We start from the raw sequence: 118,754 nt of genomic DNA, 5'->3' as shown, positions 1-118,754 counted from the left end.
TAAATTGAACTCCTTACCCTGTCCTAATGTAATGTTCATCTGGAGTTATGTTTCACATATTCTGTGAGACTCACAGCTGGTATCTCCATGTTTTATTATTTTTACTAATACTAACATAATAAATGTTTACACAACTGGTTTTGGTAAACCATTCCCAGAGGTAGTTCCTTATAACTTATTAAGAAATGCTCACATGGCGTTTGTTTTACATAAGTCTTTGTGTGGATTATGCAACTCTGTTGTAGAGTCAGGTTTCTTGTTCCTACTTATTTCTGCTTCCCATTTTGCAGCAAATGCAAAACAGCTTTCACAGTGGAGACAACAGTTTGAGATGAAAATACTGTACTGTATATTTTTCTTCAAAGAAATGAAGCTTGTACTTTAAAAATGTCAGTGATAAGAAGTTATAATTCCTTATCTAGCAGCACCCATACAGAAAGCTGATTTCCTTTTTCCCTACATCATGATAGCGCAATGATGTGGAAGAGGGTGGGAGAGAAGGGTCAGGATTTAGTCCCTTCTCACATATGTTATTAGGCGTTGTTAAAATTTGCCGCCAACACTCAGTCTAAGGATTCCTTTGGGTAAAATTTCGGTCTAATAAGAGAATACAGTGGATAAGGAGAATTCTGAGCATACAGAAATTATATAAACTGTGTGTGAGATATTGCATATTAAGGGGGTTAAATTTGAAGCAGCAATCTACTTTTGATCACATTTCTTGCCTCTCCCAAGGCTGTCACATTTAAACATAAACAGCTGTATTCTATGCTCTTCCTCAAACCCAGTTTTTTTAAAACAAACAATGGAAGTTTGACATGGTTCTTTCTCACCCTTCAAAACTATTCTTTGAAGAAGAAAGGGTTTAGTTCAATCCATCTAGTACCTTGAGAATAAAGGGCAGGGATTTAAGAAGGTGACTTATTTGAACAATAGCTTTCACAATTGCTAGCCAGTGTGGTCTTTTGGGGGACTTTTAGGATGTCATTCAAAAATAGCAGTATTCTCAAGCTCTGGTTAAAGGTTTTACAAAGAAATGGACAAATAGATTCTGTTCTGTTGTCAAAATGCAGAGCACATGCTATGACAGACCCTGCAGGGGAAATTTAACCATGACCTGGCACATTCTTTTCAAGAATTTGTCATTCAAGGAATAAACATGGCTTGCATCAATACTTGCATATGCTTCCCTGATGCATACCTACAGCTGTTCTTACTCTTAACGCCATCCAGAGAGAGGCTCTCAGTGACACCCAGGTGTAATGAGAAGATTTAGCGTGTTATACGATGGCAAAGTCATCACAAACTTTAGAACAGAAAACTTTGCATTTATACTAAAGTGTTGTGAGAAGACAACAGGATGGCACAGAAAAATGTTCTCTGCTGCTGGCTTTCATTTGTTTCTTTATTTATTTTATTTATTTATTTATTTATTTTATTTCTATCCCGCCTATCTGATCATATTAGACCACTCTAGGCGGCTTACAGTAAAAACAACAATGTAATTTTAAAACTTTACAGCAGAAACTTAAATAAAAAAATAATAATAATAAAGAACAGAATAAGAAAAAAGATCGTCAAGGGTTTTCTGTTGGGAAGGCCCGCCTATACATCAATGTTTTTAGTTGTTTCTTAAAAATGCCCAGCGAGGGAGCCGCGCGAATCTCAGGGGGCAAGTTGTTCCAAAGGCGAGGAGCCACCGCCGAGAATGCCCGGATTCTGGTCTTTTCCTTTCGGGCCTCTCTCGGCGTTAGGCTCCTCAGCCTTATCTCCTGGCTCGCGCGAGTGACACGGGTAGATCTAGATGGGAGAAGGCGTTCCGCCAAGTATCGAGGTCCTAAACCGTTTAGGGCTTTGTAAGTAAGCGTTAACACTTTGAAATCAATGCGGAATCGGATTGGCAGCCAATGCAATGCGGCCAGAGTGGGGGAGATATGTTGGTATCTTCTCAGCCCACTGAGTAGTCTGGCCGCCGCATTCTGCACCACCTGTAGTTTCCGCAGCAATCTCAAAGGTAGCCCCACGTAGAGCGCATTACAGTGGTCTAATCTCGAGACTACAAGCGCATGCACCAGAGTGGTGAGAGACCCCACATCAAGGTAGGGCCGCAGCTGGGCTATCCGCCTGAGATGGAAAAAAGCGGAACGGACCACGGACGCCACCTGGGTCTCCATGGTGAGCACCGGGTCAAGATGGACACCCAAGCTACGGACCCCATCCCTGGCGGGCAGGGTCACCCCCCCAAAAATGAGGGAGTTTCCCATGTCCCCAGGTGTGGGGGCGCCCACCCTCAGTACCTCTGTCTTGTCCGGGTTCAGCCTCAGCCCGTTCTCCTGCATCCATTCCTGTACAGCCTCCAGGCAACGCTGAAGGGACAGAACGGCATCTCCTGCAGTTGGAAAAAAGGAGATGTAGAGCTGTGTGTCATCCGCATATTGATGGCACTGCGCTCCACACCTCCTGATGACCCCTCCCAGCGGCCTCATGTAGATATTAAACAGCATTGGGGAGATGATCGACCCCTGTGGGACCCCACAATTAAGGCACCACGGGGCCGAAACATTCTCCCCAAGCTGTACTCTCTGGGGACGGTCCTCCTGGTTTTTGTATAGAGTTTGTTTTTCACTTTCATTAAGGATAAATAATGCTTGTGTCTGGTATATATTTTGCCTGATGAACATTTTGTATAACTACTCTCCTTCTGCCCTTTCTTTGAACGGTGGTTGGTCAAGCAGTTCCTGACTTCTCAAAGATTGGCCTTGGAGTGAAGCAGTAGAGGGTAAGTTAAAAATTGACCATAAGCATGCTTACTAAGAAGTAGGTTCCACTGCACCCCAGTAGGAATTGAGTACTTACATGTTTGCTTAGGCTGCAGGGTCTGCCTGGTAACTGATTGGCAAACAATTTTTTTAAAGAAAGAGTTGCCACAAATTGCACACATTGACACAATGGTGTCAAATTGATGCAAATAGGAATGGCTAGAGAAGGAGGATTGGTCTGTTACTTTCAAGGGAGAGAAGGGTAGGTTATTTCTTTATTAGAACGCTAAAATATTGCAAGACTCCCAGGGTGGCACAGCGGACAGAATGATGGACTCAGGAGGCCTGGGTTCGATTCCCTGCTCAATCATAGAAACAGACTGGAGGAGTGAAACTGGCAAAACCACTCTTCAAATATCTTGTTTATCTTGAAAGCCCTATTAAGGTTGGTATGAGTCAGTTCCAACTTGATGGCACAAAACACACGCACACACATAAAATATTACAAGCAGAAGCTAGCTTTTTATTTGTACAGAAGGCTTCCTTGGCCTAAGCATTACAGGAAAAATATAAACGTTCCAAACATCATGGTTAAAGAAAGGTATAGGGCAGTTTCTTCTGTTTAAAGCAAGCTCCAAAATGGGGGGCTGCAGGATGAGTTCAGAGGTAGCAGGTTTCAGATTTCATCTCTGAGGATGGAGAGTAGTGGATGCACTAATGGGGCAGCATATAAACCAAATAAATACATTAAAGAAAGAAATAACATGTGTCTTCCAAACTTGCCAGTAACTCAGGACACACTCATTGCCTTATATCAAACTATGTGGTACCTTTTTGACTGCAAACAAAGGAACATAGCAATGTGACAAAGCATGATTGACAGTTATGGCTGAGGCTGATACACAAGTTAAGAGGGCAACACATTTCTTGGGCACACATGTCTTTGCTGATTTTTACTAAATGATTCATTTGTCGACATTAATATATTCATTTAAATCAATTTTATTTGTATCCTGCCGCCCTCCCAAGTCAGGAACCCAGAGCACCTCTCATATCCTCTGTACTGTCCACCTGTCCTCCCGTGAACTCAAGGTGTCATCCAAATTTTTCTCTTCCCCACTTTATCCTCACAATAACTCTGTGAGGTAGGCCAGGCTAAGAGACTACAACTGCCCCACAATTACCTAGTGAATTTCATTCCCAAGGGGGAACTTGAACAAAGGCTTCTAAAATTCTAGTCCAATGCTGTAACCACTAGACTACATTTGTAGTGTTTTTTACTGCACTGTACTATTCTGCTGCCACTGGCTGGTGATTTAGGTACAGTATCTGGCTGCATAACGAGAGGTTGGGAATTTGATTCCCCACTGTCCCTCCTGTGAGTAGAGCCAGCCTGTGTAGCCTTGGGCAAGCTGCACATCCCCAGGGCATCGCCAGAAAAAAAGAATGGTAAACCAATTCTAAGTAGTTTCTACCTGGAACATCTTGAAAAGGGTTACTGTAAGTCAGAATTTATTTGATGGCATATGATGATGGTGGTGGCCATGATACTCTGCTAAATCACACTGTTGTCTCTGCTAATATTGCAAAGATACTAAAGATGATGAAGATTGTGTAATAACTTTGCAGTGAGTCCCTAACCAGTCCATTATCTCCTAAGCAAGGAAACGTATGGTTACGTTTTTCCCCTATGAAAGCTATGTTGGAGAAATCATCTTACTCGGTTTTCCATTTCCTGTTGTTACATACCTGCCCAGGTCAGCAGCACATTCCAAAGAGCATAACATTACTGTATTCTAATGCTCAAATAAAGTATTAAGCCTATTGAGCCCTTACAGTTATCAACATACAGTATGTGTAACTCTTTAGTAGTTGAAGTTTCATCTTCATTGTATGTTTTGAATTTTTTAATTAAGGGAATTATGTCTTTGAGCTTTTTCTAGGTCAAAAAGCCAACAAGAAAAGCACTGCATCTACAACATACCCCTCCCCAACCCTCTTTTACCAGTGAGATTGCTGTTGACCATCCCATATTGTTCTATACAGTGTAAAAGCACCAAGTGATCAAGTTGGCAGTTCTTCAGTGGACTGGGTCTACCATGAGATCTGTGCCATCCCAAAAAATGAGCTGGCCCGTAGAGTTTGTTCAGCTGACACCTCTACAAAATCCCAGCCCCATTCAGTCGGAGTTCCAGGCGGGGGCAGTATAAGGAAAGCTGCATGCTACTACTGGCTGCTGCCTGGGCGATGATACACACCTGAATTGAGGTTACAACTGGGTAAACCCAACTCCTTTAAAGGGCCTGCACATCGAAGTTAATGACAGTAGAGCTATATATAGATGGGTCTGCAGCACCATTATTACTGAGTGTGATTAGGCCATTCTTATTTTCCGGTACTAAAATATTTCTTGTTTTGAAATACATTAAGTTTCTGTTCATTCAGAAGGAAGAAGTAACTTCTTTTTAAAAAAAATCAGGGGAAATTACTATTCAACACCAGCAATTAAAAAGAAGAGGGACTGCAACTTTGCATTACTGAAACGGGCAGTAGTTCCAGCTTCTCAGAAATGATCCAATGGGGGGGGGGAACCTACTGCAATTGGTACTGTGTACTGAAACACATGCAGCATTATGGCAACTCCTTCACATTTCTGGTTTTTCCGTCTGAACAAACAGCTGTGAATGCCTACCCTTTAAAAAAAAATCAGTCCTACTGGGAAACTCACTCATGCATGGCAACGTGTGTGGGTTTTTAGCAGTCACTTAAGGACACTGTTGCCGTCATGACTGGATTCAGATTTTCTCTCCAGCAGTCCATGATACAGCAGTTTTTCATTTCTTTGAAAAGTATTGAGCAATTGTGCTAATACCTCCTACAGTTTGTATTTCACTGACACAAAAGCCATTTGAAAGGCAATATTGCAAATGTGGTACATATCAATTAGCCTCGTTCGAAATAAGGGATTTCATGCGTGTACACATGCATATGTACCTCTTATAGCCCTGCTTGAATCCCAAGAATCATTGCACGGTGCTGAAGGAAGGGTCTTGCATCTGTTTTGTGTTAAACTGAATATAACTTTTACTTTAGTTTACTTTATCCCACAATAGACCTGCCTATTTGCTAAAACAGCTGCACTTTGGAGCCAACAACATTCATTTTCTGCACGTTTGGGGGCAGGGCAGGAGGGAGAGGCCTCAGTACGCTGGCATTTTTGTGTTTATAGCTATGCAATATATATGTATGCACTAATGTCAGGTTGCCTGTCACGAGATAGTCTCCAGAACACCTGGAGAGTAGAAAACAAAAACCTGACAAAGTTAAAGACACGTGTACATGTTAAGAACATATTCTTAAAGCCAACCTTAATATTTTAAATGGCCTAGTTGAGACCAGAACGTAGGGACTCTTTAAGAGTGTCATCAGGGTGGGACTTCGGTGCCCCTCCCCTCAAAAAGTAGAGTCAAACCTTGCCATCTAAGAAGAGAATGGTGCAAAAAAAAAAATCAAGTGTTTTTTTTTTGGGGGGGGGTTCAGTCAATCAGTCAGAACCTTTATTGGCATACACACAGACACAAATGTATACTGTATGAGAACAAACTATTAATTAACCGAATCTACAAATTCTACAAATCCTGTTGAATCTGCCAAACAACACCGTCGAATGGTGTTGCATATAGCAAGAGTGTTCCTCGAGGCATTTTAGCCAGTAAAAATACCATGCTGGTTGACCAACTTTGATGGAAATCTGCAGGCTCATCAGCAAACAAGTCTTATTCGTAGCACTCTGCAGTTCCTATGCTTTTATGTCCAATAGCCTATGTTTTATCATTTGATATGCTTCCAGTTGGGACATTGAACCCAAAGAGTCTATCACAATGCCCATCAATCTAATTTTCTTAACCAAACTGGATGATCCTATGGGGGCAGTCACATCCTCTAGAAGTCGAATAAAGCATACTGTTCTGGTCCAAACTGCAAGACAATCTTGCCAAAATTTTACTGATCTCATCCATGCCCTCATCATTGTCAAGGGTTGACCTGCTTCTAGACACAGAATGGCATAAGAGGCACATCTTGGCATCCCTAAGATTTTCTGTTGCAATAAGGCTTTGATCCGTTCCACTGAGCAGTCCATAGCACTCATTCAAATGGGGATGTCATATAGCGCTTGCAGTATAATTTTGGCACTGGACACTTCAAGAGCCACTGGCACATAAGAAGTGCTTCTGTTAAAATGGAAATGGGCAACGGCCTGAGCTGTCACCTTAGCAGAATTCAGTACTGCTTTGCAATGCTGAAGCCAGGTGTGTATGTTCTGAAACTATAAACATGTGAAAACCACGATTTTAGAATTGCTATAATTCAATTGGAGTTTAATATTTAATAGGTACTCTGTGCAGCTGTTGATTAATCATTTAAGTCCTTGGCACATCTGAGATAAGATTACATCATCGTTTGGGTAAAACAATATCAGTACATGGTGAGGTCTGAGTATAGGAGGGTGGTGACACTCTACGATATCTAAATGGGGGGCTAGATTGTTTTTTTTAAAGGTTGGATAATGTGGAGGCTAGCACACAGCCCTGCTTTACTCCCTTGTTTGTTAAAATTTGCTGGGATAAGTGTCTGTCCTAAGAAAGCCTAATCTGACAAGGAGTATTGGAGTATAAATTTCTAATGAGATAAAGCAATCTTTTATCTATGCCTAAATTGTACGATTTGTCCCATAACATTGCTTTGTCTGCTGAATCAAATGCACCCTTTGGATTCAGAAAGACCACATAAAGCTTAGAGTGGGCCACCTTTATCTGTTTAATAATAAAATGTGACAAAATAAGGCCATGATCTAGCATCGAGTTGCCCGGTCTGAAACATATTTGTTCTACACCCAGTAATGCCTGATTTTTAATCCAGTGGTTGAGTTTGTTTGATAACTGTTTTGAATACAATGTGCCAGTGATAAATTATAGGCTGATAGGTCTGTAGCTGTCTGGTGATCTGTAGTCTCTGTTTTTGTAAATAGGGGCAACAATTCCCTTCGTCCAACTTTTGGATATGGTGCCTGTTTTGTTTATAGTGGTAAAAAGGGGCCAGACACGATGCCCACCAATACGGATCAGATTTTAGTAAGTCTGGTGGAATAGTGTCAGTTCTGGGGACTTTTCCAGATTTAAAGTTAATAATTAGTTCCCTTGTCTCCTCAGTTGATCCCTGGGGCCATTCCAGTAGGACAAGGATTATCAGATTGATTAGTACTCTTGTAAAAACAGTGGAAGAGAGAGAGAGAGAGAGAGAGAGAGGCCTCAGTGCCCACACCCTGACACATGTTCCAGGCAGAAACTCTGTATTGCACAAATAGCCCAGAACAGTGATGCCACATCAGGTGAGAGGGGAATGATGTAACAACACAGAGAACATAACCAGGAAGCACATTCCAGTATCCATTGCAGGCAGGAAACCAGAATTATGCAAGACAGCCCAGGCTGGTAATTTCCATGGAGGACAAGCATGCCAAAGTTCACCTGTCTCTTTGCCATAGAGGGGACAGATGCAACCAGCCACAATATAGCTTCGGAAATCCCATTCTTGGACCTATTCTGGGTCTAAGTTTCACATTTTCGAAAAGGTGACAGCAACCAATTCAACAGTTACATATGACTAGATGGGAGTAATACATCAAACCACTGAACTTTCAGAGGGGCCACAATCACCAGCAGCAAGGACATGTTATGGTTTCAGCAGAAGCAACTACGTAACTTTCTCTTTTTCTCTATCTACTTTGTTCTGTGTAAATGCTGGAAATTGTTATTTGATATTGTTTTTATTCTGCATTTTGTGAGCCGCCCAGAGTAGACTATGTCTGAATGGGCGGCATATAAGCTAAATGAATGAATGAATGAATGAATGAATGAATGAATGAATGAATGAATGAATAAATAAATAAATAAATAAATAAATAAATGACCGACCGACCGACCGACCGACCGACCGACCGACCGACCGAACGAACGAACGAACGAACGAACGAACGAACGAACGAACGAACGAACGAACAAACAAACAAACAAACAAACAAACAAACAAACAAACAAACAAACAAACAAACAAACAAAAATAACTTCCGAACTGATGTTATGAAACAATCATATTTGGAAATCAACAATCAAGAGGTCATCTTTCCCAAAGAAAGCAGTCTCATTCTTGGCAATTCAAACCTACTCACAAAAATACTTGCAGAAACACTTCAGGGTCTCACTCCAATGCTCAATATTGTTTTTATTTGTAACGCTCCTGTTTCATCTATTTTGTGTATTCCCTACCATGTTGCAGTGATGAATCAACATCTTTCTTTCTCTTCCTACTGAATGATTCAGGAATCTATATGTAATATCGCAAACATAAATATATATGGTCTGCAACCCACAACTAGTTTCCTGTGCTACTTCTGTTTGAGTGAAGTGCTTCACCTTATGGATTTCATGAAGTTAGAACTAGGAATGTTTTTAAAACATCTTAGCATTACTACTTAGAAACCATTTCATTAGTCACTGGACAAAACTTGTCAGTAATTTATTACAAATGCATTGCTTTTTAATTGCTGTGAAAACACAACTAAAGCCCTTGACTAGCCTAGACTTATTTAATCAACAGAATATGGTAGCTTAACTCTTCTATAAGTTCCATGGGTTAAATGAATCTGCCTAGAACTAACATCTGGAATTCGGCCTAAGGAATACAAAATATTATGATATATCAATCAAAATGATTTGATGTAATTTAAAGAAATTATTATTAAAACTGTAAAGAGTAAAGTTACTTGTTATGGGAGGAAATACTGTGATTGTGTTAATATTAAAAGACAAAAAATCTGATTATTGTTACTATTCCTTTGTTATCTCTCCCCCACAACAAATTAGGTTATTTAATAATAATAAATAAATAATAGCCTAAATCTAATTACTAGAACCAACCAGAATACACCCACTGAATAAATTAGATTCATATACGTTCTGATATATGATTCAGCAATTAATGCAGAAGTTTAATTTAATTGAATTAAGTTCTGGCCTTTACTTTTTGAACCTATCAGACACCTGCTATTGCTGCCATTACTTCATATGCAAAGGCACTGTGTTATCAGTGTATTTAATCATCCTTGCTGACACACCAGAAAATACATGGAAATACGTTCTGGCTCTGAGCTAGAAGAGGCACTTGAAGTGGCCTTTGTTGCCTGCCTGCCACCCACCTGATTTCTTCCAGGTCAGTGTACTGTGGAAAGAGCTACAGTATCTGGCCAAGCTAACATTCTCTGTGGGGTTTTCTTACCTTGCACTATTTTCTCACCTTGTGCAAAAGATAGATCTCCACTTTGCTCCTGATGAGCCCTTTTCCTGCCAAATGGAGAACTCCCTTTGTAAATGTTCAGCCTGTTTAATCATTAAACAAACTAACCATTCTATAAAAAGTTACAGCTGTGTACGTACCATGAATTTTATCCCCTAACAGTGTACATATATCCTTTGGTGGGGGGTAGGAATTCAAACTTGATATGTAACCTACATAGGTAAATATCTTATATATTTAAAATGCTAGCAGAATTCCCTCTCCCCCTTACATATGTTTCTGCAAAAGAGATATTAAGATTCTCGCTTCTATGAGCTGCTTTACAGAGAGGAAGTCATCCAACCGAGTCCTGCTGGCAATAATGCTAGAAGTTCCAAAGAAGCCAACTCTGTGGGCTCTTGCTTCTTGTTTCATTGAGTACTGGCTTATCAGGCTACTTCTACATAGGGTTGCCAGGTCTCAGCTGGCTTAATAGTTTCAGCCCCTGTCCTAGTCCTTGCCTACCCTGCTTTTGTGATATCACAAAGGCCTGTGCTTTAGGGAACAATAAAATGGCACTTTGTCCCATGGTTTGGTCCACTTTGGGAACAGGCTGGTTTGCACCATATTACAGTGACTGTTGCACGGTTTTGAAATTCTGTGGTTTATTTTCCTCAGCTGCACAGGAGATGTACAGGGACTCACAGAGCATAACAGTTACTAGTTCCTAGATAATCCATCCCTCTCTCATTAACTGGCATATATAATCTTAATGACTCACTCTGAGACATTATTAGTAAAGAATTTTAAAAAGTTCCATTTACTTACAAATGTGAGTATATTATCAAGAAACAAACAAACATCATGACTGCTTTTTACAACTCTGTTTCAAGACAATTTAACAGCCATTTTCTACCAACCACCATCAATGGACATTAACAGATTTTTCTGAGGGGGGGAAAAAACTCAGCAGAGAGGCTGGTCTCCTTTTAAATTTAAATTTCAAAACACAGGAGATAATGATTGGTTAATGCTGGAGAGATTTACAGTTACTTCAGACTAGCAAGGTCCCTCCCAGTCAAACAAGCTAGCAGGCAGTGACCACATGACATATAGACAATTGTGAACCAGCCCAGCTCTTATCCAAGCCTGCCTGCACCTTTTCGGATCCCTAGCCAGAGCTACCACTTCTTTTGCTGTGCAAAAGATTGCTCCATTTTGGTTCATTTCCAGCACATGTGATTGCTGGCATCAAACCAAAGCAGATCACTTTGTTGTCACTTCGCTTAAGCTGCTGCAGGATCTGACTACTTAAAAACACATCTAAAGCATCCTTCCACTTCTCCCATTGAGGGGGAGAGAAGAAGATGTAGAGTGTTGGTTTTTTAAAAATCCCTTTAAACTCCAGTGTTTGAGTGGCAAGCCAAATCAGCAGCATGCCACTTATGTTTAAAAAAACCAAACATTACAGCTTGAAGAAAGAAGAAATTTGTTAATTTTTCTCTCCCACTAAATTAGCTTGCTTTTGTTTTATTGTTTGTTTGCCGGGGAAATATCAGGACTTTGTTTTCATTTCTGATATCTCAGCACTGAAGAATCTTCATGCACAGAGGGATAATGCTTTAAAAGTAGGAAATATACCTTTGCCTTTATGCATAATCTGACTCTCACTCCTCCTAATGATATGTGCTGTATACTGGAGGATGCAGGGAGTGCAATCATGAAGTTCTGTAGGTGAAATTAAGGACCCATGTGGCCCAGGAACCAGATGGGTTCCTTCATTTGTGGCCTAGAAATTTGAAAAAAAAAATCTGTTCTACATAGAAAGCATACTCTTTCCTTTCCTTTTCCTACTTAATATATGACCAGAAAGAGATTTAGGTTGTACTTTCTTAGGCATCCAATTCAGAAAGAACTTTAAAATATATTGATAGGCCATGTATGATGTTCTTCACCACATCTGTACATTGAACCGTTTTGGATTATGCAAACAACTTATCAAAATTATCCACAACCACTTCTTGTATTTCGACCATAATTTCCTATCATGTTCAATCTGCTGCTTTTACTAAGTCTCTCTTACTGAAGCCTCCTCTCTTAAATACTTCTAATCATTCTCCCTTTCCTCTGTAATGGCTGGAACTACCTCCAAGAACAACTCCCCAAACTCAGTCTCTTCAAACTACCTTAAACCATTCTCAGCTAGATATGGCCATGAATTAAAAAAAATAAATTGCAAATTCTTCAAAAATTGCTAATTCATTGATTTGTATTAACCAGAAGCGACACCACCTGATGAATATGAATCAATAAATTTTTAGTATTTTTTTAAATTTGTTGGGCTATAAAATACCCCACAGACACCTAGAGCAGTGGCTCTTAACCTTTTTGGAAAAAAAACGCCCCCTTGAGCCATTGAGGAAGTTATCATCGCCCCCCTCCCTGCGGTGATGATATCTTATTTATTTATTTATTTATTTATTTATTTATTTATTTATTTATTTATTTATTTATTTATTTGTTTGTTTGTTTGTTTGTTTGTTTGTTTGTTTGTTTGTTCGTTCGTTCGTTCGTTTATTTATTCGTTTACTCGTTTATTCGTTTATTTATTTATTTATTTATTTATTTATTCATTCATTCATTCATTCATTCATTCATTCATTCATTCATTCATTCATTTATTTATTTATTTATTTATTTATTTATTTATTTAAGACACTTAAATCCAATGACCTCGGAAAACAAAATTCAATTCCAAGAAAATGAAATGCCCCCAACAAGTAACATTTAATGATTTAGTTGCAAGTGAATTTTAAGATACAAAAAGAAATATTAAAAGGGCATAAAAACAAACTGCAATGCAGGAACTAAAAATTTCAAGACGAAAACTCTGAAACTAAATTAAGATTGGAGGAAAATATATATTCATGCACATTATAAAAAGGCTGCAGCCATGTTCACAGGTTTGGTTTGCTCCAGCGCCCCCCTACCGCCCCCTTCTGCTCCAGCGCCCCCACACTGCCCCTTCTCGTTCTACCGCCCCCCTGAAAAATGAAATCGCCCCCGGGGGGCATTATCGCCCACGTTAAGAACCACTGACCTAGAGTCACCAGTATCACAGAGAAGCTTCTCTCAACTCTCCTCTACAATTCTTCCAAGCTTGGTGAAAATTAGGTTTGGGGCATCTCAGTTATGCACCCACAAAGTGGGTCTCCCTAGGAAAGTGCCCTTTAGCATCACTATTACAAACCAGCTGCTAAAGGGCACTTTCCTGTGGGGGGGCACTTTGTGGGTGTATAACTCCAATGTTGAAACCCAATTTTGGAGAGAGTGTTGTTAATATTGTTAATATCAGCCCTGAGGGTGAAGGTGGCACTCGGGTTTTATGTGTATGTAATTGTATTTTAGGTTTATGTTCTGTGGATTGGATGTTTGCTTAATAAAATAAAATTGAAAAATTAAAAAGAAAAAAATTGCAAATTCATGATTCGTTGGCCTTGATAAATTACAAATTGCAATGAACATCTTTTTTATTCATACCCATCTCTGTTTTCAACCAATACAGTTAAGAGTTAAGTTACTCAGTTAAGAGAAGGCCATGTGTCCAAAAACAAGTAGCTACTGCATATGTGTTGGCTGCATGCCTAGTTCCATACCTGATCGTGTCCTAGCACTTTCTCAGTAGGTTGCATCAATGTACACAATTCCACTGGAACATTGATAGGAATTTATTTATTTATTTATTTATTTATTTATTTATTTATTTATTTATTTATTTATTTATTTATTTTATCCCATATATGATATTAGTGTTATTCATTTTCTCGGTTTCTTTTTCATTCTAGAAAAAAATTATGAACTGCCTAGAACAAACTGTGAAATGGGATAGTCATCAATTAAGTTTGCAAATATTGTGTGTTTGACAAGAAAGCTGAAGAGCATTCTGAGTAAATATTTAAAGAATAGGTGTGTTAGATAAGAATTTAATCTGAAGACTGGCATAACTATGCTTAAACTAATAATTCTCATTTATGGATCTCTGCTAAAGGAAACATATGTTTCACTAGTGTTTGATCTTCAACTTCATATTAGTGAACTCTTCAGATGATTTTGTTAATTGCTTTTTGTCATCTAGGAGACAAGGAGGAAGTGGACTCTGTTGTCCTAATCTGGGTCATTTCACAGCTGCCTGAAGCTTCGTAGGCCGAAATCCTCCATTTTTCTACCTCAGATCATTCTCTTTACTATAGTAACAGTTTTCCTCCAGTGGGTTTAATCTGAAACCAAACGCAGTGGAATCAGCTATTTACACAAATCTGGTCAGAGACTTACTGTAATGGTAACAAGACAGTAAGCGAATAATTACCTGCAGAAAACATACCCTGGCCAGACTATATATTTTGTGTGATTTTAGATAACTTGCAACTGGTACCTACAAATGAGGGATCATGGAAATATTCTGACAATGTCTTTCCTTCCTTCTGTTAAAGCGAAAACTTTTGGATAGAATTTTACCAGTTTCCAGCTGTTTGGCTGTTTGTTACTTGAAGACTATCCATGTTGGTTTTGGGTGTCTCTAATTTGAGGAGGTTTTTTTAAAAATTAAGGCATGCTATTTGGGCACACTCAAAAATTACTGATCTTGCAGAGAGGACAAGTAGAATAAGTGATTCAACTCGAAAGAATTGGCTGGTGGCAGTTGCACAACACACATGCACTCACATGACTTTGTTATCTCTTTTTCAGAGTTCTTTTTGTCACATAACCTTAAGCGTATGGAAAGATTGTTTATTTGCATGAAATCTTAGCTTGGTTCATTAGCTTTAGAAAATAAAGCTGGAAGATCCATATTCCAAGCAGAAATGAATGAAGACAAGTCAATTCTCTCTGCGTGTATGTGTATATTCTCTTTACCTGTGTTGTGATTCTATGTGTATGTAAGAGAGATTGTGTCTTTAAATGAGTGAATAGTGTACAAGTTTCTCCATGTGGATGTGAGTGAACCATGGAATAGGGTTTATACATGTGTGTGTGAATTGTATGAATATTAAGTGTACCTGGAGTGTATCTGTGGAGTGATTGGCTCTTGCAGGTGAGTTGTGACTGCTTGCCAGCAAGGGGAGGCCAGCTCCTCAAGCTCTTATCCCATCCACTGCAGGCATGAGGCTCTTGGCATGGTTCTCCAGGGTTAATCTGGCCCCAAAATAAAATAAAAAAAGTCCCCACCTCTTCTAGTCCCCTGCACACCTTTTGATAAGTGATATTTTGTGCGTTATACGCCATCCAGTTGCTTCTTATGTAACACTGTTAACCACCTTAACAGTGGTTGGTTTTTTTTAAAAAAGATACAAGAAATATTTATGCAGTGGTTCTATCACTGTTGCCACCACCCTCCAACATGGGTTTCCATGGCCCAACAAGGATTTGAATCCATGTCTCTCGAGTCCTAGCCTACACTCAATCTCCTACACTGGCACTCAAGTCATATTAGCTAAAAATATTAGCTACAATTTGGAAGTAAAATTAATTGAAGAAATATTAATCATATTTAGAAGCTGTGCTCTTTCAAATGCTGAAAACATACTAGCCCTCTGTGAGGAGGAAGCTAAGGATCCATCAAAGAGTGAGCTGTCCCCTCATATAATTAGCCTAGAATCAGAGATATCAAGGAAGCCCGAGGCAAAGGGACAAGCAGAAGAGTTAGAGGAAGGTCGTGCGGCGAAGTTAGAAAGGGCTCGAGAGGAAGGAGTGTGTGCGAAAGAGAGGCAGTTGAGACCGTTGGAGAAAGCTGAGGCAGGAGCAAGGAGAGAGGTGTACCGCGAAAGGGAAAAAATAGACATATTTTTAACCATGGAAGAAGGAGCAATTTCTAAGGAAACAGAGAAGGTGTCAGTCTTTAGAGAGAGCATGTCGGGTGAAACAGAGAGTGATGCACAGGTCTTTCCGGTTCCTGTTAAAAGACCTGCAGTGAACCCCCTAAGAAAAGAAGACGAAAGCCGGGCCACTAGAAAAATAAGACCTATTATTCCCGGGTTGTGCCCCGAAGAATGGACCGTGCTGGTATATCTGAGGAACCAAGGTCCTCCTCGACTGGTACACCACATCCTGCCAGAGGTTATCTGTTCACATCCTGCCAGAAGTAGAGAAGCCTTGAGAGAGGGAGAGTGGGCCTGCCACCCATGTTGTGGGACTTTGTGTGCGGTCCGCAACAACTTTCTGAGGCAGCCAACAGAGGAAGAGAAAAGGGCAAAAACTTATTATTGAAAGATTTAAATGAAGAAAAGTCTCTGTTGTGGTTTTGGGAGAGTTCCCCTCCCCAGTTATCTGTTCAAAGTTCTGTTGTTCGTAACAAAGAAGATTTAAACACATCTGTTAATAAAAATTCTTTATTTGGTAATTCAGACTCTTCGTTTGTATCACCTGAAAGAGAAGTCCCCAAAGATAACACAGAACCCACTCACACCTTCACACTTCCTTTTCTTTAACTCTGTATCTTGCCTTTTTTCATATAACTTGCCTATACTGTATTAGATAGGTCTGTTTCTAATTGTTACATCCCTATAAGTATTTAGGGGTCCAATACAGAAGAAATCTGCTCCCCTGAAGTCTGCTACAGGTGTGCTTATCCAGGACCGAGCACAGCAGATGGAACGCTGGGTACAGCACTACTCTGAGCTATATTCCAGAGAGAATGTAGTAACCGAAGAAGCATTAAATAACATTGAGTGCCTGCCTGTCTTGGAAGAGCTGGACAACGAACCAACCCTAGCAGAAATAAAAGCGGCCTTGGACTCCCTCGCCTCCGGCAAGGCACCTGGAAAGGATAACATCCCTGATGAAGTGCTGAAATGCGGTAAGGAGATCATCACCACCGAACTGTATGAAGTCTCTTGTCTCTGCTGGAGGGAAGGTGGAGTACCACAGGACATGAAGGATGCAAACATCGTCACATTGTACAAGAACAAAGGAGACAGGGGTGACTGCAATAACTACCGTGGCATCTCTCTTCTTAGTGTGGTAGGGAAGCTGCTTGCCCGTGTTGTGCTGAAGAGGCTCCAGGTGCTTGCAGATAGAGTCTATCCAGAATCACAGTGCGGATTTCGAGCTAATAGATCCACCACCGACATGGTATTCTCCCTCCGACAGCTGCAGGAGAAATGTAGGGAACAACAACAGCCACTCTTAGTGGCCTTCATAGACCTTACAAAAGCATTCGATCTGGTTAGCAGGGATGGCCTTTTTAAAATACTTCCCAAGATTGGATGTCCACCGCGTCTCCTTAACATCATCAGATCTTTCCATGAGGGAATGAAAGGCACTGTAGTTTTTGACGGCTCAACATCAGACCCCTTTGACATCCAAAGCGGAGTGAAACAGGGCTGTGTCCTCGCACCAACACTTTTTGGGATCTTTTTTGCTGTCATTCTGAAACATGCCTTTGGAGCTGCAACCGAGGGCGTCTATCTCCGGACTAGATCAGATGGAAAGCTCTTTAATCTCTCTAGATTGAGAGCGAAGACCAAAGTCCAACTGAAATGCATGCGGGACTTCCTCTTCGCAGATGATGCAGCCATTGTTGCCCACTCTGCTGAAGACCTCCAACAACTCATGAATCATTTCAGCAAGGCCTGCCAAGACTTTGGACTAACAATCAGCCTGAAGAAAACACAAGTCATGGGCCAGGGCGTGGACTCACCTCCCTCTATTACCATCTCCACACAAGAATTGGAGGTTGTTCATGACTTTGTGTACCTCGGCTCAACCATCTCTGACACCCTCTCTCTAGATGTCGAGCTGGATAAACGCATTGGGAAAGCAGCCACCATGTTCTCTAGACCATGTTCTCTGAGCATGGCTCAATAAGAAGCTGACGACACATACGAAGATTCAGGTTTATAGAGCCTGTGTTCTAAGCACACTCTTGTACTGCAGTGAGTCCTGGACCCTTTGTGCACGGCAGGAGAGGAAGCTGAACACCTTCCATATGCGTTGCCTCCGACGGATTTTTGGCATCACCTGGCAGGACAAAGTTCCAAACAGAGCAGTCCTAGAACAAGCTGGAATTTTCAGCATGAATACATTACTGAAACAGCGACGCCTACGTTGGCTTGGGCACATCGTGAGAATGGCTGATGGTCGGATTCCAAAGGATCTCCTCTATGGAGAATTAGTGCAGGGAAAGCACCCCAGAGGGAGACCACAACTGCGATACAAGGACATCTGCAAGCGAGATCTGAAGGCCTTAGGAATAGACCTCAACAGATGGGAAACCCTGACATCTGACCGTTCAGCCTGGAGGCAGGCAGTGCATCACGGCCTCTCCCAATTTGAAGAGACTCTTGCCCAGCAGGCCGAGGCAAAGAGGAAGTCACATAAGCAGCAAAACCAGGGAGCCGGACAGGGGACAGACTGGGTTTGTCTTCAGTGTGGAAGGGACTGTCACTCTCGAATTGGCCTTCTCAGCCACACTAGGCGCTGTTCCAAGCCCTCCATACAGAGCACGCTACCATAGTCTTTCGAGACTGAAGGATGCCTAACTTCAATAAGTATTTATTGCACTGGACAGACAAAGAAATTAAACAATGGGTCTTGTGACACCAAGAACTAACCCATTTATGGCAGCATACATTTTCATGGGACATGGTGGCACTGTGGGTTCAACCAGAAGCCTCTGTGCTGAAAGATCAGAAGACCAGCATTCGTAAGATCAAATCCACATGATGGAGTGAGCTCCCGTCGTTTGTCCCAGCTCCTGCCAACCTAGCAGTTCGAAAGCATGCAAAAATGTGAGTAGATAAATAGGTACCACCACGGTGGAAAGGTAACGGCGTTCCATGTCTAGTTGTGCTGGCTACGTGACCACAGAAACTGCGTTTTGATAAGATTCTTAGAATTCTTTGCTAGAGACCACTGTGCCCTATAAACAATTTTAAGGATCTAACCAAACTACAAAACCCAAGGTAGCATAGGGTGGAGGCAAGGCAGGTAAAGTGTGATCACACTGCTATAATCTTTATTGCAGTTAGACCAGATGAAGGATTCCTACAATTTGCAAGATGATAGGTGCAAACACAAGTGTTTCCTCGGATGTAAATTGGCGTACAACTGATCCTTTGACTTGCTTTCTCTCATAAATGAGCAAACTCTGACCACTACCAAGCCTCTTCTCTCTCTCTCTCTCTCTCTCTCTCTCAATAGTTACACACAATTTGTTTTTGTGCCGCATCACCATTTTTCATGGTTGCATTTTTTTCAAGGAAATAATTCTTTGAGGCACAGTTACTGCAGATGTTCCGCAGGGGAGGGGAGGCTGTGTATTACAACCTCTTTTTAGCAAAGTACAATACCAACAAAGCCATAACTTTATTTTGTTTTGAAATTAGCAAACCAAAGTCCATTTGTGTGCCTGTTCATCAAATGGTGATGTATTTTACATGCTTAATTTCACAGCCTAAAACAGTTAGCTGTGTTTACCTGGAGAATGCCATGGAATGCAAAAAATGTTCTTCAAATACATGACAATATTTATCCAAATATTTTACATACAGGTTAAGCGTTTGGTATGTAAACTAACCACAGAAACATTCCATCTCAGTCTCAAAATGAGCCATAGCATCTTGGTATCTCAGTAGTATAAATATGTGTGGGGTGGGGAATTATTATGGCCATGAATTATTGCTAGAAACTTTAGAATAAGAGTAGTTTAATTTTAGAAATAACTTTCCTAAGTTACGTTACAGTGGAACACCTTACATATGGTACCTTTCAATAGGGCCCAGCAACTTCCAACAGAAGTTGGGATATAATATGCCTGCTAAGTTTTAGGAGTATGGGCCTTCTTTGTTCTGCCATTCTCACTGTCAGTTTTTGTTCTTTTTTTAAAAAGTTGAATCCAAAGTACTGGTAACAAACTTTCAAGCCCTATGTACAAGAACCCTCTTATCAGTGAGGTGAATGGCCCTGTGGTGTTTCCTCTCAGTATCAGGGATCCACTAAGCAGGAAAACACCGCAGGGGCCATCTCTTATCATGGTGGCACTGAATGGGAGAGCCATTTACCTGATGGAATTCCATGCAAAGTATAAGAACCTTTCATTCTTGCGAGCCCTACAAGTGTGAGTTACTATTGGATCATAACCATCCTGCAGATAATAACCTTTTAAAACTCACCTGCTCAACACATTTTTGGATAGTCTGTACTTATTTATGGCATGTAACTCTTTCTTTAGAAATATACTGCTTTTAAGCCAGTTTGTATAGTTTCAGTTACAGTGGTGCCTCGCTAGACAGTTACCCCGCATGACAGGTTTTTTTGCTAGACATTGACTTTTTGTGATCGCTATAGCAATTCGTAGAACAGTGATTCCTATGGGGGAATTTCGCTGGACAATGTTTGGTCCCTGCTTCGCAAACCAGCTTTCGCTACACAACGATTTTAACAGCTCCCTCCGTGCTCGCAAAACAGGTGTTTTCGGGACCTAAGCTTCGCAAGACAGCTATTTAAACAGCTGATCGGCGGTTTGCAAAGTGGCTTTCCTATGGCCGATCTTCGCTAGACGATGATTCTTCCCCATTGGAACACATTAAACAGGTTTCAATGCATTCCAATATGGAAATGTTTTTCGCTAGACAATTATTTCGCTAAACAGCGATTTCAATGGAACAGATTATCATGGTCTAGTGAGGCACCACTGTAATCTGAAAAATGAGGGCAGAACTGTATAAAATATATGTTTAAGAAACAGAGGAATTTCCTGTTCCTTGAGGCAGCTAGATCAGTGTTAGCAATCTGAAAACTGCTCTTGTTTTATATTCCTTCCTTCACCTTTTTCACCAGCTATCAGGCTAAGCCTAAAGATAATTGGGGGTTCTCAAGATGGCACTTGGCAATGTGATACCAGCAGCATTCTGAACAAAGCATGCTGATCGAGTTTGTCTTGCTATGTTGCAAGCCTATTCTGATGCAACAGTAAAGGTCTTTTTGTCTTCCCCTAATTTTGGCAAAAGACCACCAGCCATCTCAAGGAACCAACATCAGTGGGCTTCACCTCTCCCCCAGTTGTCATCCAATAGCCACTTAAACCAAGGGGAGCAGCTTACTAACTCATACTTTTTGTTTGTTTCCTTCATATCTTCTTTACAAATAGGAGGCTGCTAGCAACCCCATGGGGAAAAGAGAGAAAGTCATCCACTTTCCCAGCTGCACAACATAATCTGACTAATACTGTAGTAAGTCTGAATAGTGTTTCTTGACTTAGAGAAGCTCATTGTTACAAATAGAAGAATTGGAGTTTTAGAGAGATTATTTTTCACCAGCTGTAGAAAGAAAGCAGTGTTTCCTTATACACTTGGATTTACAGCATATAAGTAAATCCTCTGAAACTACATCACCGTGATAATGGTTTCTTAATACCACTGCATAATGCAGCTAATAGAATGCAGGGTATCTTCACTACTTTGCATTAATTCTTAGTATTGTCAAGATTCATTAATGTAAGAAGGGAGATTTGCTGTGCTTGCCAAGAGGGCCAGTTGTTATTTGTTCAACAACAAATATCTCAGGTGAGGATATTTACTACATTCAAACATGACTTGCCAATTCCAGTCCTATCCAACAAACAGATCCACACAGTGTTGGTGTGCATTTTTTATATAAGTGACAATAAAGGTATGCAATGATATCCTCCCCCAAAAAACCCCACTAAAAGGTTAGCAGGTTAATGTTTCGCTCAATGACACACTTGAAATAGTTGCATATCCCAAGATATGAATGGAAAAAGATGTAATAAAATGAAGGAGAAATTGGAAGCTTTTCAAACATTTTATAAAACCTTATATACTAGTAAAAATCCTTCCATAATAAAAATTGAAGAGTATAAAAAATAATTTTAATAAGAAAGTGTTAGATGAGGATAAAAACAAAATGGAACAGTTGATTACGAATAAAGAAATAGAGGATATCATAAATAATTTAAAGTCAGGAAAGACCCATGGAACAGACGGATTAGGTCCAGAGTATTATCAGGCATTTTAAATATTCTTATACTAAAATTAAAAGTTATTTAATAAGATATTAAAGGGAGAAGAAATCCCACTATCATGGAGAGAATCACTCATTGTTTTAACATTGAAACCAGATAAAAAATCCTATAATAAATAAGGAAGCATATAGACCCATATCACTGGTAAATCAAGATGCTAAGATATTCACAGCAATAATGGCAAAGAGATTGAATAGTTTTATGGGGAAATATATTGAAAAAGATCAAAATGGATTTATATTAGGTGGGCAAATATCAGATTTAATGAGAAGGGTACTTAACATAATGCACCTAGCTAAAGAAATTAATTCTAAGGCTGAAGTAATATCGTTAGTTATATTCAAAGCATTTGATTCAGTGGAATGGGATTCATTAAAGATATTAATTAATTATTTAGGGTTTGGACCTAATTTCAGCCAGATAATCCACCAACTTTATTCACAGAATACAGCCAAAGTAACAGTTAATGATGGTATAACTCAGACAATAACCTAGGCCGAGGTGCAAGACAAGGTTGCCCCTTATCTCCAGTACTATTTACAATGATAATTGAATTATTGGCACAGATAATTAGAGACGATAAACAGATTAGAGGGATAGATAACAAAGAAAATGGTAAGATAAATTTATTTGCTGATGACACATTATTAATAGTTAAAAATGCAGTTGAAACAATTGAAAGGCTTAAATTACCTTTGAAGGAATTTGAGAGTATAACGGGGTTAAGGGTAAATCGGAGAAAGTCAGAATGTTTATTGTTAAATCACTCAGATGAGGAGAAAAGAAAAATGAAAATAATATTTGAACGTAAAATCGGAAATGTTATGAAATATTTAGGGATTAATATCACTTGGAACTTACAAGAAATAATTAAAATAAACTTGGATAGATTAAAAACAGGGATTAACGGAAGGATAAAAGAATATAAGAAATTAAAGATTTCCTGGTTTGGTAGAGTGGCATTATGTAAAATGAAAATAATTCATAAATTGAATTTTATATTTTGGATGTTTCCTATAAAGATTAAAGAAAAAGAACTGAAAGAGTAGCATGCAATGATAAATTGTTATTGTAATGGAAATAAACAAGTGAGGATTAATAAAAAATTATGGTATGTTATACAAAAAAAGGGAGGTCTTGGATTACCTAACATAAAATTATATTATAAAGTAAAATCAGCTTAGACATATCCCAGATATAATTAAGGGTAATAAAAATTTAATCTGGACAGAAATAGAAATGGAGGGTAAACAAGAAAAAGTGGAGGATATATTGTTTAAAGAAAAAAATTGGAGAAGAGGTTAAAAAGATTAGTAATCCTTTCCTTAAAAATATGTCAGAAAATTGGAAAAAAAATTGAGGTTTACTGAGTCCACTGATCTCTCCTTTATCTCAGGTGGTGGAATTAAGGAATTTTCTGGAAAATCTAAAAAAACTTTAAGAATATATTAAAAAGTAAAGAGACTAAAAGATTGGAGAGAGAAGATAAGAGATAAAGAAGACTTTAAAAAGGTATTAGGAGGAGAGGGAATCTCATGGTTAAATATAATTCAATTAGAAAGGTGGACAAGTGGATGGAATACTAAAGAAGGGAAAGGTAGAAAAATGACAAAATTTGAAGAGACTATAGAAAAAAGATTAAAATCAGAGGAAAAAACAGAAAGAAAAGGAACTGTAAGCCAAATATACAAATTATTAATGCAAGCTGAACAGGGTACACAAGGATTAAAAATGCAATGGCAATATGACTTGGATAAAGGAGTAATTGGTGAAGAATGGGATAAATTATGGGATCAAAGAATTATGAGGAACATGTCAGTAAGGATAAAAGAAAATTGTTACAAAGTGATATGGAGGTGGTATTTAACGCCGGTTAAAATGAACATAATAGACAAAAGTGTGTCAACATTATGTTGGAGGTGTAAAAAAGAGAAGGGGACGTACTTTCATATGTGGTTGTTATGTGAAATAAGAAAGAATGGAATTTAATTTTTAAAGAAATAGCCGAAATAATTGGATTGAATATTAAAATGTCTCCGTTAACGGCTTTATTGACTGTGATTAAGAATGATCAATTGTTGAAAGAAAATAAGGATTTAATGGTAATAATGACTACGGTTGCAAGATTAATTTTTGCAAGAAACTGGAGAAACGATAATCAATTTAGTTTAGAGGAATGGTATAGAGAATTATGAGATATGGCAATTAAAGATAAACTGACATGTGATATGAAAATAAGAAGAGGCCAATTGAAAAAGAATGATTTTAAGAAGACATGGAATGTATTTTTGGAATATGTATTTCGGAGAGAGAAGGGGTATACGCCGAGGGAAGAAACAATGAAATATTGGAGAGAAAATGGACTGAATGAAGTTTAATGCTAGTCCTGAAGGTGATGGGAGCACTTGTGAAATTGTATCTTTTTGTTTTGTATTGTTTTTAAATTGTTTTTAATAGTTTTTGTGTGCTAGTAGGTTTATGTTGTATTAATAAAAATTATTTTAAAAAACCAAAAAGAAATGGCTGCATATCCGCCGCCCCCCCCCCCCGCACTATGACTGAAAATGGCCATGAGAATGTTCTGCTCCAGCATGTCACCACAGCATGAAAGGGACTTTACATTCCCACAGATTGTGCTATTAGAGCACAAACTGGCAGGTTCTGCTAAACTAGCAAGCATATGAAAGTATGGAGAGATTACCAGGCGATGAATTGGCAACAGCAATTATACCCAGAGTATTTACAATCTGCATTGGTAGAGACTACTCATATTGATGAAGTAATAAATCTTCAAAGTACTGAATTGTACTGAAGTTCTGAATCTTCAACAAAAGGTATTAACCAACGATGCATTCTTTTCTCTTCAAAACACTTGTTCATTTCTAAGTGAAAGACTGCACAGGTCAACAGGACAGATTTGGAGAAACAGCTACCATACTGAATCAGGATGATCTGGAAATCTTATACACTATTCCCACCCAGGTGGACAAATCTAGAAGTCTGTTAGCCTGCTCCTCTGCTTGTTCTGTTTTGGCTTTGCAAAAATATAGATAGCTTAACTATTGCTGTTACATTTGCAAACTAGAATCCATTTGTTTTGGAAAAGCTGTAGTAAGTGTATATCCCAAGATAAGATGGTTAAAGGAGAATGGTATTAAATAAAAGTGGCAACATTGTCAACCATTTCCTTTGAAGCAGAGGTAACAAGATAGGTAACAAGATGTTACAAGCACATAGATAACAAGATAATTATGGTGTCCCAACACTTAAATAAATTTTAAGCCCCTGGAATTAATTGATAGAGTAGCAGATCTTTTAGACACTCACTATCCTTAAATTCCAACATTGGGATACTATTCCCAATAAAAGAGGTATGTGCAGAACAATTGTCAATCATGCTAAACAATTGCAGCAGTGTGCATGCCTGTGGTTTCAAACAGCAGCGGTAATTATAACAGTTTTTTTTTTAAAATAAAAAAGTCCCATAACCCACAGTAGGGGAAAATCTTTACTAGAAGCAACAGAAGTTTCAATATGTAGTGAGCAAACTTTGGAGTTGTCCAGAACTCTTCATCAGGCAGGATACCAACCAACCCAAGTGTTGGGAAATATTTGGAAGCAGTGCAGTTCCCTCTCAAGATTGCTGTTTATAACAATCTTGAAGTAGGACTGCAAAGGCTTTTTGCAGGCACTTCTGACCTTGGGAGAAACTACTTCATTCTCATAATTTTCTCCTTCTCCAGGCCCCATTTTGTTTAATACCTTGTTTGATAAAACATTCACAGAAACGTTGACACTTGGTAGTATTTGTCATTTTGGATGGTGCCAGTGAAGGCAATGACCTCACTGTATGGAATGGGAATTTTAAATAACAGATCATCAAGCTTAGTGTGTTCCAGGCTCCTTCTCCTTCTCAATGAATTCTAGTTCAATAGGATTTGGCTACCTCTTTAAACCTTTATGCTGTTTTATATTCTTCCATGTTTTTAAATAGGAGCCAGGTAGGGATGAACAACATGTAATTTTCAAGAAGCTGCCACTACCATTAGCCCAGCTAGTCATTATGGGTTTTGGGAGTGGCAGTCCAACAACCTCTGGGGGGTTACTTTCATAGGTTCATCATGAACAGGATTCTAGTGTACAGAGCATGCTGCTTTGGTGTGTACGTGCGTGGGGAGCCCTTTGCTCACCTGTCTGTCTATGATTGCATCTACTCTCTGTTCTGTTCTGTTCTGAAACCTTTAATGGTATTTACAAATTACAACAACACAAGCAAAACAGGAAAAGCAAAATTACATAAATTTCACAAATTAGGAGCGAGAAGCAGGGGACAATTTCAGAATTGCAGATAGGAAACCTGCAACAGCAGCGGTCAGGGCATTATATTCATCACTCATGAAAATGGAAAGAATTGACTCAGAATTGACTCACAAAGTCTTTTTGCACGACTCTCTATCAACAGAGTATCAGAACACTTGGAGTCTTGTAAATCTGAACAGCCTGGTGGATTTGCACAATTTCCTTACCTAGTGTTGGGTAGACATTATGGTACAGATTACACAGTACTGTCTCATGGACCACATGAAACATCACATCTGCTATGAGAACACATTTTGGTTCCTGGTGAATATTTAGCTTATCAGGTTTGGCTGTGCACAATTTTTCTTGGCTTTCCTGTGTGCAATTATTATGGCCAGGAAGATCACCCAAGTTATTTCCTAAATAGTTTAGAACAAGATAGGAAGAAAGCATGCACCTTGTTTTATAGACAATTTTGCTCCAAGAAGACTTCTGAAAGTACAATTAACCTACTAAAACAAGACCCATGGTCCCTGTGCACCCCGCTTTCAAGTGAAAATGCAATGTGGCTTTTCTTTCATTGCTGCTATGGTGATAATTTTCAGCAGCATACCACTGAATTAACAGGAAGCAGAAGCATAACCAAAAAGGATAATGCATTTCATACGTTATCACCCCTGTTTTTGACAGAGGGTGGGAAAGTGCAAGTGAGTTCCTTTATGAAATCCTTGACTTTTGAATGACAAGAAAGGGAAGCTGGTCTCTAGAACTCAAGACATTATTGAGGGTAGGTAGCCAGCCAACCTGCTCCTCTGTGTGGAAGGTTAAGCAGCCATTATTCAAAGCAAATAACCTTTTTGGCCATGTTCCAAATGTGCACATATATTTTATGAGGCCATACACTGTTTATGAGGTAATGGCCATTTTGTGAAATGATACCTTCCCACAGATTAGCTATTCAAGGCTAGGTTGGAAATTTCCTTATCTATAATACCGGTAAGGTAACGAGTTTACCATACTCTCTTTATATATTACATTAAAAGTATGATAGTGTAATTGCCTGATCTGTACAAAGGTACTACTTCAGTTCAGTGTACCACATGGCACACATTTGCTTATCCTACCCATCATAACACTATTTACACATATGACAACAAGAAAGGCAAGGTGCCAAACATTTCCAGTTATATAAAAGTACATAATAATATTTTTGCAGTAAATAAGGATTGTGACTATAATACATATGCAGCTTTAATATATACAAAAGCCTTGGAGCCAATTTTTTTTCTAGTTCTAACATATCAGGGCATCTACAGCATACAAAGTTATTTAGGCAGCATCATGTTGTACCCCCGACTGCCACATACATACCATGAATTCAGGGCTGAGACAGCTGTATATCTGCCACTCTGCTATAAAACTATAGGTGGAGTTACTGGTGCCAAAGGTACACCAGTAACAGCCACCACAATCTAGAGAAGCTGCAGCTAGAGCACTTCAAGGAATTATATATATTTTAAATGTGCACAGCAATCTTTCCTTCCTTTTCCTCCTCCAGCTGAAAAGTTCTTAGGTGGCCTTCCCCAATCTATCATGATTTGCGTTCCCACTTTTTAACACAAATAACGTACCCACTAACTTTCAGCTCTGCTGGTGCTTCTGTGCGTGTGCACGACTCTGCCCACCCCCGGCGCACAGGGTTCTATCATGACCAGAACCTAACACAATCGCTGCACGGAGGGGGAGGACAGTTGCGCGGAGGCAGGGAGAAGCGCAAGCATGCATATGCCCATCTTAGAAGGAACCTTGTACACCAGTGTGCCTGGTACCACTTTTTCCTTTTCATTTCCCATCATCTTGTAATTACCTTTCTGCCCTTCTGGGTGTATGGGGTAATCTTGTTTCTTCCAGCATCCAAATTCCTTCATCATTTTACAGTTACAAGTAGCTCCCATTGTACTATGTTGTAAAGACCACTTTATAAATACACTAGATATAACTCACATTGTTCCATCTTCTGTTGCTGTCAAAAAGGCATCCCATGGGAAATTTTCATAGCACCTTCTTGGTTCATCTTTGTAGCTTCTTCTAAACCCCCTCCCCCACAATTTGTAAATTTTATTGACAATCTGTTCAAAATAGCATACTAGGATGATAAAAATTGTAACACAATAATAGTGAACTTATTTATAGACCCTTGTACATTCATACACACACACATACACATACATACATACATATATATGTAGAGTATTAAAGTTATCTCTTTATTTTTTAAAATAGTCTCTTCCATGGCTCATCATCACATTTTTAAGACTGACTGACTCCACTTAAACTGACCAGCAGTCCAGCCCATTGCCCATTTCGTTTATTGTTTTTTTGATTTAGTATTGGAGAACAACAAAGGGTGCCATATCTTTATAAAATTATCTCGTTTAATTTCCCCTCTGTATAATGTAACCTGGTGGGTCAGTTTCTTCATGAGCACCACTGCCCATATTCTATTCAGGTATCTTTTCAAAGAGAGACCCTAGCTTCTTCTAAACCTGCCTCTCTGGTCATTCCCCATCTGTCACCAAATTACTATCACTGTCACCAATCCAAACTACATTTCACCATACTTACCCCTAAGCAGGCCTGCTTCTTGTCATGTCCTTAGCTGACCCCTCCTCTTTCAATGCCCACGCATTCCCACCCCCCACCCCACCAAGCCGGAACTATACTTCTGTTGCATGGACAATAGTGCAGAAAGCAAGTAACCAGAGGGAAATTTTTAAAGCAACTATCATGGCTCAGTGAGCTGCTGTCACTATAAAATTGCATGATGAGAGCAGATGGAAAGAGCCAACCATCCAATTAAAGAACATGCATGGACTGACATGGTCCAAGAAAGAAATGACAACACAAACATATCTCTGTGTTCGGGTAGGTAGGTAGGAGCAGTATTCTGGAAGCTGCTAGTTTGTCGTTTAGTCATGTCCGACTCTTCGTGACCCCATGGGCCAGAGCACGCCAGGCCCTCCTATCTTCCACTGCCTCCCGGATTGACTAGTTCATCTCTCCCTTTGTTTATCAAGCAGTGTGGCAACCAAAACTAAATCACAGCCTGGAAGACAGCCAGTACTCCCCATAGCTATGGTAAGAAGCAGCAGCAGCAGAAGTTAAACATGGACTTGCTCTCAGCAGGTCACAAAATGTGTAAGTGGGTATTTCATAATCTACACAGTCCATGCTTTATGAAATAAAGATTGTCCTTTCAATTGTCATCAATGTACAGTACTAAGTGCAAGCATTAAGTGTATATTGCAGAGAACAGGACAGCAGTTAGAAGAGATGGTATGCCATAAACCTCTGGAAGTCCAACTGCAAGGAATGAGAAGAGGGGAAAGATGAGATGTAAGGAAAGAGAGGAACATCCACAAACATGTCATCAAATCCTGTACCATCACAACCTGCCACACTGTTGATCAGTGCAAAACAAACAAACTCAAAGTAGTTAGATCATACACACAAGGCAAGAATATTCACCAACTTAAAAAAAAACCTCAGTTACATTTTAAGAAGCTGAAGGGGCTATAATGGGAGGAAAATGAGGAGAGAAATAGAATTTCATAACGGGAGGAAGAAGGACCACTGGGAAGGCACTGCCCCATCTGCCTCCCTGTCTTTCACTAATGCACAGAAAATGCAGACCTCTCCACCTCTTAAGGGTGAACACATATTTAAGAGCATAGTTTTCACAGACCACCTTCAACAAATGTATCACCCTGATCTGTCAAACTCATCAACACACGCACATCGTTCAGAGAGGAGGGGACAGAGTGGACTTAAAATGCAGAACAGAAAGGCAATTTGTATAAAACTGGAAATACACCAAGATTATCATTTGGATTTATTTGCTTTGCTCTCTCACACATTTACCCAAGCTAAAGGCTCAGGGGGAAAATAGGCACATAGGGAGAAATATCTGCTTAATAGTATTTTTAATAGCGATGACAGCCTCAATAATTCCACGCAAGACTAAAAAAAATATAGGCCACGGAGTTTAACTTTGCTTTCATCCCCTGCCACTCTGCCTAACCATTAACTCAAGAACGACGTGGGTGAAGCCACATTTTCCCCCCTACCAACCGGGGTGCCTGGGGGCGAATTTAGAAAGAAAGAAACAACAAGTGGCCCGTGGGACCGCAAAGACTAACAAGTATGATTCGGCACCAAGGTTTCCGCGCAGCCCAGCCCACGGAGCTGGGAATGCAGGTCCGAAGTGGGCGGGACGCCACGAAAGCTGGTGCTCGGGGAACCCCCGCTCGCCTTCGTGGGTCCGGCTACTCCATCTTAGCACCACCCAGTCGGACACGACTAAACAACCACGACTCCCTGCCAAAACAAAGAGGAAGCCCCCAATCCCACCCTTCCCTGGTGGGAGCTCACGAATGGGGGGGGGGGGAGAGAACGGGCGGGGAGGGCGCAGGCGCGCCGGGACAGAAGGACTCTTTCCTCCTTGTCTTTCTGCCGCCGCGTCCTCGAGTACCCCTTTCCCTCAAAAAAAAAGAGGAAAAGAAAGGGGGGAAAAGCGCCTCTCTTCCCATTTGTGACGAAGGGGTGGAGCCAGAGGAGGAGTGCTCCGAGCCGAAGGTTGGGAAGGCGGGGCGGTAAAGTGCTACGTGTCTCCTCAGCTCCTATACCTAGCCCCTTCCCTTGGAGCCTCTCAGCAGCCAGCTGGTCCAACGGGAGGGAGCCGCTAGCCCTCTCCTTCTTCTTCTTCTTCTACTACTACTACTCCTCCTGCCCTCCTCCTCCTCCTCCTCCTCGCGCTTTCCCACCGCTAAGAGAGCCGCCGCTCCCGGGTCGCGCGAGCCACAGGCATGTCTGAAAACAAGAAGCAGCGGATGGTAGGTGCCGTCTCGGCAGTTCTTCGCCCCGTCCGCAAACAGCCGCAGCTGCAATAGTCACCGTCCTGTAGTGACCGAGGGCAGGGCGGGATCTTGTGTGCCTCGGCAGCCCCTTTCTGCCTCTACCTCGCCGAGCGCGCGCGCGCTCACATCCCTTGTCGTGATGCTCGTGCGGGGGGGGGGGGTGGTGGTCGCCTGATTGGCTGCCTGCTGCGCGCACCGCGGTCTCCAGCCGACGCCACAAGCAGCCCGCGCGCCTCGGCGCTTTTGAAAGGTGCGCGCTTCCGACGAAGTTGGTTTCCCCGGCCTCGAGACGAGACGAAGAGAGGCGGCTTAGATGTGAGGCTGGGAGTCCTCTTAAAACAGCCGACTTGGGCGGGGGAGGACTGGAGAGGGGGAACCTTTCTCTGGATGGTTTGGACCGAAGCTGCGCTCGTCTTACTTATTTAGGATCAAAAACATCCACCCTCTCACCTTTGAGGTTGCTGAGCGCGACAATGGCACTACGGGAACTCTGTTTAGGTTTGCCGTACATTGGTCGTATCCAATGATGTCTTTCTACAGGACTTGGGCAAAATGTCCCGGCGCTTGCAGAAATGCGAGCTTCCTGCTAGCCCAAGTGTCACAGCTAGCATTTTTGATTCTGCTTCTGCAAGCCCTTGTGGAAGCGCTTTCATAACTCAGAGGTTTAGGCGCTGCTTGCACTAGTTCTGCGAGTGCTGCAACACTTGTCGTATTGCTAGCATTGTGTGTGCATCCACATTCTGTTGTTTAGAACGGTGTGTGTTCTCTGTGTGTGATGATTTTGCTTCAGAAAATATCAACATTTTTAATGTGTGCAGCTGCTGTAAGTCCCATGAAACTTAGACTATCCCTCAACACCTGCACAGGAGTATATATGTAGGAATGTACCCCCTTGTGTTGAATCCTGACTGAATTCTTCCTCTTTCCCATGAAACAAAAAACGTTGTCATTCTATAGCTGAACTTTCATTGCTTAGTGTAGTAAGTTGCAACTAGAGTAAGCCCACTGAATCAATGGAACCGATGGAGAAGCTTGACGCACCAAATCCCACTGATTCAATGGACCTACTGTAGTTATGATTTATTACATTAGGCAGGAGGATCTCAGCCACTGACTCATCTACCACTCCATACTATGGTTTTTGTCACATGGTTTTATCAAAGGGAGTATTTCCCTGTTGGTTCTACTGGACTTCTAAACAGCTTTTGATACCACTGACCATGGTGTTCTTCTGGCCCCATCTTCTCTGGGATGCGATTTGGAAGCACTACTTTTACAATGGCTGTGGTCCTTCCTGGAGGAGACAACTCAGAAGGTGTTGCTGGGGATTCCTCTTTGACACCGTGGCCACTGGGGTCCCTTAGGGTTCTGTTTTGTCTCCTATGTTATTTAACATCTACATGAAACTGCTGTGATAGATGGGTCTGAGTTTTGGGGTTTGCTGTCACCAGTATGTGGATGACACCCAACTATCTCTCCTTGCCATCTAAATCAGAGGGAGCTGTTTCAGCTCTAAAAGAGTGTGCAGGGTTTGTAATGAACTAGATGGTGAATAAACTTTAATCCAGACAAGACAGAGGTGCTCCCAGTTAGTTAAAAGGCAGATCAGGGAACATGGATACAGCCTGTGCTGGATGGAGTTACATGCTCTCCTGAAACTCCAGGTGCACAGCCTGGAAGTACTCCTGGATTCATTTCTAAGTTGGATGTCCAGGTTTCAACTGTGGCCAGGAGTAATTTGCACAATTAAAACTAGTGTACTGTACTAGTAGTTCCCATTCCTGGAGAGGTCTGATTTGGCCACAGTGACACATGCCTTAGTTACATCCTGGCTGGACTACTGTAACACACTCTATGTGGGAAAGTGTCAGGAAACATCAGTGGGTCTAGAACACTGCAGCCAGATGGCTAACTGGGGCTCGATACTGGGATCACACACACACCCCCCATTACAGCAGCTTCACAGGCTGCTAATCAGTTTCTAGGCAGAATTCAAAGTTCTGGTTCTAACCTAGAAAGTACTAAACAGCTTGGACCCAAGCTATCTCAAGGACTGCATTTCCTTTTATGAGCCTGCTCGAGTGTTAAGATCATCAGAAGAGGCCCTTCCTCTTGGTCCCATCACCTTCACAGGTGTATTTTGTGGGAACATGGGAGAGGGCCTTCTGTGTTGCTGCTCCCAGATTCTGGAACTCCCTCCCACATGAGGTTAGGTTCTGTACTTACTGTCCTTCTGCAAGCAGGCAAATACCTTTCTCTTCAGGAAAACTTTCTCTAAGTAAATTGCTGCCGAGTGGTGTTTTTTTTTTTAAATGTATTCTTGTACCTTACTGCACTGAATGTGTTTTGCTATTGCTTATGTTTTCTTGGAATTGTATTCTTTGATTCTTTTAGTATAGTACTGTATACTCACCATTACTAACTTAAATACTGTCTTTTAATTGTTGTATGCCATCTTGGGTCTTTTTAAGGAGATAGATGGGTTAAAATATTTTAAATGAATCTTAAATAAATAAATCATCAATGCAGAATTAGGCGTCTGTACGTTTATGTGAGATCTGGTCTCCTGCCCCTAGTTAAAGATGCTATGCTAAAATTATAAAACAAAACCCAAAAAAGCTCGCTGGTGAGTAGCAGGAGGAGACAAGTGGCCTGCATCACTTATTCTGTCTCCATAATTCTGACCAGCCTTCGCAATCTAGTGCCTTCTTGATGCTTTCGACAACACTCCCCTATAGCACCAGCCACCATGGTCATGGATGATGGGATTCATCTGAGAGTACCACCAAATTGGGGAACACTCATCCAGGCAGTGTAGAATCTATTTGTCTGTCATAGATGTGGGGAATTCTCATGAGAGAAGAAGCCAGGTTTCTTCTTTAGAGAAATAGCAGGAAGCGTAGCATACAGTTAGTGGGCTTCACAAGTCTTGATTCATTTAGCTAATCTGTATGCATGCATATTGGCTTTGAATGATTTTTGTGCCTTTTTTCCCCAAGTGATGGCTGTTTCCTGAATTAAAAAAAAATGGCCAATAAGATAGTGGTTAGGCGTGTGAAGAAAGTGAAATCTGTCATGGTTACTGCCGTATGTGATCTGGAATGCTGCTTGCTTGCTTTTTCTCTTTGACTATTGTTTTAATATTCTCACCTCCAGAGTTCTAGAAAGTTACTTGAGAAAGTCAATTGTTCAAAAATTGGAACAAGAATCTAAAAGAAGGTCCTTTCTTTCACCAGGAAACTTGGCTCTTCAGCAAATTCTGTGGCAAGGGATGATTATTCAGTGAGGAAGGAGTAAGTGCTGTGCACATACAGTATTCAAAGGAATTTCTTTCTTCACATGTACCAGTCACCTAGGTCAATTTAAGTTTTGGTCAAAAGTAACCTGCTAAACTAGCATTTCAAAATGATCAGTCTTCTCACAAGTAGTGTTGGATTTGTATTTTTTTCATTACCTACATTGCAATTTCTATATGAATTTTTTATGTTCAGGAATAGGTTTATATTGGGGTCTCTTCTTCCCCCACCCCCAGCATTAACAAAGTATGTAAGAAATGAATTAGTCTCAAATATTTCTTAACAGATTAATAGGGGCTTACAACTAGATTTAACTTTTACGAGCACTTGGCATAAACTTATATAGATCACTGCCCACTTCTGAGTAGTTGGCTGCAGTCTGCAAAAGCTTCTGCCAAATAAAAAGTTGGTAGTCTTCAAAATATCACAGCATACTTTGTTACTTTTGGTGCAACACAGCTGTCTTCTTGGGAATTTTAACCCAAGAAAATACCTTTAGCTGGGGTTGCTGCTGTTGTATTTTGCCACAACTTTTAAGGCATGACTATACATGGCAATGGTGGAGATAATGAACACACTTTAAAGACATTTACCGAATTAGTCCAGGAGGAGTTGCTAGCTCACACAAGTAGCATTTTCTGTGCTCAGCACTTGGGGTCTATTTCAGAGATGGACTACATCTCCCAGAATCCTATGGCCAGCATAGCTACTGAATGTGTGAACTGTGAGATTACTACACACTTTGCTATGCCTAGAGCAGTATAGGGTTCATCCACACTGTGTTGTTCTTGTCCCCCATCCTTCTGGCTTTGTTCTGGGCCATTCTTATGGCTTTTGTTGCAGTTTTGGATAGATCATCCTGGCATTGGCATCCATACATGGGGAGGGTATTTGTTCTTGGATGTCCTGGGTCTTCTCAGTACAGTACTGGCTATTTGCAGACATCCAAAATTGTTCTTTAAGATCTCTCTCCCAACACAGATCACTGTCCTCTTTTGTCTGTCTCCTCTGCCCTCTCTGCACCTGTTTTACTCTTTCCTCAGTTCCCTCCTTGCTTTACCTGTCCATCTTTCTCAAACCTTCACAGTTTGGCTGCAGTGGTTCCCCCCTTTTATCCCCCTTTTTCCTTTTGTTCAATGGTTCAAAAATGATTTTAAAAAAAACAGAATGAAAGTGTATCTCTGCCCTGCCCTTTCACTGCCTTCATCACTCTCAGCTCCCTTTCTGATAACTCAAACCTTCAGGTTTTCACTTCGGTGCTTTCCAATTTTATTTTTGCTTGTTTTTTGTCGCTTTTGTGCTGTGTTGCAAAAGTTGATAAAAACATTAAGCAGATAAAAAAAACAACAAGCAGAATGCAGGATCAGCTGATATCTAATCTGCATTTTCCCCATCCTCTTCACTCTCTCCTCCCTTCCCTCTTTGTTTTTATTCTCAGATTTTCACTTTTTCACTTAATATTTTCATTTTAGTTTCCACTTTTGTGCTATGGTGCAAAAGTGATAATATTTTTTAAAAAATAAGTAGATGCCAAGAATATCTGATTTTCAGCCTCCCACCTCCACCCCCCCAAAAAAAAACACAAAAGAGGAGAATCATTAAGGTATGGAGGGACAGAGACTATCCAATAGGAAAATATCTATAAGGAAGGGTCATCAAGTGACATCCACTCACAAAGTGCATGGATCAACATGCATCAGTGCAGCACTGGGGCCCACACAAGCAGATAGTACATGGGACCAAATTGGAGCAAAACAGAACAAAAATATGCCACCAGTTGTAATTTTTTTAAAAACCCTAAAAAACATTCTTTGTCCTGTTTCAACTCTGTCAGTACTAGTTTCAACCTTGTGTTGTGTGGATACCAAAATGCAGTATTAATATTAAGGGTGCAAGGAAAATTTAAAAGCTGTTTATTGTGGATGTGCCTATACATTGACCCCCATGTACCCCATGGTCTTCTGTGTCAACTCCTGTGCTCATCGGAAGAATCAGATGCTAAATTCTTTTAGTACTTTGGCATTGGGAAATACCCTCACTGAACATTCACAGAGCATTAAGAGGTTCCGGTCAGATTAGTACTTTTTTCCGGAGTGTAGGGCGCTGAGCAAAGAGCAAAAGGAACCAAAGTACAGACAACGAGAGGCTGTTGCTGGGGAAGGAACAAGATTAGCAAACGACACCTGGGTAGTTTAAACAAGCAAACCACTGCTAGTATCCTACACACACACACAAACACACACATATGCAGATCAAGGAGACAAGTCAATGAGTTGTATTTATTGGTTACAAGTCTACCCTTATGCATATTAGTAGACTTTCCTGGCACAGATTTCTGTGAGTCTTATAACTTCAATGACATGGATCATTAGTAGAGAGTTAAAAAACAGAAACTGCTGTCAAAATTCTCTGATAGAAATGCCTTGGAGTCCCAAGCAGAGTGCTTAGGAAAGTTACTTTTCATGGATTATACCTGCCAGAATCCCAAAGATGCCATGTAGCTAGATGAGTTGGGGACTTCAGGCCCCCTCAAATTCCAGAAATTTAGCCCCAAAATTTTATTCCTTGTATTGTATTGAGGCGGTTGTGCCATATTTTATGGACTGTATCAGAGTTGACAGGTTTGCAGCATGCTTTGTATCTCCACTGCAGTCTATTCTGCAGGAAGCCAATAAGAGAAACAAGATGCTAGGAGAGTAGAAACTGTTGAAAAGGTCCTCCCTCCCTCCCTTCTCCCATGATTATCATGGTGTCCTTAAGATTGTGCATGCTTCAGTTTAGGAAGCTCTCTAGCTATATTGACTTCCTTTTCAACATTCAGATTCATTGTTTAACAAATCAGCACTGTGGAACTGAATTTCTTAGGCTGTTCAAAGGTTCACTTGGAGAACTTTGCTGTGCACAGGACCACAGCCAAAACGGATAAGAAGCAAATAGTTATTGGACATACAGGACATTGTTTCATAGGTTTGTGAATAGAGATGGGGGTATTCATATACGAATATCCCCACGCAGCTGGAGTTAATGAGGGTCCGGCCCCTGGGGCTGGACTGTCCACTCACACGTCTGGTGGCGGTGGCCTCGCTCATCCTTCCAATCACTCCAAGAGCCCTGCTCTCTTCTTCCTCGGCTAGCAAATCTAGACAAGGGAAGGGAGGATGAGTCTCCCTACACGGCTGCTGAATCACCGGCTGAGCAGGAAGAGAGCAGCACTCCGGGAGTGATTGGAAGGATGATCGAGGTCGGCAGTGGCAGATGCACGAATGGACGGTTCGGCCTCGGGAGGGGGCTCATTAACTCCAGCTGTGCAGGGATATTCGTCTTCTTATATGAATACAAATACCCCCATCTCTGTTTATGAACCATGTGGTCTTGATTTAAACCTGAACTGCTTACCAACCAGTATTTCCAAATGCTAGAACTGGACTGCTTATCATGCCTATGTGTGTTTGTATAAAGAATTTAGTAGTAGCCATTGTGTGTTGTCAAACAGCTTCTAACTTACGGCAACACTTTCCAGGGTTTGCTAAGTATAGCATACTTTGCACTGGTTTACCATTCCCTTCTTCTTGGACACTCTGAGGCCATGTAGCTTGCTCAAGAACCCACAGGCGATCAGGTCTCCTATAAGGCACAGCAAGGAACTGGACTCGTGACCTCTGGCTTTGCAGACAGTCACTCCTTCTCACTGTGTAGAATTTAACTTGATCAATATTAATCACAACAGACCAGGACTTCAAAAACAGTTTAGATGCTTAACATACCTTCAGGAGAACTCCTAAAGGTATGTGCAGTCTGAGCTGTGACTTTTCTGATTACATAGCAAAGAGTGGTGAAATAAAATTATACAGGAAACATACCTACAGCTGTAAACATTTTTGAAACTAAGCTCTGCTGGAAACGATGTAAGTTACCTCTGAATAAATACGCATAGGATTGGGCTGTAAATGATTAAACCTGGGAATTTTTATTAAAAGAGGTAGTCCAAAGGTATGTAATTTATAACTATAAGTGGCATCCGTAGTAAATTAGCTTTGTGCCCATATCTGAGCTAGATGAACAGCTAGTTTCACCAGGAGCTATCAAGGGGTCAAGAAAGAGCTTTGAAAGGTTGCTTTTTGCATTACAACTTCCAGAACCCTCAAGTCTGGCTATGCTAGCAGGGTGTCACGTTTCTGGGAGTTATTGTCCAGAAAAGTAACTTTCCTGAACTCTTGGCCAAGAACACCTTTCTTTGAAAATATCTGCTCATCCACTTTCTGCTGTTTGTAGTGAAGTTTCTTTGAAACATCGAGTAGTAACGCTTATTTACTGAACTATTACATATCCCATAGTATTATAACATCTGCTGAGATTTTGATAATATACACACAAATTTACATGACATTTTTTTAAAAAACACGATAAATCAATCATATAAACATATTATTTGGTTGCCAAGGTGCTAAACAATTTTCATAAACAATAAACGAGAGATCTTGGCTTTGTCTTCTCAAAACTGTTTGGCTAACTAACATCTAAATGATATAAACAAATAAATAAACTAAGTAGGAATAACTTGGCAGATTTACTCCGGAGTGTAAAACTCTGAAACTTATTGATTTGCTACCATAATAAACACTAACTTAATAGCCTTGTTGATGGAGTAGAAGTCAAAGGACAATGTACTCGGGAGTGAATGATTGTCTCACTCCAGTAGTGCCGTCTGAAGTAATGACTGATATATATTGGTAGGGCAGACTGAATAAACTTATGAAGCTGTCTGTGTTTATGTCAGGACTGTGAACTAATACATTATTGGGTTAAAAAGTCAGTTGACTATTTTGGTATAGATGCCACATACAGGTGTCAATTGCATCCCTTTGTACTACCTCTTAAAAACAAAACAAAAAAAAAGATTTAAAATTAGATTAAATGTGTCTTTGTTGATTTTATTTATCATTTTCAGTGTGGCATTTCTTTAATTTTTTAAAAATATTTATACTGTTTTTAACTTTTAAACATTGTATTTTAATGGTGTAAACCACTATGGGTCTTTTTTAAGGAGAAAGGCAAGGTAAAAATAGTTTAAACAAACAAATAAATAAATTGCTGTTGACCCAATCATCATCATCATCATTATCATCATCTTAGTACTATAGAGCTGGAAGGGACTCTATGGATCATTAGGTTCAGACTTTGTTTAGGAGACACAGTGGGGGGAACTGAACTTTCAGCCTCCAGTTCTCTCACACCTAAACCTGTCCAGCACTTTGAATAAATGACTTTTGTACATCCACTTCCAGAATTTCAGTTCAGAATTAGAGTCTAAAGAAGGAAAGCTTCCAAGTTGATCATTCAGCTTATTCCAAAGTGTTTTAACTTTACTGATTTTAAAGACAACATATTGTACTAAAGTGTAGTAAGGACTGCATTCCTCTAGATCAGTGGTTCCCAGACTTTTTCAACTTGGGGCTCCCTGGCCTTACAAGCCACTGGTTGCAGCTCCGCCAATATGGGGTGGGGGGTGGGAAGGGGGAAGCCCAGCTTGAGTAGTACTTCCGCAAATTCTGCAGAAATACTGTACATCTGAGGATGCCACGGCACCCCTGGCTGGGTTTGGCAGTGCTCTGAGGTGCCCCAGAGCACAATTTGGGGACCACTGCTCTAGATTCTAGAAATCTGAATTGTGCAACATTTTTGTTTTTAGACGGCAACCTTAAAAATAAAAGGCGCAGTGTGCTGCTCATCCAGAGTTATTCTAAGAGACAGCTGTGGAATAAAGCTTTGGTGTTCTTTTTGTGGGGCTAAGAAAATACTGTAGCATGAAAGAACAAACTAGGAGTCCTGGGCCAGGAACCGACAAAAGGGGAGAGAAAAGTGTCATTCTAGACCTGGAATTATCATTACATACAGTGAGGCGGCCACCTCAGGTAGGAGTACTGGGGGCAGCAGTGAGGTGCCAAGGGCCAGAATTTTGAGTGAAGTATTCCTTAAGCCTCATGTTCTCAGACATAGTAGAGGGAGGATGCTGCCCCATTATCACTGCTGATAATGGGCCCCACTGTGAGAAATTAGAATGGTGCTATTTTGTCTTCCCCCTCAGGCAGGCACAGGAAAATATACTTAGTTTTAGACTTTGCTTCCCAGAATAATCCCAGTCATAGTGAACAGTGACTGGAGGATTCTGGGAATTTTAGTTGAAAATGGTAAGCTTTTCCATCTCTGGCCTCAGGCAACAGAATGTCTTGGGTTGGCAGTATGGGTATGAAGACGTATACGTAAGATTGGACCAGAATAGTAGCACAATGCTTGTTATTATTTTCTCTGAGTTTTTAAACCAGTGTAGAATGACAGAAATTGGCTGTATTATCTTTTAAAAAGTAATGAATGTACACCTAGGAAAGAGTAAAGTCACAGGAGTATGCTCAAGGTGTCAGTATGTAACAATGCTTTGATTCTGTTTATGGTTTTTGAGACAAAATCTTGTTTTGTTTTTTAGTTCTTCCATGGGGGCAATTAAATTCCAGCCTGTACTCATTAGGGATGTCCTTTGGTTGGAAATAAATGCTTGGAGAAGATTTCTCCCAGGTCATATTGTATTCTGAAGGCTATACATTCTTGTTGAGCTGTGTATGTAGCTGTACATTTACTGTAGATATGTTAGAAAACCACAAGACCTACCGTATTTTTTCGTGTATAAGATGCCCCCGTGTATAAGACACCCCCTTTTCTAACCCAAAATAAAGAAATCTAAGTGGGGCTTAGCAAGTGGAGGGGGGAAGCAGGGATCAAAATGCTTTGATCCCTGCTTTCCCCCTCCACTTTCTTGTGAGGAAACTGGAAGGGGAAAATACTTTCTTTGGAAGAAAGTGAAGGAGAAAAGCAGGAATAATCAAAGAGCTTTGATTCCTGCCTTTACCCTCCAATTTCTTGTGAAGAAAGTGGAGGGGCAAAGCACTTTCTGCAGAAGAAAGTGGAGGGGGAAGCAGGGATCAAGGCACTTTGACCCCCCCCTGCTTATTTCGTCTAAAGATTTTAGACAAAAGTATCATCTTATAGATGGAAGAAAGTGGAGGGGGAAAGCACTTTTTTCACAAGAAAGTGGAGGGGGAAAGCAGGGATCAAAGCACTTTGATACCTTCCTCCCTGCTTACCTCTGTGTATAAGACGACCCTTCATTTTTAATTTAAAGATTTTAGACAAAAGTATCATCTTATAGATGGAAAAATACGGTAATTCATTCAAACAATCCATTCATATACAGTGGGGCTTCACAAGACAAATGCCTCGCAGGACAAAAACTCACAAGACAAATGATTTTGGCGATGGGGTTGATGACTCGCAAGACGAATGTTCCTATGGCCATGCTTCGCAAGACGAATGTTTTCTGTTTTTTGCTCCTGCCTCATGTTTGTTGATTTTAAAATATTTTTCTATGATGTTTAAAAAGTTAAAGTATTTTGATTGAAATTTTTGAAATCATCTGCACAACATGTATGGCTTTAAAGAGCACTTAATAAACCCTTTGTAAACCAAATTTGACTTTATTCTGACTTTTTTTGCCCATAGGAATGCATTAATTAGATTTCAATGCATTCCTATGGGAAAACGTGTTTTGCAAGATGAATTTTTCACAAGACAACATTAACCACGGAATGGATTAAATTCATCTTGCGAGGCACCACTGTAGTCAGCTGTATTATTTATAACATCCCAGAGCAGGTCAACATATGGTTGTGTGTCTTATGCCGGAATGCCTCCCAAACAGAGTTTGAAGAAGTTAAATTTTCGGACTACAGCTCCCAGAATTCTTCCACCAACATAGCCACTGCCTTAGGCTGGTGGGACATTCTGGGAGATTTTGTCCAAAAAATAATGACTCTTCCAAGCTCTGCTCCTTTCTTTTGAATGGAAAAGCCAATCTGAATCCAAAATTAGGAAACCAAATTGATTTTTCTGTGTCCTGTTTTACATTTCAGTTTTAAATACAAGCAGACAGCTCAAACACGGACAGAATTTTCCCCTTATAACTTATGTAAGTGCTTTAGAAAGGAATATGTTATAAGAACCCAAATGGTGCAGTTACTGTTCTACAAATCAATTACAGACAGATAGCTGCTATCACTGACTTGCACACAATTTCATGCAAGTCTGATGGCAAGTACGCATTGCATAACAAGATTGATTTTATATCTACTGTATATGCTCGAGTATAAGCCTAGTTTTTCAGCACAATTTATTTTGCTGAAAAAGCACCCCCTCAGCTTATACTCGAGTCAGTGTCAACATTACATGTTCTCCCCTGCAGTACAGGTGTTCTCCGGACTCCCCCACTCATCTACAGGCGCCTGCAGCCTCTGTGGGTGGTCCAATGACTCAGGTTAAATACACTGCATTTCTGCTTCCAGTACACTCCCATCCTCCTCCTCCTTCTGCGTATTCTATGTACCCACCTTCGTCCTCCCACCTTCCTCCTCCATCTCCCTCCATCTTGTTACGCAGCAGTAGAGCAGTAGATAAGCGCAGCATCCAGTATGAGTCCCTTCTCTGCAGGCAGTGAAGTGTGTCTCGCAGCTCAGAAGGGCAGTATCTTCAAAAACATTTAACCTACTGATGCCTCAATTAATGTAATTTTATTGGTATCTATTTTTACTTTTGAAATTTACCAGTAGCTGCTGCATTTTCCATACTCGGCTTATACTCGACTCAGTAAGTTCTCCCAGGTTTTTTTGTGGTTAAATTGGGTGCCTCAGCTTATATTCGGGTCAGCTTATACTCGAGTATATACGGTATATCTTATGATATATTTTGATTTATAGAGATTTACTTTCTTGATCACCAATGAATTTCTTAATCATCCCAGGCAATTGACTAATTAGCTATTTACATCTTGAGTTTCTAATAAAAGTTATTTGCCCTTTATAAACTGGCATACAGGAAGTGCCATTAGACACAACTGCATAAAAGAACAGTTATGCAAATGCAGTGTACTGAGATAATCGATTTAGTTTGCAAAGGATAAAAAGTTTTGTTCAGCTCTTATTGGTTGCAGAGTAGGATGGGTATAAGCCACAGAGGAATGGATGACTATTCTTCTGTTTAGCCTATTGACAAAATAGATATTAGTTAATCAATCTCTGTTAAGCCTTAGGCAACCCCCTGGAATGACAGCTTCAAAAGATGCATTCGGAATTCAGCTATTCACAGGAACTATGCAGTCTGGCTGCATCTCAGACTTTTTCCAGCACACCCAAAATTCTTCCTTGTTGTCAAATAGAATTCAGGTGGCCTTCCTCACAGCTGCTCAATAGAATCCAAAACAACTGAGGCCGGAGACTGTGGGAGTAGACTTTTGGACCATATTGTTTAAAGCTGCATGGATTGAGATGTCATAATGCAGAACCCTTCACTACATAAAAATTCGCTGCCCTTTATCCAGTTGATAATTTCAACTGAAGTGGAAATCAGTGAAATTTATGTATTGATTTATCACTCAGTAACTGATCTAGTGGGTCTACTTAATTTGAGACAAGCTGTTGGATTTAGGCCTCTTTCCTTTTAGTACAGTAAACTGGTGAAATGGGAGAAATGGTCTCTTCGAAATTCTAGTTTACAACTTGGAGGGATTCTGCTTTTTGGGTGAACATCAAATATATCATGCCTTTACTTGCAATCTAAAGAGATGCAGTTCAGTCTGATTGTTCATAATGAATGTATAGAAAGGCTTCAAATCAAAGTGTGTATCTAGCTTCCCTACCTTTAACCAAGAAGACAAGTTACCTTGCGTGACTATTGAGTTCTTCACATCCTGCTGGGACTTTATAGCAATACAACAGCCATGTGTGCTAAAGCAGTTGTGAGAAACTGGGCTTTGAAAGAAATGAGTTTTAAAAGTTTTGTTTAATAGTTCTTCCGTGATCTCCATGTTGGTGTGAAAGGTGAAAGCAGTATTGTCTGCATTTACAGAAAGCTGAATTTATAACTGTTGCCATGTGACAGTTTTTATGTGGTTGCATTTTGTACAGACCAAGCATCTAAGAGAGGGAGGGAGGGAGGGAGGGAAATTACTTTCTCACAGATAGTAACAAGGATTGTGGGGATTCTTCTTATAACAAAACTCCCCTGGCTAGGAACAATAGTTTTTATTTTGTTTCTTTGCCAAATATCTATTTTCTCTCCAGCTATCGTGACAGCCTCTATATTCTTGTTAAATCAGGAATGATGTAAGTCTTAGGTGGCCAAGGGCGTCTCTACTGTGAAACTAATGAAGCTTAAGCTTCAGGGACTCTAATCCTGAAGAGGCCCCAGAAGGGACTTCAGTCCACATTTTTTAAAAATTGTGGTGAACTGTCTTGGAACAACTCTACTGAAGAAGATAACAGTGGTTACCCAGACTTCTCTGCTGGTTGTGAAGGTGCCAGTTCAAGCTTCGGGGCCCAAAAAATGTAGGTCTGCTACTGCAGGTGGCTAATGGTGAGTCATGGAAATGGGCAGGCACAAACCGAGAAGATGCTTATTTTCACCGGTATAAAGCATTGATGAATGATATAATGGGAGTTACACGAAAATACGTGCTTTGATTTCGTGCGTGGAGCTGGGAGGCAGAACTGCATTTTTGTGTGCTTAAAGGATCATAGCAACAAAGATGAGAACGGACAAACACCAGTTCATGCTTCTGCATGCCCTCTGCATTCGTACCACCTCCTTGGATAAAAAATGTCACTGCACCAAATAGTTTTGCAGATACAAAATCAGATGCAGTAAAACAAGATATCAAGTATAGAAAGGCAAGGCCCTTTGGAAAAACACAAAGATACACAAAGAGTAGATGCATAGTAACAGGTCCAACTTGGAGAAAGAGAAACAAAGAGGAGCTACAGAAGGCAGATCAGTTACCTGGCTGCTGTCAATTGCATAACTGAGCTGAAAGTTCAATAGGTTAGCCTGGGTAATGAAAACTTAGGTTAGACCTAAGTGAAGGAGACACAAACTTTTTGCTGCTGGCACATTTGTGCGATTTTGTCTTAAAAGCACATGAGTATATTCACACATGCACATACTCCACTGATTTTCCTTCCTTGTTGAAATAGAGTAGATAGCTATCTTCGTGTTCACTTCCAGGATCTTTATACAGGTTTCCCTTTTTGGTGAGAGAAGAGTGTTCTGTGTGAGAAATTTCATGCAGCACCGGGAGAAATGATCTGAAAGGATTTGACAGAAAATTGAGGCATGCAAGGGTGGAAGGTTGATCAGAGTCCCCCAGTGGGCCAGCCAGGAGACTGGGGACATTTCAGGTTGCATACTGACATCAACGGTACTTGAGAGTATCATGTGTGTTTGCAGATGTGTATCTGAAAGTATATGTATCAAATATTTTACTTTCCTGTAATTATACAAACCATAAAAAGTTCTCAACATTCCAGTGCTGGAGGGAGATTATAATTTTTATCTATTTATTTATGTTGTCAGGTTTAGTTTCAATCAAGACAACATCTTAGAAGCCTTAGAATACAGACAAGTGGCTTTCAAGGAGTCAGATTCTTGGTCCATCTAGTTTAATGTTGTCAGCACTGAGTAGCAGTCATGGCTGTCCATGGTGTGAAGCAGGATTCTTTCCTAATCTTACTGGAGATTCTGGTGTCACCTGGTTGCCAAGTGTTCAAGTATTAGCCAAGACGAAACTTTCTTATTTTCCCAAAATCATGTAAGAGCAAATGTGCTCAGGTTAGTATGCAGTGAGACTCTCCTTTCATCCGACCCGTTGTTGGAGGGGAAAGAAGGTTGGAATACGTTTTTTTGTTAAATAACACAATAAATGGTTGTTGTGGGTTTTTCGGGCTTCTTGGCCGTGTTCTGAAGGTGGTTCTTCCTAACGTTTCGCCAGTCTCTGTGGCTGGCATCTTCAGAGGACAGCAAACTGTGCTCTGGGTAAGGCTTGAGAGTGGAGTATTTATGGCTGTGAGAAGGCTTGTTTGTGAGAAGGCTATTGTCCTATCAGGAGATGGTTAATTAGTATGTTTTGTTGTGGCTGTATTGTTTTGATAAGGAGGGGAGATTATCTGTCCCTGCAGTTGATGGGTGTCATTAGCTGGTCTTTTGTGTGTAGTAATCCCCTGACTTTGTGGCTGGGTGGAGTTCGTTGACCTTTTGCACTCTGTGTTTTTGTGAGCTGGGAGCCAGGTTTTGTTGAGTTTCAGACTTTCCTCCTTCCAGTTGAAGTTTTGTTGATGCTTGTGGATTTCAATGGCTTCCCTGTGCAGTCTGACGTAATGATTGCTGGTGTTGTCCAGTCTTTCAATATTTTGAAATAGAATTTCATGTCCAGTTTGTTTTAGGGCATGTTCAGCTACTGCAGATTTTTCTGGTTGTTTTAGTCTGCAGTGTCTCTCATGTTCTTTGATTCTGGTGTGGATGCTTCGTTTTGTGGTTCCAATATATACCTGGCCACAACTGCAAGGTATCCGGTATACTCCTGCAGTGGTGAGGGGGTCCCTTCTGTCCTTTGCTGACCGTAACATTTGTTGTATTTTTGTGGTGGGCTTGAATACTGTTTGTAAGTTGTGTTTTTCCAGAAGTTTCCCCATGCAGTCTGTGACCCCTTTGATGTATGGCAGAAATACTTTGTTTGTGGGTGGCTGTTTTTGTTGCCATCAAACCAAGAAAACAACACCGAACTGAAGAACAAAAACAGCCACGCATGGGGAAACGTCTGGAAATCTGCAGTAGCTGAACATGCCCTAAAACAAACTGGACATGAAATTCTATTTCAAAATACTGAAAGACTGGACAACACCAGCAATCATTACGTCAGACTGCACAGGGAAGCCATTGAAATCCACAAGCATCAACAAAACTTCAACCGGAAGGAGGAAAGTCTGAAACTCAACAAAACCTGGCTCCCAGCTCACAAAAACACAGAGTGCAAAAGGTCAACGAACTCTACCCAGCCACAAGGTCAGGGGATTACTACACACAAAAGACCAGCTAATGACACCCATCAACTGCAGGGACAGATAATCTCCCCTCCTTATCAAAACAATACAGCCACAACAAAACATACTAATTAACCATCTCCTGATAGGACAATAGCCTTCTCACAAACAAGCCTTCTCACAGCCATAAATACTCCACTCTCAAGCCTTACCCAGAGCACAGTTTGCTGTCCTCTGAAGATGCCGGCCACAGAGACTGGCGAAACGTTAGGAAGAACGACCTTCAGAACACGGCCAAGAAGCCCGAAAAACCCACAACAACCATTAGATCCCGGCCGTGAAAGCCTTCGCGAATACAACACAATAAATATTATTCCGATTTCTAAACCTTGCAAGTCTGAAGATTTATTTGGAGCTGAACAAGAATTAAAATCTGAATCCTCACAAAGTCTATCTTTTGATGGGTGTGGGTGGGAAACAACCCTGGAAAATTTTGGCAAAAGATAGCTTCAAACTGCTATGTCGGCTAATTTTGGGACTCAATGGGTTTTCCTATGGAAGGACTTTGATCACTATTCAGTTATGGTTACTCAGAAAAAAATCCTGGGTTCAGAATTCTTTAATTCTAGGAGTACATGTTTTACATCAAGCTCTATTGTGGCCTATCTACCTCTCCAGTATGGAATAGGACAGGACAGTTGCTGCATCACCATACAGTATTAGGCTTTACATTGAAGTGTTTTGACAGTTCGCAATATGGTACTATTTGCAAGTCTTAAACTCCTATGACCAAAGTCCAACTGCTGGCATAAGTTTTGTTTGCAAATTGCCACTTATTAATGAGGTGACAGTTGCATTTTTAGCTATGCAAAAAACTGGTATGCGATTTCCCTCATGGAAGCATAAATCATCCGTAAAATTTTTGCCTGTGTGTTTTAGGAGACGGTACTAAATGTAGATGTAACTTTGCTTATCTCCTGTCCATTGCTAAATGGAAACAGGCTCTAAGTTCATGTTATTCCTCTCCTGTTCCTCTTTGCTTTGCCCCTTCTCTTGGAGGCCATTTGGGAGTCCTCCTGGTAACAGTGGCTGTTACTTCAGTTAAGAAGTTAAATAAGTCAAAAGGTTAACTAGGGTTCTTCTTGTACCCAGGTTTTAATATTTAGTATTTCTTGGCTGACGTCAAAGTGAATGAATACATTTCTTCACAAGCTTATCAGAGAACATTATGTGAATAAGAGTAATTACTCTAAACAAAGTGTACATTATTGCAGAAATAAAGTCCACTGCATTCCTTCACAGTCAGATGGACTCTTACAGGTTAAATCGTGTTATAAAAAATGAGGAGTCACAAGAATTCTGGGATTGTGTGATTACTTGGTTCAGGGTACGAACTGTGCGGCTATCCAGAATTTGCTGGACTCTACCTCATGTTATGCAACACAATTGACAATGGTGGCTGCTGGTGGTTAGAGTACAACATTAACTTAGATATATAATGGGCAAAGCTTTGTAAAGTTGTTTTATACTTCTACTTTATAAAATAAAATTACCTTGCCAGAAATACCGGCTATCTTACAGTAACACAAAGTTTATACTATGACTGGAATAAACTGACTTTACTGCAATTATATATGATGAAATTATTTTCTTGACATTTTTCTGCAATGTGTTTACTTCTAAGTGATGAAATATAATGCCTTTACATTTGCTAGTGCTGCTGAAATACGACTGTTTTACTTCTAGTTGGTAGAAGTTTTCTAACTTTGCTGAGCACAGTAAACCTCTGTCTACCATATATATAGTTCACCTTTTTATTTGTTTTACAATTTTGTTAAAGTGTCTTCCCAAAGTCCCACAGACACCCAAATATGGGAAATGGAGAATTTGACGTAATTGTCAGTTATGCATGCCATATACTAGGCTTATAATACTAACTTTATAAATGACTATTTTGTTGAACATTTCTGTTTATTTCAGGGCATAGTTACATATATATTTACTAAATTCTGGATTGCATTTCCCTTTCTGTGTTCATATGCAGTCAGTAGTTGTCAAGACATGGAAGGGACTGGGATCAAACACACGTCTGATCTCACAAACAGTTTTTAAATTTTGTCCTGCTTCTTTTATATTTTCTTTAGCTTCAAAACAGCAAGCAGTCACTCATCTATTGCTGCAAATAAAATCCAGCTTGATATGCAGACAATGGGGTGGAGTTGATTGCCTGTAGCTGCTTGCCAAGGAACCTCCACCTTTATTTGCATTGCACCAAAGTGTAAGATCTTTATGCACACATTACAACTACAGTGAGCAATTAGGCACTGTGGAAAGCTACTTCTTACCAGATGAGCTATCTGCTAGCCAGGTGCCAGCAAATGTGGAGGGCAATTCTTGGTACAGGAACAGTATTTCCCAAATACTAAGTCCCAGCACCAGCAGGAGGCCTAAGGATTGTGTCCCCAGCGCAGAACTTTAGTAGCTGCACAATGCGCAAGTGTTTGGATTGCACTGGTAGTTTTACTGTATGTTATTATTTGTGATTACCTATTCTGATTTCAGTTGTGATTTATGTAGATCATTAGCTGACCAGGGGTTGTTTAAAAGGCAACTCATACGATCAAACAAAAAACTTTTTTCTTCAGCTGACTTTTTGTGATGGTCCCCACTCTAGGCCCCCCCTCTATACCCGCTCCTACACACTCCAGTACTTTTGATTCTTTTGGAATTAGTGAGCTAAGGTAAGAGTCAGTGATGATGATGATGGAGCTTGACCAAAACTGTATTACTCCCAAATAGACATGCGAGCTTCATATTTGTCTGTGATTGGCGCAGTATCACCACTACTGGGCACACGCATGTCATGGAGCACAGTAAGTGGACCGAGCGGGTTGTGGGGGCTGTGGAAGGACTGCTGGGACACCTGTGCTCCTCAGTTCTGGTTGCGTCTGCAGAGAGTTCAAAACAACATCTGCAAGGCTAGGCACTGAGAAGCATGATGCTTCCCTTGCAAAGAGAGAGCTGCCCTTACACCCATTTACAAATGCCCAAGCCCCACTAGCTTGGTCCAGGCGAGACCTGGTTTTAGTACCACAAACCCTCTTGGGCAAAAATGCAGGCAGTTGTTTGAATTCAGGATCAGAGTGCTTCTGCAGGCTACAGAAAATTGTAATTAGTACCAAAACCAAATTCAGAGACTTTTCCGTACTTCATCGTACTTCAATTCCTCTTCCCCAGCTTTTTTCTTCACCATCAAAAGATGAGAAAAGTGGTTGTTCGTTTTATTTTTTTCTTTCAGTTGCCATTAGTTGCAGTTTTTATTTGCATTGCTATCATTTTTGGAATCAAACTAACATGGCTGCCTTTTGGAATGCTCTTTGACGACTGGGAGTCAGAAATCTTTGGCAAACTACTGCCAGTTCCCCAGATATCTATCGGTAGAGCCTGACCTCCTTTCTGCATGTCTTCCTGATCTAATCTAAACTGCCTAATTTGACTGGCAGAAGTTATGTAGGCTTCTTAGGCAAAGGCATTTTCTAGCTCTCCTGCCTTAAATCTTACTTAAACCAGAGACTTCAGGCATCAAATCTTTGGCAGCCAAAACATGAGCCCCCACAGTGAACCATGGCTCTGGTTAAAAGGGATCCATTTGCCAGAGGCACTCATTTTTTCTCCTCCTATGTACATATCCTGTTGCAGGTAGTAGCTCCTGTTAAAGGAGCTCCTCATGCGGAGCATCTGAATACAGCCCACAAGAGGATGGTTAGGTTGGGAACAACAGGCAGAAAAGCAGACCCCACCCCACCTACAGCTTTTAAGCAGTTGCATTTTTTACACAGACTTTAAAATAATCTTGACAGTTTATAGAATTGTCAAGACTATTTCAAAACCTGTCTTACCTTGGAAAGACTAAATTCCAACTTAAGGTAAAGGTAAAGGTTCCCCTTGACAATTTTTGTCCAGTCGTGTTCGATTCTAGGGGGCGGTGCTCATCCCCGTTTCCAAGCCACAGAGCCAGCGTTTTGTCCGAAGACAATCTTCCATGGTCACTTGGCCAGTGCGACTTAGACACGGAACGCTGTTACCTTCCCACCGAGGTGGTCCCTATTATCTAAAAATTCCAACTTAGCTCCTTAAAAATAGGAAAAGTCTGTTTTTGATCCTGAGGCCCTTAGTTTCAGATACACTTTGAAAGAAAGTAATAGAACAAATTAAGACATACTGAAAGGCTGATGAGGTAACTTACAACTATATTAATGGATAATCATAAGGATTACCATGTTCACCTTAAAACCAGTGCAGAGCTAATGGAAATAATGTTCTGTGAGGGGCAGAGAGGAGACTTAAGTCGGTTTATCTCAGGCGGGGAAGATGAGGAAAAACATGCTAAAGTCCAGGTGTTCTACACACACTTTGAGTGCAAAAAGTTAGTTTTCTGCCATCTCCAGGCAGGGCTGGTAAAGCCCTGTGTCAGGTCAACTTTTCTTAGTGTTTCTCCTCTTCAGATATTTTGAATAACAACTCTTAGAGATCAATGGGTTGTGCTGCTTAAAGCTGATGGGAGTTATTGGCCAAACACATGGAGAAAAACAGGTTGGGGAGTTTAGGATAAATATGGCCTGTGGTGGTGTTTGGAAAGAAAGAGGAGTTGTTCATGACTTACAATGTCTGAATCTGAACCACAGAAAAGATGTGGTTATGATACTCTCTTTCGCATATTCCATTACGCAGCAGACCGGTAGGTTAAGGATTTCTGCCAAAGAAAGAACTGAACTAAACAAAAGTCTGGTGGCACCTTAAAGACTAACAGATATATTTTAGTGCAAATGCTGAAACAGATTGACATGACCTCCACTTTGAAAACGGGATGAAGGATTGTGGCAAGTTGCACATGGTACCCTTTTGCTGGGGAAAAGGGAGATCTTTCACGTTGAGGGAAAATGACCAGTGTATCATGCCTAGGAGTCCCTCCACCCCCACCCCATCCCAGTAGCCCGGGTAACAGTGAAGCCGTTGCCTTATTCAATGCAGTGGCAGAAGTTGGGCCATTGCAGGATATCGGTATTTGTACCTGTTTCAGAGATAATGGAAGGAAATGGAAGATGGAAAATAACGGAAGGAAAAGATGTCAACTATGAAAAAAGTCGTACTCAGGCCTTGGCCAGTCATGGAACGAACAGAACATCCAGGCACATCTCTGCTTTCTGCAGTCTTCCATTTGAAAACAAAAAATAATATTTTGTAAAAACTTGCATTAACTTTGCTTTGGGGAAATTAAATGCAATGTCAGCTCCACTTCCCCTTTGCATCTCTCTCTCTCTGATTTGTTCCTCTTTCTTACCTGGATAGTGTCATTACTCATAAAAGACCATCATCAAAAGAACATTATGAGAGCAGCTACGTATTCTGCTAAATTCAGACATCCTTAAGGGCTTTTAGAACAGCTTATTAACTTGGACACAAGAGGTGATTATTCAGGGAAGTCATCCAGTCTTGTGTAACACCTTTGCGTGGAAGGAGCTGCATTTTTTTTTACACTGACACAATATGTCTACTGTGTGCCAGTGGTGGCTAATATTTTTTTAGTTAGTATACCTCATTTTCATAACATGAAAAAAAGTTACTCTTGGGGGGCAAGATTCTATTGGGTCTTTATTAGAAATGGGCATGAACCGTGGTTTGGCACCTTTTGTTTAGTGGCCAAACAGCTGACCACGGTTTAGTGCCCCACTCCCTCCAGTGGGTGCCCACTAAGTGGCGGTGTGGAGGGGGTGGGGTGTTGAACTGTGGATGCGCCAAAGCATGTTTCATGCCCATCTTTAGGCCTTATTCTGATGGAAGAAGCCTGTCAGAAAATGGAAAATCTTCCAGGCAGAATTTTGAATTCTACAGAGAGTTGAAGAGTGAGGGAGAGTAGAAGAATATTTTGCTGCACAGGGAGTGGGAAATTGCTGGTGGAAGAAATCCAAGAGCTGCCTTCCATCATTCTATAACATCCAGTAGGTTCTGAACTTTGAACTACAGTTCCCAAATCCCTCCAGCTGCTGGTGGAGAAGAGTGGAGGGTGTAGTACACAGGTCCAAGGCTTTGCTGCTACTTTTAGATGTAAGAAAATCAAGGGTGAAGGACCTTTGAACTTCCAGGTGGCTTGGACTATAGTTTCCATAATCATAGGTCATTGGCCACATTGGAGAGTATCTGAAGGACTGAAGTCTCCTCATACCTGTCGTAAATGGTAGTTTAATTTTATTATGTCCAAACAAGGACACTAAGTTCTAAGATAGATTTCTATTTTAGAACTTAGTGTCCTTGTTTAGTATTTGTTATTTAGGCCAGGTTGGGATTCCATAACAGGAAAATGGACACAAAAATCTTCCATTTTGTTCTGGACACTTAAACAGTTGTTTCTTTAGCTGAAGAAATATGCATGTTCTTTTGAGGAAACACTGGTGATTCTCCACAGCTCCAGCTATTTCAGAGCAAACAGTGGAGAAGGAATTGCACCAGATCTTTCTGGGAATGTGTACCAAGTGGAGCCTTTCTCTTTGCTGATGTCCACTGCTAGTTTATTTATCCTTTATGGATAAGCAAAAGATCAGTAAAAAAATGGGATTGACCAACTACCCTCTTGACTCAATAACCCAGTGAGTTGAAGGAAATTTTATACTTTGGTAAGAATTCTGTAAAGGAGCTGCATTTAAACTGAGCAGCATCAATGCTGAAGGATCATTTTAAAAAAAAAAAAAAGGTAAGGTAAATTAAAAATAGCCCAGAGTTGAGTCATTTGAATGTATTTTTGTTATTCTTCCTCCTTCCCTGACTGTAGCATAATCTAATGTACTCATTGGTCCCTCAGGCTAGCAGGGCCTTGCTGGAACTAGTCCAACCAATATGTAATAGCTCCCAAGTCTCAAGAAACGTTTTTTCTTTTTCTACACAAATTACATTATGTTACAAAGGTGATTCAAAACCATAGGTTTAAAAATGGACGAGAAATAGATTTAGCAGAATGTATTGTTAAATTGTCCTTTATTAAAAAACCTGAAGATTCTATTTGATTAATTTTTGTTGCAGCCTTCAGAAACTTATTTATATACAGCAGTTTGTCACATTTTGAAAACTGGGAGAATGAGATAATAAAATACAATACCTACTTGCAAAATCACTGTGGAAATTTATAGCCCAAACAATCTACTTACTTCCTTTGTCATAGAAGAAGGAAAAAAGATATATTTTATTATCTTCCTAGCCTGAAAAAAAATATAACCTTGTTCATGAAATTGCTGACTCACAACAGCAGACTAATTCTACAAATAAATAATTCTGGAAACACAATTTTATTTTAACAGTGCAACTGAAGTGAATTTTTTCCTACGATTTGTGAATATTCTCCTTAAAATATGACCCATGATGTAATGCATTCTTGTATCTCTATCTTGTCATAATCCTTCTGTTTTTTTCTAAGAAAATCCCTGTTAAATTTCTGTTTGTTTCTGTTTCACTACTCTCTCCTTCCCTCTTGGTGTGCCCCTTGTGCTGGGGCACAATTAAAACCTGTACAGTATTTTAATTGTCCTATTAAAATACAGGTCTTCAAGTATAAGTAATACATTTTTTGTGAACATAAATCAGTGAAATTAAATATATAAAAAGTATAACCAACTTCCTTCATGGTTTTTAATAGCTTTGCTAGTTTCATGGACAAAAAGTTCTAGAGACATTACAATGAACTTTCTTTGCAGCTTTTCACCTAAAATATGACTTTCTTAAAGGCTGGAAGATTGTTCAGCCAACAGTTGAAAAGGAAAATATCTGTCAGTTTCAGCACAGCTCTTGGCATTTCAGTCTGTCTGTCTCTCAGCTGAATGACTGCTTGTTTGAAGTAACTAGGATGTCTCTGTAGGTCTCCTTAAAAAACCTTCTGTGTGACATACATGGCTGAGAGGAAAGACTCGTGTGGTAGTGCCAAAATTAACAAGAATAAACTGCTAGGTTTGTACCAGAAAGCAAAAGTGGTTTCCCTCAGCTTGCTCAAAGAACATGAATGCAGAATTGAGTTCCTGCAACACCAACTGCTCTGGCACTGCTGAGTAACACTAGCTGAGGCCACTGAATCAATGAGTGTTTATGCAGGGTGTTCTGGACCTCCATGTTAGCCTGCTTTTTCTTAGGACTACAGGCAGGCCCTTTGGCACTACAAAAATGGAGGTATACATTGAACTCAGTCATGGCACTGTTTAGATAAAAGCTGTCATCCGTATAACAGTTACAGTAAGGAGTGAGGAAAGCCCACACATGCTTTGGAGAGTTCCTAAGGAACAGCTTGTTCAGTACCCAGTTCTGGGGCAGAATGTCTTGTATTTAATATATCTGCTCTAGAAGTCATTTCATCTTTGCTATAAAAATCAAGAGAATCGTTATGATGCAGAGCTGACCAGGCTAGGCTTTATGTGTCTCACATCAAGAGAATTATTCCTCATATTTCAGTTTCCATTTCTCGATCATACTGGAATATATGAAAATAACAGAATCCGGCTTTCTTTATCTATTTTATACACCCCAAACTGGTACCCTCTGGATGTTTTGGACACCATCAATTTTAGGCATGAGGGGGAAAAGATGGATATAGTGTGAAACTCTGTAGAGTGCTAAGGCAGGATGGACTCATCTATATGAGTATTTCTACGCTCTAGCGTTTGACCCAACTCCGGGAGGCAGTGGAGGACAGGAGGGCCTGGCGTGCTCTGATCCATGGGGTCACGAAGAGTGGGACACGACTAAACGACTAAACAACAACGATACGCTCTAGCATAATTACTTTGGAATAAAATCCAAGTGTAATACAGTGCTTTCCGAAACTTGTTGGATATATAGCACATTGGAGGTTTATTTGGAGATTTCCATTGGTAAATTCTGATGACTTTCTAAAGTCTTGGCAGCCTCAGCTACTTTATACTCTTCCTGTATAGCAGCACTGCAGTGAAAAACCCAGGGAATCAGTGGGTAGTAACTTGAATTTTCCCTGTCATGTCTGCTATAGTAGTTGTTAGTTCATGCATTTTCATCTGGGATGCAGATGTGCCAAATCAACTGCTTTTTTTTCCCTTTAAACTACCTCTCAAGACCACAATGCACTGCTGCTTGCTAGCATTCATTTTTCTCCGTCAGGACTTTGTCTTGTGGCAGGGCATTGATAAGATGTACAACCGTTAAAAATATGAGAAAGGTAGATTTCAGTTATATATTGATAAAAGCAGCCTTATTTCCTGGCAAAACCAATATTTTCTGTCCAAAATTGTGGTATAAACACAGCAGAGTTATGCTTACAATTTGAAGTTTCACACTCTTACAGGACTCTCTCTCAAGAAATCCATTTTGACTCGAATAATTCTTTACTGACAAGGCTTTGCTCCTAAGCTTTGACAAAGGAACTGAAACCAGGAATTTATGTGAGCATCCTTGTCAACTGGGATAACTAGTATGTATCAAAGAATACTGCAAAGGAATTTGTGAGACTTAAAACCTTTATTGAAGTCTTCCACATAAGACAAAAGGACCATAAGAACTGAACACTTCCTTGAAATACCTTTCAGCTTCCTGATGGATCAGTTTGTTTTTAATGAATGAATATTGTATTTATTGAAACTTGGTCAATATTTAAATTGATAAAATACTTTAAGGAAATTGAGTTACTGTAGGAAATTAGTTAAACTACACGGGTTTTCTTTTGTTGCTCCGTTATGGATTAAGGCAACAATTCTGATCCACAATTAAATCTTGTATAACACACACACCATCCAATTTTGAAAATATGTTAGACCAGAAAGTGGCTTTCTTTATCTGTTTTAGCCTCACCCAGGCAAGTATCTGCTGCATGTTTTGGCCCCATCAAGCACTTAGAGGAATCATTTCAGATTTCTAAAATCCTCTGACATTTATTTCGAGGAATGACTAAATGGTGTAGATTCACATTGCACAGAGATCAGCAGAGAGTTTGTCTCTTTAAGAATGATTCAGCTAAACAAAGCCAAAGAATAAATAAAAAGGGACCTTGGGCTCATGCTGGAATTTCCTGCAAGCTAAAAAATTCCAGTAGTATGCAGAGTTACGCATCATAAAAATCTGCTGCATCTTTGTAGACAAACTTCAGAGGGAAGTGTGCATCACTAGGAGATGGATTTTAGTTAATCTTTAGTTGATCAAAATCAATTGACTTAGCCAAATCCCAGAACCTGATTCTGCTATATAAGAATAAAAATATTTACGTACCTTTTAAGATGCCTATAAGAATTATTAAGATTGTGTGCATAAAGCACTTTGCACACTCACAGTACGTTATTCTATGCACTCTGAAATAAGTATCCTATGTTCAATGAAGCATCTCTCCTAGTTAGGTAAATATTACATCCTTTAGGGGAGTATAGATATTAATATTGATATCAATGTCAATATAGCCAGATTGTAGCCTTGTGTTGAAGCAGTAGCCTTGTGTGACAACTATAGGCAAGTACAAATTACATAGTACATGGTGAGTGAATGGGCTAATAGAGAAGGAATGAGGTGCTTTGCTTTTCCTCTGCACTCTCTAGACCCAAGAGATCAATCAGAAGCAAAAGCAAAAAGCAAAGTGTGCTGCTTATATACCACCCCATAGCGCTTCAAGCACTCTTTGGCCGGTTTGCAAGTTAGTTATGCAGGCTACACCTTGCCCCCCCCCCCAAGCGAGCTGGGTACTTGTTTGACCGACCACGGAAGGATAGAAGGCTGAGTCAACACTGAGCCAGCTACGTGGGATTGAACCCCGGGTTGTGAACACAATTTCGGCTGCAATATAGCAGTTTAACCACTGCGCCATGAGTGGGGAAAACCATCTTCTGCTGTGAATTATGACTAGAGATGTGATATTCATATTCTTTTATGAATATGAATCTCTCAGACCAAGGTGGCTGGGCTCCCCAGTCCCGCTTCCCTGAGCAGATCTGTCCACTTATGGGTTTGCTGCGCAGCGTGCGTGGCCAGTGTCCTGCTTGTTGCACTAGTGACAGATGAAGCCCAGATGGCACTGTTCTGCCTTTGTGCTCTTCTGGCCAGGGGGGCAGAGTGACAAGTCTCCCCGCTCAGCGGTTGAGTGGCGAGAAGAGCAGGAAGGCGGTGAAGTGACAACTGTGCTACATCTGACATTGGTGCAATGAGCAGAACTGCCAGCCATGCAAGCTGCATGGCAACCTGTAAGTGGATGGGTCAGTTCAGGGAGGTGAGACTGGGGATCCTGACCACCTGGGTCCAGGATATTTGTACAGTATTCGTATACGAATACAAATATCCCATCTCTACGACTTTCTATATATCGGCCTCTGTTTTTTTTGAAAATTGGCAGGCTAATAACTTCTGGAAGCTTGTTTACAAGGCAAGGATGATTTCTATGATAGCTGTGACACATACTTGCCAGCTCCATTCACTGATGGGGAAAGAATGGAGGCTGTTAGTTCACTTGTTAGATGATGGTGTTGATGGTGGTCAACAGTGAAATGTCATAGTCATTTTCTTAATGCCTTAAAAGCCTCTTTCTGATGGCAGGAACTCTTCCTTTCCAACCCATCCCCTCCCACTGTCAGACCTAAGGGCATCGTGGATGGAGCAAGGATTCCAGCTGCCTTGGACCTCCTATTCTATGTTTGCAATGGGGATGTCAAATAATCTGAGCCTACCGTGCATCTTTATCATTCGCTACTTTTTAAAATCTAATCATAGTGACAATTATTTTTTTCCACCTATGTTGTGCCTCTGCATGAAGTTTCCTCGTGATAGGGGACAAATGTAGTCATCCAGTTCATTCAAGCCCCAGAACCTATCTCACACCTTGATCTGAGCCTAGATCAAACAATTGTGCATTGCAGGCATGGATTAGACATTATGTGCAAAAAAAATGTAAAGGGACAATTTTCTCTCTCATCAAACTGGAACCAAGATTCATCAGATTGAACTGAATGGTTTGAAACTCAGGAGAGATAAAAGAAAACATTTCTTCACAGTTAAACTGTGGAATTTGTTACTGCAAGCCATGTGGTTCCAGCTGCCAATATACTTTAAAAGAGGGTTTGTGGAAGATAGTGGTACCAGTGCCTACAAGATAACTATATTTTACCTCCATTATCAGAACTCTACTAGCTCCTGGGGAGCATGATGAAGAGGTTGCTGTTGCACTCATGTCTTGTTCATGGGCTTCCTGTGGGCAACTGGATCACCACCACGGTAACAGAATGTGGACTGAGATATAATTTTAATCTGATTTGGCACAACTGTTTTAATGTTCTTAAATGAAGGCCATCTTGCATGAACTATCCCAATTATGATAAGAGTCAATGAGTGTTCTGTGCAACATTTTACTCCTCTTTTCAAGGTTCCTTGTTATCTCGTTAATGCTCTAAGGACATATGAAGCTCTCACATTGTAGAAAAACTCTCTAACTTGACATACACTTTTGGAGTGAAAAACTAGAGAGATCTTTTTCTATATTATTTTGTGGGTTGAGTTTATTTTTTAAAATTAATGTGTCTTTGTTACTGCTGCTGGTATTATACATTCAAATTAGAAGGAGGGGTTTTTTTGTATTGTCACTTGTAACAGCAATTGTTTTATGCTATTCATGTCTCTCTGTGTCTTTAGAATGTCAATAGGTCCACCAATGTGGTATACCAAGCACATCATGTTAGCAGAAGTAAGAGAGGACAAGTTGTGGGGACAAGAGGAGGATTTCGCGGCTGTACAGTATGGTTAACAGGTATCATATTCCTGAACAATTCAGCAGATAGATTAATGAAGAAAGTTACTTATCTCTTAAAAAATATTGAACAAAAGATTAAGAGAAATCCACAAGTACACAAAAGGATTCATTATTGTAAGTCACATACAAGGAGAAACAAATACTATTGACTGTTCGTGACCAAGAGAGTTCTAAAGTGCTATTTAACATATAATATATAACATAGACCCTGATGTTGGGAAAGTGTGAAGGCAAGATGAGAAGTGGACGACAGACAACAAGATGGTTGGACAGTGTCATCGAAGCTACCAACATGAATTTGACCAAACTCCCGGAGGCAGTGGAAGACAGGAGGGCCTGGTGTGCTCTGGTCCATGGGGGTCACGAAGAGTCGGACATGACTTAACGACTAAACAACAACATATGAGTATAACATAAAGTGCAATACAAAATATTTCTAGTGTGCAGAATGATTTGAAAGCTTTATTGTCTAATCTGACTGCAATGGCAAACAGGTTTATTCTTAGTAAGCAAGCCTAATCAGCTCTGACAAAGCTGTGAGATGGAAATAGGAAACTTTTAAAGTTCATGTTTAATATCATGTCTCAGCCCACACAAGCTGTGGTTATCTTTAACTGTGGTTTACTAAAGCAAGAAAATGTGTAACTGTAAATTCTGAGGTTTTTTAGGGTTCAGATTATTAGGGTTCAGACATGCACTAAACTTCTGACATAACACTAAAGTCTTTGTCATAAACTGTTAATATTATGTGTTTGTTTCTCCTTGGATGTGACTTACAATAATACTGTAGATCCTGTCCTGCATCAGTGGCTTCCTGTTAGTCTTGTGTTTAATATTTTATAACAGAGATAAAGAATGGAAGTAAAAGTTTTTTATTTCCTCACTGCCATGCTAAGGTAGGAAAGGAAAGAGATGCTCACAGTATCATAGTTTAGTGTTACTTCAAAAGGCAGCCAATGTGCTCATAACTGTCATTATTGTTCCTGCTTAACAGAACAATGAAAACTGACACTCCTGATATTGATGTACATGATACAGGTTTCTTAGAATAAGCTGCAGGGAGCCTCAGTCTCTGCACCTTGTTTCTGCACTAGAAGGAGATATTAAAAGCTACTCTCTATTTTTAAATGGATGACAATTTTCCAGTTCTGAAATTGAAATGTTTCCATGATGGTTAGTTAACAAACCAACACTTCAAAGTGAAGTTTGCTGTTGTTGTTGTTTTTTTTTAACTAGCCACAAATTAGCATAAGTCAAATAATGTCAAGCGTAATGGGAACCTGCAGATTACTCAAACTTTAAGAGAAGGGATTCAAGATGGGAAGAGGAAGCATGAAAACTTAGGACTCAGGTTGAGGCAGTTTGATCCTGAAATAACTAAGCCGTGGGTTGGCATAGTGGCTGAACTGACCCCAGAATCAGTGTGTGTTTGAATCATCAGACATTCAAATATAAGACTCAGTGTTGGGTAAACTTTTAGCAAAGGATTTGGAGGCTTCCTCTTTCTGCTGCCTTTAAAACAATTCAAGTAGCTCTCCAGCTCCCAGTTCCCCAAACAAAAAACCTCTTCCATATTTCCAGCTAGAAAAAAAATGACAAGAAACAACTGTTACTTGAGACTGAACCATAGACACCTTTTCATCAAGCAATTACATTGTCTTGAATATCCCTCATCCACCCCACCAATAAATAGTCAAGAGATAATACACATGTGTACAAATCTGTGTTTGATGTTAGAGAACTTACACCTATAAGGAATAGCAATATTTTTAAATGAATTAAGTGCATGAGTTTGCAATTTATTTCATGAATTTGTTTACATGAAACCCTGTCGCTGTGCTTTGTGCACTTTCTATAATTAACAGGTCTTTCTGGTGCTGGTAAGACCACCATTGGATTTGCACTTGAGGAATACCTGGTGTCTCATGGCATCCCCTGCTATTCCCTTGATGGGGATAACATTCGCCATGGTCTCAACAAAAATCTAGGCTTCACTGCTGCCGACCGAGAAGAAAACATCCGTCGTATCGCTGAAGTTGCCAGGCTGTTCGCTGATGCTGGATTAGTTTGCATAACTAGTTTCATTTCTCCTTTCACGAAGGTAAAACTCTCAAGAATATTCTTCCATGAAGCAGCATGTTTTTCCACATTTTAAAAATAAAGCTATATTTAGTAGCAAGTTTTAAAAGATGTACATTTCAGGAGAACAGGATGCAGGCAGTGTTTTGTAATAACATTTTGGAAAATCAGTCCTAGTAAATGTCTTCCCTTCCGGTAGATCAGACGTATTAGAACTGATGGATGGGTGTGGGGTCCTGCATCCTGTCATTTAATTTTCTGTGTTTGTATGTGTAGCCTAATGGAACAGGCGGAAAATGGTAATTGTCTCGGGATAACCACATCATTACTTGTTATGAGTGCAAGGGTGCCATTGTCCTCTTCAAGCTGGGCACATAAGACTTCCCATAGACACATGGTGGGTCATTGCATAGAAGAATGTTGGAACAGAGAGGCCTGTGATTTGATCTGCCAGGACTAGTCCTGTGTTCATTATTTTCCTTTCCTTTGCACAGGATCGCCAGAACGCACGAAAGATACACGAAACGGCTGGGCTCCCTTTTTTTGAAGTATTTGTGGATGCACCTCTGAATATCTGTGAGAGCAGGGACGTCAAAGGCCTTTACAAAAAAGCACGAGCTGGAGAGATCAAAGGTGTGGCAATTTTATGATTGTTACCCACATAGACCCCTCACTCCAACATAACCTGCCCCCACCCCCCACCCATAACATGAGCCTTGTGCAGACGTGTTCTTGAGCCACATACAGTGGTGCCTCACTTAGCGATTGCCTTGTTTAACGATGTATCCGCTTAGTGATGAAGTTTTTGGAGCAATTTTGCGCTCCATTTAGCGATGTTCCCTATGGGGAAATTTTGCATAGCGATGTTCGGGACCTTGCCTCGCTTAGCGATGACAGTTTAGGTCCCCGTTTCATTTAGCGATGTCCGTTTTCGCTATTTTAAGTGTGTCTTAAAATGTTCAAAAACTGTTTTTAATGCTTGGAATTGTTAGTGCACCTTCTAAAACCTTTGCAAACTTAATTTGGCTTTGTTCCGAGTCTTCGTTAATTTTTGGTGAATACCCCCCCATTGGAATGCATTGAACTGTAGGTTTGACAGACCTGTCAAAACCATAGAAATGCATTGAATAGGCTTCAATGCATTCCAATGGCGGAAACATTGTTTCACTTAGCGATGTTTCCTATGGCGATTTTCGCTTAAGAACGGTAATCTGTTCCCATTGGAATGGATTATCTGGTTTTCAATGCATTCCTATGGGAAACGGTGTTTCACTTAGCGATGTTTTCCCATAGCGATGGTTTTTTGGGAACCAATTAACATCGTTAAGCGAGGCACCACTGTACTAGCATTGTCTGGATTCTGAACAGGAGTACCCTGTATATCACTAGAGGAACTAATGATGAAAAAAGCCAAGGGCCTTCCATGTGTGGGGACATGCCTCCTTGTGTAGGTGTGCCTCCAATACAGCTGGGACACAGTGGGGAGGGGGGCTTTCAGAAGCCCAGCAGTCAGGATTTGGCCCAGTTGGCTAAAGGAGGATGTGTTGCATTCGGCGATACTGTTTTACAGTAGTTGTCGGACACGTATAGTTGATAAGAGGTTTCCAGAAGATACAGAAACCCTTCAAAATAAGTGTGGATATCCTGTAAGAAAGTGTTTCTCCTTGCTATTGTTTCCTTTTTTGTTTGCATTACTGTATTTAGTAAATGGCTTGCAAACATTCTAGGGTTCACTGGAATTGACTCAGAATATGAAAAACCAGAAGCACCTGAACTTGTATTAAAAACCAACATCGCTTCAGTGATTGAATGCATCCATCAAATTGTAGAGCTCTTGCAACAACAGGTATCTTTTGTTTGTCTTGAGTACCTAAACTAACCTAGCAAAATGTAATAACGCCCAAAGTAGTAGGTGTGTTAGTCTGTTGCTGCAAAGCCAGTTAAATAAGTCTTGTTCATGCCTTCATAGGACAAGAGGAATATTTGTGCTTGCTGCAAGTAATTTCATTGTATTTGCTGCAATTCATGTTTTTACTGGAGGATTCTCTCTGTCTCTTTTTTCTCCCCTCTTCCCTAGAACATTGTTCCTTCAACTGCAATCAAGGATGTCCTTGAACTATTTGTACCTGAAAATAAAATTGAAGAAGCTCGGGCTGAAGCCAATACATTGCCGTCTGTAAAGATTACCAAAGTAAGAGATAAGTTGTACATCAAACAGATAGGAATTCCATCCTCATGCTCTACGCTTCACGAAGCATGTTCTGCCTTATGTTCTACTACCATTCATCCCTGCCAAGAGTTTCTTGATAAAGGGACTCTTGGCAGTTAACTTCTCAGAGGAAGTGTCCTCAAAAGACTTTATAGATCCCTAGAGGGGAATTTCTCACTCCCACCAGTTTAGTCAGGACTAGCTGTCTCCCTCCCTTGCCTTCAAGTAAATAGAAGATTCATCCAATTTACTCGAAATGGGTGGCGCTGTGGGTTAAACTGCAGAAGCCTCTGTGCTGCAAGGTTGGAAGACCAGCAGTTGTAAGATTGAATCCACGCAAAGGAGTGAGCTCCTTTCGCTTGTCCCAGCTCCTGCCAACCAAGCAGTTCGAAAGCATGTAAAACGCGAGTAGATAGATAGGTACAACCACGGTGGGAAGGTAACAGCATTCCGTGTTTAGTCGCTCCGGCCACGTGACCACGGAAACTGTCTACGGACAAACGCTAGCTCTATAGCTTAGAAACGGAGATGAGCACCACCCCCTAGAGTCGGACATGACTGGACTAAATGTCAAGGGGAACCTTTACCTTTACCTATTCGAAAAGGGCCGTGATCAAAATCAGATGGAGGAGGGCCAGCTTATTCCCACCAAATATTCTGTTGTTGGCTGGTGTAGTTTCTACCACTTTCTAGCTGCTTTTCACTAGGCGAGCCTCCTTTCTCCCAGATTAATGAATGTAGGAACTGCTCCATGCTGTGGGTTACACTAAATGGAATGGGGGAGCAACTCAAATCTAACCTTTTGAGTGCAGTGCTGCCTGTGGGCACCCCAGTGTTTCATCCTGATCCCTCAAAGCTTGGTTATTCTGTGTCTTGATGTCATATTTTGATGTTACTCCTTAAGCTGTAGAAAGTGGCCCTAGCAAGAATAACTTCTTCCTGGTTTTCTCTGGCAAACATTCTTGGCCTTTAATGCTATAAGGGTTTGTGTGTGTGATTCAGAAGCTTGTCCAGGATTCATGGCAGGTCAAGCAGTAACAACCTAACAATCTTTTAATAATATTTTACAGTGAGCAGCACTAGGAAACTGCTAGCCGTCTTCTCATACCGTTGTGTTTAACCTTTGGCATTCCAGAGGTATTTGGATTTTCAACCCCAAGAATTTTTGACTGGTGGCAATGCCAGCTAGTCGGTTTCTGGGTTTTGGATTCCAAAACATCTGGCAGACCCGTGATTAAGAGCCATTGATTAAGAGCACATGGCATCCAACACACCTCGATAAATAGCATTCGGTCCCATAATTCTAAGTATATCCTAAGGCTGGGACTTGCCCTAAGATTAGGGAAAGTAAGCTGCCTTAGTAGATGCTGGAGGGTGCAAAACCATGATAAGATATTAGGAGGGCAAAACCATGTCTGCTGTGCCCTATAAGCCAGTCTACGGCCTCAGGAGCGGTAGAGGAAGATATTCTGCCACAGTGTTTTAAAAATAGGATTCGGCAGCCAGGAGATCATTTTCTGTATGTGGAATGGATGTGGACGTCCTTTGCCTCTGGTGGTTAAAGGTTTTGAGCTAGCCTTCTTGACAAATAATGCCTAGCCAGCTACGTGGAGTGGTTCTGTGACTGAAATGGGAGACCTCTTTAGTAAGCCAATTAGTCCAGAAAGGATTTTCTGAAGGTAGTATCTTCAAAAGTCACTGCCCTAAATAAAAAACTGGTTTCTTGAAACACTGTGCCCCTTCCCCCCCCCCACTGCAAAGTTTTAAGAACCACAGTCCTTAATAGTTTTCAGCATGGTTCTCCCCCCCCCCCCCGGCCCAATCTCAGTGCAGTTGTGATTAGTGTTTATGGTGATATCTGTCACCACCTACTGGCTACCAGATGGAGGTGCAGTTTCATATATAATATGACAACTGTGTTCTTGGAAATGGATGCCAAGCTGCAGCAAGCATGCCTGCTAGCTGTAGTGGAAATACTAGCCTGGGCAGGTGTATCTAAAATCATAATGTAATTGAGGTCAAAATAATTAATTCAAGAACACATGTAATCGACTCAGAGCCAAACTAATTGTTATGTTAATTTTAGAAATATAATTTGCACCTTCAGAAATATGTAAACCTATCTAGGCTGGTGACGGTAGTGAAGAAGCAGGGTCAGGAGTGTAGGAAGATGGTAGGAGAAATTTAACTCTTTCCTACCTGCCATGTTCTCTTCCAAGAAAAATCACACCCCTTGCAGCCTGCGTTGAAAGAGATTTGAATTAGGGGTGGCAGCTGATGCCAGCCATGGCATACTTTCTTCTGAGTCTTTACCTCAATAGGTATCCTGAAGGACTCCCTTTTACAAGGTTATGGTTTGCTCTGACTCTCCTAATTATTATATTGCATACAGATAGGTCACTAATTTAGTACAGTGTTTGGACAGTTATTTGCTTGGTACCAGTTCCTAACATTTGCTGTGCTCTCGCAACTTCCCACTCCACCCTTGCCCTGCATGGAATTATCCCTCCTGTAGAGGAATGCGTGAAGGGATGGAAGCTGCAGTCGTTAGTATGGCAGCTAGTCCTCTAAGGTGTGTTGTGCACAAGCTATGATCATCTCTATGGAGGCAGTTTCTGCAAGGACAGAAGTGGACACTCATAGGGGGAGGGGAGGGTCTACACGCTGGCTTCCATGTTGCATAGAAACTTTTTGTCTACAGCAAGGGGCGGGCAGCTTTGGCATCTCTGAGAGCCAGTGTTGTTCCCTGCCCTCAGCACCCACATGCCACACACATCCTTGCACAATGGTGTCTCCAAATCTACTCTTAATTTATGTGAATGGCTGAATCCTGAAGCTGAGGCTCTAGTACTTTGGCCATCTCATGAGAAGAGAAGACTCCCTGGAAAAGACCTTGATGTTAGGAAAGTGTGACGGCAAGAGGAGAAGGGGATGACCGAGGATGAGATGGCTGGACAGTGTCACCGAAGCTACCAGAATGAATTTGACCAAACTCCGGGAGGCAGTGGAAGACAGGAGGGCCTGGCGTGCTCTGGTCCATGGGGCCATGAAAAGTCGGACACGACTTAATGACTAAACAAAACAAGTGTGAATGGCTGCTATGCACTCTTGAGGAATCAGTACATAATTGTAATTTGTGTGTGTGTGTGTGTGTGTGTGTGTGTGTGTGTGTGTGTGTGTGTTTGTAGCATTGTCTTCTGCTACTGATCACCATGTGATCTGGCCTTGAACCAAAAGGGACTCCCTGGGGATGTGTTCCTTTCTATGCCAAGCTTACTACCCTGCCTTTCCTCTAAGAATAACCTCTCTACCATAATGACAGGCATCTGCTAGTAATTAATTCATCACAACTCAACACATTGTAGCTATCTTTAGTGGTAGAATTTGAAACAACATGAGTGTGTGTTTTTTGCCCAGATAATATTTTGTAGTATTTAATTAGTAAATTGTTTGTTAAAGGGTGCTATAACTAAAGGTTAAAGACAGTTCTTACTCATTTATGCATGTAAATCTGCCATGTGCTCTTCTCTCTGTTTTTTTAAAAGCTGGATCTACAGTGGGTTCAAATCCTAAGTGAAGGTTGGGCCACCCCACTGAAAGGGTTTATGCGAGAAAAGGAGTATTTGCAAGTAATCCATTTTGGCACATTGCTTGATGGTATGATTTGCTGATTCCTACACTTTTTCCATGTCTACTTCTGCACACTTTCCTTTTCCTCCCTCCCTTCCTCCCTCCCTCCCTCCCTCCCTCCCTCCCTTCCAAATTCATTTGAAGAAATCAATGTGTTGAACACCTGCATGTTGAAATCAATGAACACAACTTTATCGCATTCTTGTGTGATGAGATAAATTTTGCTAATTAACAAGAATACACCAGTTTCAATGAAACGTTTTCTTGAATCAGTGTTAGACTGAATCAGTAATCCTTGGCCTTACTCCAACCCAAATAGTAAGCTGTTTCTGGAGTCCTGCTGTAATCACTGTGTAAGCTGTTCTCAAAACAAATGAGAACATTTAAAAGTAGCAATATCTATGAGAATGTGTAAAGGTGCTGTCAGTCTCCAGGGTTTAAAATGTTGTGTAGGGAATGGAGTGTTGGTCCAGGGAGATCTGGATTTACATCACTATTTAGCTGAGCACCTCAGTGGCCTTGGAGCACTCCCTGAGCATCATTCAACAAAATTATGATCTACAAAATATCGTTTAATTTATTCGGATGATTTAAACTATCTATAAGCTGTAATATATTCATATGTATTTGTATTTCATTTTGGGTCATGTTATTGATTTGATGGTTGAGTTTGTTTTTACTTGTCATTTTTGTTATGTTTTATGTCAGCTGTAAGTTTCCTTGAGCACTATATAAAGTTGTGGAGAAAGAGGGTAGAAATATATTGGAATAGTAACAATAAAAGTAAAGCACAACTAATTCACATTGAAATGAATAAAACATTGGTTTTCAGAAGAGTTGGAATCAGTTTAAGTGGTGCTTTGCTTCTTATGGGAGGCACAGATACTCCCTCCTTTCCCACCTCTGCCTCACATGAAATAAGCTTTGCAGTTTTTAGGTGATCGGAACTGCAAAATCTGCTGGTTTCAGAGGTCTTTCTTTCTTTCATGCATTCTTCAGCTCTCTGCAAAACTATTATTAAACTCTAGTCAAAGTTTCACTAAATCCAGCTCCAGTACTTACAATAAGAACTTAAGGGTGACAGACATTTGATAGACAACATGTGTTATATTCCTGTTTGACCTGCTTCACAAAGTTGTTAGTGACGATAACATGTGAAAACCTCAGGACTCTAATCGAATTACATTCATGTTTGGCTACTGTTAACATCTCTCCATCAAAAGATACATCCAGCCAATTTCAATAGGTCCCAGAGGTACATCTTGAGACAGATGGAAACACACCTTTCCTTTCACATTAGCTCAGAATGTGTACAGAGTTTTTTGGGTGAGTGGGTGACTACCTCTCCCATTATCCCACAGTGAGGATGACTGCTGGCTTTTCTACACCATGTGTAAGAGCCTCCTTTCTCACATGGATTGCATTCCTGGAATGGTCAGCATGACCAAAGAGCATGGTTAGGACCAAAGCATCAAATTGATATTATTTGCAAGCAAGAGATATTATTTATAGGCAAAAGCTGTCTCAGTTAAAATATGGTTGATAATTATTTTTGTATTTTGCCAGGAAGGGGTAGATTTGATATTTCCGGGCTTGGTATGTATTAAGTTGTATTTTGTTAGAAAATGTATTTGACAGAAATGAAACTTGGATATAGAAGAGTGGAATCAATACAAGTATATTCATGATCCAACCAGTTACACTTGTAATGCCATGTTTCTCAACTATTTTTTACCATCTGGAAAAAAAGCTACTTTTAATTGGCTTTAATCCTGATTGTATTGAGGATTGTAGCAAAGCTCTTTTAAACTGCATTGGTACAGATGGGTACTTAAATTGATGTACATTTCTAACCTAAGTGGTTCCCTTCTGCATACAGAATATGGAACAATCCCATTCTTTGGACTATAACTCTTGGAATTCTCCAGTGGTCCTGCTGGCTGAGGGACTCTTGAGAACCTGATGCAGAACTGTACCAAACCCCAGGCTTCACACCCAATTTACCAGTTACTGAACCAAAGGCAACACATCTTCTGGCCTGCTGCCTAGTGTTTTATGTCATCCCTTTTTCATTTGGAGGAGCTGCCTTCCCTGTTTTAGTAGGCAACCTTCCTTAAACTCTGTGGGCCATGAGCCAAGATGGTCCTCAGCAAATTACATATGAAATATTAAAATTAACATTTCCAAGTAGAAATCTTTTTGTAAATGGTTTTATGGATTGAACACTGGCTATTTGATGATAAGACAATTGTAAGATTTTGCAATTTTATCTCATCTCTCTCTCTCTCTAATCTCTTCAAAGAGCTTTGCGGAAGAGATCTTGATCAGAGAGTGAAGTAAAGAGGGGAAAATGTATCTGGTTGAATCCCAGTATGAATATACTGCTCTTCATAAGTTTCTAATTATGCATGGATTTAATATGGATGACCCATAGACATATCACAGGGAATAATATTAAAATTTAACTGTAGAGAATCTGTATAGTGGTTTGGATTCAAAGGCGTCCCTCCATAAGCAGAAAAACCTCTTCTGCTCATGGAAGGGCTGTTTCCCAGCTTAGGGGAAGACTCCTGTGCAAGGAAAATAAACCTGAAATCCAAATACATTATTCTTTGCTTTGGATTCCTTATCTTTAACTACCTATAGTTTGAATTCCATTTATGTGTGAAAATCAAGCCCTAATGGCTGCAGAAGCGAAGTGCAAACAGTTCCACTGAAAGGTGCTTGCGGCAAGCCCTTGAAGGAACAGAAAATCCTACACAGCTACTTTAATCTCCAAATTTTGCTTTCCAGTGACAAATTGTTTGAATGGAGCTGCTAAGACTTGCTTTGGCATGCAGAGCTGCAGGTACCATCAGTGTTAGAGTTCCCTTTGGAGATTTAAAGTACTGTATGTGGAGTTTTGCAGTGGCCATGCTTGTTAAATGGCTGCTGCCTGTACTTTTCAGTGAAGAATTGTGTGGTCCACACCCCATCTACATGTGTGTCATTGTGGCATTTCATTGCATATTGGGACATGGCTCCTGATACTTGGCTGTGTGAAATTCCCTGCTACTTGGGGTGGTCTCAGCCACTAGGCCTTATTTTGTACACATTTAAAGGGATTTAAACTAAACCTTCATGGACCAGTGTTGACAAGTCATTCAGCTCACATTACTTTGGATCCAACCCATAGTCAAGATGATCAGATGAACAATCATAAGGATAGTTAGAATAGGGAAAGTAATCATAGAATCCATTAAAATTGAGTTTGAAATTGTTGTGAATTTGCATAATTTGCATTTAATGGTTAAACAAAATGAACACCATACTTAGTCTCTAATTTATCTATTGATTTTGTTTTTACTAATGAAAAACATCAAAATACTTTATTATTATTGTAAGCAAAAAAGATTTTTAACTAAACCAAAATTAATTGTTCGTTTACATGAATTATTGCCCTGCCGATATACTAGGGGTTACATGTGAAGTACACAGAGATACAACCAAGCATAAACTAACTTTACTTAACATAAATAAGGACAAAGAAATTCACTGTGCATATACATTGTTCTGTAAAGGAGGTTTAAGGAGAAATCCATTGTAATCTAGAAGAAATTGGCTGGGATCCTATTGTCAACCTATGCTTCTGTAAGGGAAATTGCATTGAGTTAAGGCGGCAATTTGATCCTCATTAACAGGGTGCTGGACACATAAGAATATGCATCCTGCAACACAATCAGCACCTCCATTAATGAGTAGCAGTCTGCTGCCATAATTTACATTATTTCCCTTACGCAACCATAAATTGTCAGTAGGATTTTGGTTGTGAAATCCTGGCCTGAATATCATTTATATATACTTATGTATATAAATCCATTACCAATTATGTGAAGTTTAAGACTGAGAGAACATCAAATGAATAAATATTATGGCCAGTATCCTGCTAAACATTTGCTGAATGGAAAGTCCCACCATTGTGATAATGCAGTATTGCATACTTCTTGCACAAACCCTGCTGTGGGAAAGCAGAGGGTAGACTTTCTGACAGAGTTGCGGTATTACCAGGATGCACCAGGTGGCGTTAACCAAAAGAACTTCCCTGAGAGATGAAGACGCCAAGCAATAAAGCAGCGTTGATAGCAGAATAGTTGTATTATTTACAGGATATATACATACATGTACAGCTTAGTCCTTGTTTCCAGTCCCGAAGTCATACACATAAATGCATAAATCAGAGTCAAAGTTCTTATAAATTAGTTCAGCAGTCAAATACCATATGTTCAGTCCAGTAGCCAGAGTTCTTCTTCCAATATACAGCACGAAGACATGGCTTCTTCCAGAATATTCCAGCACAGCAACACAACAACACCAACCCACAGAGAGTGTGTGCTAGAGGTCTGCTAGCTTTATCCCAGGGTTAGCCAATCCTGGGATTGCTCTCTCAGCTGCTACAACTTACTCAGCTGGATAAATTCTTGCTTTACTTCTCTCTTTAGCACTAATTCTTATAAATACTTATTTCTATGTACAAAACTGCATTTAACAATTCCACCAGGTTTAGCTCAAATCTGTCACGTTCTTCCTAGAGATTGTCCCTTGTACAACAACAATGCCTGAGTGGGCACCATTCCCCTGCATTACTACACTGGAGGGACGTTTTGCTTAGCAGAAACTCATCTGGCCTATAGCTGTTTATATCAAATATTGGGGTCTTTCCAATGCTATGGTTATATGAAAAAAACCACCAGAAATTCACAGATGAGGAAAAAAATGTTTGCAAAGGAGTAATACGGGGCTACCCTTTCCAAGGTAGCCAGCTGTGCTGTTGAGGCACAAATGCTCCCACTTTGGTACACATGCAAGGAAGTGATGGATTAAGATGGGTACATATGATGGGTCTGTAATATTCTAAATAAAGAGTATTTCTTTTCACTCTAAATATGAGGCAGCTCATGTATCTACTGTAATCTTTGACATATTTATTTTATTTTTGTTGGGAATTGCTATAAAGTGTTTCCAGAAAGAGTAGGGATGAGCTTTGAGCTTCAGGTGATTTATTTGTTTATTTGGTTGGTTAGTTACAATTCTTTATCCCATTGGGGGCCAACTTGCTAAGCAAGAATACAACTATACCATTGTGCATTCTGGTATTAGCCCCTCTGATTTGGTATAATTTAATCTGGTTTTAGTTCCTGTGGAAATGTGAAATATTTTTACAGCTCTGGGGCCTTAATTGTTTTATATATTTTTAAAGTGTTCTTCCAATGGTTATGTAATTTATTGTTTCAATGGAAGCTGCTGTTGGTGTGGAAAAACTGAAGGCCTGGGTATAAGTGTTGTAAATTAAGTAGGTATATTTTAATTCTAGTCTACTGAGTGATGACACAAAGCAGCTTTCCTCAGGTAAGGCTGGCATACCTGCTAGGACTCATCCTGGACAGAGACACTGAAATCATAATTACCCATCCTCTGAAAACTTCTGGATCAGACCTACTCCAGGGCCCTTTACGTCCCACTGTCTTTGAAAACTGGAAATTCTGATTAGTTCAATAGATGGTTGGTAGGCTGTGAAATGGAACTGATCAATGGCAACCAACCTTACCAGAGCTTATACAACTGCAGTGTTTCCTAGTCGGTTTCGGGGTGTAACTCAAAGCCTTCGTGAGGACCTTAGAAATTACATGTGGATTGAAATATGGGCAACTTGAAGTAGTGTCTGCTGTGGTATCTATCTGCTCATATTTTTCAATCACTTTTCAGGTTCCTTTCCAGGGTTCCTGTACACCTGGAAGAAGGTTTCTAAAGGTGATTGACATATATGGGTGTTTAGGTACGCATGTGCTGGGTTGTGTGGAGAGAAGTTGCCGGAGCAAAGGGCTTAACTGCAGCTCAGTATTTGCAGAGTATTCTTCCCAAGGAGATTAGTGAGAAAAACCAACCCCATTTAATTGTTATTTGGACACTGAGCAAAGCCTATTTATTTTTGAAGGTTTTGAAATGACAACAGAGCTGTTTATCATTATTTCAGGGAGGCAGTTGCAGCAAAAACAAAGAGGAGTCTTGACAGACTGGCAAATTTTATTTGGTGTTGGTTTTCATGGATTGTGCCCCTCTTTCATCAGAGACATCACATGTCTTTGATGAAACAGGCTGCAGCCTAGAACAAAAACATATGAAAAACAAGCTTTTGTCACCATTGTTGCTACTTTATTTTGTTGCATCATTTAATAACATAATGATCATCATAGAACTGCAAAGGGACCCTATGGATCATTGAGTCCAGCCCTGTCAAGGAAGCATAGTGGTGAATCGAATTATCAAGCTCTGGTTCTGCAGCCAGATACCTAAACCACTGAACTGTCCAGCAGTTCTTTTGTTTGTTTTTGAACTATCTTGTAAGCCTCTCTGGGAATGCTTTCTTATTGTGATGCAGGATATTGATTGATTCAGTTATTAAACTGGCAGAGGTCACCAATATTCAAACTAGCTGGTAATGGGGATCCCCCCTTGCCCTTTTCATAGTGTTTTCAGAATGACTCATGCAACCATCTTTTCCTAACATCAGTTTTATGTGAATTAAGGTATGGCCTTGTTCTTTTCACAGATGGTGTCATTAACTTGAGCATTCCCATCGTACTTCCAATATCTTCGGAGGACAAGAAACGCCTGGAAGGTTGCAATGCATTTACACTGGAGTACAATGGACGGAGGGTAGCAATACTAAAAAATCCAGAATTTTTTGAGCACAGGAAGGAGGAGCGCTGCGCCCGTGTTTGGGGAACGATATGTGCAAAGCATCCGCACGTAAAAGTATGTGAAGTGTGAATAAATAATTCAGGGTTTTGCTGTTGTTGCAATAAATAAAACAATGCATCTACTTAGTACGATAATGTACTCTGCACTTTATTTCTGTTCTTCTATTTTCTGCTGTTTCTAAGTGTTTTTGGTTCCCAACATAGAGCTGGGAAGGGAGGAGTGAAAGCTGAAATCTTGCCACTTCAGTCGTTGTACTTTCAAATTGTCAGGTAGCCTCTCTTCAAATGCTTCCCCTAGAATAGCAGCCTGTGGATCTGGACCACAGTTTGGCCACCCCCACTGCTACAGTTGAGTTGTTGGTGACAGCCTCAAAGTCTCACTAATTAAGGTTGGTCTTTCTCAGAGTGGGGGAACTGTGATTTTTCCAGATGTTGCTTTAGACTCAACTAGATTCAACCCATGAACTCAAGGCAGCATAAGCGAAGGCTACGAGGAGAGTTGTAGGCTGACAACATCCAAAATGTCCCAGGTTCCACACCCCTGGTTTAGACGGAGGTTACAATCCATAATTACATCAAAATGTCATTTTATCCTAATTAGTGGATTATGCCTTTTTATAGATGGTGATGGAAAGTGGAGATTGGTTGGTTGGTGGAGACCTTCTTGGGTTAGAGAGAATCAAGTGGAATGATGGGCTGGACCAGTACCGCTTGACACCGCTGGAGCTACGACAGAAGTTTAAAGAAATGAATGCTGGTAAAGGGCCACATTTCTGCTTTTGTAACATTGCTGGTAGGAGGCCTTTTCTGTGATGGCCCCAATATTCTTCAATCCGTGGTCCAAAGAGATCAGTCTTTAACTTTTCTAGAGTTCAATAAATATGAAGATACCACTCGTCCAAGACAGTTGGCAGAGCTTGGGAGTTTTCAATGCCTGCCGCTTTTCACTTTAAAATGTCTTGTTGCGTCACCCAGGCACCAGTATTTGCCTTCATCTGTCCATGGCTGGCTTGTTGCACGATGGAGCTGGCCCTGAGAATAAAATAGGCTTGCTTGACTGGTGACCCAGCAAGACAAGCATAAATAAGCCTCTCAAGTGATTGCTGGCCCCATTTTTTGCAGTTCATAGATAGCAGCAGAACACAGGCATTCTTCATCTCTTAGGAGCCATCAGACAGGACCGTTAGCTTCCGTGCAACTGTTGTAGAGCAGTGTTTGGGAGACCGTCTTGTCTAAGATTTTCTGAAGATACACACACACACCCGAATTTTCAGTTAAATGGTATCTTTATGATAGTTGTATTATCCTTAAATTGGGTGGGCTGCTGAAGTTGAGAGGGGTTAAAAACAGGATGCAGCAAAAAGCCTTCTAAAATTGCTCAGTTCTCTTCCGTTGAAATTGATGGAAACTAAAATTCTGTATGTTTCCATTGAAAAAGAAGCCTCACTTACTGACAGATGTGTGTGTATACATATTTGCAATCTAGTAGTACTGAATTATAACTTGAGCACGAAGTAAAGACACTGTTAGTTTTCTAGCAGAAGGATAATCAGCACACTTAACATAATGATCAGAGCTAAAACCTCTGTGACTGCTCCTGGATTATGGAACTCCTTTCCTTGGGGATTTCGGTTGGCCCCTTCCCTGATTTCCTTCTGCTGGCAATTGAAAACCAACATCCATTGAGAGGCTTTTAATTATTTGTGAATTTGTAAATATTTTTATACGCTGCTCTGGATCCTTGCAAGGGGAAAAAGGCAAGATGGATGGATAGATAAACTACAGACAGATGATACTCATCTTTCATTTGCTGTACAGTGGACCCTCTACTTAAGGAATTAATCTGTATTGGAATGGTGGCTGCAAGTCGAAAAGTCTGTAGGTCGAATCTCCATTGACCTACAGTGCATTGAAAACCGATTAATCCCATAACCAGCGGTTTTTATTCTATTTTTGTTCCATTTTGGTTTTTTTCTGGTCTGTAAGTCGATTCTCCGGCTGCAAGTTGAATCTAAATTTTGCAGCCAGAGAAGTCTGTAACTCGAAAAGTCTGTAAGTCGAGGGTCCACTGTATTTGCTGTACAGTTATCCTGATTTAGGATAAAAGCTGTTCACATTTCCTATTTATAGATCTTGCTGGACAACTGTAGCCTTCTAGATATTGTTGAACTCTAGTTCTCATCATAGCCAATGATGAAGGATGGTGGTAGTTGTAGTCCAACAAAAAGAGAGCCACAATTTGTCTGTTCCTGTTGTAGATAATTTTTCCATGTATTTTTCTCTATCTGGCATTGCTGTAATTCAGTTGGTTCTCCCACTTCTGCATTCCCCCCCCCGTTTTTTTGCCTTTCAGATGCTGTGTTTGCTTTCCAGCTGCGCAATCCTGTCCATAATGGACATGCTTTACTGATGCAGGACACCAAACGCCGTCTGCTAGAAAGGGGCTATAAGCATCCTGTGCTGCTGTTGCATCCTCTTGGTGGGTGGACCAAGGATGATGATGTGCCCCTTGAATGGCGCATGAAGCAGCATGCTGCAGTGTTGGAGGAGCATATCCTAGATCCCAAGTCAACAGTCGTTGCCATTTTCCCTTCTCCAATGTTGTATGCAGGACCAACAGAGGTATGCCATTTCCTCAGTAAGAACTATAGGAAGAGCATGTTTTTGCTTTCTTTTGCTCTTCCCTATGAATGGAATTATATCTTTCTGTTTGCAGCAACAGCTGGCTGGATAGCTCAGTGAGTTAGGTATCTGATTGCAGAGCCAGAGGTTGGGAGTTCAATTCCCCACTGTGCCATCACAGAACAGCCAACCTATGTGGCCCTGGGCAAATTGCACAATCCCAGGGCATCCCCAGCAGGAAACAGTAAATCACTTTCTACTTAGAAAATCCTGAAAAGGGTTGCCATAGGTCAGAATTGACTTGACAACTTTTGAAGCACAGAGGGTTAATCAGAAAGAAGGTTTAACATGAAGAAGGACCCATGATCTGGGTGAAATTCGATTTTAGTCCCAGTTAAAGGAGACCCATTGAAATGAATGGGACCTGTTAGTCTCTACTAATAAATCTGATGCATTTCAGTGTTTCCTTTCTGGCGTGGGTTAATAATTGGATTTAGCTTTCTGAAAGAGAGCACAGGAAATACTGGGAACTGAATGGTGATTCAGCAGGGTGACTGAGAAACATTATCCTTCTCCTTTTTACAAGGCAAAACATTTTCTTTAGAACTTGAACATGACACGAAGACTCTGTAACTCAGCCATTCTTAACCTTTTTTTTGGCCATGGCCATAAAAACCGTATGAAAGAATTATAGGCCAAATCAAGATTGTATGTCACATAATTAACCTTATACGTTAGTGTGTGAAAAATTGTTCCCAATCTCTGCCCCCTCTTCAGGTGTGCTATGGGCTCATTGAGAATGGCTGCAACTGATTCCTTACACATGGGCTCATCTTTTTTCTTACCATTTCTCACATGTTCATTTCTTTGTGTTGGAACAACACACACACACACACAAAACAGAGCAGAAAAGTCAAATCTGATACAATCCCACAAAGAAACCCAACAATGCACTGGCCAAAATTATTGGCACCCTTAACTTAATATTTGGTAGCACCCCCTTTGGAAAAAATAACTGCAGTCAATCACTTCCTGTAGCCATGATTGAGTTTCTTACACCTCTCTACTAGAATTTTGCACCTCTCTACTCTTCTCTTGCAAACTGCTCCAGGGCCTTCAGATTCGAAGGATGCCTTCTCCCAAACTGCTGTTTTGAGATCTCTCCACAAGTGTTCTATGGGATTCAGATCTGGAATCACTGCTGGCCATTTCAGAACTCTCCAGCACTTTGTTTGGAACCATTTCTGAGTGCTTTTTGAAGTGTGTTTCGGGTCATTGTCCTGCTGGAAGACCCATGACCTCTGGTGGGGACGCAGCTTTCTGACACTGGTCACTCACTACGTTGCGCCCCAAAATTCTTTGATAATCATTAGATTTCATGATACCGTTCACACAGTCAAGGCATCCAGTGCCAGAAGCACCAAAGCAACTCCAAAACATCTTTGAACCTCCACAATGTCTAACTGTAGGGAGTGTGTTCTTTCAGTGTCTCATTTCTTTTTCTCTAAACAGTGCCATGTTGTCCTTTACTGAAAAACTCCACTTTTGTCTCATCTGTCCACAGTAAGTTCTCCCAGAAGGATTGTGGTTTTGTCACATACATTTTGGCATACTCGTCTTGTTTTTTATGCCTTTGTGTCAGCAATGGTGTCCTCCTGGGTCTCCTTGCATAGCGTCCCTTTTCATTCAGATGGTGGTGGATAGTGCGAGTTAACACTGTTGTACCCTGTGTCTGCAGATGAGCTTGAATTTGTTGGTTAGTTAATCTGGATTCTGTACCCACCATTCAAACAACCCTTTGTTTTAATTTTTCAGTAATTTTGCTCTTCCGTCCACATCCAGAGAGGTTAGCTACAGTGCCATGGGCTGTAAACTTCTTGATATTGCACACACTGGACACAGGAACATTAAGATCTCTGGAGATGGACTTGTAGCCTTGAAACTGTCGATGTTTTTCCACAATTTCTTCTCTCAAATCCACAGACAACTCTACACTTCATTCTTTTTTCCATGCTCAGTGTCACACAGAACACAAAGGTTGACTTAACTTTTCTCCATCTTAACAGGTTGCAAGTGTGATTACTATATTGCCCATCCCTCTTACTTGCAACAGGTGTACCTAAATACAAATTAAAGGAGCATCACATGTTTGGAAAGCAATTATTTCTTAGAATTTAAAAGCAAAAGCAAAGCGTTCTGCTTATATACCGTCCCATAGCACTCTCTGGGAGGTTTACAAGTTAATTACGCAGGCTACTCATTGTACCGACCTCAGAAGGATAGAAGGTTGAGTCAACCTTGAGCCGCTACCTGGGATTGAACCCCGGGTCGTGAGCACAGTTTTGGCGGCAGTACGGCAGTTTAACCACTGCGCCAGGGTGCCAGTAATTTTGGCCAGTGCATTTTTGGGTTTGTGCGTGGGATTGAATCAGATTTGACTTTTCTTCTCTTTTTTTGTGTTGTTCCAATGCAAACCAAAGAAATGAACATGTGAGTACCAAAACATTTGCGACTGCAACAATTTTCTGAGAGAAAGGTTGCATTTTCTGACAGAATTGCAAGGGTGCCAATATTTTTGGCCATGACTGTACAGTGTTCCCTCGCCTTACGATTGCTTCACATTATGATGAATCCGCTTAACGACGATCTTTTTGCGATTACAATTGCGATCACAAAACAATGGTCTAAATGGGGGAATTTCTCTTTGCGATTATCGGTTCCCTGCTTCAGGAACTGATTCTTTGCAAAACGTTTTTCTAACAGCTGATCAGTGGTTTCAAAATGGCCACCGGGTGATTAAAATGGCTCCCCGCTGTGTTTAGGGAGGGATTCCTCACTATACAGGCAGCGAAAATGGCTGCCGTATGGAGGATCTTCGCTGGACGGTGAGTTTTTGCCCCATTGGAACACATTGAACGGGTTTCAATGCGGTTCAATGGTGTTTTTTCCCCCTTTTCTTTACGATGTTTTCGCTTAACGGCGATTTTCCTGGAACAGATTATCATCGTTAAGCGAGGCACCACTGTGTTTTTTCTGCTGAAGATGTTTTAAAACAGCAACAATACAAACTTTGCACGGCTACCCAGAAGAAAGACTGAATTCAGTGGCCACTATTTGGAGCCAAGTATGTATAGGATTGTAGTCTAAAATATCAAGTTTTTGAGAGGTCAGAAATGTCAATTTTTAGACTACAGCTCCTAGCTATGAAGGCTGGGGATTCTGGGAACAATAGTCCAAAAAAGGGATGTTTCCAAAGTGCTTTAAAAATAAATCTCTGAACAGTGCAATAAATCCTGTTTTCACCAGAGCACTCATGTTTTGCCTCTTTTTAGGTCCAGTGGCACTGTAGGGCAAGAATGATTGCTGGTGCCAACTTCTATATTGTGGGTCGAGATCCAGCTGGTATGCCCCACCCAGAGACCAAGAAAGATCTGTATGAACCCTCACATGGTGGAAAGGTGCTTAGCATGGCTCCAGGACTTACTTCTGTGGAAATCATTCCTTTCCGAATTGCTGCCTATAACAAAGTACAAAAAGCAATGGTTTTCTATGATCCAGACAGGTAAGTGTCATGGCTAATGACAACTTGTCATATATTGTATGGTGTTGGTAGATTTTTCCCCCCTCGAGTCTAGACATTCATTCTGAAAAATTGTTGTTGTTTAAGTTTGTGTCCACAGACATTGTGGCCATAAATGCCATTGGCATAATGATACATTTTGTTTTTAGATCACCTTTTGATCGACAACACTAAACACTAAAATGTAAGTTTCTCTTCTGGAATTGGTGCAGAGCAGCTGGCATGTCACAGGCTGTTCCTGCATTTCTCCAGCTACAAGAAAGGTGGAGATTATTATTCTTTAGTGAACAGAATAATTCCATTTCCAAGTATAGAAAATTGTACTGTTTACGTATGTACTATTACAATTGTACCATCTTCATCAGTAGCTACATTTTTCTTAATAGGCACAATGAATTTGACTTCATTTCTGGGACACGCATGAGAAAGCTGGCTCGTGAAGGTGAAAATCCCCCTGATGGATTCATGGCACCAAAAGCATGGAAAGTGTTGACAGAATACTACACATCCCTGGGGAAAAACAATTAGCTCTATTTTTAATGAAGAGTGCCTTTTTAAAAAAAGATCAGCTGTTCTACTTCATATCTTTGAAATGTCCTATTCTCTTTGTGGGCATTTCCTTCCTAGGCTAGACATTGATTCAGCATTTTCCCTCTGAAATTACTAGGGAATTTCTTCTCCATTCCAAATAAAAGCCATGGAAGGGATTTTATGATATACAGAATAATATGGATCACGTTTTGGAGAATCTAAAGTCACATTATGATTTGTCCTAATCTCTGGGGAGTGGGATGTATGAACTGTGCAACTGGCAAACATCAGGTTTTCCATCTGTTCTTTGATGCTTCTGATTGGCTACACAGAATAAATAACAGGGATACAGGGTGGCATTTAATTCTTCTTTTCCTTGTCTTTGAGAAATGCCAAATGGAAAGCATAGCTTCTGCCTCACTCCTCCATCACCTTTGTTTCCTTTTTTTTTTGATTCCATGACTGTTTTTTTAAAAATTATTGTTATGATGATTATTACCATGAGTTATCAGCATTTCTTTATGAGGGAAGAAATCTGAAAATGCCAACTATTTTTTTCCATAGTTCCAGGTCATAGAATGGTCTGCTGGCTAGTTTTTAGGCTGAAGGTTTTCAAACTTTTTCAGGGAATTTGAAGGTTTCTGGGATATTTATCAGGATTTAACAATAATTACACAGTTGCCCTCATTTTCTGCCTCAGGCAGAGGAGAAAACGATACATCTTCCCACATAGTACTTAAGATCATAGAAGTGATTGGGGCACATGAGGCAGAAACCCCAGAAGCATTTCTTCCCTCATTTTAATAGTTAAAACATGATAATTAAGGAGATAATTATCAATTTGCAATGCTTTCTAGAGAACCAAATCAGGTGGTTCCTCTCTCAGTCTACAGACAAGGCTGGCTGTGAGTGAACAGGCTTTTCTGAAAGACAGCATACCCACCATCACCTTCTTGTCCCTGAAACTTGAATCTTCAGGACTGTGCTTCACATCACGTTTGCCATCCAAACATTGCACCCCAGATGTTAGGCCCCATTATTATCACACACTAACAGAATAAACACCCCAAACATGTCTTGGAATCCCGTTCAGCACCAGAGTTCCATGACAGACAAGTTAATTTGAAAACAGTTTTCTGAGGGCAGAAATTTTAACACATGCTTGTTAGATAGTCACCTAACACTATTTTGAAACAAGCAAGAAAGGAGCCCTTCATTAATGAAGCCAGTCTCCCTCGGTTCCAGTTGACAAGGAAAGCAGAAATTGAAGTGCAATTACCTCAAAAAACAAAAACAAAACACAAACATATAAATTAGTGCCAAATAGTTCAGTTCCCCTTAAGTTTATCTGCCTTCCACACAATAGTAGGCTCTTCATTTAGGAACCTTCTGCATCGACCACCTGGACAGGTAAGCACAGGCAAGAAAATTGCTACAGGGCAGGCAATTTCAAGATGAGTTCCCTATCACAGAGGGATGGGGAGCTGTGCTGGACACAGTCACTCACTACCTCAAAAGGTTTCTGTTTGATTCCTGCATTATCAGTCCTTTTCAACACAATATTAGCATGTCAGTGTGATACAACAGCTAAAATGCCAATAAATCCAAATTCTGTGTTCCCGATTCTGCATTCAAGAGCATGCTCAGAAAACACTTTTAAGGGACCACAACAACTTCTCTCCCTCTCATTACGAAGATTACTACCAAAATTCCCTTCTAATTACCTCAAACATTAGTGCCAACGCAGGCTTATCATACTATGCCTTGGTGACTTCTGTTTTGTGAAGGCACAACTTATGGTCAGTTCATTTTACTGTTGCACATTAATACTGCTAAACTGTTGTCATCCAGGGGGTGAGAATGGAATATGAACCAAGCAATCCCGAGTCATAAATTCACTGAGTGGTCTTAGACAAGGCACTGTACTGTATAGGGAAGCTTGTTCTGGTTTAGTTTACAGCATTGCTGTATTGGTTATTGAGATAACACACATGAGATGCTCTGAATATTCTATGGTACTATATGCATGTGATTATTGCTTTCTAAACTGTCTAGATTGGAGGCCCCATCTCTTAATCTGAGATGGGGCCTCCAGTTGTCTTACTTTTGAAGTCTTGTGGAGGTTTTGAATGTTGGGCACCATGGTTGCTACTTCGGTGATTGAACAAGGATGTTGAGCTTTGATGTGCACACTAGAAATTCAGGTCTTTTGCTTTTGGGTCTGGCCTGCAACTGTTAATCTGTTGTTGTTTTTTTTAATTGAATGGTTGATCTTCATATATGCATCATGAAGGACAGCTGTACATACATAGGGGAGGCTGCTGTGGGGAAAGTGGCTTCCCATTCCTTTTTATTATGAACTGGGAATTTCAGCTGCTGTTCACATTCTTATAAATTGGGAATAGCAGTATTACATTTACTATTACTATTATTTAAGAATTGCTAAACTGCACCTTCATCTAAAACTTGATTCCAATGTGGTATACATAAACATTTAAAATCAGTGGCCAGTATCTAACATGGATTCCTGCTGGTCCTATGGTACTGGGGAGGCAGCAACTTGCATCCCCCACTGCAGTCTAATCCCCCCCAAAAGAGATCTAGGTGGTTTGGAACCCCTGCAACTGTTTTTTTTTTTGGGGGGGGGAGGTTCATACAGCTAACAGTGATATGGGGAAGAATGCTTTGTCAGCATAGCATTGGATTTAGCCCAGAACAATGTTAGAACAAAGCATTTTAAAAAAGCAAAAAATTTGAGAGAAAAGCTATGCAACACATTGTAGAAAGCTCCATTGAAGTCAATAGCTATTCTAAAAGGTGCTTCTAAATGAAGGTTTAATTCTGCACTATTTAATCACTTGGACTAATGGCTGCAATTCACTTTCATGCCTAGTACTGAAAGTTTGCCAAGTTGCATGGGACAATTTTGACCACAACACAGGAAATATAGAACTGTATGTCCAATTATTGTAATAGTTATTCACAATGTTTTCCCATGTATAGAGCCCTGCTGCTACTTAGTGGCTGAGGCAAGAGATGTGGGGCAGGTCTTCTTAAATCCCTTTTCTTTTTTCCCTCCCTTTGCCTCTGGTGGTAGGAAATGTACAACACCAGTTTTCAGGCTGGGAGAGACTGCAGCTCTAGGGATAAGATTAGGATTCTGAGGATCTTTGAAAACTTCTGCTTTATCCCTGAGCCAAAAGCTCTACCATCGTTCAGAGTTTATTCTCTCTCTGCCCACAGCAATGGTTAGTCTCCAGGACCAATGGCCCCTGGGTCATCTCTCCCAGACTATAGGAATTCACCCTAAGAGTTTTTTTAAATCATATATATGGATATAACAGGTTAAGGTCAATACACAGAACAAGATCCAGTTGTTTACAGAGACCCTGCCTTTCTCCTGCATGAAGTGATCCAACAATGGGAGGGAATTCCCTCCCACTCAGTTAGCATTCTACACACAGGAGGAAGACTAAACCAGCGGGGTATGGATTGGATTGTGCCCATCATTCCTCCAAGCACTTCAACTGAAAAAGAAAAACAAAGAGATACATTGAGCTTTCCTTGTATCTACAGAATAAAGAATCATCTTTACAGATAGTGGGGAGAAAGTATTACCGTAAGAACTAAAAAAATGGTTATCATTACATTTTGTGGACAATGAATGCAGTCACTGGGCAGAATGCTACCTGCACTCTGTACATGAGACATGAGAGTTGCATGGGATGCAAACTGCACCAGAGACTGAGCCTAAACATGGCTTGGTGAATGGCTCCCATTATGACTTTGGTAGCTAATGGATATTAGCAAGTGCCTTTTATAATTGAGCCCTCTGGAAGGGACCATGAAGACAGGCATGATCTTGCTGTTTTAATTTAATTAATATTTTAAATAGGGCTGATATTTTCTTTTCCTTGTCTAACCTTATAATACTATATTTGTACTAGTCCTTTTAAATTTTACATCTGTATCATGTAATATTTTGTAGCATATTTATTACAGACATAAAACCAGAATGTAAGCCTTAATACAACTTTTGATTAAAATGTCTTCTGAATTTGGTATTCTATTATTAAAACTCAAATTTACTATCAATAAATCTCTGTTCAATCATTCCTGCCATTTCAGTTGCACGTCTTTGTATCTGCATAACCAAAACCTATTATGTGTGACCCCACCAAGGCTGTGGGCTAAGAGGGTGGAAAGTCACAGAATGCCTTGTGAGTTTGGCATTGCAGGGTGAAGGAGTCAAGACAGGGCACAAGGTCTGACTGTTCCAAAAGAAAACAAAATCAAACACCGACTTATGTCGGTGAAGATAAATTTTAATCCTTCACTCACAAAGGATATGGGGACTCAAACAGACTATGTGCTGTCCACGTGGCCATATGTCAGAGGCAGCAGATCTCTGAAAATAGAGCACATACATGCAAGCTGTGAGCAGATGAAGGAAGAGTTCCCCAGAAACTTTGGTGGAAATCTTTTAAATGATAGTAGAGAAAGGGAGCTCTGAGGTAAGAGAATTACAGGGGTGGGGTGGGTGGGTGGTCTGAGGAATAGTTATTCTTTTCAAAGGAAAAACAGAACAGGAGCTGAAGAAAAGGAGGGACAGGGGACAGAAAACTCTAGCCTCTAAGATTAATCCTTTCCATGGAAAGTCCAGGGCCTCCCAGTGCTGAGGCCCCAGAGTCATTCCCCACCAAAGGGGAAATGTAGATAATAATCCAATACAAATTTATTTTCACGTTATTGTATTAGTCTAAACTTATCCCCTAAACTGGGGTATTTAGGATTGGAAACTTAAACCTGTGAAGCCTGGATGAGAAGGATAACCTTCCATTACAGTGGTGCCTCGCTAGACAGTTACCCCACATGACAGTTTTTCGCTAGACATTGACTTTTTGCAATTGCTATAGCGATTCACAAAACAGTGATTCCTATGGGGGAATTTCGCTGGACAATGTTTGGTCCCTGCTTCGCAAACCGATTTTTGCTAGACAACGATTCTGACAGCTTCCTCCACGCTCGCAAAACAGGTGTTTTCGGGACCAAAGCTTCGCAAGACAGCAATTTAAACAGCTGATCAGCGGTTCACAAAGCGGCTTTCCTATGGCTGATCTTCACTAGACAACGACGATTCTTCCCCATTGGAAAGCATTAAACAGGTTTCAATGCATTCCAATGGGGAAATGCTTTTCACTAGACAATGATTTAGCTAAACAGCAATTTCAGTGGAACAGATTATCATCTAGCGATTGCGCCACTGTATTGGAGTGCAATCTCTCCCTGCATGTCCCTCCCCCTTGGCTATACCTGCTGGAGCTGATAAGAAGGTTCAGCTGGACAGCATTCAGACAGCCAATTATTCCTCTCCTCTGCAATGCAAACAAATACTCTGGCTCAGGACTCTTCTACAGCACACACAGAAAGATAAAAATCCCACCCATCTGTCCTCCAATTAACATCAATTCCAACATTAGCTGTTTTTACAAAGCATTATAGTAGCAACTGAAATTTATCAGCTAGTCCATTATGGGGAAGGAGGGGGGAATCCCCAGCTTTACAACCTTAAGCAATCTTCCCAACAAATGGAATAAAGACAGGATTGACTTCCCAAAGAGGCTGAAGTTTTATTTCCCTACCCACCCTCCTTTACACTTAAGCAATTGGTGTCATAATACACTTGTTTGATCCTGAAAACAAATTTAGCAGTGACAGCAAATGGAAAAAAAATACAGTTGCTATTGTTTTTCTACAATCATGTCACATTTATTGCTTTATAGTGTATTTAAACGCAGTCAAGACCCATTCCATTTATTAGACTTTTTGGATTATCCGGGGGGGGCAGTTCTGATGTATGCTTAGAATTATCAAACAATAGTAGCAATGTTATTCCATCCTATGACCCAACAAAATCAATTCTGCATAAGTAATAGCATCTAAAGTAAGAGTATGCTAGTGGTAAAAGGTAAAGGCTCCCCTTGACATTTAGTCCAGTCATGTCCGACTCTAGGGGTGGGGCTCATCCCCATCTCAAAGCCGTAGAGCCAGTGTTTGTCCGTAGAGTTTCCATGCTCACATGGCCAGTGCGACTAGGCATGGCACGCCGTTTCCTTCCCACTGTGGTGGTACCTATTTATCTACTCACATTTTTACATGCTTTCGAACTGCTAGGATGGCAGGAGCTGGGACAAGCAACGGGAGCTCACTCCGTTGCGTGGATTCGATTTTACTGCTGCTGGTCTTCCAACCTTGCAGCACAGAGGCTTCTATGCCTACTAGTCCCAACTAGATCCACTAAATTAATGGGACTTTCATGATTTACCGGTTACCATTAAGGAACCGATTATACTGATTCTACTCTGCTTTGGACTAACAGGTGGATTTAAGACATAGCATGTTGTCTGTTGCTTACATCTTAGAATTTCATCAGTCTTTACTGAGTGAAGCTTCTTCAAATGAATGAAGGAAGCTCACTTATCAACATATAGTAGAAAGAAAAGACAAATAGAATATGTTGTATATTTTGTTTGAAGAAAGCTTTTTGAAAGGTAAACAAATTATGACTACAGTATTTGGAACTACATTAGGCTGGGACCTGGCTGTCCTTGGCATAGCAGGTGAACAAGCCCCTTTCCCCTCCCATCATGCGCACAATACAATATGAAGCAGGAGCTCACTGAAGTGTTGAGGTATTAAATGTGTGGTATTTCTGGAACTCAGCTACACATGCTATTAGCTAGTCACCACCAACTGCACTGGTGAGATTGGCAACAGCAGTTTTTGTATATTAAAGGCTTCTCCAGGTCAAAATGGAGCCCTAAAGCTCATCAGCCTTTACAAGTGCAGAGTTGCAGAATAGGATTCTAGCCAGTGGTGAAACTAGGTATCTTGCTTAATTTCGGGGGGGGGGGGGGGAGCTCCTTAAGTCTTCCAAGCTGCTACAGATGTCAAATCATGTTCCTTTTTTCCTTAAAAAGTATTTCGAAATAATCTTGAAATTTGATTGTTCTGCAAAAAATAGGGAACTGTAACCAACTAGGGTAAAGGAGTGAATGCATTTATTTGGGTAGAAGGAGAGATAATGAGAGTGAATGAGACAGAGATCAGTCTCTCACTGTTATACATCCTATTGAAATGAATGGCAAAACTGCCACTGCTTTAAATAGGGCAATTTTGTACTTGTGGGGTGTATTAATAAATGGGAAAACAAATGTCGTCACAGAAATGAATACCAAGTATGTTTCTTGCTGCTGGAGTAAACTATAATTAAAAAATGGGTCACATACATTTGTGTTAGGAACTTGGTTAATTGACAATTGGCTTTATTTGTATGACATTTCTATTTACAAGCCACAGTAAAGGTGAAAATAACCAGCACCTATATGAAGTGTTGCCATACTTACATTGGTTTTGTATTCTGCAGTTTTAGTGAAATTGAGTGAATAAGGCAATATAACATTAGAGGTACGGAGACAGAAAAATGGTATTCACTCTCATAGAACAGAGAAGCTTGGGATCATCAAAAAACTTGACAGTTGCCAGATTTAATACTGTACAAGTGCCGGTTACAGTTTACTCATGGACTTAGATGTCCCAGCATTTAAAGTTATTTTGCATAAATATCTTTTTAAAAGCATCCAGTAAGTTCAATAGAATTTTAATAATGATCCAATAAGCTGGATGCTACCTATGAAAACAAAGAGCACCACATCGGTGCTCACGCTCAATGTGGCTAAAATTCAGAGGGACACACATGCAGAACCTATTCCAGAACTTCCCCTTGACACTCTTTAGGTTGGATGGGAATTTTCTATAGAGGAAACAGAAGAAAAGAACACACCGTCCGTAACCGCATTCCCCTTTAAAAATAATGCAAACACACACACACACACAAACACAAACTGTTATTTAAACTCATGCAAACTGCAACAACAGTTTGGAGATTTCCTGTGGCCACCTTTTGAGAAACAGAAAAATTCCAATGTATACCCAGCATGTATGTAGACTTCATGTACACAGAAAACAGTGCACATGTACACATACAAATCAAATACACAATGGTCAAGATCTTATTGCTTATCCTAGTAAGTTGCACTAGAGTAGGGCCACTGAATCAATAAGGATGTGGTAAGTCAACTCCTCTGTAGGCTCCATTAATTCAAATTGGCCTGCTCTAACTGCAACTTACTTTAGCACAGTAAGAACAAGTTGGAATAATCCATGTGAATCAATGGTATTTATGGAGGACCTGACTTATCAAATCCCCACTGATTCAGTGAGCCTACTATAGTGCAATTTACTATACTAAGCAACAGGATTTTGGCCACTGACTTACCTGACACACACAAACTTGCCCTGAAACATTAGAATGGCCATTTGAAGGGAGGGAGTTCTGAACTGGCTGGACTGAACTGAAATCTTTAAGAGCTACTTCAGTAGATGAAATCTGCTTTTCAAAAACAAAAGAATAATGTCCTATGTCTGCTCTGTGTTTTTCTTAACCCAAAATCACTTTCTACTTGACAACTATCTCTCCTTTGTATCTATCCTTCCCCGAGTAACCCATAACGAGTCAGCATATAATGTTTCAAAAACATTCTGTGCTTTATACAAAGCAGTTATACTCAAACCAGCACCTCCAAGAATATTAGTCAGAATCATGTTAAAAACTGAGATGAAAATTGTCTAAAATCTGTCATTTACTTGTTGCTTTTTTAAATATTTGTTTTTCAGTGTTTATTTTAATGACTAGTATATTCCTGTATAAAAATGTTTGTGACAATTTTAAATGCAATGTGCACACAAAAGTTTTGGTTAAGATAGTTTCACCTCACAAGTATACAACTTTTAATTGTAAGGTAAAAAAAAAAAACAAAGCATGTAAATGACTTCTTCAACATATTAACCCTGAAGAAATTTTCCTATTAACCACTCCATTAAGAATATTGCAGTGCTATTAAATTCCCATCTGCAAGACCCAGCAGAAGCCTAGTCAGTTTAGTTCATTAAGGTAGGAAGACCACCACACAAAATTTAAAAATCAGTGTGCTTAATGCTATAATTTTGTGCTGTGCCCATTTATAATTGCTAGCAAATCCTACAATACCGATAAAGGAAGTTTTGCAACAAGAGCAATCCTACTATTACTATCTAAAGAAATGAAATTATTCACAGTTTGGAAATAGAAAAATAAATTTTGGAAATATGCAGTTGCTGGTATTACACAATGGTTAATTCTGACTATAATAATAAAAAAATACTTTAAAAGAATATAACTTAGCGCTGATCAGATTCCTACAAAACCAAATGGTTCATGATCCTTACATATGGTTTCTCGCTAAACTGATGGCACAAGTGGACCCCATGAATTAAATTGAGAAAAAAAGAGGCTAGGTTTTCTTGCTTTCTGGAAAAGAGATATTTCCAGAAACGGATCGCCTGCCTTTTCAAGAAGGTAAAACACAAAAATAAGTAAATGTGCACTGAATCCTTTAATTATCTGATTTGGTTTGACCAAGAAAACAAGTAAAAAAAAAAAGGCTTTTCATGTTCCAAGTTATCTACATATTATGTCTAGATATAAAAATGCACACTCTCTCATATATATATATACATAGGCTCTGCTTCCCCTTTTAACAGGTACACTGTGCCACATTAGAATCTAACTGACAGACTTTTAAGGCTGCAACAATGAAACAGGACATTGCTTTTCTGCTGGACTACATTCTTTCGTGTCATGATCTATCACAGAGGCCATATCCAACTTTGCAAGATCACCAGATTTCAATAACTTAGATAACAGCATATAAAAACAATTCCAGAACCAATTATTAAAGGTTATTTCTGCTTCCAATTGATTTCCCTCATTTAAATGGCATAACCAGTCACCAAAACCGGTCACAGGCCATAGAAGAACACTGCTTAACCTTAATCTAAACTAACGTGCATTAGAACACTCTGGTTTGTTGCATCCTTTGATTTCCTCATTTTCTCAATTGCTCGTTGCAAATCTCTCTGCTGTACTGGTCGAATTTCATCATCTTCATTACTTTTTTTTTTTTTAAAAAGAGAAAACAAAGAATGGAAAGGTGATTCATATGCTATAGTGACTTTTAAAAAGAAAATAACACACATCCACCCCAGGCCACATATAATATTAAAATCCCACATACCAAAAGCTAAATCCATTGTTACTTTCAACCACAGTGGACTCACTGAATCAAAGGCCAAAGCTTATTGCTTGTATAAGCCAAATCACAAATTTTAATCCATTCTACATGGGTAAACAAACCGCCACTGCTGCGATTCTCAGAGGTGTCTATGTTACCTTGTGGGATGGGAGTGCGCGCCCTGAGAATCATGGTGAGGATGGGTCATTTACCAGGGATGAATATATCAAAAGGTATGGTCTGGCTTAAGTTAAGCAAAAGGATTTCAGTCAATATGTAAAACCTGTGTTCATGTTAATTAACCATTTTCATTCATTCAATGGGTCTACTCTAATTTGGACTAACAATTGGATTCAGTCCACAATACAAATGAGTTTCTGAGTAGTCTTATTCCTATATGTGTTTCAATTCTTCTGCTTTGTGCTCTGTGATAACCAGTGAGAAACTCACAGATATGCTCTTCCTTCATCCTGCCTTGAAAACAGGTAAGCAACCTGCTCTTGCATTAAAAGTACACCAGAGGAGGTGTGGGAACAGGGATGACAATTCTTACATCCTCCTTCACTCTTCTTGTGCCTGTTATCTAAACAACTGCTTATCTCATTATGAATATATCCAGACAGTAATAGGTTCAAGAAAGCCCCCTTGAAAATACTCACTCTGCTTGTGGCCTATCTGACAGGCACTCAAGAAGAGTTAAAAAAAACCTCTTCACACTCTGATTTTTAGGAACGGTATGAAGACACTGGCCTTTTAAACTATTTTGATATTTACTGATCTTAGTGGTTTGTTGTTTAATGATATTAATGGGTTTGTTGTTTTTATTTTAGCCACTGTAAGGATTAATGTTTTTATGGGAAAGGGGGATAAAATTGCATCTTATGACTAGGTGTGCACAGCTAATCTGAAGTGCCTTTTGCTCAAAAACAGCTGCAAAAAAGGATACTAGATTTCACGTCCTGAAAACCTTTGTAGCTTAAGTAAAATATACCTTTCATCATAGGAAGAATTAACATATTCTCTGACGCACAGTAGTGCAGCATCTCGGCACATTTCTTTTAAGTCACTTCCTGAGAACCCATCTGTTTCTTTAGCAACTTCAAGGAGATCCACACGCCTGTCCACCTGGCAGCAAAAAAAGGATAGGAGACCATTTTACATGTAGAAAAGAATCATTCAGACAGAGACAGATTAAGATAATTATCACACTTGACTATATTCTAATCTGAGCTATGGTAAATAATAAAAGGCTACAGAGGTACAATCCAGCCAAATCTGTTTAGCTTAACTGATGGCTGCTATAGAGAAAAAAACACCAATTAGTTAGCCAAGTGTATTTAAACCACCCGTTTGCTACCAAGAATCCTTTATTTTTCAACAGAATAGTATGGCATCAAAACATATTCATGTAATGTTACATCAGAAAGAGTCCTTTTTTTATAAAAAAAAACTGACTTACATTTTCATTTTTCAAAATCAGTTTCAGGATTGCTTCTCTTTGCCTTAGTGCCTTTAAATAAATAAATAAATAATCCACATTACTATTAATTACATAGTAAGCATAATGCAACCACATTCTCATCAATATCCAGACAGGTTCCTGGTTATATCCTGTGTAATACTGAATGGCAAGACACTGTGATGTTGCAGAATTCCAATTCATGGCATACGGGTCTTTCCCAGGATTACAAGCTGGTGGAATGTAGTGTCTATGTACATATAGGTGACTCTTCAAGCAAATCTACCTTTATACTACATGTGAGTTTTCCTTTTTTTGATTTCCCTCTACTCCTTCCTGCTGGATGAAGCATTAGAACTTAATGCATTTGCGAAGGCTTTAATGGCTGGGATCTGATGGTTGTTGTAGGTTTTTTGGGCTATTTGGCCATGTTCCGAAGGTTGTTTATTTCCTAATGTTTCGCCAGTCTCTGTGGCTGGCATCTTCAGAGGACAGGAGTTAGAAAACACCTGCCCTCTGGAGATGCCAGCCACAGAGACTGATGAAATGGAATCATGTATTCCAAATGACACTGGCTCCTGAATAGCATCCAAGCCAAATTCAAAAGTTCTGGTCATTATCTTTAAGCTTCATAAATTGCCTGCCAAGCGGACATCTAAAGATTCTTTGTATTTCCTGGCTGCTGAGGTCATTTACCAGTTTAAGTCATAATGCTTGATAGCAAGCTATTGGTAGAAATAATGTATTAGGATTTTTATTTTTTTGGGCTGCAGAACTTCTCTTCCTCAATAATACCACTTAGCCCTGCTTTAATCAGAATTTCTATGTCACTAGACTTCAATGTTTTGTTCACCTCTGGCTTGGAATTGTTTGGGTTTTCCTTGCAGGCATGTTGGTTACTGTATACCACTGATGGTTCTAAATTGTTGAGATTCTGCTTTTATTATTATGTCTGCTGTTCTTCTTTCTACTTTATTTTTTGCATTATAATTGTATTAACATGCTGAAGGTTCTTTTAGGCACCCATTCCATAGAAAGTGGCCTACAAAAGAAACAATAGTAATTCTACAAAAAAATTGCTATAAAACAGATAATCAAGGAGATGGGCTAATGTATCTAATATGCAGTCTGTGGGGCAAAACCTACTGCCATTAATTTTCAGTGACTTACAGGTTGGTTGATATGAAATCTCGTAGGCATTCTTCTCATAATCGCAGAGTCAAGATCCTGAGGGCGATTGGTGGCTCCCATCACTATCACCTAAACAGGGTTTTAAAGGGAAAAAGTAGAAAATCTTTGCTTCAAGATTCATCAGCAACATAATCCAAAACAAACGTCCTTGACCTTCCTTAAGCTCAGGGACGACACTGTTTCCTTGTGCCCAAGTTGCAGAAACCTAATGGTTGTTGTGGGTTTTTCGGACTCTTTGGCCGTGTTCTGAAGGTTGTTCTTCCTGACGTTTCGCCTGCAGGAACCTCTCTAAGATTGCCAAGGGAACTGAAGATACTATATGCAGCATTTGAAAGGCGGGGGGGGGGGGGGGCTGGTCCTGGTCAGTACTTCGATGGGAGACCTTTTGTTTCTAACACCTTTTGTTTATAAAACACAAGAAAAAGCCAAAACAAAAAGAGGAAAAGTGTGAGGTACCTTCATGATTAACAGGTGTATTTCAGGGCAAGCCTGTGTGGATTATAGTCGACTTTCTCAACTACATTTCTGTTTTTGCTGAAATCTAGTACAGGGATCTCTTGGTGGTGGTGGGGAGCTGTCCATTTGAGTTGATAATACTGGTCAAGAGAGACTTATTACTTCAATATGAAGCAAATTCCCATGTTCCAAAGTGCTCCATGGTTGATTTTTTAAAAACCAAATTTAAAAAAAAAAGTCACAAAAGTGGTTACTTACTTGGCAATTGTAGTCAGTGTCCAGACCATCCCAGAGACTCATGAACTGGGCCTTCATCATAGCAGTGGCTTCGTGATCAGAGCTTGAACGACTCCGTAGAAAAGAATCTGAATTTTAATAAAACATGTGCATGAGGATCTGTGTTCCTACCCTGGAACAAGAGAGGGGAACTTGAGATACTCCAGGTACTCCCTTTGGTCAGCCCTAGCCAGCATATGGCTGATGGGAGCAGCAGTTCCATGGGATCAGGAAGATCACAATTGCCCACCCCAGGGTGTGGCATTTTTGGCTTATTAATGACAATTTCAGAATTGCTAAGCATTGCAGGTACAACTCAGGCTACATGCTATTAAACTTGGAAACATTCAAATTATAGGCATTCGTGAAAATCTATTAGTAAGTTGTAACTAGAAGAGATCCACTGAATCAGTGTGTCAACACCTGTGCAAATTCCATTCACACAATGAGCCTACTCTAGCTGAAATTTACAACCACACTTCAGCCACTGATTGGGAAGGGGCAGAATGAATGAGATTTTGTTGGTTTAAAAATGCACTTGTGAACTGGGTGGATTTTAACACAAGCATCACATAACACTCAGGTCACTTCTGGGATATAGCATGTTAAGCCTGTGATCTAAAGCCAAAAATCTAACTGGACATGCTTAAGCTCTTGAATGTAATCAAAGTAGCTCCCTGAAACCCCAGTCAAGAGGATACTACACTGGCCAATGCTGTCCATGATTCATCATATAAACACAGCCTTCTTATCTAGTGTTGCTAGTGCACTGTCCATTTTTCTAGATATAAAAGAATTGTTCCCTCAGATTAGAACAGGGGTCTCAAACTCAATTTTCCTGGGGGCCGCTGCAGGCAGAATCTGGGTGAGGCTGGGCCTCATCAGATTTTCCGCCAAGTGGAGCAAGAGCCCAAGGAAGCCACCCAGGGTTTCCTTAGCCCAGCTGGGGCTCCAAGGAGAAGGAGGAGGAGGAGGGGTGTGCGAGCCCTCATCACTGGCCACGACTCCCTCCGGCTCCTTCTCCACTACCACCACCAGCACCAGCAGGACCAAGAAGCAGAGAAGAGAGGGAGTGCCGGCAACCACCTAGCTGGGGCAGGGAGGGCACGACATAAAATTTAAAAAATAAAAAAACTCACAGAATCACCTTGCCAAAGGAGAAAAGCCCCCATCAGTACCCGCAAAATTAAACAGAATGGGGTGCCCCCCCCATAAACACACACACAAACACACACACACACAGGTCTGGCAACCTTCCTCTGAACCCCCCTCAAAAAAAGGCACACTCAGCAGCAGCAGCTAACCCCACCACAACAGAGGAGTAAACTTTGCGATGCGAGCCCAGGCAGCCTCCGGAGCTGAGGTGGTTGAAGCAGGACGAAGAGGAGGAGGAAGTACCGCTGGGCGCTGTGCCGGCCGCTGGCCGGGCTGGTGCTGGGGGTGCTGAGAGAGAAAGAGAGCCAGAGAGCCGATTCCCTGGAAGAGGTGGCAGCGGGGGCAGCTGCTGTTGGTGGCTTGGAGGCCCTCTTTGAGGACAGGCTGGGAGCGAGTTCTGCTCTCAGGCATCGCTGGGCGGCAGCTTGGGTGCTCAGGGAAAAGGGCCGGCAGCATGCCTCACTCACCGGCTCCCCCAAGACAGCAGGCAGGCTGCAGTTCTGGATGGAAGATGCAAGAGGCGATGTCTTGTGAGACAGCAGGCGAGCGAGGCAAGGCTGCTTTTTTTACTCTGGACAACAGAGGATGTGTGGACACTTCGGGGGGGGGAGGCAAGTCGGGGGCCACAAACTATCATCCGGTGGGTCACAAATGGCCCCCGGGCTGCATGTTTGAGACCCCTGGATTAGAATAAGTCATCCTAAAAATAAAGGATCCTATCAAATCTATGAAGTAGCATCACTACTAAAGAACACATTTTTGCCTAACAGAATACATTCTGCCAATAATCACGTTCTATTTTTAAAAAGCTTCTCATTTCACAAAGAATGAAGTTAGTAAGTGTAAGAAACCCCTCTACTGATTCTAACAAATGGTTAGAACTTATGAACTACTTACAGGTCCATAAGCTTCAGAAGCCTATTTTAAAGCCACAGCTTCTTACTCTGGCTTGCTTGGAAGCCATCAATCATGGTTTCCTGGCTCAGAGGTAACTAGAACTCAAGGATTAACTGCTGCATTCTAGCTTATCTGCTTCTTTACACGAAGGGAGGTGCGGCAAACAGGATGCACACAGGTGCACAGAGACTTTATTTTAATTCATCCTGCACACAGAACTTATATTATCTTTGTATAAAATTTGCTTTATTCCCCTGGTTGGCTTTTGTAAGATACAGACACCATCCAATTCAATACAGTGGTGCCTTGCTTAACGGGCGCTCCGCTTAGCGACGAAATCGGTTAGTGACGACTTTTTCGGAGCATTTTTGCACTTTGTTTAGCGATGGTCCCTATGGGCGATTTTCGCTTAGCAATGGTTGGGACCATGCTTCGCATAGCGATTAAATTTGGGTCCCCTGTTTCGCTTAACGATGGTTTAAACAGCCTCATGTTTGCTGTTTAAAAGTTTTTCTGTTATTTATAAAGTTAAAGTTTACTGTTTAAAATGTTTGAAATCATAAAGTGCACTTAATAAACCCTTTGTTAACCAAATTTGACTTTGTTCTGACTCTTTTTTAATTAGCTGTTGCATTTTTTCACCCCATTGAGATGCATTGAATAGGTTTCAATGCATTTCAATTGGGGAACCGCTTTTTGCTTAGCAATGTTTCCCATGGCGATTTTCGCTCAAGGATGGCAATTCGTTCCTACTGGAACGGATTATCCGGTTTTCAATGCATTTCAATGGGAAAACGCATTTCGCTTAGCGACGAAATCGCTTAGCAGTGATTTTTTGGAACGAATTAACATCGCTAAGCGAGGCACCACTGTATATGATTTATACACCTATTTGTGCGCAAAATTCTATTTAGTCTAAAACACTTGTGGTTGGCTTATACTTATATTAAGTTGTATACCAAGCTGTATTTTCCTCCAAAGGTTCAGGTTTGCATAACATATCAGTGTGCCTCTTACAACTAAATCTGGCGTTTCACAGTGGATATAAATAAACCAAGGTTGAAGCGGGTGAGAGAACTCTGCTGATCCATCCATCCTTGTACTATATCAACATAAGCTTAGAAATAGTACCATATTCTTCCTCACAAAGTTCTAATTTTAAATTCTAACCGTAAAGATTTTCTGCTTTTTCAAGGTAAAATGTACTAATAAAACATTTCCTAATCTTCAATAGCTTCTGTGAAACAATGACTTTATAATGTCTTCTGCTGTAAATGGTTATCCTTCAGGACCAATTGCAAGTAGCTGAAAAAACTCCAAAGCAATGCATTTCAATGACTACAGAGAAATTATGTATTATTTTACCTATTTCATCAATAAAGATGATGGAGGGTTGAAGCTTCATAGCCAGAGAAAAAACTGCAGCTGCTAGCTTCTGAGACTCCCCATACCATTTGTCTGTCAGCGTTGAAGGTTGAAGATTAATAAATCGGCAACCTGCTTCTTTTGCTGTAGCTTTGGCAATCAACGTTTTACCACAGCCTGGAGGGCCGTAGAGAAGTACTCCTAAAAAACAACATATTATTAACACTTTATTGCTGCTCAGTGTGACAGAGACAGCCTACAAACCTACACAGTCACATTTAATAAGACTGTTTTAAAGTTCAGTCACATATTCAATATCCGCATTGCTGCTCCCTTATCTAATGAATCCTCAACATGCAACTTTGTTTGGGATGTCATTATTAAAACAAACAAACATGACCTCATTGAAATAGGGAAGAAGTCAACATTGTCATGGCTTAGTTGGAAGAAAAACTAGGGAGTCAATCCAATATGAAAACACTCTTATTAGGAGTAAGTCTCAGAGTTGAATGGAATTAGCTCCCACAGGCAGAATTAGGCCTCAGTTTCAACAAAACATATTTAAAAGGGCTGCGAGATGTGCATTTTTTTCACAAATAAGTTTTTTTACACTCTATCTAAAATATATTTTAAAACTTTAAATACATTATTTTCCAATGAATGCATTTCACGTGAGAGAGGCTTGACCGTCACAGGGTTTTTGGTCTTTTCAACTCTAGATGAAATTCTTATTTATCAAGGATTCACAGTCTTTTTAGGCCACTAACTACTGCACTGTTACTGTTGCTTATATTAACCTGCTACTGTGAGACACCTTAGAGATTTCACTGTAAACCAAATGATGGCCTATTAAATACTATCCAAGTACAGTGGTGCCTCGCATAAGGTTTTTAATTGGTTCAAAAAAAAAAAAACCTTATGCGAAAAAAACTTTATGCGAAACACCATTTCCCATAGGAATGCACTGGAAACCGGTTAATCCGTTCCAATAGGCACGGATTGCAGTCCTTAAGCGAAAAAACCCATAGGAAACATTGTTAAACGATACAATGTTTCCTCCATTGGAATGTATTGAAGCCGACTCAATACATTTCAATGGCTTTGCGAAGTCAATTTTTGCAAATTTAAGTGTGTCATAAAAGGGTCAGAAATAGTTTTAAATGCTTGGATTAGCTTCTGCACCCTCTAAAACGGATGCAAAAGTTAATTTGGCTTTGATCTGACTTTTTGTTAATTTATGGTGAATTTTTCCCCCCAACTTTTGACAGCTGTCAAAATCTGACAGCTCCATTGTTTCCTACGGGGGAGAAAAAAATTCACAAAAAATTAACGAAAAGTCAGATCAATGCCAAATTAAGTATGCACACATTTTAGAAGGTGCACTAACGATTCCAAGCATTTAAAACCGTTTTTCAACATGTTAAGACACTTTTGTAATTGAAAAAATGAACATCGTTAAGTGAAGCAGGGGACCTAAAACCAAAAACGTTAAGCGAAGCATGGTCCCAAAATCGCTATGTGAAAATTGCCCATAGGGAAAAACGTTATATGAAGCACAATCTGACTCTGAAAAAATAAACGTTAAGCAAAAAAACGTTAAACGAAGCAAACGTTATGCGAGGCACCACTGTATTATAATTCCAAGCTAGGCTGGTACTGCTCCCATTAATCTCAACTGTGGAAGGGAATAGGTTAGAAATTAGAAATGTATCTTATTTTCCTCACATTTCTGTGGAGAAAAAGCCATGTCTGGTTATTAGGACAAAATCATCTGGAATTGGGACTTTGGGGCAGAGAAGTTGTGCCCAAAAATGGATATTTAAAAAAAGAAAGAACATACACTCCCTCTCACACAAGCAAGCACAGACAATAAGGGATGTAAAAACAGATTTTCAACATAAAATAAGGATCAACTATATTAAAAACCTTTCCTTACATATCGAAATCTGTACTCAAGTTTTCAATACAGGTATTTAAGTTCAGGGAGGCAGCTAGACTGTTAGGTGAGATCAAAAGAACACCAAAGGAGGAGGAGGATGCAGAGAAATTAGGCATTTGTGGTCTAACTTTACTGTTGAAGATGAAGCATAGATATCTGGCTTAATACTATTAACGAAAAGCATTAAGAACAAGGGCTTAAAATTTCTGGTTATTTTTAAAGAAGAGATTAAGCCCCTAATGACCAACTGGAAAAATAACCATTGAGACCAAGGGTTATCTGTCCAAGAATGCTTAAGGATCTCAATGTGAACTTGCTGGCAGCTCTCTGAATAGAACAGTGGAGTAAATAGGGCTGGTGCAATCTTGTCATCTAACACAGTTCCCATTTTCATACATGATCTTCTGGCTTTTTAAGTTCGACTGGCAGAGGGATATTTTCCACAGTTTTAACTCCTCTTTTCTTCACAAGCTGAAAGCCAAGAACTCATCATCTTGCATCTATCCATACCTACCTTTTGGAGGTTGTAAGAGCCTGGAGTTCTGAAACAGATGTTTCTTTTTGATCGGCAAGATAACTGTGTCTTTCAGGTCGGTAATAACATCATCTAAACCTGCAATGTCGCTCCATGTTACCTAAGGTACAAATAAAGGCTTAAAAAAATTAGAGTGACAGACCATGTGATGTAATCGTTGGGGTGTTTGGGAGCACAGGGACACCAAGGTTGAGGTCTTTTCTCACACCATTTTATCTTAAATTATTTTGCTGTGTTGTTGTGAGCACCATGAGGGAGGGGAGAGCTATGAATGTCACTTGGCATAAATTCCTAGAGGAAATGTGGCACATAAAAGTGAAATAATTACAGACGGACAAATACATATAATAAAGTCATCAAGAAGCAGCCACATTCTCAAGTGTACAAAGAAATTGAAAATGGTAGATACATTCTGACTAGAGATGGGGACAAAGCGCCAAAATGGTGCTTTATCTTGCTTCATGGGTTGTCAAACTTGATGACCCATGAACCACGAATCGCCCTCCCCATGACCCAAGGAACAATGAATCAATTCATTTGTCAGTTTTGTTTTTTTGTTTTTTTGCTTTCCCTCAACAAGAGGGAAAGCAGGGATCAAAGTGATCCTGCAGTGCTTTGATCCCTCTTTTCGCCCTCCACTTGTCCACTTGCTAAGCCCTGCCAGGCTGCAGCGTAAATTCCTGCAGCGCTTTGATCCCTACTTTCCCCCTCCACTTGCTAAGCCCCCCCGGGGCTTAGGAAAAGGAGGGGGAAAGCAGTAATCAAAGCAATAGTGCAGCACTTTGATCCCTGTTCCCCCTCCACTTGATAAGCCCCTTGGGGCTTAGCAAAAGGAGGGGAAAAGCAGGGATCAAAGCGATCCCACAGCAGCTGGGGGACCCCCTTTGATCCCTTCCTCCACTTTTATGCCACAAAGGCATAGGAAGAGGAGGAAAGGGGAACCAAGCCATCCCCCAGCCCTGGGGGCGAGGTGGGATTCCCTTTGGGCAGGCTTTAGCAAGCTGCCCGAAGGGAAAATCCCTCTCTGCTTATGCCCCTGAGGAACAGCTGACCAGCGGGGGCATAAGCAGATAGGGAACGAAGGGATAAATATAAAAGGGGTTATATTCATTGCTTTATATTTGTTGGGGTCTCTGGATATTTGATGGGGTCTTTGAATACAAAGCAACAAATATCTGACGAATCAGGGATATTTAACAAATATCCTGATTCATTTTTATGTTCGTCCCCATGTCTAATTCTGACACTTAATGTCTTGTTGTAAAATTATGCACATATTTGAGATACTGTAAAACAGAAGAGCTTAAAAAAAAACCAACCAAAACAGCAATAGGGTTTCTGATATTTTTCTTATGGCACTGATTTTCATCATACAGTCAACCGCCGTAATTGGAGACAGCGGTCAGCCGGCCAGGCGCTTGCCCGCTCCCCCCGTGGCTGTGGCACACTGGGTGGCTTGAGCTGGCCGGGTGCTTGGCCACTCGCCCCCGGCTGTGGCGGAGGCAATGGAGCACTGGGAGGCTTCTGACTGGTAAGTCCTTCCTAAAAAAACTTGTTCTGGGTGGGTTTTGGACGGTGAGTTTGGACTGGGGTGTTTTGTGTGTGTGTGTGTGTTTGTTTTGATTTTTTGGCAGTCCCAGCACAGGACTTGCTTGGTTTATTTTTATTTTGGTAAATTTTTGAAATGCTGGAACGGTTTAATTCCATTCCCATGCATTTCAATGGAAAATGGGACTTCGACTTAAGAACTTTTTGATGTATGAACGCCATTCCAAAACGGATTAAGTTCGTAAGTCGAGGTACCACTGTAGTTGGTTTTCAAAGATTTAAAAGCTTTTACCTGACATGATAAACAGAGGATAGCCTTACTGAAGGTTGGAAGCCCAAATCCAGCTAGTGCTTGCAGTTTGGCGAGGACACAGACATACACATAAGCCCCTCTCCTAAGCAACCTAGAAGGCTAGCTGACCTTTGCTTGTTCAGGGCCACTGCAAGTGTATTCAGCCAAAGAAGTTTTCAGTGTTTCTGTGAATAGAAGCTGTGATATGACAGGACCTCTAATCACAAAAGTCTTATGAGCACATTCAGTAGAAAATGCATATAAGCAAAATGGAAAATTTTCCAACGCTGCGTTTTTCCATAGAAAAATGTTCACACCACATATGTCTGCATTTACCCATAGTTGCTGTTGCACTGTAATCAATCATGTTAGATAGGATAAATAGAAGATATGGGCTTTTATAAGTTATTCTTCTAGGGCAAGCATTGACAAATTCTAGAGCTTAATTGCTTATGGGGAACTGAAAAATAAAGCATGACAATCACTACCCAAGCAAAATGAAGCTGGCTCCTGGCTAAGTCTAGATTACACTTATACATGGTGTATTTACCCAGTACATAAACCGCCCAGAGTAGACATGTTCTAGATGGGAGGTATGTAAATATAATAAATAAAATATTGCTAACATACTTCAATGATGAACTGAAGGAAAAATTGAAATTACAGTTGTTACTGTTGTTCCATTTTTTTCAAGAAATTACCTATGAAAATTTCCTTTTTTTGAGCTTGGGAAGTGAGAATAAGAATAATTTGCGTAAGATTTATCAGTCATCTAGTGCTTGTGGTTATTTTGAGCTGTCATAATACTAAAAAAGAAGACTACTACGTGGCACTTAAAGCTGTGAATGTACATGAATATAACATTTAAGTTATAGTGCGTGGTTGACCTAATGTTTCCCTATACAAATATTTCAGTTCAAATATGTTGTACCTCCTGTTGAACAGTTATATTTAAGATACTTATTGTGCACAAAAATTTGACATGGATTACACTTTTAGTTCTTCTGTTTACTGAATGAGATATTTTGTGTGTTTACTGAGGAGAAAGTGTGTGTTTTTTCAAGTAAAAATATGTCAAATACTAAATCAGATAACCATTACAGTGGTGCCTCGCAAGACGAGTGCTCCGTTTTATGACGAAATCGCATAACGAAGAAATTTTTGTGATTGCAAAAGCGATCGTAAAACGATGTTTCCTATGGGGAAATTTTGCTTTGCGATGATCGGTTCCCTGCTTCGCTAACCAATTATCGCAAAACGACGATTTTCACACAGCTGATCGGCGGTGTCAAAATGGCCACCGGGTTAAAAAAATGGCCGCCCGCTGTTTTCTGGAACGGATTCCTCGCTGCACGGGCAGCGAAAATGGCTGTGCTATGGAGGATCTTCGCTGGACGGTGAGTTTCAAGCCCACAGGAACGCATTAATCGGGCTTTAATGCGTTTCTATGGGCTTTTAAAAATCGCTTTACGATGTTTTCATTCTACAGCGATTTCGCTGGAAGGAATTAACATCGTAATGCGAGGCACCACTGTATTTAGAACTTTTTTTTCATTTGCAAGCCCCTTGGCAACCCATTTCCATAAATTGTACTCTTCATATTAAGGGGTGAGGCTAGGAGGGGACTTTCCATTCTTTCCTCTTCAAGCCACTTCTCCTTTGCCTCTGGCTGAATGCATGAGTCAATGAAGGGGTTAAAAACTGTAAAGAATTTTGTCCTGTACAAACTGCTTGTCAACGGGAAAGGAGCAGGGAGCATAACCCCACAACTTAGTAACAGAACAAGAATGACAAAGTTTTGAGTGAAAGCTGATTATTGGCTGAGCTCTCACGTGGTGGGTGGGAAGAGAAGGAAGAAATTGACGGGCAAGTTACACTCTCAATGGATGTGCCTTTTTCTGCCATTATTCAATATATCTTGCTTCGTACCCCAGGTTGGGATACACTGATTTGGAACACTGACACATTTTCCAGCTCAAATTATGATAGTAATTGAAAATAAAAGCATTGACTGCCAGAAGTAAATTGCTTTCCGGTTCTCAAACCCCACTGAGAAATTTATAATAGATATATCCCTAGGCTGCCCAAGTTAGAAGAACTCGATTTATTAAAGTGCAAATACGCATGAATATAACATCAACATACTTCAGTTCAAACAGTACACTTTACTTTCTCTCCAAAGTTATTTTACTAATAAAAAAGAATAAGGCGGGTAATAGGAAGACACTTACATGCATGCTAAGAGGATCTACAAGATGTGCAGCAATGCTCATTTCATACTCTGTAAGCTTGACATTTTTCACTCCTATTTGCTTCATTAACTTCTCTGCCTATAAAGAAAAAAGCACCAGCATACAGTTATGTATCATTTTATATCTTGGTTAATATTTGGGGGTGTTAAAGGGGAATGTTAATGCTCAGTGAAATGTACATTAAATGATGTGAAAACCAAAGCTTCACATTTTCATGTCGCAATATAGCAACCCATATGTAGTTAAAATGAACCTTTCTAGTGAGAAATGTTCAGTAGGAAACATGAATTCAGGGTCTTCCCATGATAAAACAAGACATTTCCCAAAACTATTTCAATCTTTGTCCAAGACTTAGATAGAATCATTTCAACAAGAAAGCAACTTCTGATCAGATCATAATACAGCCAAACACAGCCTTGAAAGTGGCTACTTCTTCCGTTTTAAAAACAATACTGAAGAAGGATTCTGTGGCAACACAACTCAACCACCTTTCACAGAGAAATCACAATAGTAGCACATATGCTAGAGGGGAAGATGGAAGATTATCCCTCTCCCTTACTCTCCCAACCTATTCTCCATTACCCTCCTCCCTGCCTCCTCTATAGAGACAATGCAACAAATTTGACATTAAGCAGCCAATTAGTAGGACAAAGCAATTGGTTTGGGACTACTTATTCTCTACCTCTAGATACTCCACTGTGGCATATGAACCGATTTTTCTCCTTTTACAAGTTCACTGTTCTCTGTCATTGATATTAACACCCTATTAAAACAAAAAGCCAGGAGGCTGCCTGTTTTTCTAAAGCAAGGATTAATCCAGGATTCTAGAAACTAATCGTGCCCCCGTGTCCCCAGTTTTGTGTTAACCAAGTTGGAGGTAAGAAATAAAGTCTTTTTTACTATAAGAACATATGAAAGGAAACTTCTGAAGAATGTATCTGTATCTCACATATAACATATAACAACTTTAGCGGGGAAACCCAAGATGAAGCACATTTAGAATATAGTTAGCATAGTTTTCATGCTTTTTAATAAAAAGCAACACAATCCCTTAAATCAATCTGCAACTGCAAAAGCAAACAAAGGAGGTCAATAGTCTTCTAAATCTTTATATATGTATGACACTTTTCCTATGACTTTATCAGAATGCGTCATCACACTAGCAAAAAATGGCTCCTTTTTAAAGGTAAACTCTGTTCAACTGTGATTTAGTTATGTAGATGCTATTGATAGACGTCCAGGGATGAATGGGTGGTTCTTAGGTATTCCTTCAGTATAGGAGGGCATTTCACTCAAGTATACATCTCTATACTGTAATCTAACATTTGCTTGGATTTTGCTGTAAGAAGCTGATGATCAGACCCACAATCAGCTCCAAATCTTGATTTTGCTGATTGTACAGAGCTGCAGAGAATATAATCTTTGGCTGCAGAGAATATAATCAATCTGATTTCGGAATTGCCCATCTGGTGATGTCCATGTGTAGAGTCACCTCTTGTGTTGTTGGAAAAGAGTTTGCAAGTTTGGAAAACTCAGCAGTGCCTAGGACTGGAAAAGATCAGTCTATATCCCAATCCCAAAGAAGGGACAAGGCTGTATATTGTCCCCCAGCTTATTTAACTTATATGCAGAATACATCATGCGAAAGTCCGGACTGGAGGAATCCCAAGCCGGAATTAAGTTTGCCAGAAGAAATATCAACAACCTCCAATATGCAGATGATACCACTCTGATGGCAGAAAGTGAGTAGGAATTAAGAAACCTCTTAATGAGGGTAAAAGAGGAGAGTTCAACATAAAAAAAACTAAGATCATGGCCACTGGTCCCATCACCTCCTGGCAAATAGAAGGGGAAGATATGGATAGCAGTGACAGATTTTACTTTTCCGGGGCTCCATGATCACTGACAGCAGCCACAAAATTAAAAGACGCCTGCTTCTTGGGAGAAAAGCGATGACAAACCTAGACAACATCTTAAAAAGCAGAGACATCACCTTGCTGACAAAGATCTGCATAGTCAAAGCTATGGTGTTTCCAGTAGTGATGTATGGAAGCGAGAGCTGGACGATAAAGAAAGCTGACCGCCGAAGAATTGATGGTTTTGAATTGTGGTGCTGGAGGAGGCTCTTGAGAGTCCCCTGGACTGCAACGAAAGCAAACCTATACATTCTAAAGGAAATCAATCCTGAGTGCTCACTGGAAGGACAGATCCTGAAGCTGAGGCTCCAATACTTTGGCCATCTCATGAGAAGAGAAGACTCCTTGGAAAAGTCCTTGATGTTAGGAAAGTGTGAAGGCAAGAGGATTTAGGGGACGACAGAGGATGAGATGGTTGGACAATGTCAATGAAGCTACGGACATGAATCTGACCAAACTCTGGGACAGGGTAGAAGACAGGAGGGCCTGGCATGCTCTGGTCCATGGGGTCATGAAGAGTCGGACACAACTAAACAACAAAACATTTGCTTTAGAAATGGCTCAACAAGATGGTAGACAGGTTTCTATTGTGACTGGGAAAGACAATTATTCATGATATCTATCAAAATGGAAGATTTAAATGAAACATCAGGGAAACCTTTTAGCTTAGGGTAAGATTCACATAAGTCCTTTACTGTACTGGTGTGGGGTCTCCAACATATAAACTCTAATAATGCTAATGTTTATTTTGGGTTAGGAGCCTACAAGGAGTATTAACATTGCAGCCAGTTGCAGCAGTTTCCGGCCAAGGGCTTGCAGTATACTATGATAAGAGTTCTCACCAGGTGCTAAACTGCAGCTACCCTGTGCAACAATGGACTTTAGAAATGCCTGAAGTTGCTAAGGCTGAAGGAGAGGTAGATCTGGGTAGCACTACAGTGTGGTAAATGAAGGCCCAAAGGAACACTTTACCACTCTACAATGGCATATCCTTTCTTTCTTTTCCAAGCAGTGACTGGAGAGCCTGGTAAGTGTGTTTTAACCATTAATTCATTTTAGATGTTTGCTTTCCTGCCAAGAAGCTCAGAGTCTTCCTCCCCTTTATAATAACCAACTTTATAAGCTAGGACAGTTTGAGAAATAGTGGCTGGTTTAACCTGACTCACTGATGTTTACAGCTAAATGAGCATTTGACCTCAGGTACTGTATGTTATGTACTGTACTGTCAAGTCAGAACTGACTCATAACAACTCTAATGGGGTTTTCAAGGCAAGTCGGATACTTAAGGAATAGTTTCCCTATTCCACCCTCATGAATTTCCATGGCTCAGCAGAGATTCAAACTCAGATCTCCTGAGTCTTGGCTCATCACTCTATGTACTATATCCCATTGGGGGTATGTCTCTTATACTAGGTATAGGTTATTCATCATTTAAAAGGCCAAATGACCCATACCAATCCTGCTTGGTTAGATTACCTACATGCTACATCATGGAATGTAGTTTCGCACAGCAACTGCCCTGAGAAGACAAGCTGGTATTAACATGTAATTTTTTCTGATTCAAACAGAGAGGTCATGTACACATCGTACTATGAAAACTTTTAAAAACAAAGCAATTTTACATAATAAAATATTATTTTAAAACATAATAGCTTTACATAATAAAATATACACTATTTTATGATTCTAGATTTCCAAACAAGATAGTTTTTTTATTTTACAAATTGCTGCTGAATATGTACTCAGAGAAGTGTATATAAGGTCAAAGTGAGTTTCATATTGTTTAGATACTTGGAATTTCACATACTTTGTAACAAGAAAGACTATAAAAGGTAATGACCAAACCGTATTAGTTTTCCTGAATGACAACTTGAACACCTCTTATGTTTAAGAAGAAATATTTTACTGACCTACCTGTTTTTGAGCTTCTACTTTTTGCTTCCTCGTTGGATCAATTGCATCTACCATCCATTTTATGGTAAAATACGTCACAGCACCAAATATTGTTAAACGGAAAATTAAACCAACAACTTCATTCCTACTTAGGGGACGAGAAAAGGCTTCAGCATGTACCATTTTGCCTTCTTCACCTACAGCAAAAAAAAAAAAAATTACACGGGACAGGTTACACAAAATTTGAAGTCTTAAAAATGATGGGAAGATCTAAAGTTAATGGACTTTTTGCAGTGCTTAAAAAAGAGAAAGTATTTCTGATACCTTTTACTTGGCAAAGAGTTCAGCACATATGATTCTACTCTATTTGCTAGCAATTACGTGCAGTGATTTGAAGTGTTGTTCATGCCTTCTAATATATGTAAGACTATTCTAGGTCAGAAAGGAAACTTTCAATCTTGGATGTCTGATTTGTCAGGTGAGAACCACCACCACTACCACCACTAGTCAGTGGAAGAAACTGCAACGTGATCAGACACCAGTTGAATTATTAGACCTTATCATATGACAACATAGCCTTCTCTCACTGTTTTTGCAAATGTCTCAAGTCACATCCCTGCTCTTTTTACCTACCTCTTACCAATATGGCCACAGCCCTGTATATCATTTGGCATCTACTCCATTTCCCTGAAAACAGTTCCACCAGAAACAACACATAATGTTCCAATATAATATTGCTACACTGAATAACCATGTCATTAATAACAAAGAGGCAAAACAAGGAATCTGATATAATTTGTGGTCAGTTTGTTATCTGAGTTAAATGGCTATTTGTCCTGTGGATTTATCAATTTTAAATTTCCTAGAAACATTTTTATTAAAATAAAACATTCATTTTTGCCACTGTACTTCATACTTTGGTCTTTGACCCTCCTTCCCCATTTCCTCCAACTGACCAGGGCAATAACTATGCATTCCAAGACAGTAAAACACACTGTAAAACACTTGTCATGTCTAAACATGTGTGTGTGTTTAGTCGTTTAGTCGTGTCCGACTCTTCGTGACCCCATGGACCAGAGCACGCCAGGCCCTCCTGTCTTCCACTGCCTCCCGGAGTTGTGTCAGGTTCATGTTGGTTGCTTCGCAGACACTGTCCAGCCATCTCATCCTTGGTCGTCCCCTTCTCCTCTTGCCATCACACCTTCCTAACATCAAGGTTTTTTCCAAGGACTCTTTTCTTCTCATGAGATGGCCAAAGTACTGGAGCCTCAGCTTCAGGATCTGTCCTTCAAGTGAGCATTCAGGGTTGATTTCCTTTAGAACTAAACATAGCTTCTGGTATTAATTCAGACTAAGCATATGTTTGCTAGCCACAACATTATATTCTTTCTGGTAATATGCATTGTTATTACTCATTAACTGCTTAATTTACCTAAGCAGAACTGTGAATACTCAAAATAGATGTGTCTGTGAAAGAGACCATGTATTTTGTTTTCTTTTTAAAGAGCATTAAAATCCACACCAAGGATATTAGAAGGACACTAACAGATTACCTCACTTGTTTTTCTAACCAATACCTTTTCCAGCTTCACTTATCCCTAAATATTTTTTTCATAATATCCTAGCAAAAATGACAAATTATCATTTCTCTAAATGCATCCTGGAACTGTGAGATTGCTCAATTACTTTGTTATTGTATTGTATTACATTACGTTATGCTGACTGGATAGCTCAGTAATTTAGGTGTCTGGCTATGGAGTCTGAGGTTGGGAGTTCAATTTCCCACTGTGCCTGCTGTGAGTAAAACCATCCTGTGTAGTCATGGGCAAGCTGCATGGTCCCAAGGCACCCTAAAACAAAGGAACAGTAAACAACTTCTGTGTATTCCCTGCCTAGAAAACCCTGGAGTTGCCATCAGTCAGCATTGACTTGATGGCACACAATCATTAAAACATATATTAGTTTTACACATACTTTCTAGATACGACTACTCTACAATATTTTTCTCATAACAGCCACAGCTGTTCTCACATCTAGATCCTCACTGAATTTTTGCATAATATAATCAGAAAACAAGAGTGGACAACACTTTGATTAGGACTGCAAAACCTCAGAAACAGGTGCTAGCTTTCAAGTCCTGCAAGAGACTCCTAATGAGGCTGAGCATTTGACTTTAAAAGAGTTCAGAATAGAGATGGGGGAATTCGTATATGAATATCCCTGCACAGGTGAAAATAATGAGGGGCCAGCCCCACTCACAATTTTGCCACTGCTGCAGGATCCGCAGAGGCTTCCTATCGCACCGTTGTCCACAATCAATTGCCCAGTCCTGGCAGGAGGCGGGATGACAAGCCTCTCTGCTAGGTCAGAGAGTAGCTAATCCATTGCAGAGAACAGGAAGCCTCCACAGAGCCAGCAGCATCAGCGAAATCATGAGTGGACACGAATAACCCTCATTATTTCTACCTGTGCTGGGATATTCGTATTTGTATACAAATATGAATATCCCCATCGTCCCCAAAACATGGCCAGATATGTAGGACAGGTTCTCTTCTTTGGAGTATGCAGCATTTTAGAAGTAGTTAAAGTTGACAGGTTTTATGTTTTACTCCAGGTAATGGTAGATATCATTGTCCCTCCAATCTTGATCGATATCTACTTCAGCATCTGGATGAGCAGAAAGGGTCTGTTCAATTTGTGTGACTTTTCTTTTCTCATCAACTGTAACCTAAAAACAGTCATTCCATCAGGTTGTGGAACAAGGTGACGTGAAAAACAGGAGACTCCAGGTGGATTTTAAATGTTTTAGTAAAAATTAGAATTTTTTAAAATTCAGTTTTCTTAATTTTTAAGTTTAAATGCTGATTGTAGAAAAATAATAGCTCTACGTGACAACAATTTTAACTTAAAATAAGTTACTGCTAATTATGGAATAGGAAGATATTTTCTAATCTACATAATTACACAATGTGTTTATATAACTTTGTTATGAGCACAGTGGTTAAACCGCTGTACTGCAGCTAAAACTGTGCTCACGACCTGGGGTTCAAATCCCAGGTAGCCGGCTCAAGGTTGACTCAGCCTTCTATCCTTCCAAGGTCGGTAAAATGAGTACCCAGCTCGCTGGGGGGGCAATGTGTAGCCTGCATAATTAAGTTGTAAACCGCCCAGAGAGTGCTTGAAGTGCTATGGGGCGGTATATAAGCAGCACGCTTTGCTTTGCTTTACATGGATGAGAGACAGACTTGATCAGACAGACCTACTGTATTTCCAATTCTGACAGAAGCATTTTCTTCTCCCAGTATTTTATAATGTTGGAAGCCCTATTAAAACATGATTTGTTGCTTTCAATCATTTTCTTTAGTGACGGCAACTCTAGACACTGACTGTGCAAAGTCTAACCTCCACCTCTCTCTCTGAAAGTACACACTTTCAGGAACTGGAAGAGCCAAGGAATTATGGATTATTGAAAACGAAGTCAATGTGGACAAAGCAAAGAAACATGGAGATAAATGCAGGAAGAGAAAGGCAAGCAAGGGAAATGAAAGTGAAAGTATACAAACAGAATAACACAGAAATCTTTTAAGCACACTCTTTGTTTGAGGTCTACTTATATAATGACTTGCCATTTGGTTTTTTAAGTCTTCACATTCCAGAATTCCCCAAGAATCGCACAGGCAGAATTCTAGTTGTTCCTGCCCAGACACACATCTAGACACCTACATTTTGTTCACCTGGGCCAGGGTCTATCTCAGAGACTGCATGCTGTGTAGGGCTTCCTGGGAGCAACATAAATCAGTCAGTATAACATCTAGAGCAGTGGTCCTCAACCTTGGGCCTCCAGATGTTCTTGGACTTCAACTCCCAGAAATCCTGGCCAGCTGAGGTGGTGGTGATAGCTTCTGGGAGTTGTAGTCCAAGAACATCTGGAGGCCCAACGTTGGGGACCACTGATCTAGAGGACAATTACAGAGGCGATATGGCAGTTTGGAACAAAGCACAACTACTCCTGCGCTGAAAAAAACACAGAAAAGCGAGTGCCGAATATGGTCCTGTACTTCCCATCAGATCCTCTTTATAGGACTCTTTGGACGATTTAACTAAACCCTGTAAGCATTACACATATACGGGACTACATGAGCAGGTTACTGACAATATTAGACCTAACTACAAAAACAGGAGCTGGCTGAATAACTCAGTGGTTTAGGTTCGATTCCCCCCCCCCCGCCCCGGGCCTCCTGCTAATTAATAGAGGCAGCCTGTGTAGCCTTGGGCAAGCTGTGCCGACCCAGGGCACCCACCAAAAGAAGGCAAAGGTAAAAACACTTATTTTTTATTTATTTTATCTATTTAGTTTATATGCCGCCCACTCCACCCAGAGGTCTCTGGGCGGCTTACTTCTGTGTGTTCTTTACCTAGGAAATCCTGGAAAGGGTCGCCATAAGTCACAATCGACTTGACGGCACGCAACTATCATCATCATCATTTTAGAAGCAGGTTATATTGAAAACGGGGACGGAGAGGGCAGCCTCAGAATGAATGGCGTAACTAGGGAACACAAGGGGGGGGGGGGACGGAACAAGCCGCCACCAGAGATATGAGCTCACCTTCCTCCGCCAAAGTCACTCAAAGGCAGAGGCCTCGCTAAAGGGCACCCCCGACACGTCCAACCCCCTTTCCGCCAATTCCTCCTGGCGGGCGGGACGGCGAGGAAGGCGAAAGCGAAAGAGGCCGGGGCCAGGCTGCCGTGCGGGTGGTGACCTTCCCGGCCTCCTTCTTTCCTGTTCCTGCACCGCCCCTTCCCCTTCCTCGGCTCAAGGCGACCAAAAAGCGGCCGAGAAGGGCGACGCAGGGTGTGAGAGACGGAGAACCCCCGGGGCGGCAACACCTTCCACCCGCTCAGCTCAGCCGGGCGCCGAAACAACGTGAAAGTCAACGGAGGCGGTTTCAGCGGCTCCGCTTCCACACGGGCCCCGCCTCTCTGCCCCGGGCCGGCGCAGAATGCCGTCCCCCCGCCACGACCCATCGCAAAGGTTCCGCTTGAGGCGGAAAAAGACGGAAGGCTTAGAGCTGTAGCAAAAGCCGAGCGAGGGGGGGGCTGTCTCTAGGATCGTTCCTGGTCTTCCTCGTGGGAAAGGCCGGAAAGGCCAGGCGCGGATTGGCTGACACAACCCTATCCCGAGCGCGTTTACTCAGAGCGAAAGACCACTCGAGGGCCTCCTTCCACAGAGACCGCGGTTTCCAGCTCATGTTGGACTGCAACTCCCATCGGCCCTAGCCAGCGTATCCTATACAAAGGGTTAATGGGAGTTGTAGTTGAACAACATTTTACGAGACCCACTATTCCTAGTCCGCCCCTAGCAACTCTGGACGGCTGGCAGGAATCTCAGTGGATGGTTAGGATTAAGTGAAGTGCGGTCTTACGTACACGTACGATAGTGTCTTTCTGGAGTGAAAAGTGCTTGGCTGACAAGAAGGTTGCCATTCCAGGCCCGCAGATCTCTGTGTCCTCTTCCCTTCCTCCACGAAACCCAAGGCTGCTTACCTTGATTTCCCCACTACGTCTTTTTCCCCCCTTCCTTACAGCAACTGTGAGGAAGATCGTTTACTGAACATCTTGACTGAATGGGGGTTTGAACCTGCCTTAGCACTGCATTCCTCTGACTCTCAGCAGCTATGCATCAAGTGGAAGTTCATTAAGTTAAACGTTCTCCTTCCTTGCATATCTCTCTGATGTCTGCGTCAAGGGAGAAGGAATGGGTGTAGGCTGCAAACCCGAATAACCTACCCTATTTCTTCATCTTTTTGTGAAACAGGCAAGTAATTTTCTTAGCGTTTGTCCACTGAAAAGTTTAAGACAGAAGAGATGGTGGGTGAGGAGTGATAGGTTGCTTTCAGACAAGGTTCATTAGTATTTATTTGTTTAAAATATTTTTACTCCGCTTTTCTCCTTGAAAATGATCCAAGGCAGCTTACAAACAGGGAAATACAAAATTTAAAGTTGAAAACAATGAATATACAGCAGTGATTTGCATCATTAAAAGATTATATTCAAAACTACGAACAATGAATAAGGAGGCATCTTACATCATTAACAGGCGGTACTATGTAATCACACAATCTTTTCAATAAATTTTGTGAACAAATGGATTCTAGACTATGTTGTCTTCTACTGTAAGCTTGTAACCATTTTGTCTTTTCTACCCCTCGTATTTCCCCCCACCCCTGAAAAATCTGTTGAGAGAAAAAGACAAGTTGCTGCTCAGTGTTCCAACTGGACATCTCCAGCTAGAATCACCCAGGGATGTTCTTTTGTTTTTGTTCACTCCAGCTTCCTACCTACAGATCTGAACTAAGTCTGTGTACTAAATTGAATCTGATTGAAGGGCTGTTTAATCTCCTTTCCCAAATGGCACTGCTCAGGTTAAGAATGACAGAATGTCCATGCTTTCAGTGGGAACCCTGGAATTGAGAACAGATTACTGAGAAAGAATTATGGGGTGCTAGATAAGCCATGCATTCATTTAGCTGTAAATCCTTTGAGGGACTGAAAAGAGAGATGACTGACACTGCATAGATTAACAATAATAATAACACCACTTTGGAATGCTGAGCTGGTGCTGGAAAAGTCACCAGAGTTACTGAGATGTACTAGAACAAACCAGCAGTTTAACATAGAATATATGTGGGGTTACAAATAATAAAGAAAACACAGTGATATGCTAGAGCACCCATTAGTAAATTTGCATTCAAGTTGCCAACTGAAGGATCCGTTGAAAGAAACGGTACAGAGCCTAGGTTAGATAAATATGTAATTTATGTTTAAGTTTATAGGTTTGCAGACACTACAAATTGTAAACTGTGTGTTATACTCCTTAAGAACTCTGATATACTGTATCCTATCCTTTTTGAGTGGGAGGAACCATGTGAGTACAGAACTTTGTAAACAGCAGATAAAACTGGCAGTTAAGAGTGTTCTGCTGAAAAATGTGGGGAGAGAAATAAAAAATAGACTGGAAATTTTGGGTGAGGCAGAACTCCTGGTTTTGTGACTTATAGTACTCTGGATCACAGCAATCCTAGTGACTTATTCTAAACCCTGTGGAGGATAAGAGTCTTGGTGGACCTCAAATAACCTCTTGACCATTTGTAACTTTGTAGATATTCTTTATTTCATAATACATAGTGTCATTTTTCTTCTCTGTAACTGATTTAATAGTTGCACGTTCACTTGTTTAAATGTGTATTATGTATTATTTTATTTGTAATTATTTAGCTTTTTCTTTTAACTTGTTCATTCTATGATTTTCTAAAAATTATCTCTAAGTCTTGTTGATGGGTTTGATTTATATGCCTGATTTGCATGTCAAGGTAAGAGTGGTATTTCAGGGGGCGACAATACTGGCAATCTACCCCGCAATTTGTGTTGGATTTGGCATAGGTTCAGTTAAACGAAAGACCAGCAACTCCATGAGAGAAACCTACATATGAGGAAGGCCATTGCAAAATTTACTTTTTCCTTCAGCCAGCAGAGGTGGATTAATTTGGTCTGATTTGCTGGCATTGCTTTTCCCTGCTTTCTGCCCTATTTGATCAACTGATCTGATACAAAGGGGCTGTCGTAGGAATGTCACTTCCCTTCAGTGTTTTTAAAAAATGCTTTCCAGAGTTAGTGTTATGACAAATTAACCCTAAGTCACTTTTGAATTTAAAAAAAAAACAACATTAAAAGGGCAAAGGGAAGAAGTGCTCCTAGTGGAAATCATCACCTTGTCAGATCTTTAAGGCTGCTGCTGCAGCTGGAGCTCAGTGTACAAATAAAGTATTGAATAAGATACTGGCCAGAATTTTTTTCTGAACAGGGCAAATGCATCTCTTCCTGGTGCTATCTCCCTTAGAGGGGCTTTTAGGATTGGGCAAACTACTCATGATGGAAAGGAAGGAAATAGTAATCACATTCACAGCTTTTTGCCTCTGCCCCTGCAACACAATAATTGTTGGTATTTGCCTGGACATCTACCATGATTTCACCCATCGAAACTGCAGGGACCTGATTTGAAAAACTTCAGATCAAAATGGGTTTTCTCCTGTGTAGTCACACCCTCAATCAGGTGAAATAAATCTCAAAGAAGTGGGCTAAAGAAACAGGGCAATTAGTGAGTATTAGAGATATAATTGTAAGGGTCCAACGTTAGTACGTTGTGTTTGAAATCCTAACTTTGCTATGTGTCAAACCTGAAGTTTCAAAGATTAAGTACTAGACTAGGTTTTGGAGACATCACATTAGACTACCTAAATAAGGAAACATCATACTATAGGAAAATACTTTAATTGTCCTTGTGTACCATGTGATTGATTCTTGAGGTACTCCACTGTCACAAGCTGCCTGCAATATAGGTTGAGTAAGATAAACCACATGCTTTAATATTGGGATTCTGAATTGTCATTAGTAAACTAGATTAGATAATATAGATTTATAAATAAACACTGTAATAGCAGGGCTTCTGTGCTTTGAAAGTTGTAAGTTCCTTGTAAATAATACATAGCCCAGTAAAAGATAAATAAAAACAATTATTAAAGCATTTTGTGCCTTACCTAAAATTCCTTGATTTTACATACAGAACAATCACTTACTGTCTTAACTGGTGTTCAGAAAAGCTAATGAATCCCTTCTCATCTTCATTTTTATCAGGCCCTCGTCCCATCCTGCTTCTTTATTTGCAAATTTAAGTTATTTATACAGTCATTATACTTAATTCACTTCAATATGTTTACATAATATAATAGGCTTAAGGAGAAACAGCAAGACCATGCCACATAATAGGTGTGTTATACATAATACAATGCATTTGTGATTTGCATGCACCATACAGTTGGCATGGGAGCAGCACAGAGACATACTGTAAATGCAACTGGGGGGGGGGCTGAAATAAACAGGCAATCCTTGCTTGGAACTGCAAGCCTTTGGTTTTAAGAAAGGTAGCTGACAAAGAAAACACAATGAAGGAAATAGTGATCTCAAAACCTCAGGTGTGTGTGTTGGAAACTATATTTAATGACACAATTCTTACAGACACAGCACTAAAGGAGAAACACACCAGATTGCATTTTCTGAACATGTTTCTAGCCTAAGTAGAATTCCAGACATTTTGATTACCTAACTGATCTACTTCAGAGTAAAGGATTTTGTTAGACTACCTGCAATTTGTAAATTGAAAACATTGTTTATAATATTTATATACCCAGGCTCACAAAACAGAATGCGAGATGAACAATAAAAATTGAGCAGCAAGTGAAAACATCAAATGAAACAATGACAGCTCATTATCGTTAACACAGGCCCCATAGGCACTTTGCTCCATGCAGTTCAATTTGGTTTTTTCCCCAAGAGTCTAAAAGGGTTGGACAATCACTATAGACAAGACCTTAAATCCACAGCTGCCCTTGGATTTAGCACTAATGAGAAATCTCCCTGGAAAAGACCCTAAAGTTAGGAAAAAGTGAAGGCAAGAGGAGAAGGGGATGACAGAGGACGAGATGGCTGGACAGTGTCACCGAAGCTACCAACATGAATTTGACCCAACTCTGGGAGGCAGTGGAAGACAGGAGGGACTGGCGTGCTCTAGTGCATGGGGTCATGAAGAGTCAGACACGACTAAACAACAACAACAACGTGGTAT

At 40.4% G+C, this 118,754-nt stretch overlaps 2 protein-coding genes and 2 long non-coding RNA genes across 7 annotated transcripts; 2 read left to right on the top strand and 2 right to left on the bottom strand.

Moving 5' to 3' along the window:
• Positions 1-2,719: 2,719 nt before the first annotated feature.
• LOC144588422 (uncharacterized) lies at positions 2,720-8,727 on the top strand. Its single transcript, XR_013543988.1, has 2 exons — positions 2,720-2,779; positions 4,703-8,727. It is a non-coding gene; the product is annotated as an uncharacterized LOC144588422 (long non-coding RNA).
• Positions 8,728-11,653: 2,926 nt separating this feature from the next.
• On the bottom strand, positions 11,654-13,564 carry LOC144588421 (uncharacterized). Its single transcript, XR_013543987.1, has 2 exons — positions 13,192-13,564; positions 11,654-12,455 (listed from the first exon to the last, which is right to left on the bottom strand). It is a non-coding gene; the product is annotated as an uncharacterized LOC144588421 (long non-coding RNA).
• A 17,576-nt stretch (positions 13,565-31,140) lies between these two features.
• PAPSS2 (3'-phosphoadenosine 5'-phosphosulfate synthase 2) lies at positions 31,141-85,843 on the top strand. 3 transcript variants are annotated; one of them, XM_020801274.3, is made up of 13 exons: positions 31,141-31,322; positions 60,223-60,337; positions 62,206-62,441; positions 62,914-63,052; positions 64,147-64,265; positions 64,497-64,610; positions 68,174-68,285; positions 69,825-69,854; positions 74,845-75,050; positions 75,617-75,752; positions 77,349-77,617; positions 80,950-81,179; positions 81,584-85,843. In XM_020801274.3, the coding sequence occupies exons 1-13, from the start codon at positions 31,296-31,298 to the stop codon at positions 81,723-81,725; spliced, it is 1,875 nt and encodes a 624-aa protein (XP_020656933.1). In that variant the 5' UTR covers positions 31,141-31,295; the 3' UTR covers positions 81,726-85,843. The 3 variants fall into 3 exon arrangements, with proteins under 3 accessions (XP_020656933.1, XP_072851376.1, XP_020656934.1); XM_072995275.2 differs by lacking the exon at positions 81,584-85,843 and adding an exon at positions 81,347-81,410; XM_020801275.3 differs by lacking the exon at positions 69,825-69,854.
• A 1,632-nt stretch (positions 85,844-87,475) lies between these two features.
• Positions 87,476-113,818, bottom strand: ATAD1 (ATPase family AAA domain containing 1). 2 transcript variants are annotated; one of them, XM_020801277.3, is made up of 10 exons: positions 113,682-113,818; positions 109,096-109,271; positions 105,245-105,343; positions 101,153-101,273; positions 98,700-98,900; positions 95,265-95,371; positions 94,530-94,619; positions 93,360-93,410; positions 92,892-93,025; positions 87,476-91,779 (listed from the first exon to the last, which is right to left on the bottom strand). In XM_020801277.3, exons 2-10 carry the CDS (start codon positions 109,255-109,257, stop codon positions 91,659-91,661), a joined length of 1,086 nt encoding a protein of 361 aa, XP_020656936.1. In that variant the 5' UTR covers positions 109,258-109,271; positions 113,682-113,818; the 3' UTR covers positions 87,476-91,658. The 2 variants fall into 2 exon arrangements, with proteins under 2 accessions (XP_020656936.1, XP_072851377.2); XM_072995276.2 differs by lacking the exon at positions 87,476-91,779 and adding an exon at positions 91,972-92,140 and having other exon boundaries at positions 92,847-93,025.
• Between the last annotated feature and the right edge of the window lie 4,936 nt (positions 113,819-118,754).

Source organism: Pogona vitticeps, chromosome 3 (assembly GCF_051106095.1).
Source record: "Pogona vitticeps strain Pit_001003342236 chromosome 3, PviZW2.1, whole genome shotgun sequence".
NCBI lineage: Eukaryota > Metazoa > Chordata > Lepidosauria > Squamata > Agamidae > Pogona > Pogona vitticeps.
The sequence above is the reverse complement of the archived record's forward strand: the minus strand, read 5'-3'. Positions and strand labels throughout refer to the sequence as shown.

What these genes read in the sequence shown, in the direction of transcription:
- PAPSS2 (XM_020801274.3), top strand. Translation starts at nt 31,296, where the DNA reads ATGTCTGAAAACAAGAAGCAGCGGATG. An exon ending in AAAACAAGAAGCAGCGGATG is followed by an intron (nt 31,323 to 60,222) that starts GTAGGTGCCGTC and finishes CTGTGTCTTTAG; the next exon opens with AATGTCAATAGGTCCACCAA. An exon ending in ATTTGATATTTCCGGGCTTG is followed by an intron (nt 69,855 to 74,844) that starts GTATGTATTAAG and finishes TTCTTTTCACAG; the next exon opens with ATGGTGTCATTAACTTGAGC.
- ATAD1 (XM_020801277.3), bottom strand. Translation starts at nt 109,257, where the DNA reads ATGGTACATGCTGAAGCCTTTTCTCGTCCCCTAAGTAGGAATGAAGTT. An exon ending in TAGATCCTCTTAGCATGCAT is followed by an intron (nt 101,274 to 105,244) that starts GTAAGTGTCTTC and finishes TTTGTACCTTAG; the next exon opens with GTAACATGGAGCGACATTGC. An exon ending in CATCTTTATTGATGAAATAG is followed by an intron (nt 95,372 to 98,699) that starts GTAAAATAATAC and finishes ATTAAAATTCAG; the next exon opens with ATTCTTTTCTACGGAGTCGT.